The sequence below is a fragment of the Dendrobates tinctorius genome, unplaced genomic scaffold, assembly GCF_039654945.1.
Source record: "Dendrobates tinctorius isolate UK_male_01 unplaced genomic scaffold, ASM3965494v1 ptg000292l, whole genome shotgun sequence".
Lineage (NCBI taxonomy): Eukaryota > Metazoa > Chordata > Amphibia > Anura > Dendrobatidae > Dendrobates > Dendrobates tinctorius.
In genome coordinates, this window is record NW_027361959.1 from 3,172,979 (window position 1) to 3,317,157 (window position 144,179).

The following is a 144,179-nucleotide window of genomic DNA, read 5'->3' on the forward strand; positions in this document are numbered from 1 at the left end:
TATGAAAATACTAAATGTGTGGTTAGATCTTTGGTGCAAAGGGTAGGAAGTATTGGTAGGAAATATTTGTAATAAGAGGGAATGGTTGAAGGCAAAGGATATGTCAAGCAAGATAAGGAGTACAAAATATTATATATTGGCTTGATACTTGTGATCTTTCCTGAAGTCATCACTCTCTACTTCGAAATGCATTGCATAAACCACTACTTTATTTAACCTCACTGGGATATAGTCTCAATACTATCAGCATGTGTGGAAACTGTCCACTAATCGCTTTTATCTTTGATATCTATTGGCCTTGGCAGATATCAGGCATCTGTAGCTTTGGTTATTACTGTGTGTTACTGCTGTGTCAGAGGAAAGCACTTGAGTGTCATGTTGTCTCAATCTTTGCAGAAAATTCTAGGTGGTTTTGAAAATTATGCAGGTTTTAGCTTCCTGATGCTCATGCTGACTGCAAATTAACGATCTGGATTATTTGGCACCTGCAGAACAGTTTTCTTTTTAAACTGTATGATAAATTGTATTATATAGCCATTGTGTTATTTCAGATATCTCACAGCATTCCTATACAACTTGGCACAGACTAGAAGAACCCTTTAGACTCACTCATGTGAGTGCTGCAACACTAACATTGAAGTAGCCAACATAGAAATGTCTGCATGTCATGTCTGGTACTGGAGGCCTTATTGGCCTGCTCACTTCAGTGGGCTATGCTTCCCTACCAGGCACAACCACACACATGGACATTGCTGCTTCATTACAGTGAGTGGGCACAGTGCTCCAGGGGGACCCTGATCAGATATAATGAATTGAGATAAATATAAATATTTGGTATGGGTATGAAAGAGATTCTTTGCTTATACATCTTATTAATGAGGGGCGAGTATACTCATTGCTCGGGTTTTCCTGAGCATGCTCGGGTGTCCTCTGGGTATTTTGGCGTGCTCGGAGATGTAGTTTTTGGTGACGTTGCTGCATTATTTGCGGCTGCTGGACAGCCTGAATACATGTGGGAATTCCCTAACAAACAAGCAATCCCCACATGTATTCATGCTGTCTAGCAGCCGCAAATCGACAAAAACTGAATCTCCGAGCACGCCAAAATACTCGGAGGACACCCGAGCAACGAGCATACTCGCTCATCACTACATCCTATTCATTCAAGGTTTCTAGATATATTAAATGTAAAAAGTATCTAAGGATCACAACCAAAATATAAGAAACGGCAGAGACTTCCATGTAGGTTTATGTATCCATATACATGTCTATGGAGTAAGGCTATGTGCACACGTTGCGACTGTGGATTCACCCGCGGATTTGTATCTGCGGTTTTACCTGCGGATTGGCCTGCGGTTTGACACCAGGACAATGGAATAGGTGGCAAACCGCAGCGGAATCCGTAGAAAGAATTGACATGTCAATTCTTTCTCGGATTCAAAACCGCAGCTTTTCCGCAGTTGAAAAACCACAGCATGTGCACTGCGGATTGTAAATCCCATACTTACATGGTACTGTACACTGTCTGCAGAACTGCTGCGGATCTGCAGAGGCCAAATCCGCAGCGGATCCGCAGCAGAATCCGCAACGTGTGCACATAGCCTAAAAATGACTAAAAAAAAAAACAAACACCACATTACAAAACATGCTGTGGTTTTAACAATGCTGCCATGTTCTAAAGTAATCGAAAGTAAAACGCAAGTTGCATTCACGTTTTAGTACTCACTAATTGTAAACATCTGAGAAATTTGCACCAAAACGGTCTGGTGCGAGTGAATACAGACTGAGGAACACTTGAGATGTCAGTTATATTTACCGAGCACCTGCAACTAGGTCAAACTTGGCAAGCATTTGCTCCTCTTATTTCCGCCGCTCACCACTGTAATCCATTTTCTGTTTTACTTTTTTATCAGTCATGTGGTTCCTGAGATAATTGTGCTAATTTCTATGGTCTTTACCAAAGTGATGCAACTCACAGGGTAAAGGTCCCGTCACACTAAGCGATATTGCTAGCAATATCGCTATGTCACTGGTTTTGTGACGCAGCAGCGATATTGCTAGCGATATCGCTATGTCTGATACTTACCTCCGACCGCTCCGCCGCTGGTTATCGCTGATTGCGCGAGAACGTCCTGGACTGTTTCTCGTCGTCAGCTTCCTGCTGTGACGACGAGCGACGCGTGGACGCGGGCGGGAGGACGTCAGGATCGCCTCATCTGACAGGTAAGTAGCGACCCCCGACCCCTGCGATGTCGCTGGTGAGATCTGCCTGTGTGGCAGCTCACTAGCGACCACTTAGCGATGTACCAGCGATCCTGACCGCGTCATATCGCTGGTACATAGCTAAGTGTGACAGTACTTTAAGTCTGCAGAGAAGTCCAAAGACAGTCCCCAGAGAATCTTGAAAGCAACACCCTAAATAAAAAGGCCCATAACTCATCCTATGGTAAATAAATATAAAAAAAAATCAGAATACTCAGGGGCTCGGTGGGAGTAAAATAGAAGCAAAAAAAACTGGTGACAGTTCCTTTTTAAACAAATTTACATCACCACTGTATTCATCCCATAAGACAAAAAGTGTCTATGGTGGTACGATCTATAAATACCATTTCCACAGCCCCTGAGATAAAGCTACCAAGAGAACATACTGTAGGTAAATATTAATGTCCTAGGAGTTGTCCTGCTCTATTATGGATACGATTCAAGCTTGTATTATATTAGATTAGCAATAAAAAGTAGAGAAATGAACTCCTAGCACTTTCTCCTGATGTCATGTAGTAATGATTCTAAGACAGCATTTGACTTTATGATTTATAAAAACTTGCATTTATAGAAACGCTTTCCCTGTCAGAGGAATATTCTAACAAATCTCACCATGAGAGCATCCAGGCTGCAAATGTATTCTGACACCAGTACCTTACTACCAAATAAGATTAGGCCAGGAGATTAACAGATCTGTAGAAAATGCTTCAAAATCCCTAAGCTTTTCAGCATGGCTGTTCAGCTTTTGCTCAGGGCTGGCTCACTCAGAAACATACAGAAAACTAACTGCTCAAAGGATTAATGCATCACAATAACTAATAATGGGGACCTACACCACAGGCTCATGTCTCAAGCCATCATAGTAGAATCATAGAATCGTAGAGTTGGAAGGGACCTCCTGGGCCATCTGGTCCAACCCCCTGCTCAAAGCAGGATTCGCTAAATCATCCCAGTCAGATGTCTGTCCAGCCTCTGTTTGAAGACTTCCGTTGAAGAAGAACTCACCACTTCTCATGGCAGCTTGTTCCACTCATTGATCGCTCTGTCAAAAAGTTTTTTCTAATATCTAATCTGTGTCTCCTCCCATTCAGTTTCATCCCATTGCTTCTAGTCTTTCCTTGTGCAAATGAGAATAAAGTTGATCCTTCTACAATGTGACAGCCCTTTAGATATTTTTAGACAGCTATTAAGTCTCCTCTCAGTCTTCTCTTTTGCAAACTAAACAATCCCAAATCCTGCAACCTTTCCTCATAAGACAGGGTTTGCAGACCGGTCACCATTCTGGTCGCTCTTTTCTGAACTTGCTCAAGTTTGTTGATGTCTTTTTTAAAATGTGGTGCCCAAAACTGGACACAATATTCCAGATGAGGTCTGACCAAAGAGGAGTAGAGGGAAATAATGACTTCACGTGATCTAGACTGTATGCTTCTGTTAATACATCCTAGAATTGCATTTGCCTTTTTTGCTGCTGCATCACACTGTTGACTCATATTCAGTCTGTGATCTATTAGTATACCCAAGTCTTTTTCACATGTGCTGTTGCTTAGGCCTATTCCTCCCATTCTGTATATGCTTTTTTCATTTTTATTGCCCAGATGTAGTACTTTGCATTTTTCCCTGTTAAAAACCATTCTGTTAGTTGCTGCCCACTTCTCCAGTTTATTTATATCTTTTTGAATCCTCTCTCTCTCTTCTCTAGTATTAGCTATCCCTCCTAGCTTTGTGTCATCAGCAAATTTAATCAGTTTACCCTCAATTCCTTCATCTAAATCGTTGATAAAGATGTTGAACAATACAGGGCCCAGGACAGAGCCCTGTGGTACCCCACTTAAGACATTCTTCCAACTGGATGTGCAGCCATTTACGACCACTCTCTGGGTCCGATCACTAAGCCAGTTATGAATCCACCTAACAGTTGCCTTGTCCATTCCATACTTAGTCATTTTTTCAATAAGGATTGTATGAGATACTTTGTCAAATGCTTTGCTGAAGTCAAGATATACTATATCTACAGCATTTCCTTGATCCACCCAATCAGTGTTTCCGTCATAGAAGGAAATTAAGTTAGTGTGACATGACTTATTAGTTACAAACCCATGCTGTTTAATCACTTCATTCTTATCCAGGTACTGACATACATGTTTAATAATTTGTTCAAAGATCTTTCCTGGTATAGAAGTCAGGAAACATGACCCTCTTTGATAACAGTGGTAGTCATATGGGAAGGTGTTTCCACAATATTAGTATAGGTACGTCATGGTGATCATGCGGGCACAAAACCAATGCCTGAATGATCACAGTCTAGCGCTCGCCATAAAGAAAACTCGAGGTCTGTCCTTTATATTTAACAAAAAAGATGGTCGCTTCAAAATGCAGGTTTTTCTAAATATAAATTACTAAAGATGTTTCCCGCATCCCCCAATGGTCCAACATTCTAGCAAGAGTCAGGCCTGAACTTCCAAGTTGAAGGATGCTGGTATTCTGGACCCCACAATCCTTCATGATCTGCAAGATCTTACGCATTATTGTGAAACCTCAGCTCTTTGCATTGACTCAGCTCTGCCGCATTGTATATTAAGTGGTTAACTTCTTGTGTAGTGTCCCAGTACCTCCTCCTATCTCTTGCAAAATATAGTTGTTGGGTGGTTGCCAAAAAACCTATGTCCTGTTATGTGGTTTATTTTATAAATTGTCCTATACTGCCATCTACTGTCCATAGTATAAAGGTGCAAAAGTTTTGGTCACATGACTCTCAGCCTGGTTTCCTGCAGAAGTCTCTAGAGCAGTGTTTCTCAACTCCAGTCCTCAAGACCCACCAACAGGTCATGTTTTCAGGATTTCCTTAGTATTGCACAGGTGATGGAATTAATGCTTGAGCAGGTGTTGGAATTATCCCCTGTGCAATACTAAGGATATCCTGAAAACTTGACCTGATGGTGGATCTTGAGGACTGGAGTTGAGACACACTGCTATAGAAGATGCTGAGGTAAGAGTCAGGGAGGAGTTCCTGTCCTTCCTGTGAGGAGCGACATGAGTGGTCTACTTCCTAGGTTGCTTTGCCTTTAGCCTAGGTCCCGCTTCCCTTGATCTTCAATTGGCCAGGAAACTGCCACAGCCTACGCCAGGAGGGCATCTTAAATTTGAATCTTCATAGAGACAGGATAGAACTGTACAAGGGCTCTTCTGCTACACTCCACGCCTTTAATGGTTCAGCCAGCATACCTCATGTTCTGCTACATTTTCTACTGTATACCCTACCACAGGGAACCGTCTCAGGACTTAATCATGAGTAAGCAGTGAACTCTCTTGCCATTGTGAACCAAACTGTGTAGGCCCATCCTTGGCAGTAATATATCTGAAGGACTGTGTGAATTAAGATCGTAACCAGGTATATAACCGGCAGTCAACCGATCACTTTATTTAAGCCATTAACTGGGAATATTCCATCTTAAATGGGACAGTGACCATCTCTCTTGCTACCTAAAAATTTGGGCTTGTATGAAAGACTATGATACCATCACTATGGATGGGCTATGTATTATTGTGAAGTGAATACAGTAATGACTCCCTTTTGATTAAAACCCTTGTAAGCATTCATCACTGAAACTGCGCGCGCGCGCGCACACACACACACATACATACATACATACATACATACATACACACACACACACACACACACACACACTCAGGGCTCATACCCATTTGCGAGAAAAAAATCGGTCCGATTCCAAGACCAAAAAAACGGACGAGTGTTATGCAAGTATCATCCGTTCGATTTTTCCATGGAATATCCATATGACATGCGTATGCAATCCGTATGCAATGCAATTTTAACATGAGCTTTTACATACAGCAGTTCTCTCTATGTAAAAACTTGTGTTAAAATAGCATTGTTAAAAAAAGTACACATCGATTTAAAACAAATTATTTATATATATACACACACACATACTGTATATACATATATACACTACAGTGTAAAAGTTTAGGGTCACTTATAAATTTTCTTATTTTTGAAAGAAAAGCACAGTTTTTTCCAGTGAAGTTAACGCTAACACTAACACTAAATGATTCAGAAATAAACTCTATACATTGTTAATGTGGTAAATGACAATTCTAGCTGCAAATGTCTGGTTTGTAATGCAGTATGTTTATAGGTGTAAAGAGGCCCATTTCCAACAACCATCACTCCATTGTTCTTATGGTACTTTGTGTTTGCTAACTGTGTAAGAAGGTTGGTTAGAATGGATGGTTAGAATACCCTTAAAAACTTATGTTAGGACAGCTGAAAACAGTTTGGCTGATTAGAGAAGCTATAAACCTGACCCTCCTTGGAGATAGTTGAGGATCTGGAGCATCACATTTGTTGGTTCCATTAAACTCTCAAAATGGCCAGAAAAAAAAAAACTTTCATGTGAAACTCGACAGTCTATCCTTGTTCTTAGAAATGAAGGCTATTCCATGCGAGAAATTGCCAAGAAACTGAAGATTTCCTACAACGGTGAGTACTACTCCCTTCAGAGGAGAGCACAAACAGGCTCTAACCAGAGTAGAAAGAGAAGTGGGAGGCCCCGCTGCACAACTGAGCAACAAGACAAGTACATTAGAGTCTGTAGTTTCAGAAATCGACGCCTCACAGGTCCTCAACTGGCAGCTTCATTGAATAGTACACGCAAAACACCAAGGTCAACGTCTACAATGAATAGCGACTCAGGGATGCTGGCCTTCAGGGCAGAGTGGCAAAGAAAAAGCCATATCTGAGACTGGCTTATAAAAGGAAAAGATTAATATTAGCAAAAGAACACACAAACTGGACAGAAAAAGAGAGGAAAAAAAAGTGTTATGGACAGACGAATCCAAGTTTGAGGTGCTTGGATCACACAGAACATTTGTGAGATGCAGGACAACTAAAAAGATGCTGGAAGAGTGCCTGACGCCATCTGTCAAGCATGGTGGAGGTAATGTGATGGTCTGAGGTTGCTTTGGTTCTTGTAAAGTGGGAGATTTGTACAAGGTAAAAGAAATATTGAATAAGGAAGGCTATCACTCCATTTTGCAACGCCATGGCATACCCTGTGGACAGCGCTTGATTGGAGCCAATTTCATCCTACAACAGGACAATGACCCAAAGCACATCTCCAAATTATGCAAGAAGCAGAAACCTGATTCCTGCCACCCTTGGAAATTAAATCCCGGAGCTGCTCGAAGCTTTATCCGGTGTCTGTAAAAAAGAAGAGGTAACTACTGACAAATAGATAAGGAGCTCTGGTATTGAGGTAGCTCAAAGGCCCCTAGGACAGAATAGTGAACAGTCATGAGAGTGGTAGGCCCGAATAATCAGATGGTGGGGACAGGCCCCTGGGGAGCAACATGCAAACAGGGCCCAGTGCGTGGCTGAAGAAAAAAAAACTGCGATCATCCGGTACCCAACACCAGCGTGTCTGACCTACCTGAAAGTGGACTGGCCACCCATGCTGCTGCTGAAATCCCCCTTCTGGTACTGATCTCCTCTGTGGCACGTGGTAGATTTTCTGTTAATAGACCACAGAGGTTATTGACCATGAAACACGCAGCAAAAGGTGCCTGTGACTAACCTGAAAGCGGACTGTAAGGGCCCCGTCACACACAGCGAGATCGCAGATTTTGTGACGCCACAGCGATCTCGCCAGCGACATCGCTGTGTGACATGTATCAGCGACTGGCCCCCCTGCGTGTGACAGCGAGAGACCAACGATCAGCGACGCTGGAAGCTGGTTTCCAATGTAAACGGCGGGTATCTAAGAGCCACACGGCTCTTAGATACCCGCTGTTTACCTTGGATACCAGCTTGCGAGCTGGTCCTGATCGCTGGTGGGTCTATGTGACAGCTAACCAGCAATCAGCTATGTCCCAGCGATCACATCCACGTCGGATCATTGGTGGAATCGCTGGGACATTGATGCGTGTAACGGGGCCTTAACTGCTGCTGAAGCCAACCAGAAGTAATGAATACCAGGCACCTCTCACTGGTGAACCGAAGGGAGCCTAGGTAGATGTGGCAAAAGACCCTAAGGTACATGAAAGAGGGTGTTTCTGACTCACCTGAGTCTAGGACAGAAGAGCAGGACCGATGCAGCACTCGACTTTGGGCACATCTGAACCACTGGAAAGACGGCAGGTATCGACCAAATGTGTCGGGTAGATGACACCTGTAAATCCTGGATAGCGGATAAAGTACTGCTGCAATCGAACGCAGGGAACATGAAAGAAAATGCTTCTGACTCACCTGATATGGTACAGAATACCAGAACCACTGCAGCAGTCAACTTAAGACCTGTCCGAGCCACTGAAAATATGACAGTTTCAAACTACCCTACTGTACCTGGTAGGTGGTGCGTAGAAACCTGGATAGCGGAAAGAGTACTGCGGCGATTGGCTCTCAGCATCCTGCGACTACATTAGCGTGGTGAGAACCCTGGAGAAGGGTATGGAAGAGAACCAATTTTGTGTTGCGGTCTAGGTCTGGATACCTGACGGCATTAGGCAGAATAACAGTCTCATGTGTAGTAAGCCGCACCACGAGGTCTGTCCTGAAGTATATCCTGTACAGTCATTACTCCAGAAGGCAGAGCTGTAGGCTTGGAATCAGTGGGAGACTAAACTCTACTCTCTGTTGTGCACATGGGTTAAAACCCTTGGGTCTGCAATTTGTGGTCAGCTTCTTTGTTCACTGAGCCACAGCAGACATGCTGGAGAATACCACAAATAGAAGAAAAAATGGGCTAAAAAAGCCATAGCCAGCTCACCAGCCACAGCACGGAACCTCGTCTGGACCCAACGATAGTTGATAGTAGACAAAAACAAAAGGGGCGTTCTAGCTAATAAAATTTCTTGCTTTATTGAAAAATTAAAATAGTACAGTGGCTTTCTCCTCAAGAATAGATGGATATGCAATAAGGCACTGAGACACCAGCTATGCGTTTCGACCCTACATGGGTCTTTATCACAGCTGCAAATTACTAACATAGTGCAAACCTTATACTTACTGTTGACCAATGAGAACTGCAATATAAATCACATGAGCAAGCCAAAGGTCCTGTGAGCATTACTACAATGCCTGTGTTCCATGGGTTCAATGACGATATCACCTTCTATCACGTTCTAATAGAAAGGTCCTGTGTGCAAATCTCCACATTCTCTAGGTTTGCATAATAATACCACATAAAAACAAATTAGTTGATATATACAAATAATTAAAATATAGCAATAACCACCAATAATGATACATGATCTCTGTTCTTTTGTTTAACCCATTTGGATATCTAGACCCCAGACAGAATATCCAAAAAGCCTCTCTTGTAAGAAGGCGTCTTTTTCCATCACCATCACGCTTTGAATTTTTAACCCATTCAATTCCTGCAATTGACATAGCCTCCAAATCCCCATTATGCTGCATTAGAAAATGTTTAGAAACCATGGAAATGTTACGAGTATTGATACTATTATTCTCTACATCCCTAATATTCTCCAGGTTGCGAGTTTTTAGTTTCCTTGTTGTGCAGCCTACATAGGATAAATTGCATATTTTACAATGTATCCTATAGACCACATTTTCTGTATTGCAGTTAATAAATTGTTTGATGTAATACCTCTGAATATTACCTGAGTCATTAAATGTTTTTGTTTTTTGTGCATATCTACACATTTTACATTTACTGGAACCGCATTTAAAAAAAACAGTGGTTTTTAGCCAATTTTCCGAAGATGCTGCAGATGTGAAGAAAGTAGGGGATACTACTGTTGTGGCCAAAAGTATTTACACCCCTGCAATTCTGTCAGATAATACTCAGTTTCTTCCTGAAAATGATTGCAAATTCTTTGGTATTACTATCTTCATTTAATTTGTCTTAAATGAAAAAACACGAAAGAGAATGAAGCAAAAAGCAAAACATTGATCATTTCACACAAAACTCCAAAAATGGGCCAGACAAAAGTATTGGCACCCTCAGCCTAATACTTGGTTGCACAACCTTTAGCCAAAATAACTGCGACCAACCGCTTCCGGTAACCATCAATGAGTTTCTTACACTGCTCTGCTGGAATTTTGGACCATTCTTCTTTGGCAAACTGCTCCAGGTCCCTGATATATGAAGGGTGCCTTCTCCAATCTGCCATTTTTAGATCTCTCCACAGGTGTTCTATGGGATTCAGGTCTGGACTCATTGCTGGCCACCTTAGAAATCTCCAGTGCTTTCTCTCAAACCATTTTCTAGTGCTTTTTGAAGTGTGTTTTGGGTCATTGTCCTGCTGGAAGACCCATGACCTCTGAGGGAGACCCAGCTTTCTCACACTGGGCCCTACATTATGCTGCAAAATTTGTTGGTAGTCTTCAGACTTGATAATGCCATGCACACAGTCAAGCAGTCCAGTGCCAGAGGCAGCAAAGCAACCCCAAAACATCAGAGAACCTCCGCCATGTTTGACTGTAGGGACCATGTTCTTTTCTTTGAATGCCTCTTTTTTTCTCCTGTAAACTCTATGTTGATGCCTTTGCCCAAAAAGCTCTACTTTTGTCTCATCTGACCAGAGAATATTCTTCCAAAACGTTTTAGGCTTTTTCAGGAAAGTTTTGGCAAACTCCAGCCTGGCTCTTTTATGTCTCGGGGTAAGAAGTGGGGTCTTCCTGGGTCTCCTACCATACAGTCCCTTTTCATTCAGACGCCAACGGATAGTACGGGTTGACACTGTTGTACCCTCAGACTGCAGGGCAGCTTGAACTTGTTTGGATGTTAGTCGAGGTTCTTTATCCAACATCCGCACAATCTTGCGTTGAAATCTCGTCAATTTTTCTTTTTCGTCCACATCTAGGGAGGTTAGCCACAGTGCCATGGGCTTTAAACTTCTTGATGACACTGCGCACAGTAGACACAGGAACATTCAGGTCTTTGGAGATGGACTTGTAGCCTTGAGATTGCTCATGCTTCCTCATAATTTGGGTTCTCAAGTCCTCAGACAGTTCTTTGGTCTTCTTTCTTTTCTCCATGCTCAATGTGGTACACACAAGGACACAGGACAGAGGTTGAGTCAACTTTAATCCATGTCAACTGGCTGCAAGTGTGATTTAGTTATTGCCAACACCTGTTAGGTGCCACAGGTAAGTTACAGGTGCTGTTAATTACACAAACTAGAGAAGAATCACATGATTTTTCGAACAGTGCCAATACTTTTGTCCACCCTCTATGTTTGGTGTGGAATTATATCCAATTTGGCTTTAGGACAATTCTTTTTGTGTTTTTTCATTTAAGACAAATTAAATGAAGATAATAACAAATAATTTGTGTTTGCAATCATTTTCAGAAAGAAACTGAGTATTATCTGACAGAATTGAAGGTGTCAATACTTTTGGCCACAACTGTATATCTCCAATAGTGGAAGCTCGTCTGGCAACAAAATTAGTGCCAGAATCTAATATTTTTGCTAATGTTTCATCCTCGTGGAGGATTGGTAGGCACTTAAAAAAATGCTCTTTATTTTATCAAATTGCAGACTATATTCAAGACTATCAAATATTTTTTTATTCATGTCTCTTTTTTGTGGGATTCACATTGTTTTTTGGTTCCAATAAATCTTTTCAGTCCCTATTATCTGCCCTGATTTTGGCTCTAACATCCAATTTGCATAGCCCCGTTTTTTCAATTTTTTGTGCAGCGCATCAAATTCTTTGTTTTTCACCTGTTCCTCCGTGCAGTTTCTTTTTAACCTTATATGTTCTCCAACGGGAATAGATTTAATTACATGCCTGGGATATCCATTTCGGGCATGCAATATAGTGTTCCCTGTAATAGATTTATAGTAAGTATTGGACATAATTTTTAGTCCTACATTTCCCCATAATTCTAGATCTAGAAATGATATTTGGGTTTTGTTGGATTTGTGAGTGAATCTGATGTTATAGGTATTGGAGTTAATAGAATCCATAAATGCTGGTATGGTAGATACATCACCCTCCCAGATAATGAGGGTATCATCGACGTATCTACCATACCAGTCGATGCACTGCACATACGGGGCTATGCAAATTGGATGTTAGAGCCAAAATCAGGGCAGATAATAGGGACAGAAAAGATTTATTGGAACCAAAAAACAATGTGAATCCCACAAAAAAGAAAGACATGAATAAAAAATATTTGTTAGTCTTGAATGTAGTCTGCAATTTGATAAAATAAAGAGCATTTTTTTTTAAGTGCCTACCAATCCTCCACGAGGATGAAACATTAGAAAAAATAGAGATATAGTATCCCCTAGTTTCTTTACATCTGCAGCATCTTCGGAAAATTGGCTAAAAACCACTGGTTTTTATAAATGCGGTTCCAGTAAATGTAAAATGTGTAGATATGCACAAAAAACAAACATTTAATGACTCAGGTAATATTCAGAGGTATTACATTAAACAATTTATTAACTGCAATACAGAAAATGTGGTCTATAGGATACACTGTAAAATATGCAATTTATCCTATGTAGGCTGCACAAGGAAACTAAAAACTCGCATCCTGGAGCATATTAGGGATATAGAGAATAATAGTATCAATACACGTAACATTTCTATGGTGTCTAAACATTTTCTAATGCAGCATAATGGGGATTTGGAGGCTATGTCAGTTGCAGGAATTGAATGGGTTAAAAATTCAAAGTGTGGTGGTGATGGAAAAAGACGCCTTCTTACAAGAGAGGCTTTTTCAATATTCTGCCTGGGGTCTAGATATCCAAATGGGTTAAACAAAAGAACAGAGATCATGTATCATTATTGGTGGTTATTGCTATATTTTAATTATTTGTATATGTCAACTAATTTGTTTTTATGTGGTATTATTATGCAAACCTAGAGAATGTGGAGATTTGCACACAGGACCTTTCTATTAGAACATGTGATAGAAGGTGATATCGTCATTGGTCCCCATGGAACATAGGCATTGTAGTAATGCTCACAGGACCTTTGGCTTGTTCATGTGATTTACATTGCAGTTCTCATTGGCTAGCACTAAGTATAAGGTTTGAACTATAGAAGAATAGGAAGCATTTAAGGAAACCAGGATGGATGAACACAGAACTTAAGCACATGCTAAAAAGGAAGAAAAAAATGTTTATAAAATGGAAAGAGGGAGGCATATCTAAAGAAGAATATAATGCTGTCTGCAGAACCTGCAGGGTACAAATCAGATTACTGAAGCTGACAATGAATTGAGGCTTGCAAGAGATGTCAAAAGCAATAAATGAAGGATTTTGGGGATATGGCAAAAGTAAAAGAAAAGTCAAAGATGCTATAGGATTTTTACAGGATGAAAATGATGAAATGGTAAGACAGGATGTTGAGAAGGCCGAACTTTTAAATTCCTATTTTGCATCTGTTTTCTCTCAGAAAGGAAATGTAACATCAACTGTTCTTCACTGTCCTATTACGGGAATAGAAGATTCCAGGAGATCTATAAACAGAAATATAGTGAGGAAACACTTAGCTAACCTAAATGAATTCAAGTCTCCAGGTCCAGATGAATTACACCCCAGAGTACTGAAGGAGATAGAGGAATTTTTTGAACCCCTCTCCATAATCTTTGAAAATTCTTGGAGAACAGAAGTCCCAGAATACTGGAGAAGAGCAAATGTTCCTATCTTCAAAAAGGGGAAGAAGTTGGACCCAGGCACCTATAGGCCGGTGAGTCTGACTTCTATACCAGGAAAGATCTTTGAACAAATTATTAAACAACATGTATGTCAGTACCTGGATAAGAATGAAGTGATTAAACAGTCAGCATGGGTTTGTAACTAATAAGTCATGTCAGACTAACTTAATTTCCTTCTATGATGGAATCACTGATTGGGTGGATCAAGGAAATGCTGTAGATATAGTATATCTTGACTACAGCAAAGCATTTGACAAAGTATCTCATACAATCCTTATTGAAACAATGACTAAGTATGGAATGGACAAGGCAACTGTTAGGTGGATTCATAACTGGCTTAGTGATCGGACCCAAAGAGTGGTCGTAAATGGCTGCACATCCAGTTGGAAGAAGGTCTGAAGTGGGGTACCACAGGGCTCTGTCCTGGGCCCTGTATTGTTCAACATCTTTATCAACGATTTAGATGAAGTAATTGAGGATAAACTGATTAAATTTGCTGATGACACAAAGCTAGGAGGGATAGCTAATACTAGAGAAGAGAGAGAGAGGATTCAAAAAGATATAAATAAACTGGAGCAGTGGGCAGCAACTAACAGAATGGTGTTTAACAGGGAAAAATGCAAAGTACTACATCTGGGCAATAAAAATGAAAAAAGCATATACAGAATGGGAGCAATAGGGCTAAGCAACAGCACATGTGAAAAAGACTTGGGTATACTAATAGATCACAGACTGAATATGAGTCAACAGTGTGATGCAACAGCAAAAAAGGCAAATGCAATTCTAGGATGTATTAACAGAAGCATACAGTCTAGATCACGTCATTATTTTCCTCTACTCTTTGGTCAGACCTCATCTGGAATATTGTGTCCAGTTTTGGGCACATTTTAAAAAAGACATCAACAAACTGGAGCAAGTTCAGAAAAGAGCGACCAGAATGGTGACCGGTCTGCAAACCCTGTCTTATGAGGAAAGGTTGCAGGATTTGGGAATGTTTAGTTTGCAAAAGAGAAGACTGAGAGGAGACTTAATAGCGGTCTACAAATATCTAAAGGGCTGTCACATTGTAGAAGGATCATCTTTATTCTCATTTGCACAAGGAAAGACTAGAAGCAATGGGATGAAACTGAATGGGAGGAGACACATTAGATATTAGAAAAAACTTTTTGACAGTTAGAGTGATCAATGAGTGGAACAGGCTGCCACGAGAAGTGGTGAGTTCTCCTTCAATGGAAGTCTTCAAACAGAGGCTGGACAGACATCTGACTGGGATGATTTAGCGAATCCTGCTTTGAGCAGGGGGTTGGACCAGATGGCCCAGGAGGTCCCTTCTAACTCTACAATTCTATGATTGTTAGTAATTTGCAGCTGTGATAAAGACCCAGGTAGGGTCGAAACGTGTAGCTGGTGTCTCTGACTCATTGCACATCCATCTATTCTTGAGGAGAAAGCCGCTGTACTATTTTAATTTTTCAATAAAGCAAGAAAATTTTATCAGCTGGAACGCCCCTTTTGTTTCAGTATGCTGGAGAATACACTTTTACAAAGCTGAAAGTTGGTCCCCCCAACACTGCAGTCGTGAAGGGGTAGAAGCAGCTCACTTCTCTGCTTGCAGAGTAATGCTAGCATCAGGAGAGGGGCTGCGGAGATATGCAGGGAGAGTGCCTGTGAGCGTAGAAGCATATGATATGCCAGGGCACTAGCATCCTTATGTGTAGAGTAATGGGTGTGCCATGCTCCGCGGAAATCAAGGTACAGATGTGTAATAGCAGAAATCACAACAGCAGTGTGACGTAACAGAAATCTCTGAGGAGACTGCAAAAGAAAATTCTACAGAGCAAACGGCGTACGGCAGGACTTATAAAGGCCTCACTGTGGAGGGTGCAGAAAGTGGGGAGTACAGCAATACCCATTGCTGTTGACTGCCCGGCACTAGAGCATTCAAGACATCAGTGACTGCACTGCTCCAGAGTATTAATACACCAGTAACTGTACAGCTCTAGACCCTTATTACACCAGTGACTGCCCAGCTCTAGAGCACTTATTACACTAATGATTTCACTGTTCTAGAGCATTTAATACACCAGTGACTGCACTGCTCTAGAGCATTTAATACACCAGCCCCAAGGAAAGATGGTGACTCTCCAATCACTGAACCCGCAGATAGTGTTGCTCGTCTGAATTGTTTGCTGTGTCTGGCTTAGGCTTCGCACCCCGCCTGTTACCTGGATCAAGTGCTCCCTTCTGGGTCCAGGTGTCAGGCTGGGGAGCGGAGTGGAGGACCCTAAAAACGCCGCAAACGTATACATGAATTAAAGGGGATAGACCCCCTAAAGCCCTCTATTAAAACAAATTTTTTTTTCTTCAATACGATCTTATCTTCTTGGTTTCTCTTCTTTCTGTACTCCGCTGGCACCTGGGGAGAGAGAGAAAAGTACCTCCCCATCTAGGACGCTTGGCATTTGCCACAGAACACCAGGATTGGCAAATTCGCCACTGGCGCCGTGCTCTTCACAGATGAAAGCAGGTTCACGTGGAGCACATGTGACTGACGTGACAGAGTCTGGAGACACCATGGAGAGCGATCTGCTGCCTGCAACATCCTTCAGCATGAACGGTTTGGCAGTGAGTCAGTAATGGTGTGGGGTGGCATTTCTTTGGAGGGCTGCACGGTGTTGGGCTGTGAGCACAACCATCTGTGGACGTCGGGCACTCAGACCATCCTTATGGAGTCGATTTCTAACCGTTTGTGCAGACAAAAGCACATTTGTGGCCTGCTGGAGGTCATTTTGCAGGGCTCTGGATGTGCAAGGAAGAACAGGAGGAGCAGCCCTGCTGCTGGGTTGTTGCCCTCCTATGGCCCCCTCCATGTCTCATGGTGTAATGGCCTGTCTCTTGGTAGCACCTACAGCCTCTGGACACTACGCTGTCAGACACCGCAAACCTTCTTGCCACAGCTCGCATTGATGTGCCATCCTTGATGATCTGCACTACCTGAGCCACTTGTGTGGGTTGTAGAGTCCGTCTCATGCTACCACGAGTGTGAAAGCACAACTAACATTCAAAAGTGACCAAAACATCAGCCAGAAAACATTGGTACTGAGATGTGGTCCCCACCTGCAGACCCACTCCTTTATTGCGTGTCTTGATAATTGCCAATAATTTCCATCTGTTGTCTATTCCATTTGCACAACAGTATGTGAAATTGATTGTCAATCAGTGTTACTTCCTAAGTGGACAGTTTAATTTCACAGAAGTCTGATGTACTTGGAGTTATATTCTGTTTAAGTGTTCACTTTATTTTTTGAGCAGTGTATATTATAGGTATATATATTCTATACTAATACAGTTAGGTCCATATATATTTGGACAGAGACAACATTTTTCTATTTTTGGTTCTAGACATTACCACAATGAATTTTAAACAAAACAATTCAGATGCAGTTGAAGTTCAGACTTTCAGCTTTCATTTGAGGGTATCCACATTAAAATTGGATGGTTTAGGAGTTTCAACTCCTTAACATGTGCCACCCTGTTTTTAAAAGGGACCAAAAGTAATTGGACAGATTAAATAATTGTCAATAAAATGTTCATTTCTAGTACTTGGTTGAAAACCCTTTGTTGGCAATGACTGCCTGAAGTCTTAAACTCATGAATATCACCAGACGCTGTGTTTCCTTCTTTTTGATGCTCTGGCAAGCCTTCACGCGGTGGTTTTCAGTTGCTGTTTGTGGGCCTGTCTGAAGTTTAGTCTTTAACAAGTGAAATGCATGCTCAATTGGGTTGAGATCAGGTGACTGACTTGGCCATTCAAGAATATTCCACTTCTTTGCTTTCATAAACTCCTGGGTTGCTTTGGCTTTATGTTTTGGGTCATTGACCATCTGTAGTATGAAACGACGACCAATCAGTTTGACTGCATTTGGCTGGATCTGAGCACACAGTATGGCTCTGAATACCTCAGAATTCATTCGGCTGCTTCTGTCCTGTGTCACATCATCAATAAACACTAGTGACCGAGTGCCACTGGCAGCCATGCATGCCCAAGCCATCACACTGCCTCCGCCGTGTTTTACAGATGATGTGGTATGCTTTCGATCATGAGCTGTACCACGCCTTCGCCATACTTTTCTCTTTCCATCATTCTGGTAGAGGTTGATCTTGGTTTCATCTGTCCAAAGAATGTTCTTCCAGAACTGTGCTGGCTTCTTTAGATTTTTTTAGCAAAGTCCAGTCTAGCCTTTTTATTCTTGATGCTTATGAGTGGCTTGCACCGTGCAGTGAACCCTCTGTATTTACTTTCATGCAGTCTTCTCTTTATGGTAGATTTGGATATTGATACGCCTACCTCCTGGAGAGTGTTGTTCACTTGGTTGGCTGTTGTGAAGGGGTTTCTCTTCACCATGGAGACTATTCTGCGATCATCCACCACTGTTGTCTTCTGTGGGCACCCAGGTCTTTTTGCATTGATGGGTTCACCAGTGCTTTCTTTCTTTCTCAGGATGTACCAAACTGTAGATTTTGCCACTCCTAATGTTGTAGCAATTTCTCGGATGGGTTTTTTCTGTTTTTGCAGCTTAAGGATGGCTTGTTTCACCTGCATGGAGAGCTCCTTTGATCGCGTGTTTCCTTCACAGCAAAACCTTCCAAATGCAAGCACCACACCTCAAATCAACTCCAGGCCTTTTATCTGCTTAATTGAAAATGACATAACGAAGGGATTGCCCACACCTGTCCATGAAGTAGCCTTGGCGTAAATTGTCCAATTACTTTTGGTCCCTTTAAAAACAGGGTGGCACATGTTAAGGAGCTGAAACTCCTAAACCCTTCATCCAATTTTAAGGTGGATACCCTCAAATGAAAGCTGAAAGTCTGAACTTCAACTGCATCTGAATTGTTTTGTTTAAAATTCATTGTGGAAATGTCTAGAACCAAAATTAGAAAAATGTTGTCTCCGTCCAAATATATATGGACCTAACTGTATACAGTATATATATTACATATATTATATAATATATACATATTACATAATACAGTATATATTTATTCATTCTGTGTATATATGTAATGTTTTTTGAGCTGTCAGTGTGATTTTACAGTAGCCGTACATGAATTGCCGGCTTTTCAAAGGACACCGCTGCGTAAAAATGGGACAGCACTTGCCTGGTAGGGACATTTCCTGACTATTATTTGCCCGTACAGTGATTGTGAATTAAAACTGAGGATTGTCGTTTAGGTCACAGAGGAAACCATTATTTAAATATCATGATGTTTTAATTAGTCTTTATTACGAATAACTTTTTTCTGCATATAAATTAAAATTTCCACATACATCATGTATGGAATATGGAAAGAAATCGAAGATTAAAACAGAAGAATATAAAACCCATAAAGTTGCAAAATAAAATGTACAAGATCATTGAAATAAGACAGAATGAGATGAAAGCCAGTTATTGCAGGGGAAGGAGCACACTAAGGGGAGTACAGAGAATCTGCAAATGGTATAATGTCCGCTTACCAGCAGAATGCATCAGCCAGAGAGAGAATCATGGAGGAATCCCTACACGTCATTAGTTTTTGGCAAATCGGTATCGCTCCAAGCATTCTTAGCTGTGCAGATTGTGAGGAAAGCAGCAGCTCAAAAGTATGTCCCAAGCTGAGAAGTATATAAAGAAATAAAACTTGGCACTCAACTTAATATGAAAATCCAGAAGTAATTTTAATGCAGTCCGTTCAATATGACAAACGTTTCGGTCCCACAAGGATCTTCGTCAGTCCAACTGCTTAAAGGAGAAAATATAGGAGGCGAGTATACATTAAGTCGTTACAGCATGTCTGTAGAATTGACAGGTAGGTGTGGGTCAAAAGAGCCCTACACACAGTTACAATGGATATGTGAAGGAGGGAGAGTCTTGCCTGCACCAACCGCTTGTCTACAGGCATGCTGTAACAAATTATTGTATACTCACCTCCTATATCTTCTCCTTTAAGCAGGCGGACTGACGAAGGTCCATGTGGAACCGAAATGTTTGTCATATTGAACAGACTGCATTAAAATTACTTCTGGATTTTCACATTAAGTGGAGTGCCAAGTTTTATTTCTTTATATACTGGCCTGGGAACCTACCTGTGCACCACTACACGGTTGAGCTACGATATACACTATAGCAAGCTGAGAAGTTGCACAAGTAATTGAAGTCACTTAAAAAATGTACCGGTAGTTAAACTTTTATTTACTCTTCCATATAACTTTGTCCAGTATAGAACTATACAAAGTACTTTATTAAAGGGAACCTGTCACCCCCCCAGGTAATTTGTAAAGTTTCAAAAGTTTCCATGCTGGACAAAATTATAAAAAAAAAAGTTTGTCCTCTTAAAAGGTCTGGTTTCTGAAAACAACACTGAAAAATACAACACATATAATAAATTGGGTGTCAGTCATTTTCAATTACAGTACAACAGTCATTACATCCCCTCTTAAAAGATATTCCAAAGCAACTATTCTATCAAAAATAGACAGCTGTCTGTAATCTGCATGGAATGCGCAGGCTACAGATGTTTGCAGACTGCTGACATAAAGCTTGCATTTGAGTCATTATGCTGTAATTTTTTTTTATTGCTATCATTAGCAGTTATATTATTTAAATAGTAAACCCTTATGTTCTGTAAAACTTCTGATCAAATGTACTACACAAGTACATTTTTTCGTACAGTAATTCTTTAACTGATTCATGAACTATGTGCACATTGGGGGTTATTGATAACTATTCATAGATTCACCTACATAAAAAAAAGTTATTGATTCTGTGGAATGAAGAGAATACAAACCTCATTTCACATCAAATATTTGTTACAGATATTCAATTAGATCAACATACAAGTCGAAATGTGATTGGGAATCAAAAAAGGGCTTGAAAATGCCAAAAATCCCTCAATGGATCCAACACTTCCTTCCACTAGGTGGTGAGAGCGATCCATCTGTTAGTTATGAATGACAGGTGTACTGTCCTTTGTATGCTCTGGTCCACCAGAAACAGACACCACTGCTTTGTTCTCCATTCTTCATATCCAGTGTCCTGTGCTTCCAATTACCGCTGACTGAGGTGGGATACAACATATATTAGGCCAACTAAAAGCAAGCCACGGACACCCATCATTAGAATGAGAAAAAGAAAGAGAATAGACATGACGGGCTCTACCACCTGGTTTCCCAGGTTCCAGCGTGGAAAACCCATGTTCACCAGCTGCTGGTTGATGTCGGTGAAGGGAGAGCGCCCTTCCTGCCTGGCACCATCTTGAGGAACCTGTTGTGGTCCAGCTCCAGCATTTCCAACAGTGTTGAAAAATCCCTGCACACGCAAAACAAAAGGAGATAAACATAATTTTTGTTTTCTACAATGAATATCTATAAATAATTATCTGGGGCATTTTTCACAGCAATTGGGAAACTTTGCCAGTCACGATAGCAGTTTGCGGAAAATCTCCATAATAACCAATAACGCCACCATTAGGCTAAGTGCACACGTAGCAGAAAATTTCTGCTGAAGAACCCGAGTCCCTTCCCAGAAAACCCGCGTTTTTTGTGTTTTTTTCGCGCGTTTTCAAAATGCATTGAACTAGCCAGAAACGCGGAAAAATCCGCGAAATTAATGAGCATGCTGCGTTTTTACCGCGATGCGTTTTTTTCGTGGTAAAAAAACGCATCAGTATGCGCAAAAAGTGCAAAATGCTTAGAAATGCATGGAAAGCTTATTTTTAGCGGTTTTAGTGGAAAAACCGCTAAAAATACCGCTTTAAAAAACGCTGTGTGTGAACACAGCCTTAGAGTAGCAAGCACAGGTCCGCCTAGTTTTCAAACAGTATTGACGTAGGGGATGTATCACTTCACAGACTGACACGTAAGCGGCAGATATTCCACAGCTGAGAAAACTGCACCAAAATGCACCGGTTTTGCTACAGTTTTAGACTCGTGGGAGATTTCATCTTTTGCACTACAAGAAATGTATACTTTAGCGTCAATTCAGGGCATGAATTGACATGGTGTGGATTGAAAATCTGCACTCCATGTCCATATACTCCTGTGTGAGCGACATACAGTAACACCATTTTGGCATATCCAACACTTGTGCACATACTTTAAGGCTGATTAGTAGAGTTGAGCGACTTTGGTCGGATCGGGTTTCATGAAACTGGTCCGACTAGGGCAAAAAAAAAGTCGGAGTTTCGTCCGAAACCCGACCCCAATGCAACTCAATGGGAAATAAAAGTCGGCATTGAGCGGACGAAACTCCGACTTTTTTTGCCCTAGTCGGACGAGTTTCATCTGAAACAAATTTTTTTTCATGAAACCCGATCCGACCAAAGTCGCTCAACTCTACTGATTAGCTTATGTCAACTTCTCTTACACCTCACCGCTAGTTTGTCCAAAAGCAAATACAAGAATGTCTGACAAGAACAAGTGGGGGATTAGATGGAAGCAACTATATCAATATATACTATGCACATTATGGCTACAATACCTGAACATCATGCAAAAAACCTGAGCCCAACTTATTCTTGCAGGTCATAATTTATCATATTCTTGCTTCTGAATGCTTAATAGATCTAGTTTGGCTACATAATTATATTTAAGGACCTGTTATTTAAAGTAGATGTGTCATTTAATCAAATTGTTAATTGAATGCTCAGGTTTGTAGTTCTTATGTTTCTTGTTGTGTTGTGAAAGGTTTTGGAGCACATTACCCTGGTTATTTTCATGCAGGAAACCCCTAGAATACTTAGCCATCATCTCATTCTCTAGGTTACCCATCCTGAGCAGCGTCCCAGAAGTATACATACTAAAACTTCGAAGCCAGCCCTAAACAGAAACCCTCCTTTTGTCTAAACTTCTATGTGTTGTATAGGGGGAAAAAAAGAGACAAATAACAGACAGCAACACAGTGAGATATAGATGAGAAATCGAAGCAAAAGCATTATAATAAGAGAGGAGAGATGGAGCTGACAGCATTGTGAGTACTAAAGAGGAGAAATCCAAGTGACCGGAGAATAGTGTGAGGAAAAATCGAGCAGACAGCATATTGAGACAGATGAGATACAACAGTATAAATGGTTAATGTCCATTTGATCCAGTCAGTTACAATCCCATGTGTATTTGTATATTGCTTTGCGAGTTATTAGATCCGGGAGATGGCACTGACAATGAACGTTTTTGTGACCTAATGCTACAAGTAGTTGACATCTGTATGGAGAATTAAAAGGAAAATGTCAGAGTCATGCTGCCAGAACCACGGCAGCATGAATCAGAGGATGACTACACAATAACAGCCAGGTACAGTATGTTTTACTCTGAAAAACTAAATGTATTTCAGAGAAAAGAGTTTGAAAAGCCAAGGTGGTGACCATAGGGAGAGATGTGTAGACCACTTCTGTGGCTGGCTTCTTCCTGTCCCACTGCAGCTTATTGAAAGATTTCTCTCACGTGTACATAAGTAGAGACTACTGATGAGCAAACATGCTCAGGTAAGGTGTTATCCGAGCATGCTCGGGTGCTAACTGAGTGTCTTCGGCGTACTCGAAAACTATGTTCGAGTCCTTGCGGCTGCATGTCTCGCAGCTGTTCGACAGCCGCAACATATGCAGGGAATGCCTGTTTGTTAGTCAATCCCTGCATGTGTTGCTGCTGCCTTGAGCAGTGCGACTCTTCAAACTATGTCTTCTCTGAATCATGTAGCCAGGCTCGGAATCATGCTGCCCCGTGGGTGGTCTATTGCCATGTTCCATATGAAAAAAATATTGCATACAGACTACACAAGAATCACAAGTGAGAAAAAAAATGGTGATACGTTTCTGGATGAAACGCCAAACGATTTTTCATACTGTCATGTGAACCTACCCTTAGGGTAATTTTGTTGCCAAATTAGAAAACATGACTGCCATGAGACTTAAGAGTACAAAAAAATGAACTTCTATGACTTGCAACTCATACACCGTGTTTCAACTTATTATACAAATTGTCATAAAGGTTTAATTTTTTGTTTTTCAAATAAACTCATGGATGGTATGTTTCATGGCTCTTTAGATCACTAAATCAATCTCAAACAACTCTGATAATCAGTTTTTCACGTGAGACCAATTAAAGGAAAACTAAGGATATTCCATATTATTAAGCAGCCACAGGTTTCAAGCAGTATGGGAAAGAAACAGGATCTCTCTGCTGCCAAAAAGCCTCAAATAGTGCAATGATTTGCACAAGGTATGAAAACAATAGATATTTCACAAAAACTTAAGAATGAAGAGATTTGTGTCTGATACACAGCACAGACCGGTTAGGGCAAATAAAGGCTTAATAAGGAAGGTTTCTGCATGAAAAAAATCATCAGATTAAGAGGGCAGCTGCTAAAATACAATTACAAAGTAGAAAACAGGAATTTGATGTTTCTGGTGTCTTTGGAGTCACACAAACCTCACGATCCTACTGAGGCTTGCTTGCAGTTGTGCATTAACCCACTATTCGGCCATCCATAAACAGTGCTCACTAATAGAAACTATTGCAGAGAGCACAGACATACATGAAGATGATTCGTAAAACAGTCTTGCTTACTGATGAGTGCCGTGCAACCCTGGATGGTCCAGATGGATGGAGTAGCGGATGGCGACCATGTCCCAACAAGGCAGCAATGTCAGCAAGGAGGTGGCATCATGTTTTGGGCCAGAATCATGAAGAGAGAGCTGGTAGACTCATTTAGGGTCCCTGAAGGTCTGAAAATGACCTCTACAAAGTATACCAAATTTCTGACTGATCACGTTCTTCCATGGTAAAAAAAAAAATAAAAATAAAAGAACTGTACAATCTGTAATAGTTATCTTCATGTATGACAATGCACCATTTCATGTTGCAAAGAATACCTTTGAGTCATTGGCTGCTATAGGCATGAAAGGAGAAAAAAAAAAATACATGGTGTGACCACCATCCTCCTCTGACCTCAAACCTACTGAGAATCTTTGGAGTATCCTCAAGCAAAAGATCTGAGGGTGGGAGGTAGTTCACATCAAAACAGCAGCTATGGGAGGCTATTCTTACATCCTGCCAAAAAAAGAAATTTAAAATTCCCAAAAAAATCACAAATACAACATATGCAAGAATTGGGACGGTGATATCAAAGAAGGGGCCCCATAGTGGCTTGCAAAAGTATTCACCCCACCTCCACATTTTTCAGGTTCTGCCACATCCTAAAATGGAATTTTACTGTTTTTTTTGTTGTTTTTTTTTATTTGAGGGTTTGAATCAATTCATGTAAAGAACATGCCTACAATGGTGAAGAATTGCGTTTCTTTTTGTTGTGACGCAAGCAACCAAAAAGACAAAATAACTGAAAACTTCAGATCACAGTACATAACTAGTCACCTCCTGAAGTCAGTACTTTGTACAGCCACCTTTTCCTGCAATTACAGCCGCAAGTCACTTTGGATAAGTCTCTGAGCTTTCCACATCTTGCCACTGGAATTTTTGTCCATTCCTCAAGTCAAAACTGCTCCAACGCCTTCAAGTTAGATGGTTTCCTCTGATGAACAGCAATCTTCAAGTCTGACCACAGATTCTCATTTGGCTTAAGGTCTGGGCTCTGACTAAACCACTCCAAAACATTTACACGTTTCCCCTTAAACCACCCAAGTGTTGCTTTAGTTCATTGTCTTGGAAGGTGATAGTTTGTCCCAGATTCAAGTCACTGATAGACAAACAGGTTTTGCTCAAGACTATCCCCGTATTTTGAACCATCCATCTTCCCCTCAATTTGGTCCAATTTTGCTGTCCCTGCTGCTGAAAAATATCCCCATAGAATGATGCTGTTTCACTGTGGGGGATGGTGTTCTTAGGGTAATGAGCGGTGTTGTTTTGACGCCAGACATAGCGTTTACTTTGGTTGCCAAAAAGTTCAAATTTGTTCTCATCCACACATTTGAGGAGTCTCCCACATGTCTTTTGGCAAACTCAAAAACAACCTAATGCTAAGTTCACACTATGCGTTTTTTGCAGCTTTTTTAATATGGATTTTCAGCTGTGTTTTATAGCATACATGGAGCACATAAATGCATGTTCACATTGGCCATAAAGCATACAAAACCTACAAAAGACAAAATGAGAAAAACCCTGCTGTAATACATAAAAAGCAAAAGTGCATTTAAATCAGAGTTCTTAGTGATACTGTATTTGATCAAATAAAGCATAAAAGCCGTCCCACCATTGACAAGGCGACTCTGATCGGGGCGGTCCTTCAGTGTCTAATATTAAAAACCTTATGTTTCAAAGTTGACGTCAGTGTGTGAATAAGGGCAGACAAAAGGACCAGGTCCCAACCAGTAGGACCACCCCAATCAGTCACCTTGTCGACGGTGGGATGGCTTTTGTGCTATATTTGATCAAATACAGTATCACTAAAAACTCTGATTTAAATGCACTTTTGCTTTTTATTTATTTAGTTACAGCAGGGTTTTTCTCATTTTTTCTTTTGTAGGTTTTGTATGCTTTATGGCCAATGTGAACATGCATTTATGTGCTGCATGTACACTAACTCAAACCAAGCTCAATTTGTGTGTGTTTTTCTTCGTATTTTTGCATTCTGTGCAAGCTGGGGTGTGGCCTCCCTCTCCTACCAGGGGTAGAGTCCTGAGGAGATAATTTGCATATTCCCAGTGCCTTCTGGGATAAGTGAAGAGTCTCCACGAGCTCAACGATCACTGGATTTTGACCGTTGCAGGTGAAAAATAGAATTAGACTTACCGGTAATTCGGTTTCTAGGAACCTTCCACGACAGCTACATCGGAGGATATCTTCCCCGCCCTAATAGGGGACAGAAACAGGAAGAGGTTAAATACCCCTCCCCTTCCTGCAACCACCAGTGTTTTCTTGGACACCAGTATGAATAGTTACCACCAAAGTGCATGAATCATCCAATAAGAATATCAGATAGGGAGGGAAATTAATGCTGACGTGGAAGGTTCCTAGAAACCAAATTACCGGTAAGTCTAATTCTATTTTCTCTAGTCACCTTCCACGACAGCTACATTGGAGTAATACCAACAGCCAATTTCTCTAGGGGGGGAATCACGGCCTGCAGCACTAGTCTGCTGCCAAATGTTAAATCCCCATTGAAATTTAGCCTGTAACGCCAGGTGAACGTGCGGATGGACGACCAGGGGCGGTTCTGAATATCCGCTCTGACTAAGCATTCCCCTTTTTTGCTCATGATGTTGCATGGGTAGAATGTGCCCTCAGTGAGGCGGGTGGAGCCAGCTTCTGTGATGCGCAAGTCAGGCAGATAGATTGTGTGATCCAATTCGCGATCGTGTTCTTTGACGCCTTCCTGCTTTATTTCGTCCTGAGAACTGGATGAATAAATTCTGGTGAATCCGCTAGGCTTCACTATTGTCGGTAGACAGGACCACTCTGCAAATGTCGAGAGTGTGGAGGGTCTCTTCCTTAGGGTTGTAAGAGCTTGGGCCGAATGAGGACAGTACAATGTCCTGATCCCTATGAAATTTTGAGTAGAAAGGCGTGATCTAATCTTAAGATAATATCTGTAATGATTGCAAGGTAAGCTTCTTGAATTGACAGGGCCTGCAATTTTCCTATACGTCTAGCTGCAGTAATAGCGACTAAGAGGACGGTTAAAGGGTTAGGTTTCCGTGGTCAAGGAATCTAGAGGCTCAAATGGATCTTAGGTTTGAGCACGGTGCTGAGATCCCAAGGAGGCCCCTGACTGGGGAGTATAGGACAAATCCCGGCTGCCGAATCCATAAACCGTAGGATCCAGCGGTGGCTGGCCAGGTCAAGATCAAAAAAGGTGCGAAGAGCTGATATTTATACCTTTAGTGTGCTGGGGATAAGGCTGTGTTAAAGACCTTTTGTAAATGTCTGGAGAGCACCAGGGCGTAAACTTTTCCCAGACCTTGGCATAGATGGCCTTGGTTATTGTTTTTTTCTTTCCTGAAGGGTTTGGATTACCCTATCCGAGAGTCATTTGGCTCTTAAGAATTTGGCCTTAATAACCATGCTGCCAGGTTCCCTTTGCCTACATCCGGGTGTAGCAGAGGACCTTGGTGAAGGAGGTAGCCCTTTTTGGGGCAGAAGCCAAGACCTTCCTGGGCCATGGCAGGTAGGGCACTGTACCACTTCTTCCGGGCCACAGCGGGGAGATTAGTATTGTGGGAATTCGGACCGTCTGGATTTCCTGAGATGTTATTTTTTTATTTTTGCCCGCATCAGTATGGGTGGGCAGGTATATGCGAGGTTGGAATCCCACCATTGGGTGAAGGGCACCAATTCCTTGCACTCCGTCCATGTGGTTGAGGGAGACGAATACCCCTGTCTTCGCATTTTGCCTGTTGGCAACTAGGTCCACCTCCGCCCCATCTTGAGGCTAGGGACACAAATACCGTCTGGTCCAGGCGCCACTCCTCCGGATGAACGTCTTCTCGACTGAGGAAATCTGCCTGGGTGTTGCCTGATCCTTTCAGACACACTGACCAGGAGAAGATTCTTGCTGCTATTGCCTTCAGGCCGGCGTACTTCGTACCCCCTTGGCAGGAGATAGGCCACTGTGGTCATGTTGTCTGAGGAGATGCAGACGTGGCAATTTTGGATTAGTGATAATGACGTCTTTTACCGTTTTCCCTACCGCCTTCAGTTCTCTCAGATTTGAGGAACTGGTGCTGATGCTCGGCAGCCATCGCCCCTGAAAATAGGATCTCTCTACTACAGTGCCCCAGCCTCGTTGGCTGGCATCTGAGCGGAGTATTTTCAGGGGAAGCTGAATCCGGCTGACTCCCTTCTGAAGATTTCGGTAGTTCAACCACCACCTCAGGGCTGGTTTAACATGACCAGGGAGGGGGAATCCTTCAGGACAATGGAATTTGTAGCCGCGTAGGCCAGGCGGATCCTGGAATGTAGAAGCACGTGGCTTTGTGGGCCTGAGCCCAAGAAACCGCCTGGGTGTATGTGGTCCGAGATCCTAGAGCATACATTGACTCTGAGGGTCAGTGCCCGCTAGTCCTGAACCAGGTCCTGGGTGGACAAGGTCGACCTGACAAACCATAGGTAGGAAGGATGTCTATCCTCTTGAGTCCGAGAACTCCCAGAAGCTTCCTTCTCGTGGAGGGATAGACCAGGTTCGGTATCAAACCCAGGGATCTTAATATCCCCGGGGTCTTTCCTACGTCCATCTTCTGACATGAGCTAGATGGTATAGAGAAGAGGAAGTCATCCCCCTGGCGCCAGATGAAAATCACTGCTTCTGCCATGATCTTGGAGAGATACGTGGTCGGATGGATTGGCACATAGTAATATGCACCCTTCAGCTCTACCGTTGCCATTACCCAGCTCTGTCCGATGAGCGGGACTGCCCCTGATTGACTCCATTTTGAATTGTCTGTACCGGACCGATTCGTTTAATGGCTTCAGGTTTATGATTATTCGGTTATTCTCTGATTGCTTCCTCACCTCTTCCTCACCATTCGTTTAATGGCTTAAGGTTTATGATTATTCAGTTATTCTCTGATGGCTTCCTCACCAGGAAGGGACATGCGTAATGGCAGTGTCCTTCTCCCGCTTTGGCACCCGCACGTTCTACTGGAGCAGATCTTTGGTAAGGAGCCCTGAAGGAGTGGAGGCTGTAGGGAGGTTACCCCTAAGCATTACGGGGAAGGACTCTCAAACCCAATTTTTTAGTCCATCTCATATGGTACGACATTGCTTATCTGGGGTCTGTTGATGGTTAGGGATAAGGATGTTCCTGCCCTTGCCGCCCTATACTCTTCCTGAGTATGTAAACAGGATCAGGTATTCCCAGCCAGTCTCTCATGCCGGTACTGGCCCAGCCTCAAGCTGCTTAGTGGCTGTGATCTGATGAGGGCATGCAAATTCAGCTTAGATTAGCTGTTGACAGAGGTTTGGTCACAGGAGGGACAAAAAGTCCGTCTCCTAGGATTTCTATGTTTCGGAAGAGATCCTTTTGTCCGAAGCTGTGTCCAGGATGTTATCCAGGACAGGCTTGAACCCATAGTGGCCCTGGAAGGGGATGGCGCACCACTTGGAGATAAGTCGCCTCCCTTAGGATTTTAACCAGGGCACTCCTCTAGAGGAGTTAGAAAGGAAGGCCGCTTTTGCGGCTACCCGGACCTGGTGAGAGCATTCACGATCAGCCTAGAAGAGCCGGTGCATTAAAGAATTACCCGAGACCTGCAAATTACAGGCTGGTCTTCCTGGTCCCGGGCTGGTCTCAAGTTGCCTAGCGACCGCCAGCGGAAGCATCGGCTAGGAACCTCGTTGCTTTCTGCAGCAGGGGTAGGACGTCAGGTATATTTACCCCTAAGGTGCCCCGAGTCTGTGCGTAATCACAGAGACAGTGCATGTGAAAACAATATTAGCTTCTAGCAGATTTGTAGAGGTGTCCCAGGACTTCCTTGATAAGCTCTCAAATATATATATATTTTTCCTCGATCCATTGGATCTTTGAGCTGGGAGGAGCCCTCAAAGGGATAGGCTTTTTTTTTTTTTTATATATGGAGGCCTCCTTTTATGGAGGATCAGATTCTGTACGTTCTCGTGTACAGCCCAACATCTCGTCCTGTACCGTGTATTTAACTCCTTCCTCCTCCACCCCTATGGTGCTCTTAACCATACTGATTAGCTCACCCACATTCTCGGAACCAAAGTGATATTTCTTGTTCCCTGGTTTTAGGGGTGGACGTGGAAGAGGAACCCTCAATCTCCCGAGCGTCCTCTGAATCCGAGGACTGAATTTGTCTGAGTCAGATTCTATCAGAGCTTTCTTCCTCCTCCTAGAGGGAGGCGGTCTGGGAGAAGGGAGCGATTTGATGCTATCCAGGAGAGAGGGCTGTTCAGCGCGAAGGACCTCTCCGTACAGGACGGGCAGAGCTTTCCCCGTATGTCGAGGGAGTCTGGCAGCACACATTTTACACTTGTGGCTGGTCTCATAGGGTCAGAGACCTTTTCTCCCCATATTAGAGAGGGAGAGGTATGCTACGCCATTTTAGTAAATAATGCTGGATAGTCAGGGCCGACGCCTGCTACTTACAGTAGGAGGGGGTACGCTGGGCTCTGCCGACGCAGAGAGAGGGCTTGTCACCGTCCATGCCGTCTACAGTCAGTGTCAGACAGGTCTTACCTGGTGATCTCCTCACCCGGACATTGAAAGATCGAGGGTCCAGCATTGTTTGTGCACCTCCTCTTCCCTTTGGCCCAATGGGGGGGGGGGGACCACATGAGGACGCCCCAGAATGTGACCGCTGGTCCCAGGAGTAACGCACTCCCCGGCGCGCGCTCCACCGTGGAACGCATAGGGACAGACCGGAAGTGACGCGCGCCCCCAAGCGACACGTGCCCCAGTGGAAAGCCCAGTAACGCCCGAAGTGGAGGAAGGCCACCCCCGGCCAGCGTGACCCCCCCGGGAACCGGCAGCACGGAGGGGGAGGAAGCCAGGGAGCTATCTGGAGGACCCCGGGGTGCACATCACCGCCTCACTTTACCCCCGAAGGAGGCGCTGGAGAGGCGGGAGAGTCCCGAGTCCCACCATGCAGGCGGAGACAGGAGCAGCCACCAGAGGAGAGCAAGGCCCCCGACCTCGGCTGCCCGGCATCTGACAGGTATCCCAGCTGATACTGGGCGTGGGGTGCTCCCGATCGCCGGCCATAGCAGCACCATCGTAGACCTCTTCATGCCCCATAGGGGACAGGAAAACACTGGTGGTTGCAGGAAGGGGAGGGGTATTTAACCTCTTCTTGTCCCCCATTAGGGCGGGGAAGACATCCTCCGATGTAGCTGCCGTGGAAGGTGACTAGAGAAAGAGGAAATCGGTAAACCAGGGGAAGAGTCCAGAGGAGATAATTTGCATATTCCCAGTGCCTTCTGGGATAAGTGAAGAATTTTGGCTCATTTTTCACTGCTTTGAAGTCTCTTTTATAATAACAATATGGAAGAGGCCAGGAGCCATTTGGTGAGCTGCGTTTCTTGCTACATGTTCACAGACTTACCAGTGGAAAAGCCAAACTTCACATGCCACAAATGCAAGCTTGTGTCCCTGTTGGAGGAAAAGTTGCAAAATCTCAAAGAGAGGTTAGCTACATTGAAGATCATTAAGGAATGTGGAGAGTTCTTAGAGCAGAATTATCTCTTCATGTTACAGAAAGAGAAGAAATTCGAAGTGCACCTGAAGAAACAGAGGAATGGAAACATGTGACCCAGAGAAGCAGGAGGATTGGGAGGCAGTCAGCACCCATACTGCTCAGGAACCAGTACCAGGCTCTCACGCAGGAAAACGATGAAGAAATACATCAGGATAAGACTTTGCCCACAAACAGCAACCTTGTACACCCTCAGAGTCCTCCTGGATGGAGAAAGAAAAATGTTGTGAAGAAGAAACGGACAGGGGTGGTCATGGGGGATTCCCTGTTGAGAGGAACAGAGGCCGCTATCTGCTGACCAGATATAACCTCAAGAGAAATGTGCTGTCTTCCAGGTGCAAAAATTAAAGATGTGTCTGACAGGATATCAGGACTCTTCAGACCTACAGATGACTACCCATTCCTGCTAATACATGTGGGGACAAATGACACCGCAAGAAACGACCTGGAAACCATCTGCAGTGACTCTGAAAACTTAGGTAAGAAAATGAAAGAAATGTGAGCACAGGTGGTCTTCTCTTCCATCCTCCCAGTGGATGGCCATGGAACAAGGAGGTGGAATAAGATTCTGCAGGTAAACAACTGGCTACGTCGATGGTGCAGTCAGCAAGGATTTGGATTTCTGGATCACGGAGTGAATTACCTATACGATGGACTACTTGCTAGAGATGGGGTGCACCTTACGAACACTGGAAAACATGTATTTGGAAGTCGCCTTGGTACACTCATCAGGAGAGCTTTAAACTAGAACAATGTGGGAAGGGAAGCAAAAGGCCAGAAAAAGCCATACACCTGACAAATGCTATTGAGAACTCTGCTATTAGAAGTGGAAAGGAAGAACAAAGACAAAAGAATCTAAATAATAAAAATATTGGAGAAAGAGGAACCAATCACAAACTAAAATGTTTCTATACTAATGCACAAAGCATGGGCAACAAACAAGGAGAATTGGAACTACTAACACAGGAAAAGAAATATGATGTCATTGGAATCACTGAAACTTGGTGGGACAATACACATGATTGGAATACAAGGCTAGAAGGATACAACTTATTTGCAAGAAACAGACTTGATAAACGAGGAGGAGGTGTCGCACTGTATGTTAGAAACGCGTATATCTGCACAGAAATCCAAGCTTCAGAGACTGGGAGTTCTGTGGAAACTGTTTGGGTAAGAATAAAAGGACAGAACAATGGAAAGGACACCATTGTATGCATTTACTACAGGCCGCCTATGCAAGCCGAAGATATGGATGAACTCTTTATGCATCAAATGGCCGAGTTCTCCAAAAAATATTACCGTATACACTTGAATATAAGCCGAGATTTTCAGCCCAAAAAATTGGGCTGAAAGTCCCCCTCTCGTCTTATATTCGAGTCATATACAAAGGGGGTCAGATGGGGACGGGGGGGCGGGGGTGTCAGGTCATACTTACCCGTCCTGACGCTGTGTCTTGAGCCCCCAGCTTCTCCCCATGCTCTCTCTTCCTGCCTTCAGCGGTCACGTGGTGCCGCTCATTAAAACTCATGAATATGTGCATATTCATGAGTTTTAATGAGCGGTACCACATGACCGCTGAAGGCAGGAAGAGAGAGTGCGGAGAAGCTGGGGGCTCAAGACACAGCGTCAGGACGGGTAAGTATAGCGATACTCACCTGTCCTGCGTCCATGGCTGCTTGCTGCTGTCTGTCATCGGTCAGTGACTTCAGACAGCAGAGGGCGCAGTGACGTGGTTAGTGCGCGCCGCGCCCCCTGCAGTCTGAACGTCACTGACTGATGACGTGGCAGATAGCGGTGAGCAGCCATGGACGCAGGACACGCGAGTATCTCAGGTGCCAGCAGTGACACCGGCACCTGACACCCAGCGACGGAGAGGTGAGTGTCATTTTTTTTATTTTTACATGCAGCAGCATGGGGGCAGCATATGGGGGCATAATCTATGGAGCTTCTTCTGGGGACACCATATGGGGGAATAATCTATGGAGCATTTCCCACCCTAGGCTTATACTCGAGTCAATAAGTTCTCCTAGTTTTTTGTGGCAAAATTAGGGGGGGGTCGGCTTATACTCGGGCCGGCTTATACTCGAGTATATACGGTACATAGTTGTCATGGGAGATTTCAACTATCCAGACATTTGTTGGGAATGTCTCTCAGGCAAAACTAACAGGTCAAGGAAATTCTTATCCTCTCTTGCTCACAACTTTATCTTCCAAAAACGTAGGGGAGAAAACAAGGGGAACTGCTACCTTGGATCTAATCCTTATAAACAGGGAGGAAATGGTTGAGGAGGTAAAAGTGTCTGGGACCCTAGGAGGCAGCGACCATGCTATTTTAGAATTTTGGATAACTAGAGGAGGAAGACCTGTGAAGACTCAGACGTCAAGGTTAGATTACAGAAAGGCAGATTTTAAGGGATTCAGAAAGAGAATTGGAGGGATCCAATGGCTGGATATCCTTAAGGACAAAAATGTCCAGGAAGGATGGGAAATCTTGAAAAATGAAATTCTCAAAGCACAATTGTTAACAATTCCGAAAAGAGGGAAGAATAGGAAGCGTTTAAGGAAACCAGGATGGATGAACACAGAACTTAAGCACATGCTAAAAAGGAAGAAAAAAATGTTTATAAAAATGGAAAGAGGGAGGCATATCTAAAGAAGAATATCATGCTGTCTACAGAACCTGCAGGGCACAAATCAGATTATCTAAAGCTGACAATGAATTGAGGCTTGCAAGAGATGTCAAAAGCAATAATAAAGGATTTTGGGGATATGTCAAAAGTAAAAGAAAAGTCAAAGATGCTATAGGATTTTTACAGGATGAAAATTATGAAATGGTAAGACAGGATGTTGAGAAGGCCGAACTTTTAAATTCCTATTTTGCATCTGTTTTCTCTCAGAAAGGAAATGTAACATCAACCATTCTTCACTGTCCTATTAAGGGAATAGAAGAATTCAGGATACCTATAAACAGAAATATAGTGAGGAAACACTTAGCTAACCTAAATGAATTCAAGTCTTCAGGTGAATTACACCCCAGAGTACTGAAGGAGATAGCAGAAGAAATTTTTGAACCACTCTCCATAATCTTTGAAAATTCATGGAGAACAGAAGTCCTAGAAGACTGGAGAAGAGCAAATGTTCCTATCTTCAAAAAGGGGAAGAAGGTGGACCCAGGCAACTTTAGGCCGGTGAGTCTGACTTCTATACCAGGAAAGATCTTTGAACAAATTATTAAACAACATGTATGTCAGTACCTGGATAAGAATGAAGTGATTAAACAGAGTCAGCATGAGTTTGTAACTAATAAGTCATGTCAGACTAACTTAATTTCCATCTATGACAGAATCACTGATTGGGTGGATCAGGGAAATGCTGTAGATATAGTTTATCTTGACTTCAGCAAAGCATTTGACAAAGTATCTCACACAATCCTTATTGAAAAAATGACTAAGTATGGAATGGACAAGGCAACTGTTAGGTGGATTCATAACTGGCTTAGTGATCGGACCCAAAGAGTGGTCATAAATGGCTGCAAATCCAGTTGGAAGAATGTCTCAAGTGGGGTACCACAGGGCTCTGTCCTGGGCCCTGTATTGTTCAACTTCTTTATCAATGATTTAGATGAAGGAATTGAGGGTAAACTGATTAAATTTGCTGATGACACAAAACTAGGAGGGATAACTAATACTAGAGAAGAGAGAGAGAAGATTCAAAAAGATATACATAAACTGGAGCAGTGGGCAGCAACTAACAGAATGGTTTTTTACAGGGAAAAATGCAAAGTACTACATCTGGGCAATAAAAATGAAAAAAGCATATACAGAATGGGAGGAATAGGGCTAAGCAACAGCACATGTGAAAAAGAATTGGTTATACTAATAGATCACAAACTGAATATGAGTCAACAGTGTGATGCAGCAGCAAAAAAGGCAAATGCAATTCTAGGATGTATTAACAGAAGCATACAGTCTAGATCATGTGAAGTCATTATTGCCCTCTACTCCTCTTTGGTCAGACCTCATCTGGAATACTGTGTCCAGTTTTGGGCACATTTTAAAAAAGACATCAACAAACTGGAGCAAGTTCAGAAAAGAGCGACCAGAATGGTGACGGGTCTGCAAAAACTGTCTTATGAGGAAAGGCTGCAGGATTTGGGAATGTTTAGCTTGCAAAAGAAAAGACTGAGAGGAGACTTAATAATGTCTACAATTATCTCAAGGGCTGCCACATTGTAGAAGGATCATCTTTATTCTCATTTGCACAAGGAAAGACTAGAAGCAATGGGATGAAATTGAATGGGAGGAGACACAGATTAGATATTAGAAAAAACTTTTTGACAGTTAGAGTGGTCAATGAGTGGAACAGGCTGCCAAGAGAGGTGGCGAGTTCTACTTCAATAGAAGTCTTCAAACAGACGCTGGACAGACATCTGTCTGGGATGATTTAGCGAATCCTGCTTTGAGCAGGGGGTTGGACCAGAAGGCCCAGGTGGTCCCTTCCAACTCTACGATTCTATGATTCCTGAGCTGGAAATTGTATTTAAAGACTTCCCCTGACTGGTGTCCACTGGTTGGGACCTGGTCCTTTTGTCTGCCCTTATTCACACACTGGCGTCAACTTTGACACATAATGGCCCACGCCATTTTTTTCAGAAAAACAATCTTTCAATTGTTAAATACATGTACAGTAAGCTACACACTTGAAAACGAAAAATAGTCAAAAATAAGCATATATAAATTATAATAAATGCTGAAGAAAATAACTTCAATCCAAAAAGTAAGGCCAAGGCCTAACAACAATAGGGAATGGAAATGCTCCCATTAGGAATAAACACAGAAAAAACTGAGCAGAGAACACCATCCAAAACAATAATTTATTGATTCAAATAATTGACAATACAAAAGTATACATACCAATAATGGCTTATATAGTATTAAGGAAAAGGAGGGATACTAAGGCCAAAACAGAGGTACACATGGTGATCCTGTCACCAAGGGTTATAAAGTGTATAAAGCGACAATATGGTACAACATGGTAAGTCCCGGGCAAAGTACCCATACAAGGTGTAATGGATATTGTCTAGAGCATTAAACAAGTCAAATGCACTTCAGTATTTAAATAGTGTCACTTACCCATGATCGCCAGTGCGCCAATGTGCCCCTCTGTGACCCCAGAGGGTCACAGAGGGGCACATTGGCGCACTGGCGATCATGGGTAAGTGACACTATTTAGATACTGAGGGCATTTGACTTGTTTAATGCTCTAGACCAGTGGTCCCCAACCTTTTTTGCACCAGGGACCGGTTTCAAGCAAGACCATTCTTCCATGGCCCGGCAGGGCGGGGATGGAGGTGTGGCAGGGGCGGAGCTTTGGTCATAAGGGGGCGGGGCTATGGACACGGTTGTAGTGTAGCAGTGCATACTTATAATTAAATAACATTTATAATGTGACTCAACTCACCATAGGTTTTGAATAAGTGCTCCATCACCCCCTTCTCCCCATCATTGCCTTCACCCCATCACTCCCTTCTCCCCATCATTGCCTTCACCCCATCACTCCCTTCTCCCCATCATTGCCTTCACCCCATCACTGCCATCTCTCCATCATTGCCTTCACCCCATCACTCCCTTCTCCCCATCATTGCCTTCACCCCATCACTCCCCTCTCCCCATCATTGCCTTCACCCCATCACTCCCTTCTCCCCATCACTGCCATCTCTCCATCATTGCCTTCACCCCATCACTCCCTTCTCTCCATCATTGCCTTCACCCCATCACTCCCTTCTCCCCATCATTGCCTTCACCCCATCACTCCCTTCTCCCCATCATTGCCTTCACCCCATCACTCCCCTCTCCCCATCATTGCCTTCACCCCATCACTCCCTTCTCCCCATCATTGCCTTCACCCCATCACTCCCCTCTCCCCATCATTGCCTTCACCCCATCACTCCCTTCTCCCCATCATTGCCTTCACCCCATCACTCCCCTCTCCCCATCATTGCCTTCACCCCATCATTGCCTTCACCCCATCACTCCCCTCTCTCCATCATTGCCTTCACCCCATCACTGCCATCTCTCCATCATTGCCTTCACCCCATCACTCCCCTCTCCCCATCATTGCCTTCACCCCATCACTCCCCTCTCCCCATCACTGCAGTCTCTCCATCACTCCCCTCATGGCCTTCTCCTCATGTCCCCATCTCCTCCAGGGCCAGGCTACACAAACACAGACCAACACACACACACACACAGACAGACATACATACATACACACACACACACACACACACACACACACACATTATACATACACACAGACACCACCTCTCTCCTCTCACCTGGCCGCCGCCCGCGCTTCCTCGCTCTGACACAGCGGCCGCGCTCTCCTCTCTGTGTCAGTCAGAGACAGGAAGCGCGGGCGGCGGGCAGGAAGCTGGACGCAGTGGACGGGTCCTTGCAGCTCCGCTCCTGCTATTCCCTCTTGCAGGCAGCGGAGCTGCTTGGATCGCTCCCTGGCCGCCGCTAGAACTGCTGCGCGCCGCCCCAGCCCCCGCTACGCCACTGACCGCCCCTGGCTCCCCTTGTGTCCGCGGACCGGCAAGGGCACTGCAGCGGCCCGGTGCTGGGCCGCGGACCGGCGGTTGGGGACCTCTGCTCTAGACAATATCCATTACACCTTGTATGGGTACTTTGCCCGGGACTTACCATGTTGTACCATATTGTCGCTTTATACACTTTATAACCCTTGGTGACAGGATCACCATGTGTACCTCTGTTTTGACCTTAGTATCCCTCCTTTTCCTTTTTACTATATAAGCCATTATTGGTATGTATACTTTTGTATTGTCAATTATTTGAATCAATAAATTGTTTTGGATGGTGTTCTCTGCTCAGTTTTTTCTGTGTCTATTAGTAAGCTACACACTGTACTAATTGTATGTGTCACTGACCGCTATATATCTATCTATGCTATGTGTATATACTGTGTGTAATCTCTCTTCTATCCTCTCTGGTCCCACTGTATTTTACTGCACACGGCAGATGAATTGCCGACTTTTCCAAGGTGATTGGTGTGTAAAAAATTGGACAGCACTCGCACGGTCCAAGTGCTGTGCAATTTTTGCATATCAATCTGATCAGCTCCCACTGATTTATAACGTGATGCCTGCAGATTGGACTGCTTCTTCACAGAGACAGATCCCATAAGTTGGCCTGTTTTGATTGAAAAGCTTTTGATATCAGTAAATGTCACCTCTTAATGCTGCAAATTCAACAAATGACTATTTTAATTCTTTTCAACTTAAAAAACGTTTGAAAACTCTGCTGTGCAGAATAATTTGGAAGAGTACATTGAGGTTTTTTTTTTTTCTCAGAAAAAAAATACTGCTATCATTGGGAGGGGTGTCCAATAAAATTTGATTTATACTCAAACGGCTGAGTTGATGATTTGAACATTATACTGACTTATCTGCAACCATTTTGGAAAATCAGAGAAAAATAGCAGTTGTCTAGTAATTTGGAATACACTGTATATTAGGCTAAGCTCAATCAAGAGTCTAAAAAATTATTCTGATTTTCATCAAAAAAAAAAAAAAAAAAAAAATTTTTCATCTGAACAGTCCATAAGAAAAAACTCATCTGAACAACCCTACGTTGGTGAGAGTGTGGTCCGTGTGAGGTCAGTTATTTGCATGGACAGCGCTTGGACCAAAAGTACGGCGATGTGAATGTAGCCTTAGCCAAAATGTTGATCTAAACAAGTTTTTACCTGGCGAGTACTGCTGCGCTGGCTGTTTGATCTGACTCGAGGGTCATCATCTTGAACAATATCACCATTTGCTAAAATTCGCACCATTTTCTTTCAAAGTAACAGAATCTAATGGAAACAAACAGGTAGGTATAAGACATCGGAAGGCTCATATCATAAGTCATCTACATTTTATATAGATGGATTCTGATAATAACAAGTAAATAAATTAATCATATCCGGCATCTTCTCAGCAAGAATATCCCCTATGTTCTGTAAGCTCCCACCAACTGCTAGGATCAGAGCACATGGCTAAAAAATGGCATATGGAAATGTTCTCCTCATGGGACAATCCTTCATTTACATTAAGGCCAATTTCAGACATCAGAGAAACGCTGTCCATATACGGACTGTTGTGTACACACTGGCAGCGGGCCTCCCGACCCAAACTTAGCAGACTCATCAGAATCGGACCATGATACAATGACGTCTGAATGTGACCCAAGGCCTTATTCACCAATCGTTGGCCCTAAGAATTAATTGTATAGTTTAGCACTATTATTGACCATAAATACCAGCAAAAATATTTGGTTGGTAATTTATATTATAAATGTGTAAGCAATGAAACTACGGTACTTGTACAAAGTTTTAAAAAACACAATCAAAATACCTGTTATTTTCTGTGTTACCCCAATGTGAATGCTCTGGTTTTCAGTACCATGCTATACGATAATGTCCCAGACTGATGATGTCTTGCACAGACACGAGACCACTGCAGCCAATCACTGGTCTCTGTGGTCATGCAAGTACAAGCTATAAATTTTTATCTCCTAGAGTCAGATTTATTTTTAAAATCTTGGACAACCCCTTTAAAACTAAGGGCCCCATTGCAGAAAAACCAAGAGATATAGCAAAACTGTTTGTGGTTATAATAAGGACTTTGGACTCGTTTACACTGGCCAACTTACGGCATTGAAAGGAACCTGACAGGTGATATATGCTGCTCAATCCACGGTCAGCATGCATCAGACATTGGTTGTGTGATTTCAGCCATGTGTGTGTCACAATTTAAAATCTGCCCCCTCCCCTTTAGCGACAGGTCTGTCCTCTGCATTTGCTCTCATCAAGTCAGGTAATGAAACACCGACTTCCTGGAGCATATTCTTCACTTGGGTAGATGCTGTGCAGGGGCTTTCCTTCACCATGGAAAGGATTCTGTCATCACCCACCACTGTTGTCTTCTGTGGACATTTGAGTTCCCAAGCTCACCAGTGCGCTGATTTCGTTTTTTTGCAGAATGTATCAAACTGTTGATTTAGCCACTTCTAACATTTCTACCATCTCCCTGATGGATTACTTTTTCACTTGATGGTCTGCTTCACTTGTATTGAGAGCTCCTTAGACTGCAGGGTGTGGGTTCACAGCCACAGCTTCCAAATGCCACACATGATGATGGATTAACAAGGAAAAAAGTCATGCAGCCCATTAAAGAGCTTTTTGAGTTTGTCCAATTATTTTGGTCCTTTCAAAAAGACGCGGCAATAGAATAAAAAGCTGTAATTCCAAAACCCTTACTTCAATTAGGATGTGAATACCTTCAAGTTAAAGCAGAGAGACTACACTTAAAGCCCATATTGATTACATACCTGTATTCTGAATATGTTTTGGTAAACAGCTAAAATATCAGAACTCATGTCAATGTCCAAATATTTATTGACCTAATATACAGTGGGTACGGAAAGTATTCAGACCCCTTTAAATTTTTCACTCTTTCATTGCAGCCATTTGGCAAATTCAAAAAAAAGTTAAATTTTTTTTCGAACTAATGTAAACTCTGCACCCCATCTTGACTGAAATAAAACAGAAGTGTAGACATTTTTGCAAATGTATTAGAAAAGAAAAACTGAAATATCACATTGGCATAAGTATTCAGACCCTTTGCTCAGACACTCATATTTAAGTCACATGCTGTCCATTTCCTTGTGATCCTCCTTGAGATTTTTCTACTCCTTCATTGGAGTCCAGCTGTGTTTAATTAAACTGATAGGACTTGATTTTTAAAAGACACACACCTGCCTATATAAGACCTTACAGCTCTCAGTGCATGTCATGTCACGAAGATAGAACTTTTTGGTGATAATTCTAAGCGGTATGTGTGGAGAAAACCAGGCACTGCTCATCACCTGCCCAATACAATCCCAAGAGTGAAACATGGTGGTGGCAGCATCAATGCTATGGGGTGTTTTTCAGCTGCAGGGACAGGACGACTGGCTGCAATTGAATGAAACATGAATGAGGCCAAGTACAGAGATATCCTGGATGAAAATTTCTTCCAGAGAGTTCTGGACCTCAGACTTGGCCGAAGGTTCACCTTCCAACAAGACAATTACCCTAAGCACACAGCTAAAACAACAAAGAAGTGGCTTCAGAACAACTCTGTGACCATTCTTGGCTGGCCCAGCCAGAGCCCTGACCTAAACCCAATTGAGCATCTCTGGAGAGACCTGAAAATGGTTGTCCACCAACATTCACCATCCAACCTGATGGAACTAGAGAGGATCTGCAAGGAAGAATGGCAAAGGATCCCCAACCCAGGTGTGAAAAACTTTCCAAGATTCATGGCTATACTAGCTCAAAAGGGTGCTTCTACTCAATACTGAGCAAAGGGTCTGAATACTTATGACCATGTGATATCAGTTTTTCTTTTTTAATACATTTGCAAAAGTTTCTACATTTCTGGGGTTTTTTCAGTCAACATTAGGTGCAGAGTGTACATTAATGAGAAAAAAAAAAATGATTTTTTTTAATTTACCAAATGGCTGCAATGAAACAGTGAAAAATTTAAAGGGGTCTTAATACTTTCCGTACCCACTGTATATATTTAGTCAAAAGTGTGCCTGTGTCATTGAGCTGAAGCAGCAATATACTGTATGTTCTAAATGCGTTATCTGAGATTACAGAATAAATATCCATTACTAATCCGTTTGACCTTGCCCGACATTACGATTTTCCTATTCCTCTCCGATGTCGGAAGATGTCAAACACATTTTTTGTTGTATTTCTTCTCATTTGTACTGACTTTAGCCAGGACAAAACACAGGTTGTACTTTTTCTGCTTCTCGGCAGATGTGTTATTAAAAATTAGGAAAAAATGGATTGTAAAGGGCTAAATCTGTACATTGCAGCAACAACTGGAAGGTTCACAAAGTATCAATGAATGGATCAGGCTACCAGAGGTTGTGCATTCTCCTTCAAAGGAAGTCTTCAAACAGAGGCTGGACAGACATCTGTCTGAGATGCTTTAGTTAATTTTGTGCTGCATTGAGCAGAGGGTTGAACACGATGACCCAGGAGGTTCCCTCCAATTCTACATAGTTACAGGTATGGTATATTGTTGCTTTTTTATTTTAGTTTTATTACAAGAGATCGAGAGCTTTGGTGGAACTAGGGGAGTTCATATGTATGGTTTAATTAAGATTATTAAAGGAGTATGTCATTCTTTCAATTAAAGGACTTTTTTCTAGAAGTGTCTTTATTTAACATACAACTATAGGATTAGTAATGGAGAGGTGTCTTAAAGACACCTCTCCATTACTATGCCGTGGGCTTGATGTGATCTGACAATAGAAAGGTGACAACCCCCCCCCACTATCACCCCATTTGCCACCACTACAGGGCAAGTGGGAAGAGCCGGGCAAAGCGCCAGAATTGACACATCTAAGAGATGTGCCTTTTCTGGGCAGCTGCGGGCTGTTATTTTTAGGCTGGGGGGCCAATATCGATGGTCCCATACCAGCCTGAGAATCCCAGCCCCAAGCTGTCTGCTTTAGCAAGGCTGGTTGTGCAAAATGGGGGGACCCAACATCATTTTTTAAAATTATTTATATAAATAATTTTAAAAAAAGCGTGGGGATCCTTCTATTCTTGATAACCAGCCTTGCTGAAGCTGACAGCTGAGGGTTTCAGCCCCCAACTGTGAGTTTTGCCTGGCTGATTATCAAAAATACAGGGGAACCTACACTTTTTTTTTTTTTTTTTTGCAGCGCAGGAACCGGCTAATGAATACTCCCATCAGCCGCTCCTGCTCTCGCTGTTATTAGCGGCAGCAGGTGTCAGATGATGGGAGCTTTAGTCCAAACCACTTTGTACCTCCGATCACAGCTGAGTGCTCACGCTGTCTTTTGACAGCGTAGGAACAGCGACTCTCTGACCGACAGGGATGATTTTACCGCCGATCAGAAGCGGTGTTTGCCGCGCTGCCATGCACATCACAGCGTCACAAACATTGGATATTCGGGCCCCCCATTCAAGTGAATGGTGTCCGGGTACTGTTCTGGTACCCAAACTTTTTGTAACTGTTCGGCCTAACCCGCCGGACCCGAACATCCAGGTATCCGCCCATCTCTAGTCAGGATCAGTCACACGCGGGCAGCTGCCAAGGCTCATTATGTCCAGGTTTCAATTGACGGCATCCACCGCACATGTATGACAGAGGTACCATTGCACTGCCACTTACAGTACGAAGTGTGCTCTGGGGTTGAATCCTCTTCATGTACCAAGCGGTGCGGGCTGTGTTATAGCTGTCACCCAGGTATACACACACGTAGGTAGAAGACCCCACTACTGCTGTGCAGTTGGTTGTGCTTGAGAAAAGGATAATGATGCTATAATATATTTGACAAAAACCTCAGCACTGACGGAGGTAAAGATTGAGTTTTTATAGTAAATAATATTCAACATTTTATTTAGATCCAGCATCAAGAAACAGATAAAGGCCAATGTGTCAACCAACAGATGGTCTTTATCAAAGACATCTGGGTAAGATATTGCTGGGTATTAGGGCATATGTGAGTAACAGTTATTAAGGTTGAAGGAAGACTTTAAATCCATCTAGTTCAACCCATATCCTATCCTAACCTGCCATAACATGTTGATCCAGATGAAGGCAAAAAAAACCCATGTGGCAAACCGTAAGCTTCACACCGGGGAAAAAAATTCCTTCCCGACTCCAGATATGGCAATCAGACTAGCTCCCTGGATCAGTCTGATTGCCGTATGTGGACTGAGTAGCCTGGTTAGTCGAAACATTGGACATTATCTGTCTGTTTCTTGGTGCCGGAACTACATAAAATTTGGTATATTATTTATGACAAAGACTCACTATACTTATACATGTTTTCGTGACTCGTCACCCACGTATAACTGCTCGGAGCTCGATCCCATCGCAACAGTTAAACCTCTTAGAAGCTGCTGCCAAGTGACGCATCATTTAAGAAGTTCAAAATTTGGAGGAGGAGAAGTCCCCTCTGATGCCAAAGCATGCCACCCAGAACATGACTGCAGGCTGCCAATACCATAGTTAAGAGAGCTGAGGAACCTACTGAAAGGCCCTTGTCTTCCATCTTTGAAGTCCGAACCGTAATTTTACAATACCGGTAACATTACAGTATTGGACAAGTGAAAAGAACACAGATTTAAGTCCCCCCCTATAAGAGACAGCAGCGGTCAGGGCATCTGGGAGGTAGTAGTCTGTCCACCATACAGGATGCAAACTGGTCATCATGTACACTATTGCTCTGTACATGGACTACAGCTCCAATAGGAGGCAACAGCTCCAGGACATGTTGGGGGGTAGTAGTCTGACCACCATACAGGATACAGACTGACCATCATGCACACTACTGCTCTGTACATGGACAACCGCTCTATAGGAGGCAGCCGCTCCAGGACATGTTGGGGGTAGTAGTCTGACCACAGGATGCAGACTGTTCATCATGCACACTACTGCTCTGTACATGGACTACAGCTCCTATAGGAGGCAGCAGCTCCAGGATATGTTGGGGGTATTAGTCTGACCACAGTGGGTCGCCCGCCAGGTCAGTGGGGTACTCGGTATCGGGCCAGTATCTCAGAGGGAAGTGTCACAGTAGCGGTGACCCGGTCGGTGGCCCTGGGCGCCAATGTAAAAGGGGTTAAGAAATGGAATAAAGTTTATGAGTGAATGATTCGTGACGCCACATGTGGTGTTCGGCAATGAAGATGTTAAGCCGACGCTGCAGACAGATCCTCTGGGACAGATGGTGTGGTGCAGCAATGATGTTGTGGCCCTCCACAGGTAGGGCAGTAGTCCCAGGGCAGAGTAGATGAAGAGGATAGGTATTGAGGAAGAGGGTGTAGTGTCTGGCACAGATATGTAGCAGTGCTGGAGAGTTTGCAGGAAGAAGGCAAGGACACAATAGGGTGCAGTTTCTTTTACCTTTACTTTGCTTGGTAAATGCAGTCCAGAATTCCAGATTACAGATGGAACAGGAGCTGATTAGCCTGCAAGCAACTAAGGAATCTCTCTATGCAGATGGGTTGTGTAGTCTCCTTTCTAGCGCTTATCTTAGGTACTTGCAGTACGGTGTCACACTGAAGTTCCACTTGCTTGGTCTCATTTAGAACTCCCTCGTATGGCAGAAAGCTGTAGCCTTCTTCTTCTGGCTCACCCGTTGCTGTTGTGCCTCCGAGTCTTATATGGGAACAGAGCATTTACAGCTTCCTATTCCTCCGGTTTCTGTTGCAGGACCATCAGTCTCCGTACAGCCTTGGAGACCGGGCTCCAGATCATGCGCTATAGCTGGGAATGAGCCTGAACTCTCTGCTCAATCTCCCAGCTCTTCTCCATCACGACCACATATGTTGCCCTCCTCACACGAACGCCCTAAATTTCCCCTTCCCGGCCCCCAGAGAGTAGCTCTTCCCCCAGTTTTGGGTTCAGAGCTCCCTCTGCTGGCCTGGAGTGGGAACGGTGTTGTATTTAACTGATAGAGACCCTTTCATTGCTTCCAAGCATGACATCACGCGCCCTAGGAGGAAGGTAATGCCACTGTGGCGACCAAACTCCTGGGGGAGCCACAACAGCATGGGATACAGACTGACCATCATGCACACTACTGCTCTGTACATGGACTACAGCTCCTATAGGAGGCAGCAGCTCCAGGACATGTTGGGGGGTAGTAGTCTGACCATCATGCACACTACTACGCTGTACATGGACTACAGCTCCTATAGGAGGCAGCAGCTCCAGGACAAGTTGGGGTAGTGGTCTGACCACAGCACAGGAAGCAGCCTGATTACCATGCACACTACTGCTCTGTACATGGACTACAGCTTCTATAGGAGGCAGCAGCTCCAGGGGGTAGTAGTCTGACCACAGCACAGGATAGACAGGTCATTATGCACACTAGTGCTCTGTACAGTCATGGCCAAAAGTTTTGAGAATGACACAAATATTAATTTTTGCAAAGTCTACTGCTTCATTTTTTCTAATGGCAATTTGCATATACTCCAGAATGTTCTAAAGAGTGATCAGCTTAACAGCAATTACTTGCAAAGTCAATATTTGCCTAGAAAATGAACTTTATCCCCCAAAACACATTTCAACATCATTGCAGCCCTGCCTTAAAAGGACCAGCTAAAATCGTTTCAGTGATTGCTCCATTAACACAGGTGTGGGTGTTGATGAGGACAGGGCTGGAGATCAATCTGTCATGATTAAGTAAGAATTACACCACTGGACACTTTAAAAGGAGGCTGGTGCTTGGCATCATTGTTTCTCTTCTGTTAACCATGGTTATCTCTAAAGAAACACGTGCAGTCATCATTGCACTGCACAAAAATGGCCTAACAGGGAAGAGTATCGCAGCTAGAAAGATTGCACCTCAGTCAACAATCTATCGCATCATCAAGAACTTCAAGGAGGGAGGTTCCCTTGTTGCCAAAAAGGCTCCAGGGCGCCCAAGAAAGACCAGCAAGCGCCAGGACCGTCTCTTAAAAGTGTTTCAGCTGCGGGATCGGGCTACCAGCAGTGCAGAGCTTGCTCAGGAATGGCAGCAGGCAGGTGTGAGTGCATCTGCACGCACTGTGAGGCGGAGACTCTTGGAGCAAGGCCTGGTCTCAAGGAGGGCAGCAAATAAGCCACTTCTCTCCAAGAAAAACATCATGGACAGACTGATATTCTGCAAGAGGTACAGGGAGTGGACTGATGAGGACTGGGGTAAAGTCATTTTCTCTGATGAATCCCCTTTTCGATTGTTTGGGACATCTGGAAAACGGCTTATTCGGAGAAGACCAGGTGAGCGCTACCACCAGTCTTGTCTCATGCCAACTGTCAAGCATCCTGAAACCATTCATGTGTGGATGGCTTCTCAGCCAAGGGAATGGGCTCTCTCTCAGTCTTGCCTAAAAACACAGCCATGAATAAAGAATGGTACCAGAATGTCCTCCAAGAGCAACTTCTCCCAACCGTCCAAGAGCAGTTTGGCGATCAACAATGCCTTTTTCAACATGATGGAGCACCTTGCCATAAAGCAAAGGTGATAACTAAATGGCTCAGGGAACAAAACATAGAGATTTTGGGACCTTGGCCTGGAAACTCCCCAGATCTTAATCCCATTGAGAACTTGTGGTCAATCATCAAGAGACAGGCGGACAAACAAAAACCTTCAAATTCAGACAAAATAAAAGCATTGATTTTGCAAGAATGGACTGCTATCAGTCAGGATTTGATCCAGAAGTTGATTGAGAGCATGCCAGGGAGAATTGCTGAGGTCCTGAAGAAGAAGGGTCAACACTGCAAATATTGACTTGCTGCATTAACTCATTCTAACTGTCAATATAAACTTTTGCTACTCATAATATGATTGCAATTATATTTCTGTATGTGATAAAAACATCTGACAAACACATAAAAACCAGAGGCCAGCAGATCATGTGAAAATATAATATTTGTGTCATTCTCAAAACTTTTCGCCATGACTGTACATGGACTATCGCTCTATAGGAGGCAGCCGCTCCAGGACATGTTGGGGGTAGTAGTCTGACCACAGGATACAGACTGTTCATCATGCACACTACTGTTCTGTACATGGACTACAGCTCCTATTGGAGGCAGCAGCTCCAGGACATGTTGGGGGTAGTAGTCTGACCACAACACAGGATACAGACTGATCATCATGCACACTACTGCTATGTACATGGACTACAGCTCCTATAGGAGGCAGCAGCTCAAGGACCTGTTGGGGGTAGTAGTCTGACCACAGGATACACACTGACCATCATGCACACTACAGCTCCTATAGGAGGCAGCCGCTCCAGGACATATTGGGGGTAGTAGTCTGACCACAGGATACAGACTGACCATCATGCACACTACTGCTCTGTACATGGACTACAGCTCCTATAGGAGGCAGCAGCTGTAAGGACATGTTGGGGGTAGTAGTTTGACCACAGGATACAGACTGATCATCATGCACACTACTGCTCTGTACATGGACTACAGCTCCTATAGGAGGCAGCAGCTGTAAGGACATGTTGGGGGTAGTAGTCTGACCACAGGATACAGACTGTTCATCATGCACACTACTGCTCTGTACATGGACTACAGCTCCTATAGGAGGCAGCCGCTCCAGGACATGTTGGGGGTAGTAGTCTGACCACAGGATACAGACTGACCATCATGCACACTACTGCTCTGTACATGGACTACAGCTCCTATAGGAGGCAGCAGCTCCAGGACATGTTGGGGGTAGTAGTCTGACCACAGCACAGGATGCAGACTGTTCATCATGCACACTACTGCTCTGTACATGGACTACAGCTCCTATAGGAGGCAGCAGCTCCAGGACATGATGGGGGTAATAGTCTGACCACAGCACAGGATGCAGACTGTTCATCATGCACACTACTGCTCTGTACATGGACTACAGCTCCTATAGGAGGCAGCCGCTCCAGAACATGATGGGGGTAATAGTCTGACCACAGCACAGGATGCAGACTGTTCATCATGCACACTACTGCTCTGTACATGGACAACCGCTCTATAGGAGGCAGCAGCTCGAGGACATGTTGGGGGTAGTAGTTTGACCACAGGATACAGACTGATCATCATGCACACTACTGCTCTGTACATGGACTACAGCTCCTATAGGAGGCAGCAGCTGTAAGGACAGGTTGGGGGTAGTAGTCTGACCACAGGATACAGACTGACCATCATGCACACTACTGTTCTGTACATGGACTACAGCTCCTATAGGAGGCAGCTGCTCCAGGACATGTTGGGGGTAGTAGTCTGACCACAGGATACACACTGACCATCATGCACACTACTGCTCTGTACATGGACTACAGCTCCTATAGGAGGCAGCCGCTCCAGAACATGTTGGGGGTAGTAGTCTGACCACAACACAGGATACAGACTGATCATCATGCACACTACTGCTCTGTACATGGACTACAGCTCCTATAGGAGGCAGCAGCTGTAAGGACATGTTGGGGGTAGTAGTTTGACCACAGGATACAGACTGATCATCATGCACACTACTGCTCTGTACATGGACAACCGCTCTATAGGAGGCAGCAGCTCCAGGACATGTTGGGGGTAGTAGTCTGACCACAGGATACAGACTGTTCATCATGCACACTACTGCTCTGTACATGGACTACAGCTCCTATAGGATGCAGCAGCTGTAAGGACATGTTGGGGGTAGTAGTCTGACCACAGCACAGGATGCAGACTGTTCATCATGCACACTACTGCTCTGTACATGGACTACAGCTCCTATAGGAGGCAGCAGCTCCAGGACATGATGGGGGTAATAGTCTGACCACAGCACAGGATGCAGACTGTTCATCATGCACACTACTGCTCTGTACATGGACTACAGCTCCTATAGGAGGCAGCCGCTCCAGAACATGATGGGGGTAATAGTCTGACCACAGCACAGGATGCAGACTGTTCATCATGCACACTACTGCTCTGTACATGGACAACCGCTCTATAGGAGGCAGCAGCTCGAGGACATGTTGGGGGTAGTAGTTTGACCACAGGATACAGACTGATCATCATGCACACTACTGCTCTGTACATGGACTACAGCTCCTATAGGAGGCAGCAGCTGTAAGGACAGGTTGGGGGTAGTAGTCTGACCACAGGATACAGACTGACCATCATGCACACTACTGTTCTGTACATGGACTACAGCTCCTATAGGAGGCAGCTGCTCCAGGACATGTTGGGGGTAGTAGTCTGACCACAGGATACACACTGACCATCATGCACACTACTGCTCTGTACATGGACTACAGCTCCTATAGGAGGCAGCCGCTCCAGAACATGTTGGGGGTAGTAGTCTGACCACAACACAGGATACAGACTGATCATCATGCACACTACTGCTCTGTACATGGACTACAGCTCCTATAGGAGGCAGCAGCTGTAAGGACATGTTGGGGGTAGTAGTTTGACCACAGGATACAGACTGATCATCATGCACACTACTGCTCTGTACATGGACAACCGCTCTATAGGAGGCAGCAGCTCCAGGACATGTTGGGGGTAGTAGTCTGACCACAGGATACAGACTGTTCATCATGCACACTACTGCTCTGTACATGGACTACAGCTCCTATAGGATGCAGCAGCTGTAAGGACATGTTGGGGGTAGTAGTCTGACCACAGCACAGGATGCAGACTGTTCATCATGCACACTACTGCTCTGTACATGGACTACAGCTCCTATAGGAGGCAGCCGCTCCAGGACATGTTGGGGGTAGTAGTCTGACCACAGGATACAGACTAACCATCATGCACACTACTGTTCTGTACATGGACTACAGCTCCTATAGGAGGCAGCAGCTCCAGGACATGTTGGGGGTAGTAGTTTGACCACAGGATACAGACTGATCATCATGCACACTACTGCTCTGTACATGGATTACAGCTCCTATAGGAGGCAGCAGCTCCAGGACATGTTGGGGGTAGTAGTCTGACCACAGCACAGGATGCAGACTGTTCATCATGCACACTACTGCTCTGTACATGGACTACAGCTCCTATAGGAGGCAGCAGCTGTAAGGACATGTTGGGGGTAATAGTCTGACCACAGCACAGGATGCAGACTGATCATCATGCACACTACTGTTCTGTACATGGACTACAGCTCCTATAGGAGGCAGCAGCTCCAGGACATGTTGGGGGTAGTAGTTTGACCACAGCACAGGATACAGACTGTTCATCATGCACACTACTGCTCTGTACATGGACAACCGCTCTATAGGAGGCAGCAGCTCCAGGACATGTTGGGGGTAGTAGTTTGACCACAGGATACAGACTGATCATCATGCACACTACTGCTCTGTACATGGACTACAGCTCCTATAGGAGGCAGCAGCTCCAGGACATGTTGGGGGTAGTAGTCTGACCACAGCACAGGATACAGACAGGTCATCATGCACACTACTGTTCTGTACATGGACTACAGCTCTATAGGAGGCAGCAGCTCCAGGACATGTTGGGGGTAGTAGTTTGACCACAGGATACAGACTGATCATCATGCACACTACTGCTCTGTACATGGACTACAGCTCCTATAGGATGCAGCAGCTGTAAGGACATGTTGGGGGTAGTAGTCTGACCACAGCACAGGATGCAGACTGTTCATCATGCATACTACTGCTCTGTACATGGACTACAGCTCCTATAGGAGGCAGCAGCTGTAAGGACATGTTGGGGGTAGTAGTCTGACCACAGCACAGGATGCAGACTGATCATCATGCATACTACTGCTCTGTACATGGACTATCGCTCTATAGGAGGCAGCCGCTCCAGGACATGTTGGGGGTAGTAGTCTGACCACAGGATACAGACTGTTCATCATGCACACTACTGCTCTGTACATGGACTACAGCTCCTATAGGATGCAGCAGCTGTAAGGACATGTTGGGGGTAGTAGTCTGACCACAGCACAGGATGCAGACTGTTCATCATGCATACTACTGCTCTGTACATGGACTACAGCTCCTATAGGAGGCAGCAGCTGTAAGGACATGTTGGGGGTAGTAGTCTGACCACAGCACAGGATGCAGACTGATCATCATGCATACTACTGCTCTGTACATGGACTATCGCTCCATAGGAGGCAGCCGCTCCAGGACATGTTGGGGGTAGTAGTCTGACCACAGGATACAGACTAACCATCATGCACACTACTGTTCTGTACATGGACTACAGCTCCTATAGGAGGCAGCAGCTCAAGGACCTGTTGGGGGTAGTAGTCTGACCACAGGATACAGACTGATCATCATGCACACTACTGCTCTGTACATGGATTACAGCTCCTATAGGAGGCAGCAGCTCCAGGACATGTTGGGGGTAGTAGTCTGACCACAGGATGCAGACTGTTCATCATGCACACTACTGCTCTGTACATGGACTACAGCTCCTATAGGAGGCAGCAGCTCCAGGACATGTTGGGGGTAGTAGTCTGACCACAGCACAGGATGCAGACTGTTCATCATGCACACTACTGCTCTGTACATGGACTACAGCTCCTATAGGAGGCAGCAGCTGTAAGGACATGTTGGGGGTAATAGTCTGACCACAGCACAGGATGCAGACTGATCATCATGCACACTACTGTTCTGTACATGGACTACAGCTCCTATAGGAGGCAGCAGCTCCAGGACATGTTGGGGGTAGTAGTTTGACCACAGGATACAGACTGATCATCATGCACACTACTGCTCTGTACATGGACTACAGCTCCTATAGGAGGCAGCAGCTCCAGGACATGTTGGGGGTAGTAGTCTGACCACAGCACAGGATACAGACAGGTCATCATGCACACTACTGTTCTGTACATGGACTACAGCTCCTATAGGAGGCAGCCGCTCCAGGACATGTTGGGGGTAGTAGTTTGACCACAGGATACAGACTGACCATCATGCACACTACTGCTCTGTACATGGACTACAGCTCCTATAGGAGGCAGCAGCTGTAAGGACCTGTTGGGGGTAGTAGTCTGACCACAGCACAGGATGCAGACTGTTCATCATGCACACTACTGCTCTGTACATGGAATACAGCTCCTATAGGAGGCAGCAGCTCGAGGACATGTTGGGGGTAGTAGTCTGACCACAGGATACAGACTAACAATCATGCACACTACTGTTCTGTACATGGACTACAGCTCCTATAGGAGGCAGCAGCTCCAGGACATGTTGGGGGTAGTAGTCTGACCACAGCACAGGATGCAGACTGTTCATCATGCACACTACTGCTCTGTACATGGAATACAGCTCCTATAGGAGGCAGCAGCTCGAGGACATGTTGGGGGTAGTAGTCTGACCACAGGATACAGACTAACAATCATGCACACTACTGCTCTGTACATGGACTACAGCTCCTATAGGAGGCAGCAGCTCCAGGACATGTTGGGGGTAGTAGTTTGACCACAGGATACAGACTGATCATCATGCACACTACTGCTCTGTACATGGACTACAGCTCCTATAGGAGGCAGCAGCTCCAGGACATGTTGGGGGTAGTAGTCTGACCACAGCACAGGATACAGACAGGTCATCATGCACACTACTGTTCTGTACATGGACTACAGCTCTATAGGAGGCAGCAGCTCCAGGACATGTTGGGGGTAGTAGTCTGACCACAGGATACAGACTGTTCATCATGCACACTACTGCTCTGTACATGGACTACAGCTCCTATAGGATGCAGCAGCTGTAAGGACATGTTGGGGGTAGTAGTCTGACCACAGCACAGGATGCAGACTGATCATCATGCATACTACTGCTCTGTACATGGACTATCGCTCTATAGGAGGCAGCCGCTCCAGGACATGTTGGGGGTAGTAGTCTGACCACAGGATACAGACTAACCATCATGCACACTACTGTTCTGTACATGGACTACAGCTCCTATAGGAGGCAGCAGCTCAAGGACCTGTTGGGGGTAGTAGTTTGACCACAGGATACAGACTGATCATCATGCACACTACTGTTCTGTACATGGACTACAGCTCCTATAGGAGGCAGCAGCTCCAGGACATGTTGGGGGTAGTAGTCTGACCACAGGATGCAGACTGTTCATCATGCACACTGCTGCTCTGTACATGGACTACAGCTCCTATAGGAGGCAGCAGCTCCAGGACATGTTGGGGGTAGTAGTCTGACCACAGCACAGGATGCAGACTGATCATCATGCACACTACTGTTCTGTACATGGACTACAGCTCCTATAGGAGGCAGCAGCTCCAGGACATGTTGGGGGTAGTAGTTTGACCACAGGATACAGACTGATCATCATGCACACTACTGCTCTGTACATGGACTACAGCTCCTATAGGAGGCAGCAGCTCCAGGACATGTTGGGGGTAGTAGTTTGACCACAGGATACAGACTGATCATCATGCACACTACTGCTCTGTACATGGACTACAGCTCCTATAGGAGGCAGCAGCTCCAGGACATGTTGGGGGTAGTAGTCTGACCACAGCACAGGATACAGACAGGTCATCATGCACACTACTGTTCTGTACATGGACTACAGCTACTATAGGAGGCAGCCGCTCCAGGACATGTTGGGGGTAGTAGTCTGACCACAGGATACAGACTGACCATCATGCACACTACTGCTCTGTACATGGACTACAGCTCCTATAGGAGGCAGCCGCTCCAGGACATGTTGGGGGTAGTAGTCTGACCACAGGATACAGACTGTTCATCATGCACACTACTGCTCTGTACATGGACTACAGCTCCTATAGGAGGCAGCAGCTGTAAGGACCTGTTGGGGGTAGTAGTCTGACCACAGCACAGGATGCAGACTGTTCATCATGCACACTACTGCTCTGTACATGGACTACAGCTCCTATAGGAGGCAGCAGCTCGAGGACATGTTGGGGGTAGTAGTCTGACCACAGGATACAGACTAACAATCATGCACACTACTGTTCTGTACATGGACTACAGCTCCTATAGGAGGCAGCAGCTCAAGGACCTGTTGGGGTAGTAGTCTGACCACAGCACAGGATGCAGACTGATCATCATGCACACTACTGCTCTGTACATGGACTACAGCTCCTATAGGAGGCAGCAGCTCCAGGACATGTTGGGGGTAGTAGTCTGACCACAGCACAGGATACAGACAGGTCATCATGCACACTACTGCTCTGTACATGGACTACAGCTCCTATAGGAGGCAGCAGCTCCAGGACATGTTGGGGGTAGTAGTTTGACCACAGGATACAGACTGATCATCATGCACACTACTGTTCTGTACATGGACTACAGCTCCTATAGGAGGCAGCAGCTCAAGGACCTGTTGGGGTAGTAGTCTGACCACAGCACAGGATGCAGACTGATCATCATGCACACTACTGCTCTGTAAATGGACTACAGCTCCTATAGGAGGCAGCAGCTCCAGGACATGTTGGGGGTAGTAGTCTGACCACAGCACAGGATACAGACAGGTCATCATGCACACTACTGCTCTGTACATGGACTTGTAGGGTTCGAGCAGGCTCACAGGATGCAGTGACGAGACACGAGACTGAATGTGGGGTGAAATATACTTTTATAAGTTTAAAGCCGCAAGGGCTAAACTGCTTCGATGAAACAAAAGGGGAAACACCTATTTGTCCTCGCAGGGACTCGTAAAACAAACATTCAAAACAAAAAGTGTCCTTATACTCTATAATGCACTTAGCCTCCCGGGCGTCACTCGAGTCCACGAACACTCAGGGATTGCAGATGTGGCTGCCTTGTAATCCAAGATTTCACGGAAGGACTTGGGCTCGTCCGGCCCTGAAGAAACCAAAACGGTGGGGCGCAGCAGGCCCTGAAGGAACCGGAACGATGGGGCGCAGCAGGCCCTGAAGAAACTGGTCGGTGGGGCGCAACGGGCCCTGAAGAAACCAGTACGATGGGGCGCAACAGGCCCTGAAGAAACTGAACGGTGGGGCGCAATGGGCCCTGAAGAAGCTGGAATGGTGGGGCGCAATAGGCCCTGAAGAAACTGTTCGGGGGGATTAATCTCCCAGGCGTCCGTTTAAAGGCGCTCGTCCCCCAGCCAGGTCATGACGCAGTCCAAAAACATAAAATCTTAACAAACTCTGCTCAGTGTCCCCTCAGTAAGCGGGACAGGGGCTCTGCGGCCGCCTATAGCGAGGTGGCGTCCCCTGATGTCGGTAATGACGGGGTCGCAGCTGTGGGAGAAGACAGGGGGGCAGTGTCCTGGCCACTATACCGGATTGCTGTCTCGTCGCAGCGGTTGCCTGAGATCCCGGTCCTGTCACAGCACGGAGGGAATCAGCGGGCATCAATTTATCTGTATGTATCCGGGGAGGGACTCCCGGGAAGAGTCTCTTATGCGCCGCTCTTCGGACAGTCTCAAATTTTCCTTTGACAGTCTCCTGCCTGTCTCTCTTCCCCACACCGTCAGTTGCCACAGTCCTCCCCCTGCCACACGGCTCTCTCTCTCCTGTCAGGCTCTCTTCCAACTGCCACCTCAGCGCGTCCCCTGCTCCTTTTACCCTCGCCCCGCCCCCTGTTGCCCTGACAACTTCAGTCGCATGTCTCCCTTTGTAATCCCCCTGATGTGGTTTCTTCAACAACCCTGATGGCGGTCCCCCTGGTTCTAGCCCAATCACTGTATGGGGGTCCTCTTCCCCACATTCCCCCACCCTGTAAGCTCGCCAGTCCTCGGGCGAGGGTGTTAGTCTATTGAGATTGGTCTGTAAAGGTGTCAATATTTGTTGCCATACGAACTGGTCTTGTTCATACCGTTCGGGGGGTTTGCCGGCTGTTGACCGCTCGGAGCGTCTAAGTTCGACTGGGGTGGAATCTTCTGGGGTGGTGGACGTCGGTGAGCTGCAAGATGCCGGTGGGTTAATTGTGTCAACTGGCTCATTATTGGGTGGAGGGCCCTTGGGAACTGGAGGGAAATCCTCGTCGTCTGAGTCCCAGCATATGGACTCCGGTTCGGATGTCTTCGGGACGGGTTCCAGTTGCTTCGGGTCGGAAGAAATACACAGGCGTAACATATTACGATGCACAATGCGAGTGGGCAGTGTTTCATCCTGCTCGGGCTGTATTTCGTACACAGGTCCTTCTGAATGGATACGGCGTAGTACCCGATAAGGACTCTCTTCCCAACGTGACTCCAGTTTATTCTGGGGGCGTTGATCTAGTACAAGCACACGGTCCCCGCTTTGGAGATGGGGAGGGGAGGTTGTATTCTTCCCGGGGTGTTCCCAGTCTTGAAGTTTGGTATGAACAATTCGGTGAAGAGTTTGCAACCTGTGGCGATGATTTCGGACCCAAGACGACACTCCGGTCCAGGGCCGAGGCTCTTCGGGGTCCAACTCTACCTCCGTGATCCCTTTACCCTCTCGTCCGAACAGCAGGAAATAAGGAGTATAGCCCGTTACTCGATGTACCCGATTATTATAAACCCACACTAATTCAGAAACATATTCAGGCCAACGAGCTTTCTTGTCACTCTCCAGAGTGCGTAGCATTTGAATCAATGTCCGATTAAATCGCTCACAAGCCCCATTCCCTTGCGGGTGATATGGTGTGGTCCGGGATTTATCAATCCCATAAAGATGATGTAGTTCCTCCATAACTTTCCCCAAAAAACATGCTCCCTGGTCGGAATGTATGCGTTGAGGACAGCCGTACACTTGTATAAAATTTCTGCAAATTGCGGAGGCGGCTGACTCCGCGGTCTGGTCTCGAGTAGGGGTGACCACAGCGAATTTAGTGAAATGATCCACCATGACGAGGCAGTGTTCGTATCCCTGGAATGCGGGACCAATGTGCAGATAATCCACCGTCAAGAGCTCCAAGGGTTCTGAAGTCACAATCGTCTGTGTTGCGGCCCTCTGAGCAGGCGGTTTGGCCAATTCACATAAGCGGCAAGTACGACAAACTTCGTCCACAACAGCCGACAAGCGTGGGTGATAAACTTTCTGTTGTAACCATTGCAAAGTCTTTTTGACTCCAAAGTGGGCCCCTTTTTCGTGAGCCTCTCGAGCCAGTTCGTGTAGTTGAGCTCCGGGCGTAACCACCTGCCAAACAGTCGTTGAGGTTGTTTGCGAAGTGATCTTACGGTACAGTAATCCCCTTCGGATAATCAGTCTCTCCCATTGTCGCAGCATCAGCGACAGGTCTTGGGTCAAAGCTTGTCGTTGAGTGTCAGTGGGTAATTGACCAGCAGCGACCCATTTCCGGAGAAGTCCAACTTCTTCATCTTCTTGTTGCTGTTGTATCCACTTATTACGAGATTGTTCCAGGATGCCCCTGTGGGCCTCTGGGGAAGATACTTTTGCATCAACATTGGTGAGCACGGCAGCGGTAAGAGCGAACGGTATTTCCTCTCCTTCTAATTCTTCGTCTCGATTCTGTCCAGGAGTTGTATGTCGAATCCTAGAGAGAGCATCTGCATGAACATTCTCGGCCCCTCTTTTGTAAATAATCTTGTAATTGTACTTCGCCATTCGGGCCACCCATCGCTGCTCCAAATCCCCCAACTTGGCGTTTTCCAAATGAGCCAGTGGGTTATTGTCAGTTCGCACTACCACCTCGGAGCCCGCTAGGTACTCTGCGAATCTCTCCGTCATAGCCCACACCACTGCGAGGAGCTCGAGCTTAAAAGAGCTGTAATTGTCAGGGTTACGCTCGGAGTCATGGAGTGAACGGCTTCCATATGCGATCACCCTTTCCCGGCCATCCTGAACTTGTGACAACACAGCTCCTAGCCCGTGAAGACTCCCATCAGTGCGCAGGATGAACGGCTGAGAAAAATCCGCATAAGCCAACACTGGGGCATCCGAGAGTGCAGCCTTGAGATCTCGGAAGGCCTCTTCCTGAGGGTGTTGCCACTGGATTTTCCGCCCATTGGCCCCAGCGGGAGCCCCCTTCAGCAGGTCATGTAGGGCTCGAGCTCGACATGCAAAATTCTTTACGAAACGACGGTAATATCCAGCTAACCCCAGAAAAGCCCGCACGTCTTTCACCGTCTCGGGGGTAGGCCATTCCTGGATAGCAGCAATCTTCTCCCGGGATGGCCTCACACCCTCTGCCGAAACGACATGACCCAGATACTCAATCTGAGAGCGAAATAGGTGACATTTCTGAGGCTTCACCTTCAACCCGTACTTTTGCAGCCGGCTGAGTACCTGTCCCAACCGCTTCAGGTGGTCCTCGAAGGAGGCGGCATAGACGATGATGTCGTCCAGGTAGATCAACGTGGCCTCAAAATTGAGATCCCCTAGACATCGCTCCATCAATCGCTGAAATGTCCCGGGGGCGTTGGCCAGCCCGAATGGCATTCGATTAAACTCAAACAGTCCCATGGGCACTATGAACGCCGTCTTAGCTCTGTCCTCTTCTGACATAGGCACCTGCCAGTACCCACTGGCCAAGTCCAGGGTCGAAAAATATGTTGCTTTACCCAATGCAGACAGAGATTCTTCTATGCGGGGCAGTGGGTATGAGTCTTTAATAGTGCAAGCATTCAATTTACGATAATCCACACAGAATCGTAGTGTACCATCTTTCTTCCGAACCAACACGATGGGGGCCGCCCAAGGGCTTTGACTTTCCCGTATCACCCCTTTTTGTAGCATCTGAGCCAGCAAAGTTTTCACCTCCTGATAGAGTTGTGGCGGGATCTGTCGATATCGTTCTCGGATAGGGGCCGCTCCTGCTGTGGGGATCTCATGAGTGATGGCGGTGGTACACCCAAAGTCGTCCTCATGACTAGCAAATACTTCATGGTACTGTCCCAGCAATGCTTTTACTTGTGAAAGTTGGGCCGCAGTTAGTCCAGAAAGCTCGGCCCGCATCTGCTCCAAAATATTTCGGCCCTTCTCTTGTGTCGAGACTTCGTGGGCCTGTAGGGTTCGTATTGTTACCTCCCCGTGATCCTCGGGGTGTACTCGTAATTGAACCGCAGCAGCGGGCAGCACTTCTTCTAGAGGCTTTACTAGTTTGGCCAGTACAGTCCGTGCTTTCAGAATGATATCTCGGTCTTCAAGGTTAACGCAGCGGACCAGGGCGGTTCCTTTTCGCACCGTAGCGAGGGAACGGGCCACCAGTATGCCAGGAGGTAAGTGCTCTGAGTGACACGGCTCCACCTGCACCTCTACGCCTTCCAAAGGTATCGGGGCCCGAATTGGCAGGGCCACCACTGTCTGTCCAGGAGGCAGCACAAGCAGGGGTGCCGCTGTCGCGATGACCTTGCCCAGAGCCTCACCCTCCTGGCAGTCCCGATGCACCCGCGCACCTCGCACCAGCTGCTGGAATACCTGTCCCTGAGCTGTGCGAGAACCCCACTGCTTCAGTGTCCTTTGTGTGGGATCATTAAGCAACAGGTTACCAAACTCTTTTAAAATATTCATGCCTAGGGTGACGGGGTGTCGTTGATCAGCTTCTCCTTGAGTCAGCACCACCCCTCTGCGGCCGAGGGGTTTACCGCACAACGTCACCTGCACCCACACTACCCCGGCAACCGGAACCGGCAGTTGGTTGGCGGCTACTAGTCTAATCATGGGCCCCCACTGAGGCCTTGCTGCCTCCGGAAAGTTTTGTTGAAAGTACGCTGCGGGCATAGTGGTTACTTGTGACCCCGTGTCTACCAGACACCGGACGGCCCGGCCCTCTACTTCTGCCCAAACTTCAGGACACTTTGCTACCAAATCTTTGGGACTTCCACCACCCCTAGTTGTGGTTTTCGGCTCCGAGCGGCGTCCCCCCAGCCCGGAGCCCTTTAGTTTTAATGGCCGCCGGGGTGGGTATCTCCCACGCCGCGGACACTCTCGGGCGAAGTGGCCTGGTTCTCCACACTCATAACACCGGGCCGGTAGAGATTGACCACCTCGCGGAGAGCGTGACCCCCAGGGACCGGGATTAGCACTGGGTCGTCCAGTCTCCGGTTCGGTTCTTCTCTTTACTTCAGCCAACTCGCTCTTTATATTTTTCAATTCATGCTTCATCTCCTCCACCCATTGAGGATCCTCAACTGTGTTCGAGGAGGCCTCCACACCTCGGACCTTCCCCACGGGGACCGCCATCCCCTGCTCTTGCTCCTGAACCCGTGCCTGACTTCCCACTTCTGAAAAGTCGATTTGGGGATTCATTCTGATCCGTTCCCTTAAAGCCTGCTTTATCAGTGGATCTCGCAGTCCAGTCACCAGTAGGTCACGTAGGGTTATGTCAACAGGTACTACCCCTACCCCATCTTTTCTTTCAATAGCCGTATGCAACTCTTGGAGTACATTCATATACTGAGTAATCGTCTCCCCTTCTGCCTGCATCCGGCTAAACAGTCGGGTCCTTAACTCTCCCACATTAGTGGGATCCCCGTGGGTCTGTTCCACTATCTGCAACACCTTTTCAAAAGTGTTGCGGTGCCCCGGGGGTTTCAACATCACTGACCTCCGCACCTCCCCGTCTAGGGCCATGAGTGCCACTTCAGCTTCCAGGTCAGGGATCATTGGGTGCATCCGAAAAAGCCCCCTCATCCGCTCTGTCCAGCTCCATAGCATAGTATTTGAGCCAGAGAATCTAGGCAGGTTGTTCAACATGGCCCCCAATGAGATGCTGGTACGGGGACCCTCATTATTTACAGAGCTTACAGCTCTCCCATGTTCGGGGCTACCACTGTCCGCGCTCAGAGACTGCATCCTGCCGACTACGCCAAGTGTAGGGTTCGAGCAGGCTCACAGGATGCAGTGACGAGACACGAGACTGAATGTGGGGTGAAATATACTTTTATAAGTTTAAAGCCGCAAGGGCTAAACTGCTTCGATGAAACAAAAGGGGAAACACCTATTTGTCCTCGCAGGGACTCGTAAAACAAACATTCAAAACAAAAAGGGTCCTTATACTCTATAATGCACTTAGCCTCCCGGGCGTCGCTCGAGTCCACGAACACTCAGGGATTGCAGATGTGGCTGCCTTGTAATCCAAGATTTCACGGAAGGACTTGGGCTCGTCCGGCCCTGAAGAAACCAAAACGGTGGGGCGCAGCAGGCCCTGAAGGAACCGGAACGATGGGGCGCAGCAGGCCCTGAAGAGACTGGACGGTGGGGCGCAACGGGCCCTGAAGAAACCGGAACGTTGGGGCGCAACAGGCCCTGAAGAAACTGGTCGGTGGGGCGCAACGGGCCCTGAAGAAACCAGTACGATGGGGCGCAACAGGCCCTGAAGAAACTGAACGGTGGGGCGCAATGGGCCCTGAAGAAGCTGGAATGGTGGGGCGCAATGGGCCCTGAAGAAGCTGGAATGGTGGGGCGCAATAGGCCCTGAAGAAACTGTTCGGGGGGATTAATCTCCCAGGCGTCCGTTTAAAGGCGCTCGTCCCCCAGCCAGGTCATGACGCAGTCCAAAAACATAAAATCTTAAACTCTGCTCAGTGTCCCCTCAGTAAGCGGGACAGGGGCTCTGCGGCCGCCTATAGCGAGGTGGCGTCCCCTGATGTCGGTAATGACGGGGTCGCAGCTGTGGGAGAAGACAGGGGGGCAGTGTCCTGGCCACTATACCGGATTGCTGTCTCGTCGCAGCGGTTGCCTGAGATCCCGGTCCTGTCACAGCACGGAGGGAATCAGCGGGCATCAATTTATCTGTATGTATCCGGGGAGGGACTCCCGGGAAGAGTCTCTTATGCGCCGCTCTTCGGACAGTCTCAAATTTTCCTTTGACAGTCTCCTGCCTGTCTCTCTTCCCCACACCGTCAGTTGCCACAGTCCTCCCCCTGCCACACGGCTCTCTCTCTCCTGTCAGGCTCTCTTCCAACTGCCACCTCAGCGCGTCCCCTGCTCCTTTTACCCTCGCCCCGCCCCCTGTTGCCCTGACAACTTCAGTCGCATGTCTCCCTTTGTAATCCCCCTGATGTGGTTTCTTCAACAACCCTGATGGCGGTCCCCCTGGTTCTAGCCCAATCACTGTATGGGGGTCCTCTTCCCCACAGACTACAGCTCCTATAGGAGGCAGCAGCTCCAGGACATGTTGGGGGTAGTAGTATGACAACAGGATACAGACTGATCATCATGCACACTACTGCTCTGTACATGGACTACAGCTCCTATAGGAGGCAGCAGCTCCAGGACATGTTGGGGGTAGTAGTCTGACCACAGCACAGGATGCAGACTGATCATCATGCACACTACTGCTCTGTACATGGACTACAGCTCCTATAGGAGGCAGCAGCTGTAAGGACATGTTGGGGGTAGTAGTCTGACCACAGGATACAGACTGTTCATCATGCACACTACTGCTCTGTACATGGACTACAGCTCCTATAGGAGGCAGCCGCTCCAGGACATGTTGGGGGTAGTAGTCTGACCACAGGATAAAGACTGACCATCATGCACACTACTGTTCTGTACATGGACTACAGCTCCTATAGGAGGCAAGCAGCTCCAGGACATGTTGGGGGTAGTAGTCTGACCACAGCACAGGATGCAGACTGATCATCATGCACACTACTGCTCCTATAGGAGGCAGCCGCTCCAGGACATGTTGGGGGTAGTAGTCGGACCACAGGATACAGACTGACCATCATGCACACTACTGCTCTGTACATGGACTACAGCTCCTATAGGAGGCAGCAGCTGTAAGGACATGTTGGGGGTAATAGTCTGACCACAGTACAGGATGCAGACTGATCATCATGCACACTACTGCTCTGTACATGGACTATCGCTCTATAGGAGGCAGCCGCTCCAGGACATGTTGGGGGTAGTAGTCTGACCACAGGATACAGACTGACCATCATGCACACTACTGTTCTGTACATGGACTACAGCTCCTATAGGAGGCAGCAGCTCCAGGACATGTTGGGGGTAGTAGTCTGACCACAGGATACAGACTGATCATCATGCACACTACTGCTCTGTACATGGACTACAGCTCCTATAGGAGGCAGCAGCTCCAGGACATGTTGGGGGTAGTAGTCTGACCACAGCACAGGATGCAGACTGTTCATCATGCACACTACTGCTCTGTACATGGACTACAGCTCCTATAGGAGGCAGCAGCTCCAGGACATGATGGGGGTAATAGTCTGACCACAGCACAGGATGCAGACTGTTCATCATGCACACTACTGCTCTGTACATGGACAACCGCTCTATAGGAGGCAGCAGCTCGAGGACATGTTGGGGGTAGTAGTTTGACCACAGGATACAGACTGATCATCATGCACACTACTTCTCTGTACATGGACTAGAGCTCCTATAGGAGGCAGCAGCTGTAAGGAGAGGTTGGGGGTAGTAGTCTGACCACAGGATACAGACTGACCATCATGCACACTACTGTTCTGTACATGGACTACAGCTCCTATAGGAGGCAGCTGCTCCAGGACATGTTGGGGGTAGTAGTCTGACCACAGGATACACACTGACCATCATGCACACTACAGCTCCTATAGGAGGCAGCCGCTCCAGAACATGTTGGGGGTAGTAGTCTGACCACAACACAGGATGCAGACTGATCATCATGCACACTACTGCTATGTACATGGACTACAGCTCCTATAGGAGGCAGCAGCTCAAGGACCTGTTGGGGGTAGTAGTCTGACCACAGCACAGGATGCAGACTGTTCATAATGCACACTACTGCTCTGTACATGGACTACAGCTCCTAAAGGAGGCAGCAGCTCCAGGACAGGTTGGGGGTAGTAGTCTGACCACAGGATACACACTGACCATCATGCACACTACAGCTCCTATAGGAGGCAGCCGCTCCAGGACATGTTGGGGGTAGTAGTCTGACCACAGGATACAGACTGACCATCATGCACACTACTGCTCTGTACATGGACTACCGCTCCTATAGGAGGCAGCAGCTCCAGGACATGTTGGGGGTAGTAGTCTGACCACAGCACAGGATACAGACTGATCATCATGCACACTACTGCTCTGTACATGGACTACAGCTCCTATAGGAGGCAGCAGCTGTAAGGACATGTTGGGGGTAGTAGTTTGACCACAGGATACAGACTGATCATCATGCACACTACTGCTCTGTACATGGACTACAGTTCCTATAGGAGGCAGCAGCTCCAGGACATGTTGGGGGTAGTAGTCTGACCACAGCACAGGATGCAGACTGTTCATCATGCACACTACTGCTCTGTACATGGACTACAGCTCCTATAGGAGGCAGCCGCTCCAGAACATGTTGGGGGTAGTAGTCTGACCACAGGATACAGACTGTTCATCATGCACACTACTGCTCTGTACATGGACTACAGCTCCTATAGGATGCAGCAGCTGTAAGGACATGTTGGGGGTAGTAGTCTGACCACAGCACAGGATGCAGACTGATCATCATGCATACTACTGCTCTGTACATGGACTATCGCTCTATAGGAGGCAGCCGCTCCAGGACATGTTGGGGGTAGTAGTCTGACCACAGGATACAGACTAACCATCATGCACACTACTGTTCTGTACATGGACTACAGCTCCTATAGGAGGCAGCAGCTCAAGGACCTGTTGGGGTAGTAGTTTGACCACAGGATACAGACTGATCATCATGCACACTACTGCTCTGTAAATGGACTACAGCTCCTATAGGAGGCAGCAGCTCCAGGACATGTTGGGGGTAGTAGTCTGACCACAGGATACAGACTGTCCATCATGCACAGTACTGCTCTGTACATGGACTACAGCTCCTATAGGAGGCAGCAGCTGTAAGGACATGTTGGGGGTAGTAGTCTGACCACAGGATGCAGACTGATCATCATGCACACTACTGCTCTGTACATGGACTACAGCTCCTATAGGAGGCAGCAGCTCCAGGACATGTTGGGGGTAGTAGTCTGACCACAGGATACAGACTGTTCTTCATGCACACTACTGCTCTGTACATGGACTACAGCTCCTATAGGAGGCAGCCGCTCCAGGACATGTTGGGGGTAGTAGTCTGACCACAGGATACAGACTGACCATCATGCACACTACTGCTCTGTACATGGACTACAGATCGGAGGCAGCAGCTTTAAGGACATGTTGGGGGTAGTAGTCTGACCACAGCACAGGATGCAGACTGATCACCATGCACACTACTGCTGTGTACATGGACTACAGCTCCTATAGGAGGCAGCAGCTGTAAGGACATGTTGGGGGTAGTAGTCTGACCACAGGATACAGACTGTTCATCATGCACACTACTGCTCTGTACATGGACTATCGCTTTATAGGAGGCAGCAGCTCCAGGACATGTTGGGGGTAGTAGTCTGACCACAGCACAGGATACAGACTGATCACCATGCACACTACTGTTCTGTACATGGACTACAGCTCCTATAGGAGGCAGCACCTGTAAGGATATGTTGGGGGTAGTAGTCTGACCACAGGATACAGACTGACCATCATGCACACTACTGCTCTGTACATGGACTACAGCTCCTATAGGAGGCAGCAGCTCCAGGACATGTTGGGGGTAGTAGTCTGACCACAGCACAGGATATAGACTGATCACCATGCACACTACTGTTCTGTACATGGACTACAGCTCCTATAGGAGGCAGCAGCTGTAAGGACATGTTGGGGGTAGTAGTCTGACCACAGGATGCAGACTGTTCATCATGCACACTACTGCTCTGTACATGGACTACAGCTCCTATAGGAGGCAGCAGCTGTAAGGACATGTTGGGGGTAGTAGTCTGACCACAGGATACAGACTGATCACCATGCACACTACTGCTCTGTACATGGACTACAGCTCCTATAGGAGGCAGCAGCTGTAAGGACATGTTGGGGGTAGTAGTCTGACCACAGGATACAGACAGATCACCATGCACACTACTGCTCTGTACATGGACTACAGTTCCTATAGGAGGCAGCTGCTGTAAGGATATGTTGGGGGTAGTAGTCTGACCACAGGATACAGACTGATCATCATGCACACTACTGCTCTGTACATGGACTATCGCTTTATAGGAGGCAGCAGCTCCAGGACATGTTGGGGGTAGTAGTCTGACCACAGCACAGGATACAGACTGATCACCATGCACACTACTGCTCTGTACATGGACTACAGCTCCTATAGGAGGCAGCAGCTGTAAGGACATGTTGGGGGTAGTAGTCTGACCACAGGATACAGACTGTTCTTCATGCACACTACTGCTCTGTACATGGACTACAGCTCCTATAGGAGGCAGCCGCTCCAGGACATGTTGGGGGTAGTAGTCTGACCACAGGATACAGACTGACCATCATGCACACTACTGCTCTGTACATGGACTACAGATCGGAGGCAGCAGCTTTAAGGACATGTTGGGGATAGTAGTCTGACCACAGCACAGGATGCAGACTGATCACCATGCACACTACTGCTCTGTACATGGACTACAGCTCCTATAGGAGGCAGCAGCTGTAAGGACATGTTGGGGGTAGTAGTCTGACCACAGGATACAGACAGATCACCATGCACACTACTGTTCTGTACATGGACTACAGCTCCTATAGGAGGCAGCAGCTGTAAGGACATGTTGGGGGTAGTAGTCTGACCACAGGATACAGACTGACCATCATGCACACTACTGCTCTGTACATAGACTACAGCTCCTATAGGAGGCAGCAGCTGTAAGGACATGTTGGGGGTAGTAGTCTGACCACAGGATGCAGACTGTTCATCATGCACACTACTGCTCTGTACATAGACTATAGCTCCTATAGGAGGCAGCAGCTGTAAGGACATGTTGGGGGTAGTAGTCTGACCACAGGATACAGACTGACCATCATGCACACTACTGCTCTGTACATGGACTACAGCTCCTATAGGAGGCAGCAGCTTTAAGGACATGTTGGGGGTAGTAGTCTGACCACAGGATACAGACAGATCACCATGCACACTACTGCTCTGTACATGGACTACAGTTCCTATAGGAGGCAGCTGCTGTAAGGACATGTTGGGGGTAGTAGTCTGACCACAGGATACAGACTGATCATCATGCACACTACTGCTCTGTACATGGACTATCGCTTTATAGGAGGCAGCAGCTCCAGGACATGTTGGGGGTAGTAGTCTGACCACAGCACAGGATACAGACTGATCACCATGCACACTACTGTTCTGTACATGGACTACAGCTCCTATAGGAGGCAGCACCTGAAAGGATATGTTGGGGGTAGTAGTCTGACCACAGCACAGGATGCAGACTGATCACCATGCACACTACTGTTCTGTACATGGACTACAGCTCCTATAGGAGGCAGCACCTGTAAGGATATGTTGGGGGTAGTAGTCTGACCACAGCACAGGATGCAGACTGATCACCATGCACACTACTGTTCTGTACACGGACTACAGCTCCTATAGGAGGCAGCACCTGTAAGGATATGTTGGGGGTAGTAGTCTGACCACAGCACAGGATACAGACTGATCACCATGCACACTACTGCTCTGTACATGGACTACAGCTCCTATAGGAGGCAGCAGCTGTAAGGACATGTTGGGGGTAGTAGTCTGACCACAGGATACAGACTGATCACCATGCACACTACTGTTCTGTACATGGACTACAGCTCCTATAGGAGGCAGCAGCTCCAGGACATGTTGGGGGTAGTAGTCTGACCACAGGATACAGACTGTTCTTCATGCACACTACTGCTCTGTACATGGACTACAGCTCCTATAGGAGGCAGCCGCTCCAGGACATGTTGGGGGTAGTAGTCTGACCACAGGATACAGACTGACCATCATGCACACTACTGCTCTGTACATGGACTACAGCTCCTATAGGAGGCAGCCGCTCCAGGACATGTTGGGGGTAGTAGTCTGACCACAGGATACAGACTGACCATCATGCACACTACTGCTCTGTACATGGACTACAGATCGGAGGCAGCAGCTTTAAGGACATGTTGGGGATAGTAGTCTGACCACAGCACAGGATGCAGACTGATCACCATGCACACTACTGCTCTGTACATGGACTACAGCTCCTATAGGAGGCAGCAGCTGTAAGGACATGTTGGGGGTAGTAGTCTGACCACAGGATGCAGACTGTTCATCATGCACACTACTGCTCTGTACATAGACTATAGCTCCTATAGGAGGCAGCAGCTGTAAGGACATGTTGGGGGTAGTAGTCTGACCACAGGATACAGACTGATCATCATGCACACTACTGTTCTGTACATGGACTACAGCTCCTATAGGAGGCAGCACCTGTAAGGATATGTTGGGGGTAGTAGTCTGACCACAGCACAGGATGCAGACTGATCACCATGCACACTACTGTTCTGTACATGGACTACAGCTCCTATAGGAGGCAGCACCTGTAAGGATATGTTGGGGGTAGTAGTCTGACCACAGCACAGGATACAGACTGATCACCATGCACACTACTGCTCTGTACATGGACTACAGCTCCTATAGGAGGCAGCAGCTGTAAGGACATGTTGGGGGTAGTAGTCTGACCACAGGATACAGACAGATCACCATGCACACTACTGTTCTGTACATGGACTACAGCTCCTATAGGAGGCAGCAGCTGTAAGGACATGTTGGGGGTAATAGTCTGACCACAGGATGCAGACTGTTCATCATGCACACTACTGCTCTGTACATGGACTACAGCTCCTATAGGAAGCAGCAGCTCCAGGACATGTTGGGGGTAGTAGTCTGACCACAGGATGCAGACTGATCATCATGCACACTACTGCTCTGTACATGGACTACAGATAGGAGGCAGCAGCTCCAGGACATGTTGGGGGTAGTAGTCTGACCACAGGATACAGACAGGTCATAATGCACACTACTGCTCTGTACATGGACTACAGTTCCTATAGGAGGCAGCAGCTCCAGGACATGTTGGGGGTAGTAGTCTGACCACAGGATACAGACTGTTCATCATGCACACTACTGCTCTGTACATGGACTATCGCTTTATAGGAGGCAGCAGCTCCAGGACATGTTGGGGGTAGTAGTCTGACCACAGGATGCAGACTGTTCATCATGCACACTACTGCTCTGTACATGGACTATCGCTTTATAGGAGGCAGCAGCTCCAGGACATGTTGGGGGTAGTAGTCTGACCACAGCACAGGATACAGACTGATCACCATGCACACTACTGTTCTGTACATGGACTACAGCTCCTATAGGAGGCAGCACCTGTAAGGATATGTTGGGGGTAGTAGTCTGGCCACAGGATGCAGACTGATCATCATGCACACTACTGCTCTGTACATGGACTACAGCTCCTATAGGAGGCAGCAGCTCCAGGACATGTTGGGGGTAGTAGTCTGACCACAGCACAGGATATAGACTGATCACCATGCACACTACTGTTCTGTACATGGACTACAGCTCCTATAGGAGGCAGCAGCTGTAAGGACATGTTGGGGGTAATAGTCTGACCACAGGATGCAGACTGTTCATCATGCACACTACTGCTCTGTACATGGACTACAGCTCCTATAGGAGGCAGCAGCTGTAAGGACATGTTGGGGGTAGTAGTCTGACCACAGGATACAGACTGACCATCATGCACACTACTGCTCTGTACATGGACTACAGATAGGAGGCAGCATCTGTAAGGACATGTTGGGGGTAATAGTCTGACCACAGGATGCAGACTGTTCATCATGCACACTACTGCTCTGTACATGGACTACAGCTCCTATAGGAGGCAGCAGCTCCAGGACATGTTGGGGGTAGTAGTCTGACCACAGGATACAGACTGACCATCATGCACACTACTGTTCTGTACATGGACTACAGTTCCTATAGGAGGCAGCTGCTGTAAGGACATGTTGGGGGTAGTAGTCTGACCACAGGATACAGACTGTTCTTCATGCACACTACTGCTCTGTACATGGACTACAGCTCCTATAGGAGGCAGCCGCTCCAGGACATGTTGGGGGTAGTAGTCTGACCACAGGATACAGACTGACCATCATGCACACTACTGCTCTGTACATGGACTACAGAGCGGAGGCAGCAGCTTTAAGGACATGTTGGGGGTAGTAGTCTGACCACAGCACAGGATACAGACTGTTCTTCATGCACACTACTGCTGTGTACATGGACTACAGCTCCTATAGGAGGCAGCAGCTGTAAGGACATGTTGGGGGTAGTAGTCTGACCACAGGATACAGACTGTTCATCATGCACACTACTGCTCTGTACATGGACTATCGCTTTATAGGAGGCAGCAGCTCCAGGACATGTTGGGGGTAGTAGTCTGACCACAGGATGCAGACTGTTCATCATGCACACTACTGCTCTGTACATGGACTATCGCTTTATAGGAGGCAGCAGCTCCAGGACATGTTGGGGGTAGTAGTCTGACCACAGCACAGGATACAGACTGATCACCATGCACACTACTGTTCTGTACATGGACTACAGCTCCTATAGGAGGCAGCACCTGTAAGGATATGTTGGGGGTAGTAGTCTGACCACAGGATACAGACTGACCATCATGCACACTACTGCTCTGTACATGGACTACAGATAGGAGGCAGCAGCTGTAAGGACATGTTGGGGGTAGTAGTCTCACCACAGGATGCAGACTGATCATCATGCACACTACTGCTCTGTACATGGACTACAGCTCCTATAGGAGGCAGCAGCTGTAAGGACATGTTGGGGGTAGTAGTCTGACCACAGGATACAGACAGATCACCATGCACACTACTGCTCTGTACATGGACTACAGTTCCTATAGGAGGCAGCTGCTGTAAGGACATGTTGGGGGTAGTAGTCTGACCACAGGATACAGACTGACCATCATGCACACTACTGCTCTGTACATGGACTACAGATAGGAGTCAGCAGCTGTAAGGACATGTTGGGGGTAGTAGTCTGACCACAGCACAGGATGCAGACTGTTCACCATGCACACTACTGCTCTGTACATGGACTACAGCTCCTATAGGAGGCAGCAGCTGTAAGGACATGTTGGGGGTAGTAGTCTGACCACAGGATACAGACTGACCATCATGCACACTACTGCTCTGTACATGGACTACAGATAGGAGGCAGCAGCTGTAAGGACATGTTGGGGGTAGTAGTCTGACCACAGGATGCAGACTGATCATCATGCACACTACTGCTCTGTACATGGACTACAGCTCCTATAGGAGGCAGCAGCTCCAGGACATGTTGGGGGTAGTAGTCTGACCACAGGATACAGACTGTTCTTCATGCACACTACTGCTCTGTACATGGACTACAGATAGGAGGCAGCAGCTGTAAGGACATGTTGGGGGTAGTAGTCTGACCACAGGATGCAGACTGATCATCATGCACACTACTGCTCTGTACATGGACTACAGCTCCTATAGGAGGCAGCCGCTCCAGGACATGTTGGGGGTAGTAGTCTGACCACAGGATACAGACTGACCATCATGCACACTACTGCTCTGTACATGGACTACAGCTCCTATAGGAGGCAGCCGCTCCAGGACATGTTGGGGGTAGTAGTCTGACCACAGGATACAGACTGACCATCATGCACACTACTGCTCTGTACATGGACTACAGCTCCTATAGGAGGCAGCCGCTCCAGGACATGTTGGGGGTAGTAGTCTGACCACAGGATACAGACTGACCATCATGCACACTACTGCTCTGTACATGGACTATCGCTCTATAGGAGGCAGCCGCTCCAGGACATGTTTGGGGTAGTAGTCTGACCACAGGATACAGACTGACCATCATGCACACTACTGCTCTGTACATGGACTACAGATCGGAGGCAGCAGCTTTAAGGACATGTTGGGGATAGTAGTCTGACCACAGCACAGGATGCAGACTGATCACCATGCACACTACTGCTCTGTACATGGACTACAGCTCCTATAGGAGGCAGCAGCTGTAAGGACATGTTGGGGGTAGTAGTCTGACCACAGGATACAGACAGATCACCATGCACACTACTGTTCTGTACATGGACTACAGCTCCTATAGGAGGCAGCAGCTGTAAGGACATGTTGGGGATAGTAGTCTGACCACAGGATACAGACTGACCATCATGCACACTACTGCTCTGTACATAGACTACAGCTCCTATAGGAGGCAGCAGCTGTAAGGACATGTTGGGGGTAGTAGTCTGACCACAGGATACAGACAGATCACCATGCACACTACTGTTCTGTACATGGACTACAGCTCCTATAGGAGGCAGCAGCTGTAAGGACATGTTGGGGGTAGTAGTCTGACCACAGGATGCAGACTGTTCATCATGCACACTACTGCTCTGTACATAGACTATAGCTCCTATAGGAGGCAGCAGCTGTAAGGACATGTTGGGGGTAGTAGTCTGACCACAGGATACAGACTGACCATCATGCACACTACTGCTCTGTACATGGACTACAGATAGGAGTCAGCAGCTGTAAGGACATGTTGGGGGTAGTTGTCTGACCACAGCACAGGATGCAGACTGTTCACCATGCACACTACTGCTCTGTACATGGACTACAGCTCCTATAGGAGGCAGCAGCTGTAAGGACATGTTGGGGGTAGTAGTCTGACCACAGGATACAGACTGACCATCATGCACACTACTGCTCTGTACATGGACTACAGATAGGAGGCAGCAGCTCCAGGACATGTTGGGGGTAGTAGTCTGACCACAGCACAGGATATAGACTGATCAACATGCACACTACTGTTCTGTACATGGACTACAGCTCCTATAGGAGGCAGCAGCTGTAAGGACATGTTGGGGGTAGTAGTCTGACCACAGGATACAGACTGACCATCATGCACACTACTGCTCTGTACATGGACTACAGATAGGAGTCAGCAGCTGTAAGGACATGTTGGGGGTAGTAGTCTGACCACAGCACAGGATGCAGACTGTTCACCATGCACACTACTGCTCTGTACATGGACTACAGCTCCTATAGGAGGCAGCAGCTGTAAGGACATGTTGGGGGTAGTAGTCTGACCACAGGATACAGACTGACCATCATGCACACTACTGCTCTGTACATGGACTACAGATAGGAGGCAGCAGCTCCAGGACATGTTGGGGGTAGTAGTCTGACCACAGCACAGGATACAGACTGATCACCATGCACACTACTGTTCTGTACATGGACTACAGCTCCTATAGGAGGCAGCACCTGTAAGGATATGTTGGGGGTAGTAGTCTGACCACAGCACAGGATGCAGACTGATCACCATGCACACTACTGCTCTGTACATGGACTACAGCTCCTATAGGAGGCAGCAGCTGTAAGGACATGTTGGGGGTAGTAGTCTGACCACAGGATACAGACAGATCACCATGCACACTACTGTTCTGTACATGGACTACAGCTCCTATAGGAGGCAGCAGCTGTAAGGACATGTTGGGGGTAATAGTCTGACCACAGGATGCAGACTGTTCATCATGCACACTACTGCTCTGTACATGGACTACAGCTCCTATAGGAGGCAGCAGCTCCAGGACATGTTGGGGGTAGTAGTCTGACCACAGGATGCAGACTGATCATCATGCACACTACTGCTCTGTACATGGACTATCGCTTTATAGGAGGCAGCAGCTCCAGGACATGTTGGGGGTAGTAGTCTGACCACAGGATGCAGACTGTTCATCATGCACACTACTGCTCTGTACATGGACTATCGCTTTATAGGAGGCAGCAGCTCCAGGACATGTTGGGGGTAGTAGTCTGACCACAGCACAGGATACAGACTGATCACCATGCACACTACTGTTCTGTACATGGACTACAGCTCCTATAGGAGGCAGCACCTGTAAGGATATGTTGGGGGTAGTAGTCTGGCCACAGGATGCAGACTGATCATCATGCACACTACTGCTCTGTACATGGACTACAGCTCCTATAGGAGGCAGCCGCTCCAGGACATGTTGGGGGTAGTAGTCTGACCACAGGATACAGACTGACCATCATGCACACTACTGCTCTGTACATGGACTACAGATCGGAGGCAGCAGCTTTAAGGACATGTTGGGGGTAGTAGTCTGACCACAGCACAGGATACAGACTGTTCTTCATGCACACTACTGCTGTGTACATGGACTACAGCTCCTATAGGAGGCAGCAGCTGTAAGGACATGTTGGGGGTAGTAGTCTGACCACAGGATACAGACTGTTCATCATGCACACTACTGCTCTGTACATGGACTATCGCTTTATAGGAGGCAGCAGCTCCAGGACATGTTGGGGGTAGTAGTCTGACCACAGGATGCAGACTGTTCATCATGCACACTACTGCTCTGTACATGGACTATCGCTTTATAGGAGGCAGCAGCTCCAGGACATGTTGGGGGTAGTAGTCTGACCACAGCACAGGATACAGACTGATCACCATGCACACTACTGTTCTGTACATGGACTACAGCTCCTATAGGAGGCAGCAGCTGTAAGGACATGTTGGGGGTAGTAGTCTGACCACAGGATACAGACTGACCATCATGCACACTACTGCTCTGTACATGGACTACAGATAGGAGGCAGCAGCTGTAAGGACATGTTGGGGGTAGTAGTCTGACCACAGGATGCAGACTGATCATCATGCACACTACTGCTCTGTACATGGACTACAGCTCCTATAGGAGGCAGCAGCTCCAGGACATGTTGGGGGTAGTAGTCTGACCACAGGATACAGACTGTTCTTCATGCACACTACTGCTCTGTACATGGACTACAGATAGGAGGCAGCAGCTGTAAGGACATGTTGGGGGTAGTAGTCTGACCACAGGATGCAGACTGATCATCATGCACACTACTGCTCTGTACATGGACTACAGCTCCTATAGGAGGCAGCCGCTCCAGGACATGTTGGGGGTAGTAGTCTGACCACAGGATACAGACTGACCATCATGCACACTACTGCTCTGTACATGGACTACAGCTCCTATAGGAGGCAGCCGCTCCAGGACATGTTGGGGGTAGTAGTCTGACCACAGGATACAGACTGACCATCATGCACACTACTGCTCTGTACATGGACTACAGCTCCTATAGGAGGCAGCCGCTCCAGGACATGTTGGGGGTAGTTGTCTGACCACAGGATACAGACTGACCATCATGCACACTACTGCTCTGTACATGGACTACAGCTCCTATAGGAGGCAGCAGCTCCAGGACATGTTGGGGGTAGTAGTCTGACCACAGGATGCAGACTGATCATCATGCACACTACTGCTCTGTACATGGACTACAGCTCCTATAGGATGCAGCAGCTGTAAGGACATGTTGGGGGTAGTAGTCTGACCACAGCACAGGATGCAGACTGATCATCATGCACACTACTGCTCTGTACATGGACTATCGCTCTATAGGAGGCAGCCGCTCCAGGACATGTTTGGGGTAGTAGTCTGACCACAGGATACAGACTGACCATCATGCACACTACTGCTCTGTACATGGACTACAGATCGGAGGCAGCAGCTTTAAGGACATGTTGGGGATAGTAGTCTGACCACAGCACAGGATGCAGACTGATCACCATGCACACTACTGCTCTGTACATGGACTACAGCTCCTATAGGAGGCAGCAGCTGTAAGGACATGTTGGGGGTAGTAGTCTGACCACAGGATACAGACAGATCACCATGCACACTACTGTTCTGTACATGGACTACAGCTCCTATAGGAGGCAGCAGCTGTAAGGACATGTTGGGGATAGTAGTCTGACCACAGGATACAGACTGACCATCATGCACACTACTGCTCTGTACATAGACTACAGCTCCTATAGGAGGCAGCAGCTGTAAGGACATGTTGGGGGTAGTAGTCTGACCACAGGATACAGACAGATCACCATGCACACTACTGTTCTGTACATGGACTACAGCTCCTATAGGAGGCAGCAGCTGTAAGGACATGTTGGGGGTAGTAGTCTGACCACAGGATGCAGACTGTTCATCATGCACACTACTGCTCTGTACATAGACTATAGCTCCTATAGGAGGCAGCAGCTGTAAGGACATGTTGGGGGTAGTAGTCTGACCACAGGATACAGACTGACCATCATGCACACTACTGCTCTGTACATGGACTACAGATAGGAGTCAGCAGCTGTAAGGACATGTTGGGGGTAGTTGTCTGACCACAGCACAGGATGCAGACTGTTCACCATGCACACTACTGCTCTGTACATGGACTACAGCTCCTATAGGAGGCAGCAGCTGTAAGGACATGTTGGGGGTAGTAGTCTGACCACAGGATACAGACTGACCATCATGCACACTACTGCTCTGTACATGGACTACAGATAGGAGGCAGCAGCTCCAGGACATGTTGGGGGTAGTAGTCTGACCACAGCACAGGATATAGACTGATCAACATGCACACTACTGTTCTGTACATGGACTACAGCTCCTATAGGAGGCAGCAGCTGTAAGGACATGTTGGGGGTAGTAGTCTGACCACAGGATACAGACTGACCATCATGCACACTACTGCTCTGTACATGGACTACAGATAGGAGTCAGCAGCTGTAAGGACATGTTGGGGGTAGTAGTCTGACCACAGCACAGGATGCAGACTGTTCACCATGCACACTACTGCTCTGTACATGGACTACAGCTCCTATAGGAGGCAGCAGCTGTAAGGACATGTTGGGGGTAGTAGTCTGACCACAGGATACAGACTGACCATCATGCACACTACTGCTCTGTACATGGACTACAGATAGGAGGCAGCAGCTCCAGGACATGTTGGGGGTAGTAGTCTGACCACAGCACAGGATACAGACTGATCACCATGCACACTACTGTTCTGTACATGGACTACAGCTCCTATAGGAGGCAGCACCTGTAAGGATATGTTGGGGGTAGTAGTCTGACCACAGCACAGGATGCAGACTGATCACCATGCACACTACTGCTCTGTACATGGACTACAGCTCCTATAGGAGGCAGCAGCTGTAAGGACATGTTGGGGGTAGTAGTCTGACCACAGGATACAGACAGATCACCATGCACACTACTGTTCTGTACATGGACTACAGCTCCTATAGGAGGCAGCAGCTGTAAGGACATGTTGGGGGTAATAGTCTGACCACAGGATGCAGACTGTTCATCATGCACACTACTGCTCTGTACATGGACTACAGCTCCTATAGGAGGCAGCAGCTCCAGGACATGTTGGGGGTAGTAGTCTGACCACAGGATGCAGACTGATCATCATGCACACTACTGCTCTGTACATGGACTATCGCTTTATAGGAGGCAGCAGCTCCAGGACATGTTGGGGGTAGTAGTCTGACCACAGGATGCAGACTGTTCATCATGCACACTACTGCTCTGTACATGGACTATCGCTTTATAGGAGGCAGCAGCTCCAGGACATGTTGGGGGTAGTAGTCTGACCACAGCACAGGATACAGACTGATCACCATGCACACTACTGTTCTGTACATGGACTACAGCTCCTATAGGAGGCAGCACCTGTAAGGATATGTTGGGGGTAGTAGTCTGGCCACAGGATGCAGACTGATCATCATGCACACTACTGCTCTGTACATGGACTACAGCTCCTATAGGAGGCAGCAGCTCCAGGACATGTTGGGGGTAGTAGTCTGACCACAGGATACAGACTGACCATCATGCACACTACTGTTCTGTACATGGACTACAGTTCCTATAGGAGGCAGCTGCTGTAAGGACATGTTGGGGGTAGTAGTCTGACCACAGGATACAGACTGTTCTTCATGCACACTACTGCTCTGTACATGGACTACAGCTCCTATAGGAGGCAGCCGCTCCAGGACATGTTGGGGGTAGTAGTCTGACCACAGGATACAGACTGACCATCATGCACACTACTGCTCTGTACATGGACTACAGATCGGAGGCAGCAGCTTTAAGGACATGTTGGGGGTAGTAGTCTGACCACAGCACAGGATACAGACTGTTCTTCATGCACACTACTGCTGTGTACATGGACTACAGCTCCTATAGGAGGCAGCAGCTGTAAGGACATGTTGGGGGTAGTAGTCTGACCACAGGATACAGACTGTTCATCATGCACACTACTGCTCTGTACATGGACTATCGCTTTATAGGAGGCAGCAGCTCCAGGACATGTTGGGGGTAGTAGTCTGACCACAGGATGCAGACTGTTCATCATGCACACTACTGCTCTGTACATGGACTATCGCTTTATAGGAGGCAGCAGCTCCAGGACATGTTGGGGGTAGTAGTCTGACCACAGCACAGGATACAGACTGATCACCATGCACACTACTGTTCTGTACATGGACTACAGCTCCTATAGGAGGCAGCACCTGTAAGGATATGTTGGGGGTAGTAGTCTGACCACAGGATACAGACTGACCATCATGCACACTACTGCTCTGTACATGGACTACAGATAGGAGGCAGCAGCTGTAAGGACATGTTGGGGGTAGTAGTCTCACCACAGGATGCAGACTGATCATCATGCACACTACTGCTCTGTACATGGACTACAGCTCCTATAGGAGGCAGCAGCTGTAAGGACATGTTGGGGGTAGTAGTCTGACCACAGGATACAGACAGATCACCATGCACACTACTGCTCTGTACATGGACTACAGTTCCTATAGGAGGCAGCTGCTGTAAGGACATGTTGGGGGTAGTAGTCTGACCACAGGATACAGACTGACCATCATGCACACTACTGCTCTGTACATGGACTACAGATAGGAGTCAGCAGCTGTAAGGACATGTTGGGGGTAGTAGTCTGACCACAGCACAGGATGCAGACTGTTCACCATGCACACTACTGCTCTGTACATGGACTACAGCTCCTATAGGAGGCAGCAGCTGTAAGGACATGTTGGGGGTAGTAGTCTGACCACAGGATACAGACTGACCATCATGCACACTACTGCTCTGTACATGGACTACAGATAGGAGGCAGCAGCTGTAAGGACATGTTGGGGGTAGTAGTCTGACCACAGGATGCAGACTGATCATCATGCACACTACTGCTCTGTACATGGACTACAGCTCCTATAGGAGGCAGCAGCTCCAGGACATGTTGGGGGTAGTAGTCTGACCACAGGATACAGACTGTTCTTCATGCACACTACTGCTCTGTACATGGACTACAGATAGGAGGCAGCAGCTGTAAGGACATGTTGGGGGTAGTAGTCTGACCACAGGATGCAGACTGATCATCATGCACACTACTGCTCTGTACATGGACTACAGCTCCTATAGGAGGCAGCCGCTCCAGGACATGTTGGGGGTAGTAGTCTGACCACAGGATACAGACTGACCATCATGCACACTACTGCTCTGTACATGGACTACAGCTCCTATAGGAGGCAGCCGCTCCAGGACATGTTGGGGGTAGTAGTCTGACCACAGGATACAGACTGACCATCATGCACACTACTGCTCTGTACATGGACTACAGCTCCTATAGGAGGCAGCCGCTCCAGGACATGTTGGGGGTAGTAGTCTGACCACAGGATACAGACTGACCATCATGCACACTACTGCTCTGTACATGGACTACAGATCGGAGGCAGCAGCTTTAAGGACATGTTGGGGATAGTAGTCTGACCACAGCACAGGATGCAGACTGATCACCATGCACACTACTGCTCTGTACATGGACTACAGCTCCTATAGGAGGCAGCAGCTGTAAGGACATGTTGGGGGTAGTAGTCTGACCACAGGATACAGACAGATCACCATGCACACTACTGTTCTGTACATGGACTACAGCTCCTATAGGAGGCAGCAGCTGTAAGGACATGTTGGGGATAGTAGTCTGACCACAGGATACAGACTGACCATCATGCACACTACTGCTCTGTACATAGACTACAGCTCCTATAGGAGGCAGCAGCTGTAAGGACATGTTGGGGGTAGTAGTCTGACCACAGGATACAGACAGATCACCATGCACACTACTGTTCTGTACATGGACTACAGCTCCTATAGGAGGCAGCAGCTGTAAGGACATGTTGGGGGTAGTAGTCTGACCACAGGATGCAGACTGTTCATCATGCACACTACTGCTCTGTACATAGACTATAGCTCCTATAGGAGGCAGCAGCTGTAAGGACATGTTGGGGGTAGTAGTCTGACCACAGGATACAGACTGACCATCATGCACACTACTGCTCTGTACATGGACTACAGCTCCTATAGGAGGCAGCAGCTGTAAGGACATGTTGGGGGTAGTAGTCTGACCACAGGATACAGACTGACCATCATGCACACTACTGCTCTGTACATGGACTACAGATAGGAGTCAGCAGCTGTAAGGACATGTTGGGGGTAGTAGTCTGACCACAGCACAGGATGCAGACTGTTCACCATGCACACTACTGCTCTGTACATGGACTACAGCTCCTATAGGAGGCAGCAGCTGTAAGGACATGTTGGGGGTAGTAGTCTGACCACAGGATACAGACTGACCATCATGCACACTACTGCTCTGTACATGGACTACAGATAGGAGGCAGCAGCTCCAAGACATGTTGGGGGTAGTAGTCTGACCACAGCACAGGATATAGACTGATCAACATGCACACTACTGTTCTGTACATGGACTACAGCTCCTATAGGAGGCAGCAGCTGTAAGGACATGTTGGGGGTAGTAGTCTGACCACAGGATACAGACTGACCATCATGCACACTACTGCTCTGTACATGGACTACAGATAGGAGTCAGCAGCTGTAAGGACATGTTGGGGGTAGTAGTCTGACCACAGCACAGGATGCAGACTGTTCACCATGCACACTACTGCTCTGTACATGGACTACAGCTCCTATAGGAGGCAGCAGCTGTAAGGACATGTTGGGGGTAGTAGTCTGACCACAGGATACAGACAGATCACCATGCACACTACTGTTCTGTACATGGACTACAGCTCCTATAGGAGGCAGCAGCTGTAAGGACATGTTGGGGGTAATAGTCTGACCACAGGATGCAGACTGTTCATCATGCACACTACTGCTCTGTACATGGACTACAGCTCCTATAGGAGGCAGCAGCTCCAGGACATGTTGGGGGTAGTAGTCTGACCACAGGATGCAGACTGATCATCATGCACACTACTGCTCTGTACATGGACTATCGCTTTATAGGAGGCAGCAGCTCCAGGACATGTTGGGGGTAGTAGTCTGACCACAGGATGCAGACTGTTCATCATGCACACTACTGCTCTGTACATGGACTATCGCTTTATAGGAGGCAGCAGCTCCAGGACATGTTGGGGGTAGTAGTCTGACCACAGCACAGGATACAGACTGATCACCATGCACACTACTGTTCTGTACATGGACTACAGCTCCTATAGGAGGCAGCACCTGTAAGGATATGTTGGGGGTAGTAGTCTGGCCACAGGATGCAGACTGATCATCATGCACACTACTGCTCTGTACATGGACTACAGCTCCTATAGGAGGCAGCAGCTCCAGGACATGTTGGGGGTAGTAGTCTGACCACAGCACAGGATATAGACTGATCACCATGCACACTACTGTTCTGTACATGGACTACAGCTCCTATAGGAGGCAGCAGCTGTAAGGACATGTTGGGGGTAATAGTCTGACCACAGGATGCAGACTGTTCATCATGCACACTACTGCTCTGTACATGGACTACAGCTCCTATAGGAGGCAGCAGCTGTAAGGACATGTTGGGGGTAGTAGTCTGACCACAGGATACAGACTGACCATCATGCACACTACTGCTCTGTACATGGACTACAGATAGGAGGCAGCAGCTGTAAGGACATGTTGGGGGTAGTAGTCTGACCACAGGATGCAGACTGTTCATCTTGCACACTACTGCTCTGTACATTGACTACAGCTCCTATAGGAGGCAGCAGCTGTAAGGACATGTTGGGGGTAGTAGTCTGACCACAGGATGCAGACTGATCATCATGCACACTACTGCTCTGTACATGGACTACAGATTGGAGGCAGCAGCTGTAAGGACATGTTGGGGGTAGTAGTCTGACCACAGGATACAGACTGACCATCATGCACACTACTGCTCTGTACATGGACTACAGATAGGAGGCAGCAGCTGTAAGGACATGTTGGGGGTAATAGTCTGACCACAGGATGCAGACTGTTCATCATGCACACTACTGCTCTGTACATGGACTACAGCTCCTATAGGAGGCAGCAGCTCCAGGACATGTTGGGGGTAGTAGTCTGACCACAGGATACAGACTGACCATCATGCACACTACTGTTCTGTACATGGACTACAGTTCCTATAGGAGGCAGCTGCTGTAAGGACATGTTGGGGGTAGTAGTCTGACCACAGGATACAGACTGTTCTTCATGCACACTACTGCTCTGTACATGGACTACAGCTCCTATAGGTGGCAGCAGCTCCAGGACATGTTGGGGGTAGTAGTCTGACCACAGGATACAGACTGACCATCATGCACACTACTGTTCTGTACATGGACTACAGTTCCTATAGGAGGCAGCTGCTGTAAGGACATGTTGGGGGTAGTAGTCTGACCACAGGATACAGACTGATCATCATGCACACTACTGCTCTGTACATGGACTACAGCTCCTATAGGAGGCAGCAGCTCCAGGACATGTTGGGGGTAGTAGTCTGACCACAGGATGCAGACTGATCATCATGCACACTACTGTTCTGTACATGGACTACAGTTCCTATAGGAGGCAGCTGCTGTAAGGACATGTTGGGGGTAGTAGTCTGACCACAGGATACAGACTGATCATCATGCACACTACTGTTCTGTACATGGACTACAGTTCCTATAGGAGGCAGCTGCTGTAAGGACATGTTGGGGGTAGTAGTCTGACCACAGGATACAGACTGATCATCATGCACACTACTGTTCTGTACATGGACTACAGTTCCTATAGGAGGCAGCTGCTGTAAGGACATGTTGGGGGTAGTAGTCTGACCACAGGATGCAGACTGATCATCATGCACACTACTGCTATGTACATGGACTATCGCTTTATAGGAGGCAGCAGCTCCAGGACATGTTGGGGGTAGTAGTCTGACCACAGCACAGGATACAGACTGATCACCATGCACACTACTGTTCTGTACATGGACTACAGCTCCTATAGGAGGCAGCACCTGTAAGGATATGTTGGGGGTAGTAGTCTGGCCACAGGATGCAGACTGATCATCATGCACACTACTGCTCTGTACATGGACTACAGCTCCTATAGGAGGCAGCAGCTCCAGGACATGTTGGGGGTAGTAGTCTGACCACAGGATACAGACTGACCATCATGCACACTACTGCTCTGTACATGGACTACAGATCGGAGGCAGCAGCTTTAAGGACATGTTGGGGGTAGTAGTCTGACCACAGCACAGGATACAGACTGTTCTTCATGCACACTACTGCTGTGTACATGGACTACAGCTCCTATAGGAGGCAGCAGCTGTAAGGACATGTTGGGGGTAGTAGTCTGACCACAGGATACAGACTGTTCATCATGCACACTACTGCTCTGTACATGGACTATCGCTTTATAGGAGGCAGCAGCTCCAGGACATGTTGGGGGTAGTAGTCTGACCACAGGATGCAGACTGTTCATCATTCACACTACTGCTCTGTACATGGACTATCGCTTTATAGGAGGCAGCAGCTCCAGGACATGTTGGGGGTAGTAGTCTGACCACAGCACAGGATACAGACTGATCACCATGCACACTACTGTTCTGTACATGGACTACAGCTCCTATAGGAGGCAGCACCTGTAAGGATATGTTGGGGGTAGTAGTCTGACCACAGGATACAGACTGACCATCATGCACACTACTGCTCTGTACATGGACTACAGATAGGAGGCAGCAGCTGTAAGGACATGTTGGGGGTAGTAGTCTCACCACAGGATGCAGACTGATCATCATGCACACTACTGCTCTGTACATGGACTACAGCTCCTATAGGAGGCAGCAGCTGTAAGGACATGTTGGGGGTAGTAGTCTGACCACAGGATACAGACTGACCATCATGCACACTACTGCTCTGTACATGGACTACAGATAGGAGTCAGCAGCTGTAAGGACATGTTGGGGGTAGTAGTCTGACCACAGCACAGGATGCAGACTGTTCACCATGCACACTACTGCTCTGTACATGGACTACAGCTCCTATAGGAGGCAGCAGCTGTAAGGACATGTTGGGGGTAGTAGTCTGACCACAGGATACAGACTGACCATCATGCACACTACTGCTCTGTACATGGACTACAGATAGGAGGCAGCAGCTGTAAGGACATGTTGGGGGTAGTAGTCTGACCACAGGATGCAGACTGATCATCATGCACACTACTGCTCTGTACATGGACTACAGCTCCTATAGGAGGCAGCAGCTCCAGGACATGTTGGGGGTAGTAGTCTGACCACAGGATACAGACTGTTCTTCATGCACACTACTGCTCTGTACATGGACTACAGATAGGAGGCAGCAGCTGTAAGGACATGTTGGGGGTAGTAGTCTGACCACAGGATGCAGACTGATCATCATGCACACTACTGCTCTGTACATGGACTACAGCTCCTATAGGAGGCAGCCGCTCCAGGACATGTTGGGGGTAGTAGTCTGACCACAGGATACAGACTGACCATCATGCACACTACTGCTCTGTACATGGACTACAGCTCCTATAGGAGGCAGCCGCTCCAGGACATGTTGGGGGTAGTAGTCTGACCACAGGATACAGACTGACCATCATGCACACTACTGCTCTGTACATGGACTACAGCTCCTATAGGAGGCAGCCGCTCCAGGACATGTTGGGGGTAGTAGTCTGACCACAGGATACAGACTGACCATCATGCACACTACTGCTCTGTACATGGACTATCGCTCTATAGGAGGCAGCCGCTCCAGGACATGTTTGGGGTAGTAGTCTGACCACAGGATACAGACTGACCATCATGCACACTACTGCTCTGTACATGGACTACAGATCGGAGGCAGCAGCTTTAAGGACATGTTGGGGATAGTAGTCTGACCACAGCACAGGATGCAGACTGATCACCATGCACACTACTGCTCTGTACATGGACTACAGCTCCTATAGGAGGCAGCAGCTGTAAGGACATGTTGGGGGTAGTAGTCTGACCACAGGATACAGACAGATCACCATGCACACTACTGTTCTGTACATGGACTACAGCTCCTATAGGAGGCAGCAGCTGTAAGGACATGTTGGGGATAGTAGTCTGACCACAGGATACAGACTGACCATCATGCACACTACTGCTCTGTACATAGACTACAGCTCCTATAGGAGGCAGCAGCTGTAAGGACATGTTGGGGGTAGTAGTCTGACCACAGGATACAGACAGATCACCATGCACACTACTGTTCTGTACATGGACTACAGCTCCTATAGGAGGCAGCAGCTGTAAGGACATGTTGGGGGTAGTAGTCTGACCACAGGATGCAGACTGTTCATCATGCACACTACTGCTCTGTACATAGACTATAGCTCCTATAGGAGGCAGCAGCTGTAAGGACATGTTGGGGGTAGTAGTCTGACCACAGGATACAGACTGACCATCATGCACACTACTGCTCTGTACATGGACTACAGCTCCTATAGGAGGCAGCAGCTGTAAGGACATGTTGGGGGTAGTAGTCTGACCACAGGATACAGACTGACCATCATGCACACTACTGCTCTGTACATGGACTACAGATAGGAGTCAGCAGCTGTAAGGACATGTTGGGGGTAGTAGTCTGACCACAGCACAGGATGCAGACTGTTCACCATGCACACTACTGCTCTGTACATGGACTACAGCTCCTATAGGAGGCAGCAGCTGTAAGGACATGTTGGGGGTAGTAGTCTGACCACAGGATACAGACTGACCATCATGCACACTACTGCTCTGTACATGGACTACAGATAGGAGGCAGCAGCTCCAGGACATGTTGGGGGTAGTAGTCTGACCACAGCACAGGATATAGACTGATCAACATGCACACTACTGTTCTGTACATGGACTACAGCTCCTATAGGAGGCAGCAGCTGTAAGGACATGTTGGGGGTAGTAGTCTGACCACAGGATACAGACTGACCATCATGCACACTACTGCTCTGTACATGGACTACAGATAGGAGGCAGCAGCTCCAGGACATGTTGGGGGTAGTAGTCTGACCACAGCACAGGATATAGACTGATCAACATGCACACTACTGTTCTGTACATGGACTACAGCTCCTATAGGAGGCAGCAGCTGTAAGGACATGTTGGGGGTAGTAGTCTGACCACAGGATACAGACTGACCATCATGCACACTACTGCTCTGTACATGGACTACAGATAGGAGTCAGCAGCTGTAAGGACATGTTGGGGGTAGTAGTCTGACCACAGCACAGGATGCAGACTGTTCACCATGCACACTACTGCTCTGTACATGGACTACAGCTCCTATAGGAGGCAGCAGCTGTAAGGACATGTTGGGGGTAGTAGTCTGACCACAGGATACAGACTGACCATCATGCACACTACTGCTCTGTACATGGACTACAGATAGGAGGCAGCAGCTCCAGGACATGTTGGGGGTAGTAGTCTGACCACAGCACAGGATACAGACTGATCACCATGCACACTACTGTTCTGTACATGGACTACAGCTCCTATACGAGGCAGCACCTGTAAGGATATGTTGGGGGTAGTAGTCTGACCACAGCACAGGATGCAGACTGATCACCATGCACACTACTGCTCTGTACATGGACTACAGCTCCTATAGGAGGCAGCAGCTGTAAGGACATGTTGGGGGTAATAGTCTGACCACAGGATGCAGACTGTTCATCATGCACACTACTGCTCTGTACATGGACTACAGCTCCTATAGGAGGCAGCAGCTCCAGGACATGTTGGGGGTAGTAGTCTGACCACAGGATGCAGACTGATCATCATGCACACTACTGCTCTGTACATGGACTATCGCTTTATAGGAGGCAGCAGCTCCAGGACATGTTGGGGGTAGTAGTCTGACCACAGCACAGGATACAGACTGATCACCATGCACACTACTGTTCTGTACATGGACTACAGCTCCTATAGGAGGCAGCAGCTGTAAGGACATGTTGGGGGTAATAGTCTGACCACAGGATGCAGACTGTTCATCATGCACACTACTGCTCTGTACATGGACTACAGCTCCTATAGGAGGCAGCAGCTCCAGGACATGTTGGGGGTAGTAGTCTGACCACAGGATGCAGACTGATCATCATGCACACTACTGCTCTGTACATGGACTATCGCTTTATAGGAGGCAGCAGCTCCAGGACATGTTGGGGGTAGTAGTCTGACCACAGGATGCAGACTGTTCATCATGCACACTACTGCTCTGTACATGGACTATCGCTTTATAGGAGGCAGCAGCTCCAGGACATGTTGGGGGTAGTAGTCTGACCACAGCACAGGATATAGACTGATCACCATGCACACTACTGTTCTGTACATGGACTACAGCTCCTATAGGAGGCAGCAGCTGTAAGGACATGTTGGGGGTAATAGTCTGACCACAGGATGCAGACTGTTCATCATGCACACTACTGCTCTGTACATGGACTACAGCTCCTATAGGAGGCAGCAGCTGTAAGGACATGTTGGGGGTAGTAGTCTGACCACAGGATACAGACTGACCATCATGCACACTACTGCTCTGTACATGGACTACAGATAGGAGGCAGCAGCTGTAAGGACATGTTGGGGGTAATAGTCTGACCACAGGATGCAGACTGTTCATCTTGCACACTACTGCTCTGTACATTGACTACAGCTCCTATAGGAGGCAGCAGCTGTAAGGACATGTTGGGGGTAGTAGTCTGACCACAGGATGCAGACTGATCATCATGCACACTACTGCTCTGTACATGGACTACAGATTGGAGGCAGCAGCTGTAAGGACATGTTGGGGGTAGTAGTCTGACCACAGGATACAGACTGACCATCATGCACACTACTGCTCTGTACATGGACTACAGATAGGAGGCAGCAGCTGTAAGGACATGTTGGGGGTAATAGTCTGACCACAGGATGCAGACTGTTCATCATGCACACTACTGCTCTGTACATGGACTACAGCTCCTATAGGAGGCAGCAGCTCCAGGACATGTTGGGGGTAGTAGTCTGACCACAGGATACAGACTGACCATCATGCACACTACTGTTCTGTACATGGACTACAGTTCCTATAGGAGGCAGCTGCTGTAAGGACATGTTGGGGGTAGTAGTCTGACCACAGGATACAGACTGATCATCATGCACACTACTGTTCTGTACATGGACTACAGTTCCTATAGGAGGCAGCTGCTGTAAGGACATGTTGGGGGTAGTAGTCTGACCACAGGATACAGACTGATCATCATGCACACTACTGCTCTGTACATGGACTACAGCTCCTATAGGAGGCAGCAGCTCCAGGACATGTTGGGGGTAGTAGTCTGACCACAGGATGCAGACTGATCATCATGCACACTACTGTTCTGTACATGGACTACAGTTCCTATAGGAGGCAGCTGCTGTAAGGACATGTTGGGGGTAGTAGTCTGACCACAGGATACAGACTGATCATCATGCACACTACTGTTCTGTACATGGACTACAGTTCCTATAGGAGGCAGCTGCTGTAAGGACATGTTGGGGGTAGTAGTCTGACCACAGGATACAGACTGATCATCATGCACACTACTGTTCTGTACATGGACTACAGTTCCTATAGGAGGCAGCTGCTGTAAGGACATGTTGGGGGTAGTAGTCTGACCACAGGATACAGACTGATCATCATGCACACTACTGCTCTGTACATGGACTACAGCTCCTATAGGAGGCAGCAGCTCCAGGACATGTTGGGGGTAGTAGTCTGACCACAGCACAGGATACAGACAGGTGATCATGTAGAGAGCAGTAGTGTGCATTATCACCTGTCTGTATCCTGTGCTGTGGTCAGACTACTACCCCCAACATGTCCTGGAGCTGCTGCCTCCTATAGGAGCTGTAGTCCATGTACAGAGCAGTAGTGTGCATGATGATCAGTCTGCATCCTGTGGTCAGACTACTACCCCCAACATGTCCTGAAGCAGCTGCCTCCTGTGGAGCGATAGTCCATGTAGAGAGCAGTAGTGTGCATTGACTATCGCTCCACAGGAGGCAGCTGCTTCAGGACATGTTGGGGGTAGTAGTCTGACCACAGCACAGGCTGCAGATGTACATGTTTTTTACCTCGCTTGCAACCTGTGTACTTGTGCCCACAGCCACCGGTCTTCCCACGCCACACACACATGCCATGGTGGCAGCTGGGCAGTGAGGAGGCCCCGGCCCTGTCATCACATCATTAGTGTGTCCGTGCTTACCAGGCAGGACAATGCTGGTCTCCTGCCGCTTCCTGCTGCTCTCCACCCGGCGGGTACACAGGAAGCAGGGCTGGCCTTCTGCTCCACACGGCGGTGCTCAGTGCTGCCCTCTGCCGGGAGCCTCCTGAACTGAGCGAGACCAAGGTTGAGCATTCATGTACTTGTGGTTCGTCTCACCTGGACAATTTAATGGTTGTTCTATATTTCCTTTTCTAAATGTGTGAAGTCTTGAGTGAGAAGTCCCCAGTCACATAAGGGTGCAATCTCTGTAGGAACTAAACCAGTCCAGGATATTGTAGGCCCATTTTAGTAATATTGGGCTGAAATCACGTGTTGTAATTTCTGCATCTAAAGCCTGCAAATATTTTCTGCCCCTTAATAATTTCAAGTGCATTTTTTGCTTACAGAAAGATAACAAAACATGAAACAAGATACTACCAGGCCAGCGATTCAGCCTGCGGATTAGGGTGTGTTCACACAGTGCATATTCCTTGCAGATTAGGGGCAGAGCTCACCTTTTCCAGGGCAAAGTGCGTAGATCTGAAAATATACGCTCCGCAGGTCAGGGTCCATGCGTAGATTTTCAGCAACACGTACTAGATATTTATTGAACGTTCCTTCAGATTTCGCAAAGAAAAAAAAATCTCGCAGCATGTGGATGACGTGAAAACCCCTCAGGCCCGATCCTTTCCCGCCTCAGTTTTTTTTTGTAGTTTCTGGAGTTTTCCGTCTGCCATTTGCACCCTTTTTGAAGTCTATTTTTCATGTTTTATCTGTTTTTTTAGATGTTTTCACCTGATAATTTGTAAATGTTTCAAAAAGTCGCAATATTTGTTGCAACTGTGGTCCAGCCCCCTCCTGTAGCGATTCTGTGCGTAACTGCAATTATTGCCACATTTCCCAAAACAGGCAACATTTTTGCGCTAAAAATTAGCAAATACAAATAAGGAACAAAATAAAAAGAATATTTTTGAATTTGAGCAAAATTCGTGAACCAAATGCGCCACACCGAGGAAATTGGCGCAAAAACGGTCAGCAAAATACCACAAGACAAAAAAAGAAAATGGGCTTAAAAAACACGTGGGTGATGAATCGGGTGCCTCCATTTTACTGTAAAATGCTGCAACTTTTACATTCATGGAGTCCGTAACAAATGTGCAGTGTGTGAGGCGAGCCTAATGGCGTTTAAAGGGAACCTGTCATCTGATTTATGCTGCCCGATCCGTGGGAATCTAGAACCAGACACTCGGTGCGGGATTGCAGCCAAGTATGGTTTAGGCCCAGTTCAGATGAGCGTATTCAAAATCGACCGATTTTCAGACAGAACATCAGACAACTTTCATCCATGTATCATCCATTCTTGTATATCTGTGGGACACCCGTGTCTGTATTTTACATCTGACTTCTGTGCGCATCTGATTTTATACATCAACAGTTTTAAGTATTTAAGTAGTAAGGCTACGTTCCCACTATGAGCTTTTGGCATTGCAGAATTTCTGCACCTATTTTTGCCTTTATTCATTGCGGTTTTGTGTGCCTTTTTTAACGTGTTTATCGGGTGCGTTTTTGTCTCTGGTATGTCATGCTTTAAATAAAGCTGCGTTGCTTTTGATGCTTCCTGTTTTTTTTAACTTTGAAAACTTTATTGCTATACTTAGGTGCGCACTACATGCAATTTTTATGAGTTTTCAAGGTAGAAACGTACTAAAAACGCATGTGCATTTTTTTTGCTGCAGATTTTCCGCATCTAATGTAAGTCTATGGGAAAAATCCGCACAGAAACCTCAACGTACCCACAAGAGAAATTACCGTGCTCTGGATTGGAAACCCGCACTGCAGGTCAGTTTACACTGCATTAAAAAGAAGCTCGGTGGGTATGAGATTTCTATAAATCCCATCTACTTTACTAGAACTGTAAAGCCGGAGTCACACTAGAGAGGAATACGGATGAGTGCTATGCTATAAAACATCGCATAGCACTCGGACCAATGTTAATCTATGGAGCAGCTTCCGTCATCTGTTTTTTTCTCGGCCGTATTATACGTGCAAGAGAAATCGTAGCATGCTGTGATTTGCATAGTTTCTCGTATGAGACTCGCCAATGCAAGTCTATGGGTGCGAGAAAAAAACAGATACCACACGGACCATCAGTGTGACTTGTGAGAAAAACGCACCGGTGTCCTTTGAAAAGCCGGCAATTTATATGCCACTATACAGTAAAATCACACTGACATGTTAAAATAGAAAAGATAGAATACATGTACAGTATACACATAGAATAGGTGTGTATATATATATGTGTGTGTCTGTGACGCACACGTATACTGTATATATATCTTTAGGCTACGTGCACACGCTGCGGAATGGGGTGCGGATTTGGCCTCGTGGATTTTGTAAAATCTGCAGATAAATCCGCAGGTCAAAAGACCTGTGGTTTATCTGTGGATTATCCTGCGGTTTGGCCCTGCGGTTTATCATCTCTACAATGGTGGAGATAGGAAACGGCTTCGGAATCCGCAGAAAGAATTGACATGTCAATTCTTTCTGCGGTTTCAAAACCGCAGGAAACCCGCGCGGAAAAATCCGCACGTCTGCACTGCGTTTTTTTATTCCCATAGGGAAAAATGGTACTGTACACCGCAGCCAAATCCGCTGCGGAACAGCAGCAGAATCCGCAGCGTGTGCACACACCCTTATATTTCATAGGCAGATAGATAGCAGAATAGTCATTAATTCATTTATCAGCTTCTGAAAAATCATTGCAGAACCCGACAGGATAGGAGACATGGTTTACATACAGTAAACCATTGCAGAACAATTAGATGCTGTAGGTATTTAATAAAAGAATGTATTCACGGGAAAAACTGGCTTGGGCTCCCACGCAATTTTCTGCACTAGAGAGGGAAAGCCAGTGACTGAGGGCTGATATTAATAGTCTAGAGAGGGACCATGGTTATTGCCCCCCCCTCCCCTGGCTAGAAACATCTGCCCCCAGCCACCCCAGAAAAGGCGCATCTGTAAGATGCGCCAATTCCAGCACTTAGCCTCTCTCTTCCCATTGCCCTGTAGGGGTGGCATATGGGGTAATAAGGGGTTAATGTCACCTTTGTATTGTAAGGTGACATTAAGCCTGGCTTAGTAATGGAGAGGTGTCAATAAGACATCTATTCATTACTAATCCTGAAGTTTGTAAAGGGTTAAATAAATACACATACACCCAGAATAAAGTATTTTAATGAAATAAAAGAACACACAGTTTTGCCATGTTTATTCTTCTGCTAAATCCAAACGAAGCCCTCGATCTCCTGTAAAAAATCAAAAATAAAAAGCAAGCATACCATACCTGTCCAGCGTACAGTCAGTCCCACAGTGTAAATCCATATCCGGGGGTTAAATAGTTTAAAATCGGGAGCGGTGCTAATGCTATCACCCCGGCTGTAAACTACGGAGGAATGAATGAATGAAGCAAAGAAGAAGTCATCACCGCTAGAAGATGGGAGGCGCTGGACCCGGACCCCCCCTGGGTAAGTATAATCTAACTCGTTTTTCTTATCTTTCAGGTTACATCAGGGGCTTATCTACAGCGTTACAGAATGCTGAAGATAAGCCCCTGATGGCGGTGGCCGCAGCTTATAGGCCAAAAAATAGGTGACAGATTCCCTTTAATAACTATAAGTGCTCTAGTTGGAGGTGAGCTATCGGTCTGGCTAATAGTGATGTGAGTTGTGGAGACATGGTTGTGAAACTTAGATGTAAGGTTTTGTTCACACCATGTCAGGAGCCTATGTTTGACATGTATATAGAAAGCTATCCATAGGACTAATCACCGTCTTCTGCTCAGAATACTACTGTACACTTTTTTCTTTGCAATAAGGAATAGTGTTTTTCTCTATGCCATACAAAGGCACAGTAGTAAACAAGATATGCTGCTTCTATAGCAGGGGTCCTTAAACTTTTTAAGCAGGGGGCCAGTTCACTGTCCCTCAGACCTTTGGAGGGCCGGAATATAGTTTTAAAAAAAAAACTATGAACAAATTCCTATGTACACTGCACATATTTTATTTTGAAGTATAAAAAAAAAACAATAGAAACAAATACAATATTTAAAATGAAGAACAAGTAAAGTTAAATCAGCAAACTTACTGATATTTCAATGGGTTCTTTGAATATCCTACACTCCGATTAAATTTTTTCTCTTTCTTGATATCATTGTTTCCTAGGGATTCCAAATTGCCTTTGCGCTCTGGACTGGAAGGGTTATCTCTCTTTCTTAACCTGCTTCCCTCCGTCCTTCTATTCTCCTTCGTTCCGATCTGTTCTATCTCTCTTATGAAATCTGTAGTCTCCAGTCTACGTCTCTTTCTCCTTCTCTCCCTTCCCGTGCCAGCTGGCCCAGTTCACTGGGGCAGCTGCAGCACTCCTTCCTCCATCCCTTCTTCCAGGGATCCCCACTCCTCACCGAGTAGCTGTCCTCCACCAACTTCGCCTGCTCTCTTCTGCGGACTGACTAGAAATCCTACACCTTCCTTCTCTTTTATATCTAACTCCACCCGCCTCCCCAGCACCTCTCGTGTTACGAAGCCAGGGACCACAAAAGGCACCCTATGACCTTTCCAGCATAAAGTATGGATGGGTCCCTGCTGAGCTATCCTGTGTGTGGGGTGCAGGTGTTGGAATGTGGAAGGGAGTTCCCACCCTACCTGGATGGTGGGGTACCACACCTTAGGAGAAGGTGCAGTACCTCTGTGGCGACTGAAGCCTCAGGGGTGCCACATACCCCCCCGTTAAACACAGCACGTCTGCGGGCTGCAAGACAACAAAAGTACAATACAGGAACACACAAAAATTTTAAATGCTGTTTAACAATACTTATCTAATCTTCCTAATGTAGGAGGCACATTTCTTAAACGTTACAAACAGGCTAACTTCCTATCTTAGTATGAAAAATTTTCTTTAAGTGCAATTCCTAGTTCAAAGTGCAATTATTCTTTCTCTCTCTTTCTACTGGACGCAAGACACTGACCATCTGTACTTGGCCTGTCACTTTCAATTCTTTATTCTTTATGCAATTCTCACATTCTACCTCAAAACTTTTCTAATTTTCTGTATCAAACATGCTATAAAAGACATTTACTTTTCATAAGACACAACATTATCAAATACGTTATCATAAAACATTCAAAGATTCTTGCAAAGTGCTGAACACTGCTCCCAGCTGGGATTTCTATCAGTGTCCCTTGAGGTAGACATCATTCTTCGAAAAGTGTCCATTCAAAAACATCATCTTCGCAAAGTGTCTTTGTGTAACCCTTATCTTCACAAAAGGGTCCTATATGTAAAACCAAGGAAGGGCACCTAAAGAGGTGCAACCATTTACAATAAAGGTTTCTGGATCACTCCAAGTTCATGATCGCTAGTTCAAATTGTGAAAACGCTGCCATTGCAAAAACTTAGGCAACAAAAGTGCTACCAGAAAAACAAAAACATGATAGCAAAAACAACAAAGCACAACTGGTGCAAACAAAACCCTCCTGGGTAACGAGATTTGAAAAGTGTAATTCTTAGTGCTGATCCCCTCCTGGGGTTCTGGAAGCTGAACTGGAACTGTTCTCAGAGGTGATTTCTGGAATGTCCTCATCCTGTTGCTGGTTGCTTGACAGCTCTGGTGCTGCGGCGCCACCTTCAGGGGTTCCGGTGTTCCCCCCCGGGGACTGGCATCCCGGTCCCAAACCAGATCTAGCACGACCTGGCCAGCCGCTGCAACCGTGGTACACCCCAGGGCCTTCCCAGGTGTAGGGGCATCAGACATATCTGGGGCCTCCTGGCGGTGGGGTCTCTGCTCCGGTGCCGGTGGAAGCGGGCCCATGGCAGCGGGTGGTGGCTCCGGGTCCGTGCGGACCTCCTGTGCGGCAGCGGCGGGTACCGGTGTTGCGGGTACCGCAGGCGTGGGCCTCTCTGTGATGCGCTGCCGTCTCAGATGCTCCAAGGCCTCCTGTCTCAGCTGCAGACAGGTGGTCAGTTCAGCAATTTCATCTTCTAGCTGCTGGCGGTTCATTCCGGAGCTTGGGTTGGAGCCGTCAGCCATGGCGCCAGGGAGATCCGTTTCCCCGCACTCCGCAGGCCTCCTTCCCTCACTCTCCAAAATGGCTTTCTGGCGTTCTTCTTCTTGCTCCGCCCTTCTGCTCACCACTGGCTTCCTCTGCCCCTCCTTCCAGGGGCGGCGTCTTCTTCCAGCGCCTCCATACCAAGCCAAGTATACGAACCCTTCGGGGGGTGGGCCATGCATCTGTCACATAGTAATTCAGGCAGGGAAGGCCCAATACTCTTCGCGGTCTTTTCTTAGGACCTCCCATCTCTTCACGCCCTTCTTCTCCACACCAGCGGCCATTTTTGAGATTCATGTCACAGTCTATTAAATTTGGTCTTTTGCACATTTTCAAAAGTTGTAAATCCAAGGCACAGAGAACCCGATGGCATCGGGTCTCGTCATCCTGTTCGTGACGCCAAAATTGGGTCGTGCTCACACCCAGGGCAGCGGGATACTCGGTACCGAGCCGGTGTCAGGGGGATGTGTCACAGCAGCAGTGACCCGGTCCGTGGCCCTGGGCGCCCAATATCAATGGCGGTGATGTTAATAGTGTAATAGTTTATTCAGATAGTTTGTGACGCCACCTGTGGTGTTTGGCAAGCAAGATGTTAAGCCAACGCTGCGTGCAGATTCACTGGGACTGATGGTGTGGTGCAGCAAAGATGGTGTAGCTCCCCACAGGTGGAGCTGTAGTCCCAGGGCAGTGTAGGTGCAATGGATGAGGAGAGGCACAGAATGGCATAGATGCTGGTATCCAGGTGTAGCGGTGCTGGAATAACTGGAGGACACCAGAGTATGCGGTTCCAAAGCTTTACTCACAGTTTGCAGCTCACACCACTGCCTGCCTCCGCACTGTGTTCTTCAGGTCAGGGCCCCAGCCAATCTCCAGGCAAGTTAGGATTCTCCCCTCCATACTCTGCCAATATGTACCTTACTGAACGACTCTTCCAATGCGCCTTTAGGTGCGAAGCACTCCAGTACTTAGTTACCCTGGAATGCCTCTCTCTAGGTGTTCCTAGTCTCTGCTTGTATGACAGACAGCTGTAGCCTGCTTCGGGGACTCCTCTCTGCATCCCGGCTCACTATCCAAGTGCTGTTGTGTCCCAAGTCTATGATGGGAGTAAGGCGTTAGTGGCTCACTACTCCTCCGGTGTCTGTTGCCGGACATAAAGATCCAATCAACCTCGGGGACCAGGCCCCAGCCTTTGCGCTCTGGACTGGAAGGGTTATCTCTCTTTCTCAACATGCTTCCCACCGTCCTTCTATTCTCCTTCGTTTCGATCTGTTCTATCTCTCTTATGCAAACTGTAGTCTCCAGTCTACGTCTCTTTCTCCTTCTCTTCCTTCCCGTGCCAGCTGGCCCAGTTCACAGAGGCAGCTGCAGCACTCCTTCCTCCATTCCTTCTTCCAGGGATCCCCACTCCTCACCGAGTGGCTGTCCTCTCCTACTCCGCTTGCCCTCTTCTGCGGACTGACTAGAAATCCTACACCTTCCCTCTCTTTTATATCTAACTCCACCCGCCTCCCCAGCACCTCTCGTGTTATGAAGCCAGGGACCACAAAAGGCACCCTATGACTTTTCCAGCATAAAGCATGGATGGGTCCCTGCTGAACTATCCTGTGTGTGGGGTGCAGGTGTTGGAATGTGGAAGGGAGTTCCCACCCTACCTGGATGGTGGGGTACCACACCTTAGGAGAAGGTGCAGTACCTCTGTGGTGACTGAAGTCTCAGGGGCGCCACATAATCAAATAGATTATAACAAATACCAAGAGGAATGAGGGCCCTGCTCGCAAGCTTACAATCTATGAGGGAAAAAAGGTAGACACGAAAGGTGGGTGGTAACAATAGCCCTGATTGTATGGACCAGCCATAATGTTAAGTGTGTAACAGTACAGACACAGAGGGCTAATGGATGCATAAAGCATGTGGGAGCATGATGCGGGGATAGTTTGAAACCTTCCATCTGAGTGATAAGTTGGGACATTCTGAAGGTTACATAGAACGTAGAATATTATCATGATGTTAACAGAGCCTTGTACTAGTAGCTTAAAATGAATGGTTGAAATGCCAGTACCAGTAGTACAAGTACCACACACCTGCAAGCAAGAGAGAAGAGGGGGCGTGATAAGAACACAGCCAAAAAGAATGCAGTATTTCTACTTGTGCCGTCTTTTCACTTGTTCACCTCTTTTTTTTTTTCTACCCCCGAGAAGAATACAACAAGCAACGCTTTTTTGTTCTATCAAAAAGACAGTATCCAGACATGTACCATTTTGTTTTGTTTTTTTTTTACAATAGTGTAACAGGATCCAAATGTACAGGCATCCAGCATAGTTTATTTTTTGCAGTAATCTGTAAAAAAACGAATGCCTCAACTCTATGGCAAAAAAACAGTGTAATCATGGTGTTGGCGGCGGATTAATCTCTGTACTGTCTAGCCATTCAACAGAGAATATATATTTATTCAGGAACAAAGATAACACAACTTACAAGTGGTATTTCTTAAAGCTTAGGATCCTAGCATCTTATCTGTCAGCTTGTAAGGTGAAAGTAAAATGTGTTCCAGCTATACACAGTGAGCCGGAACTTCCTGGTTTTTTTTTCTTTTTCTAACCCCTTCCTGACATGCGCTGTACTTATACTGCTCTGCGGGAGATGCATTCCTGCAAACAGCAGTAGGCTGGAGTCACACACAACGCCCAAAAATTCGCTCTGATTTTGATGGACCACAATCGCACAAATGTTTCATGAACAGTAATCCATCTGACATCCGATTTTCATGCCAGGATGCGATTTTCTCACTTCTGAGCGTCCGTGTTACTTCCGTTTGGCGAGATTTTGTCGGTGGCTTGCAACATGGACATATAATGGATCCCAATGACAGGTTAAAATAGAAGTATACATGTCATTGAGACACATATATATGTGTATATATATATATATATATATATATATATATATATATACATATAAAAACATATATATATATATATATATATATATATATATATATATATACAGGGGTTGGACAAAATAATGGAAACACCTGGAAACATCAACAAAAGTTAGTTTAATATAGTGTAGGTCCACCTTTTGCAGCGATTACAGCCTCAATTCTCCGAGGTATGGATTCATGCAAGGTGTGAATTGTTTCCAAAGGAATTTTAGCCCATCCTTCAGTTAAAATACCCTCCAGTTCTTTGAGCGACGATGGCGGTGGAAATCGACGTCTAACTTGAATCTCTAAAATCGACCATAAATGCTCAATAATGTTGAGGTCTGGGGATTGTGGGGGCCAGATGAGATGCTCAACTTCATTAGAATGTTCCTCGTGCCATGCTTTAACGATTCTAGCGGTATGAATTGGTGCATTATCATCCTGAAAGATGGCGTTCCCCTCCAGGAACAGTGCTTGAACCATGCCTAAGTAATCTCGGCTGTTAATTCTTCCATGAAGGGATATCATTGGTCCGGCGGATCTCCATGAAATAGCACCCCAGATCATCACAGAACCTTCGCCATGTTTTACGGTTGGGAGAAGGCAGTCTGGATGGAATGCTTCTTTCGGCTGTCTCCAAACGTACACTCGGCCGGAGGTCGGAAATAGGGTAAACGATGATTCGTCTGAGAATATCACGTTTCCACTGCTCGAGGGATCAATTCTGGAGGTTTCTACACCACTCTAAATGCTTGGAAACATTTGTCATTGAGAGCAGCGGTTTTTGAATTGCAGCTCTTCCGTGGAATCCAGATTTGTGCAGCTCCCGACGAACAGTTTTTGTGGAAACTGGGTTCTGTAGGTGTTCATTGAGCTCAGCAGTGATTTTCGGAGCCGTGGTCTTGTGATCCTCTCTCACAATTCACTTTAGAGTCCGACGGTCTCTCTCAGTCAACTTCGACTTTCGGCTGGACCTGTGCTTTGTTGCGGATGTTTTTCCTTCTCTTTCAAACGCAGTCATTACTTTGGAGACAGTACCTCTTGACACGCCAAGCATTTGGGCACTTTCTGTTACACTAGCATCTGCTATACGAGCACCAACAATTTGGCCTCTTCGAAAATCCGAGAGGTCTGCCATTGGTATCAGGTTCTCATCAATGTTCTTACAATTCTGCAAAACAGTTAATTTACATACACATATCACATAGCACAAATAATCAACTACAAAACATTACCATATGTAACGGTTTGCATGTTTATAACATGTTCGAAGATTATGATGCCAAAACGTTAGTTGTTTCCATTATTTTGTCCAACCCTTTGTGAGAATCATGTGGGAATAGTGGATGAGGGCAGGTATATCTCGCCCAGATTCCTTTCCTATGTGGCCTAGTCTGGTCAGTATCGCACCTGCTTACTAATGGATAATGGGAGGTGGATATAAAAGGAAGCAAGGTGGTTGTGTGAGTGTCTCAATCTGGGAACACAGAGAGCCTGTCTGTGTGAGAGACACACGTGAGTGGAAGCAGTGCCCACTGCAACTGTGGTTTGGCTGGACGGGAGAAGCCCGCCAGTTGGTAGTTAGGTTGTCCATTGTTTAGTTAGTGCCGGACAGGCAAGGATTTGTTTTATGTTTTATTTCCTTTTGCATTGCTTTCACCGTTAATAAACCTGACCCAGGGTCGGTTACACCCGAATCCCAGCTCTGCGCCTGAGTTTCATGCTGAATGCACGTGACCTTTGACCCCAGCAAAGGCGATACCGGAGTGTTTTATCACATTGTGGTGGAGAATGCGGGCATCACGTTGCAAGCATGAGCATGGAGGATGTGGTGAAAGCGCTGGTACAGTCCACCGCCGTCCAGCAAGAAGCTAATCGGGTGATGATGGCCCAGCTGAAGGAGTTGGTGGACATGACAGTTACCGATCGTTCGCTTCTCCAGCAGGTGGCGCAGCGCTTGGCAAGCTTACCTGAGGTTAACCTGGAAGCCGAGTCGAGAGTGATTCACGTGAGTCGGTACTGGCAGAAGATGATGACAGAAGATGACGTCGAGGCATACCTGACTACGTTTGAACGGACGGCGTTGCGAGAAAACTGGCCGAAGGCAAGATGGGCCGGCCTGATTGCCCCGTTTCTTTCCGGTGAGGCCCAAAAGGCGTATTATGACTTGGAACCTGAAGCTGCGCAGGACTTTGACAAATTGAAATCCGAGATCTTGGCCCGGCTGGGAGTGACGACCGCTGTCCGTGCACAGAGAGTGCATCAATGGACTTATCAGCCGGATAAACCACCGCGGTCACGGATGTTCGACCTGATCCACGTGACGAAGAGGTGGCTACAACCCGAGGTGTTGACAGCGCCAGAGATAATTCAGAGAGTCATCATGGACAAGTACCTGAGAGCTCTACCGCCAGCCCTGAGGAAGTGGGTAAGCCATGGAAATCCTACGACGGCAGATCAACTGGTGGATCTGGTTGAACGTTACTCCGTGGCGGAAGGACTCCGAGACGACGCTACCCCACCTCGTTCTTCATCATCTCCACGGGGAACCGGTAAGACTGATCCAGGGAGTAGGGGAGATGGAAAAATCCCTAAGACAGTGGGGGAGGAAAACGGGACTGCCCGCACTGCGAGGCCGAGAGTAACGAACTATGGTCTAAGCAAGGGGCCCGTTAGGTGTTTCCGCTGCCAAGAGATGGGACATATTGCTGCGAACTGTCCGGTCACTACTGAACCCATGCAGTGCGACGTCACAGACTCTAAAAACCGCATGTCTATGGTGGCACGGGAAGTGAGTGGGAATGCCGGTCAAAAAGATGTGGAAAAACACTTGTGTGATTTAACTGTTGATGGCAAAAATGTGGTGGCATTGTTAGACTCGGGAAGTGTGGTGACTCTGGTGAAGGCCAGTCTGGTGTCAGCCCCGACTGGACCAGCAGACAAATTTTCTGTAACGTGTGTGCATGGAGACACCTGTTCGTACCTCACCGCGGTCATATGCATTACTACTTCCTATGGGTCTGTGCAACATAAAGTGGGACTCGTCCCTGCGTTATTGCATGATGTTATCCTGGGCCGGGATTTTCCCCACTTCTGGCAATTGTGGGAGAATCAGTTGATGCCCTCGGGTAATAGTGTACATGATTCTTCTCCCAGGGCGCGTGTGGGTCCCGAACCCCTGGAAGAGGTCTCCCCGGAAGACTCGGGGGAAGAGTCTGCTGGAAATGACCTACAGTTCCCGTTTTCAGTCATGTTGGGTGATACGGAGGAGACCGGGGAAGAGGAGGAGGCCGACAGCCGTCCACCTCCCCGTTTGCCGGATTTGGAAGTTCAGAAAGATGACTTCCAAAGCGAGCAAATAAAGGATCCTACCCTTTCTCAGGCTAGGCCAAATGTAAAAGTGATAAATGGGGTACCCGTTGAACCTGGCTCTAGGCTGGCATATCCTTACATGGTTCTGGAGAATGATTTACTCTATCAGATAGAGAAAAAGGGGGAAGATACGGTGCAACTATTAGTCGTGCCAAAACCCTACCGGCGGCAGGTGCTGGACCTGGCCCACGGACATGTGATGGGAGGTCACCTGGGAGTCCAGAAAACCACCGAAAGGATATTACACTGTTTTGTTTGGCCAGGCATGCATCACGATATTCGAGTATATTGTGAGTCTTGTCCTGACTGCCAAGCCTCTGCACCTAAGCCCCGGTTCTGTAGCCCTTTGGTACCCCTACCTATTATTGAAGTCCCGTTTGAGAGGATTGGGATGGATTTAGTTGGGCCCCTTCCACGGTCTGCACGTGGACACCAACATATCCTGGTCATCTTGGATTATGCCACTCGTTACCCGGAGGCCATCCCTTTGCGTAACACGGCCACCAAGACGATTGCCAAGGAACTGGTGCATGTGTTTAGTCGGGTCGGTATACCAAAACAGATACTCACCGACCAGGGGACCCCCTTTATGTCCAGGGTAATGAAGGAGCTCTGCCGATTGTTACAAATTGAACCGTTACGCACATCCATGTATCACCCTCAAACAGACGGGTTGGTCGAACGGTTCAATAAAACTCTGAAGCAGATGCTGAGAAAGGTGATAGACAAGGATGGGAAGAACTGGGACTATTTACTTCCGTATTTGCTTTTTGCCATCAGGGAAGTACCCCAGTCTTCCACGGGATTCTCGCCTTTCGAGTTATTGTACGCCCGACGTCCTCGCGGACTGTTAGACGTTGCAAAAGAAACCTGGGAGGGTCAGGTCACTCCGTTTAAAACAGTGATAGATCACGTCACACAAATGCAGGACCGTATTGCGGCTGTTATGCCTATCGTCAAAGAACACATGATACAGGCTCAAGGAGCCCAAAAAAGAATCTATGATAGGGGTGCCAAGATCCGTACGTTTGAACCCGGAGATAGGGTGTTGATCCTGGTCCCCACGGTGGACAGTAAGTTCCTGGCAAAGTGGCAGGGCCCCTTTGAGATCAAGGAAAGAGTTGGTGAAGTAAACTACAAAGTATACCAGGCAGGTAAACGGAAACCTGAACAGATTTATCATGTAAATCTGATAAAGCCCTGGAAGGATCAGTCTGCCTTGTCAGCGGAGCTGGCCCGTCCTGTCCGCTCGCATAACGTACCGGAGGTACGGGTTGCAGAGACTCTCTCGGAGCAGCAAAAGACGGAAGTCAGGCAGTTTCTACTTCACAACCAAAAGTTTTTCTCAGAAAACCCCCGGCAGACTATGCTAATGAAACATGACATCGTAACGGAACCTGGTGTCACAGTTCACGTAAAGCCCTACCGAATCCCGGAAGCGCGCCGTGAAGCCGTTTCCCGAGAAGTGAAGGCAATGTTAGAGTTAGGAGTCATTGAGGAATCGCACAGTGCGTGGTCCAGCCCGATTGTGCTAATTCCTAAACCGGACGGCACCATCCGGTTCTGCAATGACTTCAGGAAACTGAATGCGGTCTCAAAATTTGATGCCTACCCCATGCCCCGGGTCGACGAGTTAATAGATCGGTTAGGAAAAGCCCACCCAATATATTACGACCCTAGACCTAACAAAGGGGTATTGGCAGATCCCTCTGGTGGAGGCTGCCAGAGAAAAGACAGCATTTGCTACGCCGGAAGGTTTATTTCAGTATGTGTATATGCCGTTTGGACTGCATGGGGCACCGGCGACCTTCCAGAGACTGATGGATCGAGTCTTGAGGCCACATAGGCGGTATGCTTCGGCCTATTTGGATGACATTGTCATTTACAGCTTGGACTGGGAGACTCATCTCCAGAAAGTACAAGCTGTGATTGACGACCTGTGGGAGGCAGGTCTAACCGCGAACCCCAAGAAATGTCACATCGGGCTAGAAGAAGCCCGGTATTTGGGGTATGTAATTGGGAGGGGTGTTGTTAAACCCCAGGTTGATAAGATTCAGGCGGTTCAGGACTGGCCACAACCTGTCAACAAGAAGCAGGTGCAAGCCTTCCTGGGGATCGCCGGTTATTATCGCCGGTTCATACCCAATTTTGCAGCCATCGCTACCCCCCTGACGGATCTTACAAAAGGGAAAGACTCCGTCATGATTAAATGGAGTTTAGCGGCTGAAGAAGCCTTCCATAGCCTAAAACGGGCACTTTGCTCTCAGCCCGTACTGGTGACTCCGGACTTCCGCAGTGAGTTTGTGGTACAAACGGATGCCTCTGATACCGGTATCGGGGCTGTACTCTCACAAGTGAGGGATGGAGTGGAACACCCAGTCCTCTATCTCAGCAGGAAGCTTAATAAACACGAGCAAAGGTATGCAGTCGTAGAAAAAGAGTGCCTCGCCATTAAGTGGGCTCTAGAGGCCCTCAAATATTACCTGGTGGGCCGAAAGTTCAGGCTGATCACTGACCATGCCCCTCTCAAGTGGATGCACTTGAACAAGGAACGGAATAGCCGGGTGACCCGGTGGTTTCTTGCCCTGCAGGCCTACACTTTTACGGTGGAGCACCGCCCAGGGGTACAGATGGGAAATGCAGATGCCCTGTCCCGAGTGCACTGTTTGGCGGGTGTCATTGCTCGACCGGAGTGGACTGAGCAGAAGGGGGGGATATGTGAGAATCATGTGGGAATAGTGGATGAGGGCAGGTATATCTCGCCCCGATTCCTTTCCTATGTGGCCTAGTCTGGTCAGTATCGCACCTGCTTACTAATGGATAATGGGAGGTGGATATAAAAGGATGCAAGGTGGTTGTGTGAGTGTCTCAGCCTGGGACACAGAGAGCCTGTCTGTGTGAGAGACACACGTGAGTGGAAGCAGTGCCCACTGCAACTGTGGTTTGGCTGGACAGGAGAAGCCCGCCAGTTGGTAGTTAGGTTGTCCATTGTTTAGTTAGAGCCGGACAGGCAAGGATTTGTTTTATGTTTTATTTCCTTTTGCATTGCTTTCACCGTTAATAAACCTGACCCAGGGTCGGTTACACCCGAATCCCAGTTCTGCGCCTGAGTTTCATGCTGAATGCACGTGAGCTTTGACCCAAGCAAAGGCGATACCGGAGTGTTTTATCACACCCTCTATATATATATTTATATTTCATAGAGTTCTACATAGCAGAATAGCCGTTAAATCAATTGCCGGCTTCTGTAAAATCATTCTAAAACCCGACATGAAATGACACATGGTTTACATACAGTAAATCATTTCATTTCATGTATTTTTTTTTATATGTCCCTAACTAATAATTAGATTAGCGTTTGTGTGTTAAATTTGGGACATCTAGGTGTTAAAGCGGTTAATTCATTGAAAAAAATTGCGTGGGCTCCCGCGGTAAATGCGCAACCAGAGAGGGAAAGCCAGTCAGTGAGGGTATATTTTAATGGCCGTGAGAGGGACCATTGTTTTTGCCCCCCCGGCTACAAAAATCTGCCCCCAGACACCCCAGAAAAGGTGCATCTATAAGATGCACCTTTTCTGGCACTTAGACTCACTATTCCCATTGCCCTGTAGAGATGGCTAATGGGTTAATATTAATGGGTTAATGTCACCATGCTATTGGAAGGTGACATTAAGCCAATTAATAATGGAGAGGTGTCAATAAGACACCAATCCATTATTAACCCTAGACTATTAAAGGGTTAAAAAAAAACAGACATGAATGAAAAATTATTTTAATGAAATAAAGACACCACATTTTGACCAGATTTATTACTCTGCTAATCCATAAATAAACCATCGACCTGTAAAAAAATAAAACAAAAAAAACAACAATATCCTTACCTCTCTGCTGGTCAGTCACGTCCCACGCTGCAATCCATCAGAAGGGGTTAAGTGGTTTAGAACGGGACCGGTGCTAATGCGACCAGCCCGCTGTAAACCACTGCCAGAATGAATTAGTTTATCTATGCGCAGCCTCCCCAGCTGACCGGAGATGAACTAATGAGCGTGGGAAAGTATCTGAATTTTTTCCCACACTCATCAGTTCACCAGGGACGTCAGTGAGGCTGCGCGGAGTCCCCTGGCTGACCTGAGGTGAACTGATGAGCATGGAAAAAAAAATTCAAAAACTTTCCCACACTCATTAGTTCATCTCTGGTCAGCCAGGGAGGCTGCGCAGAGATAAACTAATTCATTCTGGCAGTGGTTTACACCGGGCTGGTCGCATTAGCACTGGTCCCGTTCTAAACCACTTAACCCCTTCTGATAGATTGCAGCGGGGGACGTGACTGACCAGAGGAGAGGTAAGGATATTGTTGGTTTTTTGCTTCATTTTTTTACAGGTCAATGGTTTATTTATGGATTAGCAGAGTAATAAATCTGGTCAAAAACATGGTGTCTTTATTTCATTAAAAGAATTTTTCATTCATGTCTGTGTTTTTTTAACCCTTTAATTGTCTAGGGTTAATAATGGACCTCTCCATTATTAATCGGCTTAATGTCACCTTCCAATAGCAAGGTGACATTAACCCATTAATATTAACCCATTAGTCACCGCTACAGGGTAATGGGACTAGAGAGGCTAAGTGCCAGAAAGGGCGCGTCTTATAGATGCGCCTTTTCTGGGGTGTCTGGGGGCAGATTTTTGTAGTGGGGGGGTCCCTCTCATGGCTATTAAAATATGCCCTCCTCACTGGCTTTCCCTCTCTGGTTGCGCATTTACAGCGGGAGCCCACGCAATTTTTCAACAAATTAACCCCTTTATTTAACACCTAGATGTCCCAAATTTTACACACAAACCCTAATCTAATTATTAGTCAGGGACATATAAAAAATACATGAAATGAAATGGTTTGCCGTATGTAAATCATGTGTCATTTCACGTCGGGTTCTCGGGTTTTAGAATGATTTTACAGAAGCCGGCAATTAAATTAGCAGCTATTCTGCGAAATAGAACTCTATGAAATATATATATACATATATACTGTATATATAATTGTGTGTCTCAATGACGTGTGTGTGTGTGTGTGTGTGTGTGTGTATATATATATATATATATATATTTATTCTATGTGTATATGTGTATTCTTTGGTTTCTTTATTAAACATGTCAATGTGATTTTACTGTCTCATAAAATTAATTGCCGGCTTTTGTTAAAGGACACCGGGTGCGATTTTCTCACAAGTCACACTTGTGGTCCATTTGTAATCTGATTTTTTATCGCACCCATAGACTTGCATTGGCGAGTCCGATCCGATAATCGGTGACAATCACAGCATGCTGCGATTGTATCGGCCCGAGGAAAACGGCTGAGAAAAAAATAGGATGATGGGAGCTGCCGCATAGATTAACATTGGGACGTTTGCAATGCGATTTTTTATCGCATTGCACACGTCCGTTTTTGTCGCTAGTGTGACTCCGGCCGTATATGTACGGCGGCACGATCGCGCGGCCTCACACTGAGCTCTGCAGCGATTGTGTACGGGTGTCTCAGCTCTGTGTGAGAGCTGACAGCCTGAAGTGCTAGAACCGATCGCTGGCATTTAACCTCTCTGATGCCGCTGTCAGTATGTCAGTAGTGACAGCTGCAAAGAGGAGCATTGCGCAGGCAAAGAGTTCCCTGTGCGCTTCCATTAGGACAACGCAATGTGATCGCATTGTCCTGAAGGTCTCCATGGAGACCCCCCCGCCGCAAGATGCCGCGGGGTCCGGCTGGGAAGGTAGCTTGTGACATGCCTCCTTCCCTGCCTGTCAGAAGCATTGCAGAGCATCTGATCCTATACAGTGATGTCTCAGTAACAACAATGTAAAAAAGTAAATTAAAAAATTAAAAAGTTTAAAAATAGTTTTTTAAAAATCCCCAAATAAACAAAAAATATTTTTTTTCCAATAAATGCATTTATTTATTTATTTATTTAAAAACCCAATAAATGTACACATATTTGGTATTGCCGCATCCGTAAGGACACGCTCTATAAAACTGTTCCACTAGTTGACTCGCTTCACTGAGCAAAAAAAAAAATGAGGCACAAAAAACAATGCTTTATCATCATACCGCCAAACAAAAAGTGCAATAAAACGCAATACAAAAGACAAATGGAGATAAAAATGGTACAGCTGAAAACGTCATCTTGTCCCACAAAAAACAAGCCAACATACAGCACCATCAGCAGAAAAAATGAAAAAGTTATAACTCTCAGAAGAAAGTGATGCAATAATAATTATTTTTTCTATAAAATAGTTTTTATTATGTAAAAGTGCCAAAGCATAAAAATTATATACATTGGGTATCACTGTAATCATACTGACCCGAAGAATAAAGTTGCCTTGCCAATTTTACCACACGTGGAACGGTATTAAAAAAAAAATCAAAAAAGTAAGTACTGAATTGCTGGTTTTTGTTCATTCTGTCTCCCAAAAATTGGAATAGAGTGCGATAAAAAAAGTCATGTGCTCAAAAATGGTACCAATAACAACGTCAGCTCGTCCTACAAAAAAAAAGCCATAACATGACTCTGTCAGCTGAAATATGGAAAAATTATAGCTCTTAAAATATGGTCATGCAAAAACTAGTTTTTGCAATAAAAAGTGTCTTTTAGTGCGTGACAGCAGCCAAAAATAAAAACACGATTATAAATCTGGTATCGCTGTAATTGCACTGACTCGAAGAATAAAGTCGCCTAATCACTTATACCGCACGCGGAACGGCGTAAAAAGTAAATAAAACCAATTCTTCACATGCTGTTGATTTTTTTAAATTTGACTCCCAAAGATCGTAGGAAAGCTCAGCGCACTTTTGTCCTGTGCTCTACACTGAGCGCTTACACCGGGGTTTCCGTGTAAATCTCTGAAATTTGTGATTCAGACGAAACCTCTGGCAGAAGATTCCCTATAAAGAGGCAGATGGAGGCGCTGTGGATGCCATAGGACCTGTGATCCGGTGGTGTCTTTTTAGGATTGCACAAAAGTGCTGTCGGCCACTTTTGTGCTCTTCTGAAAAGGAGGACACCGCTGAACTGAGGTTAGACTGAGTCCAGAGTAACTCTGCTGCCTCATTATAGTGAATGGATCCAACGGGGGTTTCATCTGTCACGTCACTTGGAGGTTTAGATGGAAACCCCAATGTAAGTGCTCAGCGTAGAGCGCTGGATAAATGTGATCCCAAACATTATGTAACATTATGTAAAATGTTCCCAATAAAATCTTCAACTCAATCGACAAAAAGTCCCTACTCAGGTCCATCATCTGTTAATGGAAATATAGGGAGCTTCCACGTTACTGGTAACACAAATGCTCTGGAATAACGAAATGGCTCCTAGTCTCCCAAAAGAAATTCAGCAATTCTCCGCTCCCAAATCCAAATGTCCCCCCTCCCTTCTGAGCCCCAGTGTACCTTAACCACATTTAGCGCCCACATGTTTGGCATTTCTGTAGTGATGAAAGTCTGCCTAACTTATGGGTGCATGTTTCCAGAAACATGAGCTGAGCATAATGTACTGGTCACTACAACAGCAGTTTGCAATTTTCACTCAGTAGCATCCACTGAGGCCTGTTTCTGGAAAACACCCATGCAGTCAAACTCGTCAATACATCTGTAGATAAATTCCCAAAGGGGTATAATTTATAAAATGGGGTTACTTGAGGGGGTATTCTGCTTTTCTTTCACTTAGGAGCTCTTTATATGGAATCTGCAAACTATTCTAGGAAAATCTGCGTTCTAGGAGGCAAATAGCGCTGCGTCCGTTCCAAGTCTCTCCGAATGGCTAAGCAGTACTGTCTAGCCACATATGGGGTATTGCCACAGTCAGTAGAAATTGTGGGACAAATTTTGGTGCCATTTTTACCCATTTCCCAATATGAAAATGTAAAACTTGGAACTAACACAAAATCTTGGTGCTAAAAATGGAAATAATTTATCTTCACTGCCCAATGGTATAAAAGTCTGTGACACACCTGTGGTGTCAATATAATCACTGCACCCGTAGATTAGTTCATTTAGAGGTTTATTTTGTAAAATGGGGTCACTTATGGGGGGTTCTGCTGTGTTGGCACCTCAGGGGCTGTGCCAGTGTAACACGGCACCCTCAAATAAGTGGAACAAAATCTGCACAATAATATGGCGTTTCTTCCCTTCTGAGCTTTGCATTGTGCCTCAAAAGTAGTTTTTGACAACATATGGGGTATCCGTAAACTCAATAGAAGTTGCACAACAAATTTTGGAGTCCATTTATTCCTGTTACCCTTGTGGAAAAAAAGCAAAATTTTGAGCTAAAAACGATTTTTGCTGTATAAATGTGATTTTTTTTATTTTATTTTCATGGTCCTATGTTATAACCTTCTGTGGATTCATGGTGCTCAATACACATCTAGATAGGTTACCTAAGGGGTTTAGTTTCCAAAATGGTGTCACTTGAGGGTTTCCACTGTTCAGGCACTAATTATTTTCCTCCACATATTATGTATCTGCACACTCAGGAGAAATTGCACAACAAATTGTATGGCGCAATTTCTCCTGTTACCCTTGTGAAAAAGAAAAATTTGGAGCTAAAAAGCTTAAAAAAGATTTATCTGGGAAACGTGATTTTTTTTTCTTTTCACGGCTCTACGTTATAAACTTCTGTGAAGCACCTGTGGGTTTAAGGTGCTCAATACACATCTAGATAGGTTCCCTAAGGGGTCCAGCCGGAGTCACACTGCCAAATTTCTCATGCGATAATCGCATCGCATAGCACGGACTGGCCGGCACCTCTCCTGACCTGAGCAAGACATCTTGATGGATTACTATGCAGCTGTCAAGCTCAGGTCAGGAGAGATGCCAGCCAGGGCAAGTTTTACGATCCGATTCTCGGACGAAAAATAAGCCAGTGTGTCTCTGCCCTAAGTGTGCAAATCGCATATGTGCTTGGGGAGGGGGAGAAGCGCCAAACCGAATTCTTGCCCTGGGTGCCAGAAAGCCTAGATACACCTCTGCAAGTCATAGCAAAGAAATTTTGCCATTATAATGAAGTACAATATGTCAGGAGAAAACAGTCTCAGAAACAGTGGGATCCATTGAGTGTTCCAGAGTTATGACCTCAGAAAGTGACAGTGGTCAGAATTGTAAAAAATTGGCCTGGTCAGGAAGGTGAAAACAGGCTTTGGTGTGAAGGAGTTAACAGTGCTTTACTGGCAATATAACACGATTGCTGAAGACAGAAACTCAAGCACACATGCTATATGTTGCATTTAGAAAATGGAACCCAAAGGGTATGTGCACATGTTGCAGATTGCTGGCAGAATCTGCAGGTCAAAATCTGCGCGTTTTTATGCGGATTTCCTGCGGATTTATTGCGGATTTTGTGCGGATTTGGCATGCGTTTTTACACCTGCGGATTTCTATAATGGACTGGGTGTAAAAACGCGGAATCCGCACGAAAAAATTGACATGCTGCGGAAAGTGAACCTCTGCGAATTCCATGCGGAATTTTCCGCAGCATATGCACAGCCAATTTTTTTCCCGTAGGTTATCATTGTACTGTAAATCTCTTGCGGATCTGCAGCGGCAAATCCGCAATGTGTGCACATACCCAAAAAATACACTAAATTTAAGTTTTATCCAAACTTTTCAATTGAATTTGCTAGGCCCCACCACATGATGCCAAGTAGAAGCTAGTACTAATTAATTAAGAATTCAAATTTTGACAATTTGATACGCTAAATAGTGCCTGCTTTTTTTCTTGAAAGAGAAACACATCAGTGAGGCATGGCTAGGTTTAATGGTGTAGAAACAGGAACTTACTACAGTTACTGCCCAATAATCTGCAGGCGCATATTACGAGGAGTCTGGTTTAGAGTGGAACAAAAGGATTTACAGAACTCTGTTCCAGCAGCCACCTTGGTAGTCCATGACAGCCAGACCAGAGCCCTGCAAACCTCCTATTACCTGCGCCATCCTCTGGACTTTTCATTGGTGCAGCTGTACAGGGCCCCAAGAGGTAACAGAGCCAACCTTCACCTATAAAGCAGGTGGAATTGCGCATTATGTTGAGCTATTGGACTAAAATGGGCTCGCATACATTGTTCAAACACAGTGGTCCTTTTTAGTCCATGTCTGCCGGTGCAGTGTATACAAATTGAAGAGATATATGTGAAAGCTTCAATGTAATCCTTCTAGACTTGAAATGACTATAAATAAGTGAAAATAAAAGGGTGTGGGAAATTGGGTATTAGGTGCCTCATGTCAAAAGATGAATAATAGTGATGAGCTTGCACTAAAATGCTTGGGTGCTCGTTACTCAAGTCGAGCTAATCGCAAAGCTCGGGTGCTCGACCCGCATAACGAGTACAGTGGAAGTCAGTGGTGCCCCCTTGGATGTCTAAAAATTGCTCAAATAGATTAAAACAGTGCTGAAATGTTATGGGAACAGCATGGGGAAGACCCCTGGAAGAATCTCTAAATCCCCGGTTCGCTGCTTATAGCAATGTTGTCAGAGTATTACGCCATTGTAAGAGGGGTGGCGTTGCTATGGACTGTAGAGAAAAGCTGCCACTTTAAGAGACAGCAGCCCCTTGGTTAGAGCAGTGGGACATTCTGCGCTTCCCTGCTTTAAAGACTGTTTTGGTCTCTTCTACCAGCACTGGAGAGGGGAGGGGCTGCTTTTCTGTGTGTGAGGAGAGAGCCGAGATTTCTGCAGGAACAACACGTGCCTGAGCTGTGAAGGAAAGACTTTGTAAGGGTATGTGCACACGTAGTTTTTAGTCTCTGCGGATTTTGTAGAGAAAACCGCAGGAAATCCGCAGGACAAAGTGCTGCGGTTTTTCTGCGGTTTATCTGCGGATTATCTGCGTTTTTTCTGCGGTTTTGCCCTGCGGTTTTACACCTCATAATGGATGAGGTGTAAAACCGCAGCGTTTCTGCACCAAACAATTGACATGCTGCGGATTGTAAACCGCAGCAAAACCGCGCGGAAAAAAACGCAGCATGTGCACAGCTTTTTTTTATTTCCATAGGAAATAAAGGTACTGTACAACGCAGCAAAATCTGCTGCGTTTCTGCAGAGCCAAAAACGCTGCGGAAACGCAGCAGAATCCGCAGCGTGTGCACATACCCTAAACGCTGCTGTGGAAAACAAGGTGGCTTTCCTATGTTGCCGTGAGGAGCCACGAAGAAAAGACAAGAAAGGAATCCAGAGGAGGGAATCCACCGTTTCTAGGAGCATCACTGGACCTGCACACAAGGAAAAGACCACATTGCCCAGAGCTTCCAGGAAGAAGTGCGCACCATCTTGCAAAGCTGCAGGCCCCTGTGAACGGACTGAGATACCAACGCTACTGTGAGTGTTAACCTCTTCTGTGCACATGCTAGGGTTTAGGATAGGCTGCAATAGATAGAGCACGGAAGCCGTGTGGCCAGGTTAGCAAAGGCCAGATAGATTATAGTTAGTGTAGCATCATATACATTACTTTACTGTTTTGTATTGCCAGTTGGATAAATACACTGAGCTGTGATAGTTGGTGCTCCGTGCTGTTTGACGGCCCAGCTAGAGAATATTATCCTTGTAAATTGTCTGTTTTCATTGCATACCCCTGTTTCTGCATTTTCCTAAACATTGCATTCCTTGCCTGTAAATAAATTAACCCTTTGTTGTTTGCACCTCATCTTGTGTACCGTAGTCTCCCTGCATTGTGGTGGTCCCCCGGCCATCGATTCACCATTTTTACAGACTTACAATAAAACATACAAAACTAAAGAAAATCGATTTTACTGGAAAAATGTTGCGAAACATTCTTTCCAGGATAATGACTTGTATATAAGGCAAAATAAATAAGAGAGAAAAAAACGCTCCTACACACCTTGGGATTTGTTCATACATAGTGTTGTTGCTGCATTTTTGCTGAGAAAAGCATTAACCAGAAAATGTAATTTTAACATTTTATTACCTTACCTGGCCATGTGCTGTGTGAGACATGATCAGACACATACTGTTTATTTTATGAAGAAAGGACTCTGAAACTCACAATTTTTTTTTCTGGGACATCAGTCTGCCCTCACTATTTGTAGAGGGCCACCAGGTGGCCCTTACCATTGTTAGAGGGCCAGCAGCCGGCCCTCACTATTTGAGGGCCATCAGGCGGCCCTCACTCTAATTTTAAAGTGGCTAACCACTGAGCCATCATGCTGCCCATTTATACATCTGAGGTGGGCAAATTGTCTTTTTCGTATTAATGCTGTAAAGTTTGAAACTTGGAGGGCTAGCAGGCGGGCCTCACAATTCATAGAAGCCCAGCAGGCGCCCCCCCGACTGTTTTAAGAGGGACAGTAAGCGTCTTGTGGACAGATGATACCAAGATAGAACTTTTTGGTAAAGTACATAATTCAACTATTTACTGTAAATGGAATGAGGCCTACAAATAAAAAAACCAAGTAGTTATAGTCAAATATGGTGGAGGTTCAAATATATTTTTGGGTTGTTTTGCTGCCATTGGTAATAGGTGCCTTGACTGTGTGCAAGGCATCATGAAATGTGAAAATTCCCAAAGATTTTTGGGCTCGCAATGTAGTTCTCAGTTTCAGAAGGCTGGGTTTGCTTCTTAGGTCATGGGTCTTCCAGCAGGACAATGACCCCAATCATACTTCAAGCAGAACCTTGAAGTGGATGAAAACAAACCAATGTAGAGTTCAGAAGTGATAAATCCAACTCCAGTAGCGTAAAGTCTCCCACCACTACCTCTTACATACAGATGCTACAGAGAAACTGCGCATGGACACATTAAGGCTGGTTTCATACTTACGTTGGGCAGAGCTGTGGAGGGCTCCATACTTCCTTTGTTAAGCCCCGCCCACTGCCGCACCGCTTCCATTCTGCTTCGCCTACCTCTGCATGTGTCCTGCGTACTTATGTATAACATTGGGTATGCAGGCCTTGCGGATGTATGCGGATGCGTCCGCATGCGTCGTTTTGATGCGCCCCCCGACCGCAACAAAATGCAACATGTTGCATTCAATGCTGTTCGTTGACATAGACAGAGCTGAATGGAAGAGGTGCGGCAGTGGGCGGGGCTTAATGGAGGAAGTACGCAGCCCTCCGTAGCTCTGCCCAATGCAAGTGTGAAACCAGCCTTAATCAGTTATCTTTGGCTGCTTTCATACATTTCTGAGTACATATCACCGTACAAAACACAAATCTGTGAATGAGTGTATGAAAAAAAAACAATCAAGTTACGGACTGTGGAAGAGATGCATGTGATTAGATGATACCTAGCACCTATCCCTACACTAAAGGCAGCTAACAGTGGTATTAATAGGGAATAGAACAGATGTTATCTTGATAATTTTTTAAAAACAATTTTAGGTTGCAGCAGCAAGGATTATAATTTATAAGGTAATAATCCCTGATTAGATGTCTGTAATACGCTATCCCTACTGTGACAGCTCACCCGGCCTAGACGAATTGCAGATAAGAGTGGTATTATTAGAGAATAGAATCTATTTGAATTAGCTCTGCAAAAAACTATTAGTTTAATATTGCGGCATCAAGGCCTGTTATTTCATCAACACTGCTGGGGATTATAGTGGAGTGTTTTGCATCTACTCAGCCTGATATGTAGGAGACCAGGATCTTCAGTCCTTACTGTACAAAGTCTCTTGTCTCAGCTGTGAAATCCTGTATTCTTGTATGCAGTGTGAAAACTTTCTATGTAACAACCACCTGACAGCCAACAAAAAGGCACTGGATCATATACTAATAGAACCCAACGACTCTTTTGGTTTCCAAAAATGTTCCTCAACTATAATATGGAGCCTCAGAAAAGGATTTTGTCATGACTCTGTTGTCGGGTATCCTGGGTCCAGGGGCTCCTTCCCTGTCCCTAACGTTAGGGGCACCCTAGCTTGCCCTGTTCTCCGGTTTACTTCTGATGGTTAAGGCCGTGGGGCCAAGTACCTTGCCTTAGCTCCTGAATCCGCCCTCAGTCTGTACCCTTTCCCCACCCAGGGAAGAGGGGAATAGCAACGTACACCAACCAGAGTAACTGTCACGACTGCGACCGTGGATGCGGCCCAGCCAGCGCCTCCACGTCGACCGACCACGCCAATGTGGGGCGAGCGTCCCAGGTGGGGACGGAATGTGGACCTACTGGACCACAGGGGAGACCCGGGCCTACCTGGACTAGGGAAGAGTAGCGACCGGGGTCTGTGGAAACTGAGCATGTGGACGAGGTAGCAGAACGACATGACACCGCACAACTTCAGGTATAGACATAAAGTTTACTTGAAGACAAAACAAAGTACAAGCATGAAACATAATTATGCCAGGCTCCCAATTCCGCACATCAGGGAAGGGTACACGTCTCAAGATAACAGACGAAGGCAGGAGGACATCACGGGTTGATGCAGTCCAGGGTTGTCTGGCACGGGCATGCTAGGGCGGCCTCTCTCTCAGGCGTAGCACTGGCTCAGTAGGAGAACATCAGACACCAACCTCAGACAGACTTCAGACGATGGCGGAACATCGGGACACAGGCAGGACAGGAACAGGAACTCTGGCTTGGCAACACAAGTCATCGACTGGTTAGATCCAGGCAGGCTGGACCACCAGGACCACGGACCAGGCATCTGGACACAGGCTAGACGACCAGGACTACAGACCGGACATCAAGACACAGGCAGGGCATCAGGAACACAGACTGGACATCAGGACACCAGGCAGGACATCAGGCGGACATCAGGTCTCGGATCTCAGATAGAACATCCGCACACGGGCATCGGACTCTGGACATCTGACCACGATCGACAGGCTCCAGACATCAAGCTGCGGACATCAGCTCCGGACATCAGGCCGCAGTCATCAGGCTCCGGACCACTGACAGCGGTCGGCAGACTCCGGATATCGGGCAGGGAAGCATAGGATCCGAACATCTGGCGGAGGACATCAGGCACAGCACATCTGGAAGAGGTCGTCAGACACCGGACATCAGGCCGTGGTCATCAGGCTCCGGACATCTGGCAGCAACCTAGAAAGGAACCCAAGCGGTCTGGTGCAAACCCTGCCGGGTTGGACTGGGACCAGCAGGGAATTGCACCGAATAACCAGCTGAGCACAGAGTAGAAGAAACTCAGCGGATACCCCGGACTCCTACTTCCAAGATGAACCCAGGTTAAATCACAGCAAGTCAGGTAGCAAAGAGTCACAGTCACTGGGCACAGGGTTCAAGACATGGAAGGACCTCAGGAGCATCACACAGAGGACACAGTTCAGACAGGGTCAGGTAAAGGAGCAGATCCAGGATTCAGGAAACAAGACACAACATGGACAGGCCTGGATATGCAGCCTCCAGGAAAGGCGATCTGGGCATTCTGTCCCCAGAGCAGGTGGAGATACAAGACACAGTTCACACAGGGACAAAGAGCATCAGCTCCCCCAGAACTGATCAGAATCAGAGCAGGAGCTGAACACACAAACTCACATGGCTAGGTTCAGGAACTCAACGTGAAGCTCTGGCAACGCCCCACAGGGCAGGGAACTTTTATATAGTTGTTGCCTTACAGCGATAGGCTGGAGCAGCAATTGTAGCACACACCCATTCCTCATAAAAGCAGGGGAGGTGTGGCCGCAATGGACATCTGGCGAGAGCAGCAAGCCTGAACACACGTGGCAAGCCATACACAGTGCAGGGGACCTAGAAATCCATGGATAGGTTTCCACAGCGACAGCCAGGGACCGCACACGCGGGTGGTCATGCAGTGCAGCAGAGCCACACAGGCATGCACGGCTATGCAGCATCCATAAAGGTAACAGACAACAGTATCCCTGCTAATTAGGGGGAAAGGAGCAAAGGGTTAAAGCAGAGACATGCAGCGTAATGCTGGGGAAGCAAAATACAAACACACCGGCGTTACAGTTACAAGGTAATGCAAACAGGGAAAAGGAAAATACCAAACATACAAATATACTCACACAAACAACAGAGGTAAACACCGGGGAGTGGACGATGAGGCAATACCAAAGTAGGAGAAGGAGGGGGATTAGCACACACCCAAAACCTAGCAACAATCTCAGATAAATCCACCAAACACCTTCTCAAACAACAACCACTATCTAACCATCAGCATGAAGCTACTCTGACAATGAGTGATTGCTAGGGCCCAGATTATATAGGAGATGTAAGTGGCTGATAGTGAACAGCTGAGAGCCTTAATGCAGGAAAGCTTCCAAGAGCTCTCAACTGAGCAGAATAACCCCTGCACTGCTGAAAAGAAACCTGCACCATTTAATATGAAGGTGAAGTGCTTCTAATCAGTGCAGGAGTAGGGGAAATTAGACGCGGCGAACTTCTGGGTCCTCTCTGTCGCGGTAAACCCGTGACACATTTTTTTCCCATTACTATGCAGTTGGTCTCCAAGTCTGGTAAAGTGTTAGTGCTACGGATGACAAAAATTAGGAGGCACTCCAATGCTCCTTTGAAGAGACGTAGTGGAGGGCCTTAGAAAGCATTTTTTTCCCATTATTGAGTGGGTATCTTAGATTGGTAATACACACATGCACTAAGTGCATGGGCTTAAAAACATTTAACCTGGGGGCTATACATATATATCAAAGAATGTTAGAGGTAAGCACCCTTAAAAAATTTATAGTGAGGGTAGCATGATCACCCTATTGATATAGTGGAGGAGGAGAACAGCATCAAAAAGACAAAATTCTGAAATGTATACCCATGTTTGTATGGAAAGAGGTGCATAGAAATAGACCAGAGAAAAAAACACCGGATTTGAGTTTATGTTCTGCTGCTGTCATCCAGTGTTGTTGAAAAGTTTGGGCCAATCCAGCCCTTGTTCATTTTGATAACAATCAGCAAGTCAGCATTTTCAGTTGACAGACGGATGCGCCTATCAGTTTTAATACCAGCATCGGCACTAAAAACCTGCTCTGACTAAACGCTACTGGCAGGGAAGGCCAGGACTTCCAAGATGTAGAGACACAGTTCATGTCATGTCATCCAATAGTTGTAAGGCACAGAGGAATCACGCAGTATGCTGGTACGGTGGGCAAGGAACTCCTTCAGCATCTTCCAAAACTTTTACATTCTTGCCTCCCGTGCATCAGGGCCTGGGTGCAGGGAGGGTTTGAAAAAGTTGTTCCTTTGAAAATATTCCCCTGCCTCTGCAGCATCTGGTGTGTGTCTCCATCGTCTCTACTCTACAACCAAGGAACTGTGACCTCTGGCTGCTTTGTCAGATGTGATTTTTTCTAATAATTCTTCAACTAAGGCCTTCTAGTACTGCAACATTTTTTTGACCTCTCTGTCACAGGATGGAGAGATGGAAAGTTTTATTTGTAGCGTGGGTCTAGAAGGGTGACCAACCAGTAATTAGTATTGGCCAAAATGCGTACAACTCGAGGGTCACGGGAAAGGCAGCGGAACATAAATTCAGGAATGTGTGCCAGACTGCCAACAGCCAAGACTTCCCTTTCCCAACTAAGAGGATGACTGCCCATTTTCTCCTCCTCATCCTCCCTCTCCTCCTCATCTTCAGGCTATCTTCGCTGAACAGATGGGATGAAGGTGGTGTGGGTAGTACCATTTGTACAGCAGGCAAATAGCTCCTGCTCTCCTCCTCCTCATTATCAAGCAATTCGCGTATAGAAGTTGAGATGAGACTGAGCTGTGCAGCATCACCCTGTATAGTTTCTTGCTCCTTCTCAACTTGCTCCGCCTGGAAAGCCTCCTCTTTAGTTATGAGCAGCGAGCATTTCAGTAGACAGAGAAGTGGGATGGTTGCGCTGATTATCGCATCATCGACGCTCACCTTCTTGGTCAAGTCCTCAAAGTTTTGGAAAATTGCACAGATGTCAGACATCCATGCCCACTTATCTCTTATGTGCGGAGGCTGACCAGAATACCAACGGGCATTTTGTTGCTGGTATTCAACTAAAGCACTTTGCTGTTCACCAAGCCTTGCCAACATATGTAACATTGAGGTCCAACCCGTGGAGACATCGCACACCAGTCGGTGAGCTGGAAGTTTCAAATAATGCTGCAGCACTGCCAGGGCGGTGATAGCTGTAGCTGACTTGCGGTAATGGTCACACACGTGGAGTACATTCACAAGTAGCTGAGGCAGATATGGGTAGATTTTGAGAAGCTGCTGAACCACTAAGTTGAGCAAGTGGTCCAGCTATGGTATGTGTGCAAGGTTGCCAAGTATCAGAGCTGCCAGCAGGTTACGTCCACTGTTACACAAGACCATGCTTGGTTGTAGGTTCAGGGGTGAGAGCCACAGATCAGTCTGGCCTGTTAGGCCTTTTAACAACATTGTGGCTGTGTGCGGTTTGTCACCTAAGCATATTAGCTTCAGCAGAGCCTGTTAGGTGCAGAAACTGCTGTAGAACGTGGGAGAAACCCTGATTGAACCAGGGCTTGCAATCCTTGGTGTTGGTAGCACATGTTCTGTCTCAGCGTCCGACTGGGTCCCGGCCTCATCGGTTGTTCACCCAGTGTGCCATCAGGGAAATGTAGCATCCCTGGCCAAAAGAACTTTTCCATGTGTCCGTGGTTAAGTGGACCTTCCCAGTAACAGCACTTGTCAGTATATAGCTGATGTTATGTGACATGCTTATGTAAGGCAGGGATAGCACATTGGGAGAAATAGTGGCAGCCGGGGACCGAGTACGGAGGCATGGCCGCCGCCATGAGGTTGCGGAAAGCTTCTGTCTCCACAAGCCTAAATGACAACATATCCAGGTCAAGCAGTCTGGAAATGTGGCCATTTAATTTGTGGCCTGTGGGTGGGCGGGGTAGGGAATGGGGTAGGGACATCGGAACACTGAGCTGGGACAAGGACGTCGACATGGTTGCTGATGGTGGTTGTGTGTGCAATGACAGGTACAGGATGGGAGGCATCATCACCTGCATCATGGACAGGTGATTGGCGTGCACATAGAACATAGGCAAGAAGCAGTGGTATCACCCACAGACACTGTTTCTGGACCCTGGTGTTCGGCCCAACTAGTCGAGTGTGTTGTGAGTTCATTTTCCCCTTCATTACTGAGGCCCGAGGAACTCCCTCTTCTGGTAAAGAAAGGTAGTGAGCCTGATTATCAAACACCTGAGGCTGATGATGATGACTGGCTGAGTGGAGTTACTGACTGGATATAAGGCTGCCGACGCCCTTCTGCCCTGCGGGTGATTTCTCTGTGGGATCCTTGGAGACCAGTCTGAATTCCTGCTCCTCTAAAGCTAAGTTTGCTGCTCGGCCTTTTGCTTTGGTGCTTTGACTTTGTTTTGCTTTGTTTTTCTGGATTTCTGCCATTCCCTGCTGGGGTGTGCTGAAATCATTTAGCTCTGTCTTCTGAAAATACCTGAGTGCTGATTTAGTTTTTGAAGCCTAGCTGCTTCAGGGCCTTTTTCATATAAGCTTGTTGGCTTATGTCTTTGATAGGGTTTTGGCAGATTGCAGACAGCAGCCTTCCTGTCCTTTCCTAGCTAGGTAGTTTTGGGCCCCGTCTTTGCTCAGTCTATCTTTCTGTCTGTTTTAGTATTTTCATCTTGCTTCACCGTCATTATATGTTGGGGGCTGCCTATTGCTTTGGGGTCTGCTCTGGGGCAGTTTAGATTTCCCCTTTCTTTCTTTAGGCCTATGTAATTCTCCGGCTGTGATCGAGGGGTCTAGGGCATCGTAGGAACCCCCCACGGCTACTGCTAGTTGTTGTTGATAGGTTCAGGGGTCTGCAATCTGATAGTTGCCAACTTCTCTGGTTTTCTGGACTTAGCTTGTATTTCTGCTTTTGCCTCCTACGGTGACTCATTCATAACACGAGTGCTTTGCTGCTGCTTTGCTGCAATGTGACTGAGCATGCTGTCGGTGGTCAGGACGGCAGTTGTGCTGCCTCTGCTGATGCTGGCATGGCAGGTGATGCAAATGGCCTTTTTTGGGTTAACTCTACTGTCTTTATAAAAGCGCCGGACTCTGGAACATCTAACCCTTGGCCTGGCAACTTCACCCTTGTTGGTGTTCTGAGGAACAGTTGCCTACCTCTGGTGTCTCTGGCCACCCCACTTCCTCTTCCTTCCTGTTGTGGTTCTGCAGATCCCTCCCTCTGCATTTCATCTTCCCAGGTTGGGTCAGTAACTTCATTGTCCACCACCTCATCTTCCACTTCCAAACCCTGGTCCTCCTCATGACTAGCTGACTTAAAAACATCACTTGTTGGCAATTGTGTCTCATCATCATTCACCTCTTGTGACAGTAATTGCATTTCTCATGACCATGACTGCTCACATATTTCATGTCCCACTTGAAATGGCCTGGGTGAGAGGCATGAATCTATAAGTGAAAATGTGAACAGCTCTTTTAGGAGTGTCCAAGTGTGGGATCAATTGTCTCTGGGCTCTCGGCATGATGGGAGGAAGGCGGATCAGGCTGAGGATTATGGGGTCCAGAATCATGGCTACTGGGACTGGACTGTGTGGAAGACATGGTGGTGCTGGCAAACTAGCTGGAAGCATTATTTTCTATCCATCCAACAACCTTTTCACACTGGTCTGGCTTCAAGAGTGGTGTTCCGCACCTACCTACAAAGTGAGACGGGAAGCTAGGACAACATGATGTATGATGTGTGTTTTTATTGTGGTCCCGCAACAGGCACAGTTTCACCTTGCCAATGGCCTTGGCCTCTGCACTCACCATCAGCATCACCTCCACTTCCCTGTCCCTTACCACATGCTTTGCCCATTTCAAATTGCGTATTATACATCTCTGTTGAAAAAATTTGCAGGATTAGTATTGCTGGAAAATTTGCCCACCTCAGATGGACTTGTTACACTGCAGTATTTATATATCAATGCTATCAATAACAACCAAGTATGTCTGTATGCTTTTAACGCACAATTGGCACAACAATATAAATGGCGTATAATATTTTCCTGCTGAAAAAACTTTGCAGGATTAGTATCACAGGAAAATTTGATTTTGCCCACCTGGACTTGTTACACTGCCATAGCAATATAGCAATACTATTGATAACCAACCAAGTCTGGCTGTATGCTTTTGACACACAATTGGTGCAATATAAATGGTGTATAATATTTCCCTGCTAAAAAACTTTTCAGGATTAGTGTCACAGGAAAATTTTCCCTTCTCAGATGGACTTGTTATACAGCAGTAGCAATATAGCGATGCTATTGCAACCAACCATGTCTAGCAGTATGCTTTTGATGCACATCTGGTGTCATATAAATGGAGTGTAATATTTCCCTGCTCAGAACAATTTGCAGGATTAAGAGCAAACAGAATATTATTAGCTCTGATAAGGTCTTTTGGTATGAGTTGCAGCAGAAAGGATGTGCAATTAACCATATCCTGTCCTACGTTATCCCTTCAGTACAATCTATTCCTAAGTGCTGCTAAAAGAAGTATTTATGTGGCGCCCCTGAGGCTCAGTCGCCACAGAGGTAATGCACCTTCTCCTAAGGTGTAGTGCCCCACCAGCTAGGTAAGTTGGGAGCTCCTTTCCACACTCCAACACCTGCATCCCACACACAGGATAGTTCAGCACTGACCACATTGCGGCTCCATGCTTAGAGGATAGCAGAGCACCTTTCGTGGGTCCTTGCTTCGTAACACGAGATGTGCTGGGAGGTGGGTGGAGTTAGATATAAAAGAGTGGGAAAGTTTAGAATTACAGGTTAGTCTGGAGGAGAGTCTGAGGGGAGGCTGAGAGCAGGCTGACAGGAGGTCAGACTGAGGGGAGCTCAAGGCGGAGGAAGACAGTCAGTCAGGCGAGGCTGAGGACTGGTCTTAGTGGAACGAGCTCCCTAGGAAAGGAACAGAAGGAGAAAGACGTAGAACTGCAACCTAGGCTTCCATAAGAGAGAGAAGGAACAGCGCGGAACAAAGGATTAGGAGAACAGAGAGGAGTTGTGGGTTGGAAGAGGAACCCTGCCTATAGGTTCTCAGCGCAAGGCCAGGGCCCGGTCCCCGAGGTTGTATGGACACTTATGGTTCTGCAGCAGACACCGGTGGAGTAGTTTGCTGTAAATGCACTACTCCCATCCAAGACTTGGGGCACAACAGCATCTGTATAGAGAGCCGGGACTCAGGATATAGGGAGTCCCCGAAGTAGGCTACAGCTGTCTGCCATACAAGGAAGAGTTGTTAGGAACATCTGACAGGAGGAACTTCAGAGTACCATGGTACTGGAGCTCTTCACACTAAAAGGCGCAATAGAGGAGTCGTTCAGGACAGGTACATGTGGTGGAGTGTTGGAGAGGAGAAGCCTGACTTGCCCGGGAGGTTGAGTCTCTGCCCCGGAGGACACAGCACGGAGGCAGGCACCAGTGTGTACTACGAACTGTGAGTAAAGCTTTGGAACTACAAGCCCTGGTGTCTTCCAGTCATTGTGCACCGACACCGTCAGCACTGCTACATTTGGGTGTCCTCCTCTACACTACCTGCAACTATACACTGCCCTGGGATTACAGCTTCACCTGTGGGGAGCTACACCATCTTTGCTGCAACACACCATCAGCCCCAGAGGACCTGCACGCAGCGTTGGCTTAACATCTTGCTTGCCAAACACCACAGGTGGCATCACAAACTGTTTCTTCACATAAACTATATCACAAACCACCATTGATTTGGGCGCCCAGGGCCACGGACCGGGTCACTGCTGCTGTGACACATCCCACTGACACCGGCCCGGTACCGAGTACCCCACAGCCCTGGGACAGGGGCGACCCATTAATATTGATAATTAGCCCTAAAAAGGACTGTTGTTGCAGTTGAAATAAATATAAATTGTGTCCAGGCCTGGATTAATAATTCCCATTGGGCCACGATGTTTCCAATCATAGTGGGCCGTGGGCCGGCAATGCCCACTGATCCGATCGCCTGCCCGCTGACCCAGCCACGGGCCCATTTTTCCGGCCGTCGGGCCTTTAAATCTGCGGGCATGGTGGTTCTAGGAGGGCCCCACTTTTCAGTTTTTGAATTTCCACAAAAATGTAAAATAACCAATAATTTCCGTTCAACTTCACAATTGTGTCCCACTTGTTGATTCTTAACCAAAAATTTACATGTGGTATCTTTATGATTGAAGCATGATATGTGGGAAAAGGTTGAAAAGTTCCAGGGGGCCAAATACTTTCGCAAGGCACTATATATTCAACACTCACCTATATGATATATGTAACATAATATAGTATATAGTATATTGCTGTCTTAATATAATGTATAATGTAGAGTTGTGCGTACATATGAGTATATAGTATAGAATATACAGTATGTTGCTGTGCATATAGTATACAGTGTGGAATCCATATTATATACACAGCTCCACTCTATATTCCTTAACACAGTATATATTGTGGAGCTGTGTATACTTCTCCTATCCTGTATACATAGTGTAATTCTTAGTATCTGCTCTTATTATGTGTGTGTGTGTATATATATATATATACACACACACACACAACCGTTCAAAAGTTTGGGGTCACCCAGACAATTTTGTGTTTTCCATGAAAATTCATACTTTTATTAATCAAATGAGTTGCCAAAAGAATTTAAAATCTAGTCCAGACATTGACATGTTCAAAAGAAAAAGATTTTTATTTGAAATAATAATTTTCTCCTTCAAACTTTGCTTTCGTCAAAGAATACTCCCTTTGCAGCAATTCCAACATTGCAGACCTTTAGCAGTTAATTTGCTGAGGTAATCTGGAGAAATTTCACCCCATGCTTCCAAAAGCCCCTCCCACAAGTTGGTTTGGCTTGATGGGCACTTTTCGCGTACCATACGGTCAAGCTGCTCCCACAACAGCCCAATGGGGTTGAGATCTGGTGACTGCACTGGAAACTAAAATACAGATAGAATACCAGCTGCCTGCTTCTTCCCTAAATAGTTCTTGCATAATTTGGAGGTGTGCTTTGGGTCCTTGTCCTCTTGTAGGATGAAATTGGCTACAATCAAGTGCTGTCCACAGGGTATGGCATGGCATTACAAAATGGAGTAATAGCCTTCCTTATTCAAAATCCCTTTTACCTTGTACAAATCTCCCACTTTACCAGCACAAAAGCAACCCCAGACCATCACATTACCTCCACCATGCTTGACAGATGGCGTCAGGCACTCTTCCAGCATCTTTTCAGTTCTGCATCTCACAAATGTTCTTCTGTGTGATCCAAACACCTCAAACTAGGATTCGTCTGTCCATAACACTTTTTTCCAATCTTCCTCTGTCCAATGTCTGTGTTCTTTTGCCAATATTAATCTTTTCCTTCAATTAGCTAGTCTCAGATATGGCTTTTTCTTTGCCACTTTACCCTGAAGGCCAGCATCCCGGCGTTGCCCATGATATGTGGTGCCCATAATACTGAATGGAGCAATATATGGGGCTCATTATACTGTATGGAGCACTATATGGGGCTCATTATACTGTATGGAGCAATATATGGGGCTCATTATTCTGTATGAAGCAATATATGGGGCTCATTAATCTGTATGGACCCATAATACTGTATGGGAGGACTATAATGTCTGATTTATGACCTATTGTAGAATGTGCATTAGTTATCACTCATGTAATATAAGAAGTGAAATCTTTGTTATTGTATACCTACATTTCTCTGCTGTATTTGTGCATTATAAATTGTGGTATGTGTAAAAGGGGCCAACTGAGACTTTCACCCGGGGCCCACAAAAACCTGGAGCCGGCCCTGTATGCACTGCACAGTACCACTTCTCCTGTCCTGTATATATACACTGCACAGTACCACTCCTCCTGTCCTGTGTATATACACCGCACAGTACCACTTCTCCTGTCCTGTATAAAAACACTGCACAGTACCACTCCTCCTGTCCTGTATATAAACACTGCACAGTACCACTCCCCTTGTCCTGTATAAATACACTGCACAATACCATTCCTCCTGTCCCGTATATATACACTGCACAGTACTACTTCTCCTGTCCTGTATATATACACTGCACAGTACCACTCCTCCTGTCCTGTATATATACATGGCACAGTACCACTCCTCCTGTCCTTTGTGTATACACTGCACAGTACTACTTCTCCTGTCCTGTATATAAACATTGCACAGTACCACTCCTCCTGTCCTGTATATAAACACTGCACAGTACCGCTCCTCCTGTCCTGTGTATATACACTGCACAGTACCACTCCTCCTGTCCTGTGTATATACACTGCACAGTACCACTCCTCCTGTCCTGTATATATACACTGCACAGTACCACTTCTCCTGTCTTCTATGCACTGCACAGTACCACTCTTCCTATCCTGTAAATGCACACTGCACAGTACCACTTCTCCTGCCGTGTATATATACACTGCACAGTACCACTCCTCCTGTCCTGTATATATAATATATATACACTGCACAGTACCACTCCTCCTGAACGCCCTCCCCTTAGTGAATACAAGGGGCGTTGCATGATAACGCAGCTCCCATAACTATTAATTTGATGGTGTTCAGTTGGTTTGTTAAGCTCTGGTTTACAAAGAGTAAATGTTTCAGTAAGCTGTGATATTTCATGAGCAGGTTCCCTGTTGTCAGGCAGATTTGGCTTCCCGCTCTTTTTTTTAACCTGTTTTGATTGGCTAACAGAGTATGAGCAGGAAGAACTTGTTATATAATCAGCTGTGTGAGAGTTACCTCAGTTTACCTCAAGAAGATTTCAAGATAAGCAGGATGGAGATGAATTCACTACTTCAGCAGTTGCTTATGAGGCAACGCAAGAATTCCAGCGAAGCCGGTCCACGTCATCAGACACAGACGCCAGCATGTCAGTGAGGAGACGGGGAGGAGCACCCGGGGAAACAGCGGTGAATTTGAACTTACCAGAGACATCTAGCCGCGGCAGCCGTAAAAGAGCTGCAGCGGCCCAGGGAACCCCAGTACAAGCCAGGCAGCGTTCAGCAGCGGTCTGTGCAAATGAAGACAGCGAGCCTGTGGCTGCTGCTTTATCGTGTAGAGCAGTCTCAACGGCAATGGATACCAAAGTATGCCAGGAATCATCTCCTCAGCAGCATTCGCCTGCCGTGACAGGCTTGAGTGCCGAAGCTTCCTTGGACCCAGTCGACACACAGGATCAGAGGGATGAGATTTTTAATGTCCCTTTATCCAGGGCCGGCCCGAACGTATAGGCGAACTAGGCGGCCGCCTAGGGTGCCGACCCAAAAGGGGCGCCAGAGAAAAAATATAAAAAATTCTAAAAAATCTTTTCAAAAGGCAAAAAGTTTTAGGGATGGAAAGAAAAGTGTACATATTTAAGGGCAAATATGACGCAAGAGAGGTTGGTTGGGTTGGCAACAATTTCGATAGAATCTGAAGTTGCTAAACAAATTAATCTCGGTGACTTAGTGTCATCCTTTTAAAAAAAAAGGCAAGGAAACAAAAATTTTAATTACCTATGGTCGTTTTAGTTTTGTGTTATTGATTACTTTGTATATATTTGTCCTATACAACTTCTCAGAAGATTAAAGAGTTAGGAGAGAGTTAATTAATCATTGTTGTTGTGGTTTATTTTGCTCCTAAATTTATATCCCAAGTTTTCATCTACTGCCAAGAATAGTAGGGGCGTAACAAAATAGTTTCGCCTAGGGCGCCGTAATCTCTCGGGCCGGCCCTGCCTTTATCTACCCCATTGTATGCTAATTTGAAGTGTTTAGTAAGGCTAGTTTCACACTAGCGTTTATGAGCGCAGCGACGGCCTGCGCACGGCCGCCGCTAAGCCCCACCCCCTGCCGCGCCTCCGCCGGTAGCTCCGCCCACCGGCGCATGACGCTGCATGCGCCCTGCGTCTCCTATCTTTATTACTGGGGGCGCAGGCCGTGCGCAGTTTGGTTGCGTCGGCACACCGTCAAAAAGGCGCATGCGCCACCAAACGCATACTGCGCATGGCCTGCGCCCCCAGTGATAAAGATAGGGGACGCAGGGCGCATGCAGCATCATGTGCCAGTGGGCGGAGCTACCGGCGGAGGCGCAGCAGGGGGCGGGGCTTAGTGGCGGCCTGCGCAGGCCGTCGCTGCGCTCATAAACGCTAGTGTGAAACTAGCCTTAAAGAAGTGTTAAGTGAATGTATGTTTGCAGGAACAGCCCCAGTGTTACGCCCTCATGAGGTTGCAGCCAGCAGCAGAGTAGTTGTAAAAACAGGGCTGCTAGAAGTCCTGTTAAAAGAATCTTTGTCATGTGAGATGTCCCCACTTGGTTTCCATATTAATATGTCAGTAAAAGAACAAATTTGGCACGGGGAATACATTGATATTTTCTCCTTTTTACCAGCAATTAAGGAACAATATAATAGAAAAGATGAACCGAAAGAAAAGAAACGGGTGGTTATTCAGAGGTCATTTAATAATTGGCTTCAAGCATTTGCTATCTATGCTGCTGTACTGGGTGAAAAACATCCTTCGATATGTTTGGGGCTGTTTCAGCATTTAGATTCAATTTTGGATGCATATCGGAACTTTGGGGGCATGTCATGGTTACAATATGACGAAGCATTTCGTCAATAATTAGCCATGCACCCTAACCTATCATGGGGTAAAAAAGACCTGGGATTATGGCTAATTTTGATGTTGCTCCAGAAGTTCCCATCATATAAGCAGACTATGGCTACACCTAGTAAAAAAAGGGGTGTGTTTTGCATTCAACGAATCAAGCTGTAAGTGGGCTGCAAACTGTCATTTTCACCATGAGTGCTCATTTTGCGGGGGTACACATGCAATGTTTAGATGCTTCAAACGTCAGTCACAAAATGGTCAACAAGAACCCAATAAAGATGCACTTTCAAAGAGCGCTGACTCCAGTGAAGTTACAAAACATGGTCCCATGGTTAGAAATGTACCCAGACACGGAGAGTAGTTACATGCTAAAAATTAGTTTCTGTAACAGATTTTTTTGTTCCAACATTTTCAGGTACTGGTTGTAAACAATGTTACAATTTGCGATCAGCGTTAGATTATCCAATGATAGTCGAGGAAAAAATATTAAAAGAGATTGAAGCAGGTAGAGTAGAGGGCCCATTTGACTCTCCTCCTTTTGATAATTTCAGGGTCTTTCCCTTGGGTTTAGTTCCTAAAAAAGAGGTGGGTTCGTTTAGATTGATTCATCACTTATCGTATCCCATAGGAAGTTCCCTAAACGATGAAGTGGATACGGAAATTTGTTTATTGAAGTATACTTCGTTTGATGTTGCAGTGGAGTTTCTTCAAAGTTTTGGCCACAAGTCATTGCTAGCAAAATCTGACATAAAAGCTGCGTTCAGGTTGTTACCAATTCATCCGAGTGGTTTCAATTCCCTTGGTTTTTGTTTTAAGGATAATTTTTTTTTTTTGATAAATGTCTCCCTATGGGGTTTTTCATTACCTTGTTATTATTTTGAGACGTTTTCAACTTTTCTTCAATGGGTAGTGGAGTCCAAATCAAAAGGTGGCGGAGTAGTGCATTATCTTGATGATTTCTTGCTTATTGGTCCCAGAGATTCTGACGTTTGTTTTGCTTTGATGGATAAGTTTGTTAAAGTTTGCGAGCATTTTGGAATACCTATGGCAAAAAAAAACAAAAAAAAAAACGTGTCTCCTTGTACTTCTTTGGAATTTTTCGGTATTCTGATAGATTCTGAATCTATGACATGCTCTCTCCCTGCTGAAAAGATTGACAAAATTTGTTATATGATTAGTCTGTTTTTGTCGAAGGAAAAAGTTTTATTGGAAAAATTTGCAGTCGTTACTAGGTTCCTTTGAACTTTGCCTTAAAAATCATACCCATTTTTTCGAGAAGGCTATACGATGCCACAGCAGGCAACCTTGCGCCTAATTCACACCTGAGATTAGGTAGCGAGCTTAAGGAAGATTTGAAAACTTGGTTGTCGTTTCCTATCTAAATTTAATGGCAAGACAATGTGGCAGACCCCGTTTGTATTTGCCGAAGATTTGGATTGGTATATTTTTACGGACGAATCAGAAGGTTTAGGTTTATCTTTTAAATCGCACTGGTCGTCAAACAGATAGCCTAGTTCTTGGTCTTACAGTAATATTATTAAGAAGGGAGCAATTTTAGACCTTTTCACCATATATGTAGCCATTCTTTTGTGGGGACCTAGCCTTTGCAATAAGCGTATATTATTTTGTTCTAACAACCAAGGTTTGGTTTTTATGTTAGATACATTTTCGGATAAAAACAGATGGGCTAACCAGATTCTTAGGCCGTTAGTTTTTGCCTGTATGGACTGTAATATGTGGTTAAAAGCATCATTTTCAAATGAATTAATTAATGATTGTGCTAAACTTATTTGTCACCTCCAGTGGTCAAAGTTTTCGGAGCATGTTCCCGGAGCCGACAAAGAAGGAACGATTTGCCCAGAGAATATATGGGACATAGTACAGGTCTAATTCAATATTTTATTGGAAAGTCCTTGGCTAAAAAAAACTTGGTCCGAGTATTCGGGTGCTTGGAATGTATGGATAATATGTTGTACAGCAAACGGTTACTCATACATAACGAAACTAAGGAAGAAACAGCTCTGAAATTTGCAGAGCATTTGGTTTTGAATGGTCTGTCTTATTCAGCGTTAGCAAAACACATTGCTGGTGTTTCATTTTTCCTTAAAACTTTGGGCAAGAAACCATTGAATGACAATTTTTTAATGAAACAATTTTTAAAAGGATTCAGAAGGGCTAATTTTAAACAGGATGATCGTCGTCCCATATCATTTCGCTTGCTAAAAGACATTTGCTTGTCTCTCGCATCGGTTTGCGACAATTTTGAAGAAAGTTGTTTGCTTTCAGCAACATTTACATTAGCATTTTTTACAGCTCTTCGCGTCGGGGAATTAGTTTCTCAGCCAAAAAATTCACCTTCTGGCCTGTTAATGGAGGATGTAAAGGTATTTGAATCCTCTGTCGTCTTATTTATAAAAAGGTCAAAAACGGATCAGTTAGGAAGAGGAGCTTCAGTTAGGTTATCTGCAATCTCGGATTCAGTCATTTGTCCAGTCTCGAATGTGAAGAGATGGCTTAGCATGAGACCAAGTTTAGAAGGTCCATTTTTCATTCACCGCAATAGTACACCGGTGACTGTTTTTCAATTTAATTTTATTTTAAAAAAATGTCTGGTCCAGTTGGGTTTAAAAAATGTTAAAATCACGTCCCAATCTTTTTGTATTGGAGCAGCAACGGAAGCGGCTAGGTTGGGTTTTCAAGACAGTAATATAATCAAAATTGGAAGGTGGGAATCGAAGAGGTTCAAATGGTATGTTCGGCCAAATTTATATGAATGCTAACATCTTATTCATTTTGTAGGTCCGCTAATTGTGTGGATCATCAGACACTCGTATATTTATTGGGCCGAAAAAAGGGCGACGATGCGGTGCTATACCGAGAATCTCTCATTTAATACTTCTTCCCTCCACATTTTTTGGTTTAGCAGAAGAGAAATGTTATGGAAGAATTTGGTTGGATTTATGCAACAGCTGTCAAAGAGTCATCCGTATCCTGATTTAATAATTTTGCATTTAGGGGGTAACGATTTAGGCAAAGTTAACACTCTCGATTTATTAGCCTTCATGAGGAAGGATTTGAGTTTACTAAAAATGGAATTTTTAAAATCATTTTTTGTATTTTCAGAAATTGTCCCTAGATTGTTATGGGCAGAACACAATATGTTGTTTTTTGAAAAAATAAGAAAAAGGGTTAACAGGATTATGCAGAGGTTTATGGTTTTGGTTGATGGATTTTCTTACAGACACGTCGACTTGGAAGAAAAGATCCCCGGTATGAACAGAAGGGACCTTGTGCACCTTTCAGATGTTGGCCTGGACATCTTTAACTTGGATTTCCAGGACATCATCGAAAACTGGCTGTGGCGTTTTGGGGGGCCATGCATTAATATGCACAGCGTGTGGATAATCTCCCTGTTTTAGGGAGGATTGGGTCATGAGAGTAATAATTTTATTCAGTGATGGAGATATTTAATGGTTTTTAATGGTTATGATGAAATAAAATTGGTTGTTGAGTAACTCAAAATAAACTCCACGGCCATTTTATGCCAAACTTAGAACTCAGTGTCCTGTGTCCTTTTTTCTTATGTATGAGAGTGGGGCCTGTGTTATCATGAACACCCTCCCCTTAGTGAATATAAGGAGGGTCGCATGATAACGCGGCTCCCATAACTATTCATTTGATGGTGTTCAGTTGGTTTGTTAAGCTCTGGTTTACAAAGAGTTAATGTTTCAGTAAGCTGTGATATTTCATGAGCAGGTTCCCTGTTGTCAGGCAGATTTGGCTTCCCGCTCTTTTTTGCACCTGTTTTGATTGGCTGACAGAATATGAGCAGGAAGAACTTGTTATATAATCAGCTGTGTGAGATAATTACCTCAGTTTACCTCAAGAAGATTTCAAGATCCCTCCCTCCCGCCCTGTTAAAAGTATTTCACTGTATTGTCAGGTCGTTTATTTGTGAGATAATCTCCCTGTTTTAGGGAGGATTGGGTCATGAGAGTAATAACTTTATTCAGTGATGGAGATATGGTTTTTAATGGTTATGATGAAATAAAATTGGTTGTTGAGTAACTCAAAATAAACGCCACGGCCATTTTATGCCAAACTTACAACTCGGTGTCCTGTGTCCTTTTTTCTTATGTATGAGAGTGGGGCCTGTGTTGTCATGTCCTGTGTATATACACTGCACAGTACCACTTCTCCTGTATATATACCCTGCACAGTACTACTTCTCCTGAACCTGTATATATACACTGCACTGTACCACTTCTCCTATCCTGTATATATACACTGCACAGTACCACTCCTCCTGTCCGGTATATATACACTGCACAGTACCACTCCTCCTGTCCTGTATATATACACTGCACAGTACCACTCTTCCTGTCCTGTATATATACACTGCACAGTACCACTTCTCCTGCTGTGTATATATACACTGCACAGTACCACTTCTCCTGTATATATACCCTGCACAGTACTACTTCTCCTGAACCTGTATATACACTGCACAGTACCACTTCTCCTATCCTGTATATATACACTGCACAGTACCACTCCTGTCCGGTATATATACACTGCACAGTACCACTCCTCCTGTCCTGTATATATACACTGCACAGTACCACTCTTCCTGTCCTGTATATATACACTGCACAGTACCACTTCTCCTGTATATATACCCTGCACAGTACTACTTCTCCTGAACCTGTATATATACACTGCACAGTACCACTTCTCCTATCCTGTATATATACACTGCACAGTACCACTCCTCCTGTCCGGTATATATACACTGCACAGTACCACTCCTCCTGTCCTATATATATACACTGCACAGTACCACTCCTCCTGTCCTGTATATATACACTGCACAGTACCACTCCTTCTGTCCTGTATATATACACTGCACAGTACCATGCCTCCTGTCCTGTATATATACACTGCACAGTACCACTTCTCCTGTCCTGTATATAAACACTGCACAGTACCACTCCTCCTGTCCTGTATATATGCACTGCACAGTACCACTCCTCCTGTCCTGTATATATACACTGCACAGTACCACTCCTCCTGTCCTGTATATATACACTGCACAGTACCACTTCTCCTGCCGTGTATATGTGGCGCCCCTGAGGCTCAGTCGCCACAGAGGTACTGCACCTTCTCCTGAGGTGTGGTACCCCACCATCCAGGTAAGGTGGAGACACCTGACCACACTCCAACACCTGCATCCCACACAACATAGTAGTGTAGCAAAGCACCTTCGGCGGCTCCCTGCTTGGAGTATAGCAAAGCACCCATTGGTGGCTCCCTACTTAGAACACGAAACGTGCTGGGAGGTGGGTGGAGTTAGTTTACATTACGAAGAGTGGGAAGAGTTTAGGATTGAGAGGTCAGTTGGTTAGTGAGTTGGAGAGAGAAGGAGATCCCCGGAGAGAGGGATAGATGGATGGAAGTGCTGCAGCAGATCCCAGTGACCTGGGTCTGCTGGCACAGGAAAGGAAGAGAGAGAGAGCAACATAGACTGAAAGCCAGATTCTCCATAGAAGAAAGATTAGTACGGAACGTGAGGAGTAAGAGAGAACAGAGGACGTGGGGTAGAAGAGAACCCTTCCTATAAGTTCTAAGCGCAAGGCCGGGGCCCGGTCCCCGAGGTTGTATGGATACTAATGGTCCTGCAGCAGACACCGGAGGAATAGAAGTAGTGATCACTTTATTCCCACACAAAACTTGGGGGCACAACAGCAACTGGATAGTGAGCCGGGACTTAGTAGCAAGGAGTCCCCGAAGCAGGCTACAGCTGTCTGCCGTACAAGTAGAGTTCATAAGAACATCGGACAGGAGGAACTCCAGTGTAACTCAGTACTAGGAGTACTTCATCTAAAGGCGCTATAAGAGGAGACGTTCAGAAAAGCACATGTTGGCGGAGTGTAGGAAAGGAGTATTCCATCTGGCCTGGAGGTTGACTGAGTCCCTGACCCGGAGGACACGGCACGGTGGCTGGCACCTGTTTGTACAACATACTGTGTGTAAAGCTTTGGAACTACATGCCCTGGTGTCCTCCACTCATTCTTGCGCCAACCCGCCCAGCACTGCTACATCCTTTGCGCCAGACACTTTACCATCTACGTGTCACTTCACCTACTCTGCCCTGGGACTACAGCCCTGCCTGTGGAGGGCTATAACATCATTGCTGCACCATACCATCTGTCCCAGAGGATCTGTCTGCAGCGTCGGCTTACATCTCCATTGCCGAACACCACAGGTGGCGTCACGAATCACTTATAAACTTTCATCACCATAAGCACACTGCAACAACCCCCTTTTACAATGGGCGCCCAGGGCCATGGGCCGGGTCCCAGCTGCCGTGACATCCCCCTTTGAAGCTCATCGGGCCCGGTACCGAGTACCCCACTGCCCTGGGAGGGCGACCCATATATATACACTGCACAGTACCACTTCTCCTGCATATATATCCTGCACAGTACTACTTCTCCTGACCTGTATATATACACTACACAGTACCACTCCTCCTATCCTGTATATATACACTGCACAGTACCACTTCTCCTGTCCTGTATATATACACTGCACAGTACCACTCCTCCTGTCCTGTATATATACACTGCACAGTACGACTTCTCCTGACGTGTATATATACACTGCACAGTACCACTCTTCCTGTCCTGTATATATACACTGCACAGTACCACTTCTCCTGTCGTGTGTATATACTGCACAGTACCACTTCTCCTGTTGTGTATATATACTGCACAGTACCACTTCTCCTGTATATATACCATGCACAGTACTACTTCTCCTGTCCTGTGTATATATACACTGCACAGTACCACTTCTCCTGTCCTGTATATATACACTGCACAGTACCACTTCTATTGTCCTGTATGTAAACACTGCACAGTACCACTCATCCCGTCCTGTATATAAACACTGCACAGTACCGCTCCTTCTGTCCTGTAGATATACACTGTACAGTACCACTCCTCCTGTCCTGTATATATACTGCACTGTACCACTTCTCCTGTCTTCTATGCACTGCACAGTACCACTTCTGTCCTGTATGTATACCCTGCACAGTACCACTCCTCCTGTCCTGTATATATACCCTGCACAGTACCACTTCTCCTGTCCTGTTGTCGAAGAGGCGACATTGGACTTTGGGAGGGTCAATAGTGGCTTAGTATTTTCAATATTTCTATGGCCAAATAAAAATAAAATATTGGAAAAGCTGTTTAAATGCATTATCCCAAGTAATCCCCTCTCCTCTGGAAAGGGGATAACTTTCCAATTGCTGGAGATCCGACTGCTGGGACCTCCATGATCCTGAAAATCGGAGCTCTGTAGAGCACCATGTAAATGCAGCTGTGGTCGATCATACGCACTGTGGCGGCATTCACATGTGGCTCTTCAAATGTCTCCTTTTAGGAGAGTGAGGGGCACGACAAAGTAAAGTAAAATTCACTGATCCGGGTGAGGAGTGTTATAGTTTGTGGGCTGGTGGGGTTTGTGTGGCAGGGCTGCTTTTTTGTCCCAGTCCGGCCCTGATGGTGTCCAATCCCTGCTTATGCTCAGCTAAAACTCTGTCCCTAGTTCAGCAACACCTCTCCCTGCTCTGCCTGTTTCCGTTGATACACAGTTCTGAGCATAATGCCCTGGGTCTTATATAGACCCGATGACGCTATGCGGCCAACCAATCACAGTAATGCCACTACCAACATAGCTGCGGCATTACAGTGAGTGGCAGGCGATCCTCACATGTTTATTTTCTGTCTAACAAGCACCAAACATGCGGGGCGCGGACTGGAGCTTGATCGTGAGTATTCAAAACTAGTCGACAAGTAACAAATACCTTGAGCACCCTGATATTTGACCTAGTAATGAGATAGCATACTCACTTATGACTAGTAAATAAAGATTTGAATGTGTTTTAGTTACTATATTGGTCATTCTAATTTACTCCCAAGTAACTTTCAATCTCACAATGGCCATCAAGTGTGCAGCCCTTCCTGTACTCCTCCACCACTTTGCTTCACCCAACCACATGGGCATCACTTCATCTTCTGGAGGAGTCTCCAGTGGCTTTGTGGCTTGTCGAGCACAGACTGAACCTGTGTTGCTCCAGAGCGGGGTGCCACCCCCAATGTATGGACTGTGTTGCAGTGTTTTGTTTTCTTTGTTGTTTTTCCTGTTTTAGCCAGAAAGGCTGAGTTTATTTTCCCCACGTGTTGATTTATGTTGCCTTAAAATAAACCTTTGAGGATTTAAAGAGACAGTGTTCCCATTTTCTACCTCCGTATACCGCGACGTGAGTTAAACTACTACAATGTATATTGCAAATATTTGTTTTGTATTTTTTATTTTGTGATAAAGAATTTTAATTCTGTCAACAAATACAAATATTGGCATGAAAAGATTTTAGCTGCTCTTCACTTTATAGTAAATGAAGTTTGCAGACAATTTCTGCAATTGTTTTTGGAAGTTATTATTACCACTGCTGCTACTATGCTGTGAACAGGAAGGCAGTATGGAGGGTGTTAGGGAATTTGTCTGGAAAAACTTTTATGCAAAGCTTCTATTCTCGACAGCTGCACCCTTAGTGAATAGTTTGACACATCTAAAAAAAATGAGTGAACTTAATTCAAGATGAATGGGATCCCACCTATATAGATGACATTTTCATTGCAGCTAACAAGGAGAGAAATCCAATTACATCACAAAGAGGTTACCTAATAACCCATTCAGCACAAGGGTCTATACATAGGAGGGGTGAGGTCTGTAGTGGACTGTGTCTTCAAACTGTTGTCTCCTTGCATGTGTGTGGGCACGTCAAAGAGGAAGTCATGTTCAGCCTTGACTTCGTTTACAAATGACAAGAGGAAATGCTATCTCTAGTTCCATGGTTGAAATATCCAATATTGCTCTTTGGATTGAGAAGGCCGTAATTAAGTATCACATTCATTAATAGAACTTTATGGCATTAAATCATAATGTAGAATTTCTCCAACTTGTGCATACATTATCCATCTGTAATTTGTGAAGCACCTGCTACTCGTGCCTATACTTGACTCTATTTCCAACTGGAGTCTCATACAAGCTCACATTAAAGCATATTTTCATTTACTGTATTTTTCAGATTATAACATGCACTTTTTTCCCCCAAATTGAAATGTAATTAAGAAATGGCAGTTAACAGGGATAGTGGAGGTCAAGATAAGGTCTGGAAGACCAAGTAAAATTTCAGTAAGAGCTGCTTGTAGGATTGCTGGAGGCAAATCAGAGCCCGTTTGACTGCAAAGACCTTCAAAAAGATTTGATAAACTCTGGAGTTGTGGTAAAATTTTCTATTGTTCAGAGACACTTTCACAAATATGGCTATTATGGAAGAGTCATCAAAAGAAAACCTCTCCTGCATCCTCACCGTCAAATTGAGCATCATAAGTATGCAAAAGAACATATAAACAAGCCTGATGCATTATGGAAACAAGTCATGTTAACCAATCAGGTTAAAATAGAACTCTTTGACCACAATAATCATAGAATCATAGAATCGTAGAGTTGGAAGGTACCTCCTGGGCCATCTGGTCCAACCCCCTGCTCAAAAGGTATATGTGGGGAAAAAAAGGGCACAGAATTTCAGGAAATTACATCTTGCCAACCATTAAGCATGAGGGTGAATCAGTCATGCTTTTGGTATTTTTTTCAGCTAATGGCACGGGAACCATTTCACGGGTAGAAGGAAGAATGAATTAGTTGATATTTTAACAAATTATTGATGTAAACATAACACTATCTGTAAAAAAAGCTGAAATTGAAAAGAGGATGGCTTCCACAAATGGATAATAATCCTAAACACACATCAAAATAGACTACCTCAAAAGGTGCAAGCTGAATGCTGAATAATGGCCTTCACAATCCCCTGATCTGAACATCATTGAAAATAAGTGGCTAGACCTCAAAATAGCAGTGCATGCAAAGCAACCAAGGAGTCTCACAGGACTGGAAGAATTTTCCATGGAAGAATGGATGAAAGTCTATTAAACAATAATTTAAAGACTCGTGGCTTGCTACAAAAAGCATTTACAAACTTTGATACTTTCAAAGGGGGTGCTACTAGGTACTAACCAGACAGAATGCCCAAACTTTTGCATTTGCCCAAAATTTTGTAATTTTAAAAATATAAAAAATTACAATATCTATATTTTTGTCTAAAATACAAAGGAAATGTGTCATCTTTAACTTTATGCCTTTAGAGATCATTTCATCTTTAACTCGCTTTACTGTTCAAAAAAACAGTCATTTTGACCAGGGGTGCAAAAACTTTTACAGGTCACTGTATGTACAGTTGTGTGAAAAAGTGTTTGCCCCCTTCCAGATTTCCTATTCTTTTGTATGTTCGTCTCACTTAAATATTTCAGATCACCAAACAAATTTCAATCAAATTTAAATATTAGACAAAGATAACACAAGTAAACACAACATGCAGTTTTTAAATTAAGGTCTTTATTATTAAAGGAAAAAAAAATAAAACCTACAGGTCCCTATGTGAAAAACTGATTGGCCCTAAACCTAATAACTGGTTGTCCTTAAGCCCCCGTACAACACTGTGATATCGCTAGCAATATCGCTGTAAAGTCACCGATTTTGTGACGTTGCAGCGATATTGCTAGCGATATCGCTGCATGTGATACTTACCTCCGACCGGCTCCCCCGCTGGTTATCGCTGATCGTGCGAGAAGCTCCTGGACCATTCCTCGTTGGTCACTTCCTGCGGTGCTTCCTGTGGTGCCAACGAGCGACGCGTGGAGCCGGGCGGGAGGACGCAGGATCGCCGCGACTGAAAGGTAAGTAGCGATCCCCGTCCCCAGCGATGTCGCTGGTGAGATCTGCCTGTTTGGCAGCTCACTAGCGACCACCTAGCGATGCACCAGCGATCCTCACTGCGTCATATCGCTAGTCGGGATCGCTGATGCATCGCTAGGTGTAACGGTACCCTTAAGCAGCAACAATTATGTGACGACTCCTGGAGTGGACCCTCTGGATCGTGACACCAACCCTCCCAGGGCGAGCTGACCTAGTGAAGACCACCCCCTATACAGGGAGTGTCAGGGGCAAGCCCCAGGGGGTGAGGCACCACGACTGCTGGCACCAGGCGGCCGGCTCACAGGAGACACGAGTGGGTGAGTGTGTCTGCAGGAACGTGTAGAGCGTGGACACGGGAACACGTGGTATACAGAGACTTCGTTCGTCCGGGTGTGAGTGAAACAGGATGCGTGCAAGGAGCACGTCAGAGCACTGAGTCAGGCAGCAGGTGTGCCAGGAGGTGTAACAGAGTACAGGAGCAGGGTGTGTGCCAGAGGGCACAACTGAGCATAAGACAGAGCGCAGGATTGGTACGTGTGCCAGGAGGCACAACAAAGTAAGAGACTGAGTACAGGATCAGAGCATGTGCCAGGAGGCACAACTGAGTATGAAACAAAGCACAGGGTCCGAATCTGTGCCTGGTGGCACAACTGAGTATAAGACAGAGCATGGAATCAGAGTGTGTGCCAGGAGGCACAACTGAGTATAAGACAGAGCACGGAATCAGAGTGTGTGCCAGGAGGCACAACTGAGTATAAGACAGAGCACGGAATCAGAGTGTGTGCCAGGAGGCACAACTGAGGATGAGACAGAGTACAGGGTAAGAGCGTGTGCCAGGAGGCACAACCGAGTATGAGACAGAGTACAGGGTCACAGCATGTGCCAGGAGGCACAACCGAATACGAGACAGAGCACAGAGTTAGAGCGTGTGCCAGGAGGCACAACCAAGTACAAAGCAGAGTGCAGATTCAGAGCGTGTGCCAAGAGGCACAACAGAGTGCAAGGCAGGGGACCTGAATACAGCGCACAGCCAGGCAGGGACACGGCAGACCAAGCCAGGAAGCACAACAATAATCAGGCACCTCCCCTAGGGGGAGGTCGTCTGATATAGCACATGACTACTACTGGTTCCGGGTCAGGACCTAGCCAGAAAGCACATGACCACTACAGGTTCTGGGTCAGGTTACCATAGAGAGGACCGAGCCCTATACAGCACTGACAGGAGCGCGCAAGCGAAAACGTGACATGTAGGAGGAGACCCGGGGACGAGAGCTGCGCGTGCGCATCCGACGGGACCCCCGGAGTGACCACGGCTCCGGAAGAGATGATGTCGGGACCGAGGTCCCGCCCCCAGGTGAGCACGGCGTGACAGTACCCCCCCTTTATGCCCCCTCTTTCTAAAACTGGAGAGGAACTTAGACAAAATCTGGGGTGCGTGGATATTCTCCCTGGGTTCCCATGACCTCTCCTCGGGGCCAAAACCCTTCCAATCGACCAAGAACATGGTTCTCCCTCTTACCTTCTTCATGGTCAAAATGTCATTCACCTCAAACTCATCCCCCAAGCCAACAGGCTGGGGTGTGTGGCCTGGAGAAGGATGAAATCGGTTAAGAACCACAGGTTTTAGGAGAGACACATGGAAGGAATTGGGAATACGGAGTGAAGGGGGCAGCTTCAATTTGTAAGCAACATCATTAATCCGCCTGAGGGCCTCAAAAGGACCAATGTAACGGGGACCCAGTTTGTAAGATGGTACCTTAAGGCGGATGTATTTGGTGGAGAGCCACACCTTGTCACCAGGGAGAAATGGAGGAACGTCCAGGCGCCTCTTGTCAGCGTGTAATTTCATTCTGTCCCGTGCTTTCTCGAGAGCGGTTTTGGTCTCCTGCCATACCCTGGAGAACTCCACAGACTGAGAATCGGCAGCAGGTACCCCCGAGACAGGAAGTACCGGTAGAGGCACATTGGGATGCTGTCCAAAGACGATGAAGAAAGGAGACTTGGTAGACGATTCACTGGAGTGATTATTGTAGGCGAACTCAGCCCAAGGAAGTAGACCGACCCAGTCATTCTGATGAGCATTAGAAAAATGCCGGAGGTAGGATTTAAGTATCTGGTTGGTATGTTCCACTTGCCCATTGGTTTGGGGGTGATAGGCGGAAGAGAAATCCAATGACACTTTCATGAGTCCGCATACAGCTCTCCAGAATCGGGAGGTGAATTGGACCCCTCTGTCTGACACGATGTGCTGGGGGAAACCGTGAATCCTGAAGATATGGGAAATGAAGATCTTTGCCAAGTCAGGAGCAGAGGGTAGTCCGGGAAGAGGAATGAAGTGGGCCATCTTTGAAAATCGG

The 144,179-nt window shown here is 46.3% G+C and overlaps 1 protein-coding gene across 2 annotated transcripts; it reads right to left on the reverse strand.

The window, feature by feature from the left end:
* Positions 1–20,137: 20,137 nt before the first annotated feature.
* Positions 20,138–91,292, reverse strand: FAM241B (family with sequence similarity 241 member B). Of its 2 annotated transcripts, none has more exons than XM_073560032.1 (3): positions 91,180–91,292; positions 39,891–39,998; positions 20,138–21,274 (listed from the first exon to the last, which is right to left on the reverse strand). In XM_073560032.1, exons 2-3 carry the CDS (start codon positions 39,975–39,977, stop codon positions 21,014–21,016), a joined length of 348 nt encoding a protein of 115 aa, XP_073416133.1. In that variant the 5' UTR covers positions 39,978–39,998; positions 91,180–91,292; the 3' UTR covers positions 20,138–21,013. The 2 variants fall into 2 exon arrangements, with proteins under 2 accessions (XP_073416133.1, XP_073416132.1); XM_073560031.1 differs by lacking the exon at positions 91,180–91,292 and adding an exon at positions 91,003–91,160.
* Between the last annotated feature and the right edge of the window lie 52,887 nt (positions 91,293–144,179).

Bases quoted from the DNA above. Each gene is read 5' to 3' on its own strand.
- FAM241B (XM_073560032.1), bottom strand. From the start codon at position 39,977: ATGGTGCGAATTTTAGCAAATGGTGATATTGTTCAAGATGATGACCCT. The intron at 21,275-39,890 runs GTAAAAACTTGT...TTGCGTGTGCAG, and splicing joins AGCGCAGCAGTACTCGCCAG to GGATTTTTCAACACTGTTGG.